Raw genomic sequence first — 101,047 nt, 5'->3', positions numbered from 1 at the left:
GACACAAATTGAGCCCCTTGTCATCTCTTGCTTTCTTGGCGGCCTTTCTTTTTTTTCTTGCCACTTTTCAGCAAAGAAAACAGTTCAATCCATAACACACTACTTTAATTCCGATTCAGTACGGATGACAATTCCATTTCGAACTTTTCAATTTTGCTAATGTAATCCCAAATTTTTTCACGATATTCAATTGTAATCATTTACCATTGGAATCGCTCGTGTAACAATCCACTTCTTTTTAAGTAAAGCTGTCCACGTTAGCATACCTTACAAAACATCCAACAAAGTCACGTTAGTAATTTTTCATCGGCAATTGGCCGAAAGGGTTATATTAAAATTTGTGCAATTGTTAGAATTACAATGATTAAAATGAAAAGTTCGGGATTGAATTGGCATCCTTATAATAAACTTTTCATTTAGAATTGCAATGATTAAAATGAAAAAGTTCAGGATCGAATCAGCATCCTTACAATAAAATTTTCCTTATCTAAAAGGATTGATCTTTGCATTTGTGAGATTAAAGCATATATAATTTTCTTTGGATATACCCACATTTGCGGAGTCTCTCCTCATAGGATACATAAAGGACAAAAATTCAATTTTTGCTCTGCCTCTTTGCGGGGCGCAGGAGTCGAATCCTACACCTGCCTTTAAATCTTGTGATTTTTTTTTTTGGTCTAAAAAATCTTGTGATTCACAAATATATCTTCTCATCAACCATCTGATGATTTGGGCTGACGCAACCGAGCCCAACGGGCCGGACATCTCGTGCAGGCCCGCCCAGACAAGCCCGTCGGGTACGATCGGTGATCAATCAACGTGACTCTCTCGCGCCGATCACGCGAGCGAGCAAGCGGGAGAGAGAGAGAGAGAGAGAGAGAGCGCAGCGAGCTCTCAGCTATGGCGGAAACAGAAGCCCCCTCGCCGGCCATATTCATACACGACGAGTGGTCCGAAGCCGCTGACACCATCGCCTACTGCTCGGTCGCTTCGTCTCCTCCGGTCGCTCTAATTTGTGGCGCCAAAAACTGCGGCAAGACCACCTTGTCTCGCCACCTCCTCAACGTCCTCCTTCAGAGGTCCATCAACATCTTCTCCCTGTCCTTTTCGTTCTTCCCGATACACGCGCTGCCAGTGTTCGTTGCATTGTCGGCTCGGTTTTTCCGAGTGCTTCTTCTCGCTTTTTAGAGTAGAATGGTTATGGAGACGTGGCCACTTGATGAATGCGTTTCGCCTCCTGTCCTGCTAGGCTGATTGTAGGTTCTTTGATACGTTAATTAGTGCTAGTGGATTGCAGTTTGACGATTTTGTTGGCGAATGTTTGATTTAGCTCAGCAGTTTTAGCTGCTGCAGTTTGATGAGATGGTCGCACTGTTCGGTTTCGGCTTTTGATATATACAGTCCTCTGTACATCTAGGGGAACCAAGATCTTCGTGCCGCTTTCCTTTCTGGATTTCCATGAGGACATACTCACGTTTGATCACCAAGGCATTAAGCTGAACACGTATGAGCTGATGGTTCATAAGCTAGAAAAGGAGCTGAAAAGATCTTGATTGATTTGACAATCTAATCTCTGTAGATTACGAGTTTCGTGCTTAAGTCTGACTTGTAATTATGATGTGCCCGTTTTCAGTTAAGTAGCTCGGCTGTGTATTGCGTTGGTTAGTATATTTGACAAGTTGAACTCAATGTGTTTGTTGTCTTCCACTGTGTTGTGCTGGGAGCATTCTGGAGATTTGGATGCTTGACGTATGGAAGCAACATGTTTATCTGTTCATTCTTCTCGTTCTTCTGAGCTGCTCTTCCCCTTTGCAGATATAAAAGAGTAGCTTATTTGGATACAGACGTTGGGCAGCCAGAATTCACTCCCCCTGGTTTTCTCTCTCTCACCATAGTTGACAAATTGACACCGGGTATTGTTCTTCTAATTACCACTTCCTTTTGTTTCCAATCAATGAATTTTATCTCCGTTTTCAAGGTGTTCTTTTAATCCTTGTCTTCTCCTTGCCTAATTTTTTCCCCCTTAATCATCAATTCTTTTGCAAAATAGATCTGACGATTCCCTGCTTGAAGACACCTGAGAGGTACTCATTATATATTCCCAATTGTATAAGTTCATTCTGCTACTAACTAGTTGGCTGGATGTTCTCCACCCTAAAGGGAAAAGGCTCTATAGCATGGCTTACCAGTTTCCCTGTATCAGATGCTTTTTCTTTGGAGATATTTCTGCCAAAAGGGATCCTGCAGCATACTTGAAGTGTATATTTGCTCTATCTGATTACTTACGGGAGGAGCACCAGGGTTTGAACCGCGGAGAAGACCCTGCCGTAGTTGGATTGCCTCTAGTTATCAATACACCTGGCTGGGTCAAAGGCATAGTATTTACCATATCTTAATAGCTATCATCATTTTTGCTCTTCCCTGAAGGCCCTTTAGGGTTCTCCTTTTTTTTTTATACTATGCAGCTGTTTATGTCCTTTCCGATTGTGTCTCCAGGTGTTGGTTATGATGTATTGGTCAAGACATTGAAATATATTGCCCCTACACATGTAGTTAAAATAAACATCTCGGTGGAGAGCAAGAATCTACCACCTGGGTATTTCTGGTTAGATGAGGATTGTGACGAAACTGTTCATTTAATAGAGATCAAGTCGGCTCGACAGGATTCTTTCAATAGATCGTAAGCATCTAACTCTTTCAATGGTTACTGATGAACTAAAAATTTCCAAAATTTTCAATGTCAGATGTGATTTTGTATGGCTAAAACTTGCTGTCTCTATTCTTAACATTATGCCAAATTTTCCGATATATTAATGAGATGTGACAGATGGGTCTTGAGCCCCAAGAAAGCGTAATAACAAATCTTCTTTCCTAATGGAGGATTTGTGTTATTATGTCATTTAGGAGCTCTTTTCATCTATTTGAGTATGGGTGGTCTAAATGTTTTTTATAGTGCTTTCCTTGTCTAGGATTTCAGAATACCTCTCATTGCACATCTCTTTGCATTGCCCTTTTAGGAAATTTTGTAACTCCTATGGCACAATGTGTTCCCAGGGTTCTCACACAAAAAGATGCCCGACTTCTGCGAGATATGAGGATAACGGCTTATTTCAGGCAGTGCTTCCCCAGTAGCTCAAATATTACCAAAATAAAGGAACTCGCACATGCATTGGCCTCTCATCCCCCTTATGAAGTTCCAGTGTCCGCTATCAAGATAAAGCATCTACACTGCCAGGTTAGTTCCTAGTCATGAATAAATGTCGAAATAGAAAGTTTCTTGCTGGAGATTCTCAATGCTGATTACTTTCTTAAATTCTCGTTTGAAGTAAAGGAAATAAATGAACAAGGAACGACAGGAACTTATCTAGAAGATGGTTCGACTACTATATTATGGCTTTCTGTGTTACCTAAAGGAAATAATGCCTTTGATTTTTCTTCTCCTTGTGGTCTGTGGTAGGTCCCAAGTACTGAAGTATTTTATAGCTTGAACGCATCCATCATCGGCTTGGCAATTAGCTCTAACAAACCTGATGATGTGCCTTCTTGTGTAGGTCTTGGTAGGTTACTTTCTTCCGCATCTGTTTACAATTAGTTGCTGATGAGCTTATGGTTCGCGTGTGCTTTCAATAACGTCTCTGCATAAGACAGTATACTTATCTCGCGCATTTTTTTTTATACTAATGGACCAGGGATTGTAAGAGGCATTGACTTATTGAAAGGATCTATTTATGTGATCACCCCTGTTCCTTTGAAGATGCTGGTGAAGGTTGATCTATTTTTGCAGGGCTTCATTCAAATCCCAACGAGTCTATTACAGGTCTTGGATCTTGATTTCATCCTGCATCAGATCTTTGTCATCTAGATTTGCATCTTCGTGGATATCCATGTCTTTTCGTTTTACAGTTCTTTTATGGGCAGGACACAAAAAGACCTTTTTGTTTTTTATTTGTGCTGTTTTTACACATTGTGCATTAACTGCGCTGGCGATGGATTTCTGGTCTGCCTTTGTTTTTACTGTCACTATGTTGACTAACTTCTTCATGACATTTTCAGCGGGCATTGTTAAGTTCTCCACCAGTAGTTCCATTCTCGGGCAAATCTGAACATTTCAGTTTTACTTTGCAGGCGCAAGGATGCGTGTCCCCATACATGTCTACAGATGTTCTGACCACAAGTTAGCCGATGTTGATCATCATATGCGATATGGCTTCTTCTGCAGTTATTTAGATTGGTCATTGTACATGCAAGACAAAGTACGATATAGTAATTACAGGACAGCAATTTGCAAGCAGGGTGACATCGTTCATAGGAGTAAATTTCTTAGTCTGAGTATATGTACTGTGGAGCAAAGCGAACAGGTGGTCTGCATCACAGAGAACTATGTATTTTCCTATGCAGGCAAGCGATATTGTCGCATAATTTGACTCTAATTTGATTCAGGCACTTGTTCAGGGAATGATTTACTCGTCTGGATTGGTACATTGCATGAGAAAGAAGTATGGCAGCTTGAGCAGTTATTATACCATGTCCGGTGCTGAAAGATTGATATAATTTGTACATCATAAAGTACAAAAAAAGTGTTAATCAAACAAGCGCATCCGCCAATAGACATGCGGCTTGCTGGTAAAAGGGTTGGGGGTGGGGACGTTAGTACCAGAGGTGTGGGATTCGACTTTTGTGCTTTGCAAATAGAGCAAAAGTCAAAGGTGAAAGTTAGAGATAGGACAGGAAAAAAAAAAAAAGTGGCATTCAAATTCTTTTGAAAACTGGATGCTATTTGGAGTTGAAAACTGGTTAGCTAGTTGAATTTGTCAACATGTTGACCAACCAAAGGTGGTTGCGTAAATAAAATACACACTCTCATGAGCGTCATTTGACTTTTGAGGGAACTAATGTTTGTTATATAAATTACCAAAAAAAATCCTAAAATCTATTGTATCTCTATTCAGTTCTAAATTTTGTAACTGCTAATTTAGTCCCACAACTTTTGACGATATGCCAACTTAGTCCTTCCGATCAATTTTGACTAGAAATTACTTATGCGATGATGGAGGCTCAATTGGACAATTTTTACAGCCTTTAAAATTTTTATGAATCTTCTCTATCATTATTTTGTTTAATTTTTCTTTTCTACTTTTTCCCAACCATGAACGAGGGCCGGCGACCATCACCGACCACGGGCGAGGGCTTCCGCACCCTCGCCTAGATTCAAGCGAGGGTCGCGGGCTCTCGCTTGTGGCTAGCGAGGATTGGCCGACGACCTCAGCGACCAAGAGTTAAAAAAAAAATTATTAAAAGATTTAGGACTAAATTGACCGCCATACAATAAGTTTATGACATTTTTCATAATTTTTCCCATGTTTGTTATCTTAACTTTCTAAAAGGAGTTGGAAAATAGAGTGGATAGCATGTCAATATTAATATTATTGGAAATCCAATTCATTCTAATAATTCAAAAACTTTTTAAACCATATTTATTTTTTAAATCGATGAGTATGGATATTCCACGCATTTGGTTGAGGATTGATTTAAATGCAAGGGTAAAAAAAAAAGTAAAAACGAACTGGTTTAAGACAAAGATGGCGTCTTTGGTTTGCATGTTTAGTGGAGAACCGTTATTTCAGGTAAGTTCTTGACCGTTTCTATTTATAGCTGAAGCAAAGCTCACCACCAATACTTTTAGAGAATCCTGAGTTCGAAACAAAAACTCTTATCAACCCAAAGCTGTCTCTGTCGGTCTGTCCTTCCCCTGAGGAAAACGAAAGAGACGAGAAGAAGAGGTCATGATCTCGGTCTGCTCTGACTCACCAAGGTCATGATCTTCTGCCTCTCCATTGATCAATCACTCCATCCTCCCTTAAAATTCTTAATCTGGATAAGCTACTTCACTTTCCTAGTTGATTTCGTCACCGAGAAAGGCTCATGGCAGGGCGATCGTTCAAGTGTTTTGTGGAGCAGGAGCTGGGAAAGTTCCCGCTCTTGGCGATCTATGCCGTGCTCGAGTGGCTGCTCATCGTCATTCTGTTCGTAGATGGGCTTCTGGCGTTCGTGGCCAACGACTTCGCCAAGTTCTTCGAGATGAGGATCCCCTGCCTCCTCTGCACGAGGATCGACCACGTGCTGGTCCGAAGGAGTCCCGATTTCTACTACAACGATTCTGTGTGCGAAGCGCACAAGAAGGAAGTGTCGTCCCTCGCTTACTGCCACGTCCACAAGAAATTGTCCGACATTAGGAAGATGTGCGAGGGGTGTCTTCTTTCTTTCGCAACTGAGAAGGAATCCGATTGTGATACCTACAAGTCCCTCGTGGGGATATTGCATAAGGATCTCGAATGCTTCGTTCAGGACGATTCCGGGGTTCATTTGGCGTTGCCTGCAGGAAAGAAGGATGAGAGGGTTGAGGCCAAGATGACCGGCGATCAACGGTGCACATGTTGCGGAGAGCCATGTAAAATGAAGCCCTCTTTGCATTCGAAGAACAGCCAGAAATCTGGAAAGAGCACTAGCCCGATTTCGCAAGCTCCTGCTCCGTCTCCTAGAGGACCCTTCGTGACATTGAGGAACGAGGAGGCGCCTGATTTGACATTGCCTCATATCCGTTACACAGAACTAAAATTCAACCCCGACACCGGATCTGACATTCTTGGCCACGAGGCGAGCTCGAATGCGCTACTTCCTGACAACCATGGTAATTTCTGTGCCAGTGAAACTCATCCCTCGTCCTTCAATGATCTCATCGAGGGATTTCAGAATTGTTGTCTTTAGGTAATAGCTAGGGCAGTCGTATTCATTTCCTAGTTTGAGTTCTTTTCCTGCTTATCCGTGACAGGTACATATGAGATGAAAATCGCTTCGGTGCCATTGCTCACTGAGAGCGATGACATTGGCGAAGCAATCAGAACCCCTCCCTTTGCGAGGGGAAACAAGTTCTTTGGCATCCCACTTACCGATTCAGCTAACTCGAGCCCGAGGTGGGGTTCGAGGCTTTTGAGGAAATCGATCCTTGACAAGGGGGATTTTGCTTCTGAGCCCATTGATAGCGGCACAGTAAGTGAAGACTCTATCTTGACCCATTTGAAGAGGCAGGTTCGCTTGGATCGCAAGTCGCTGATGGCCATGTACATGGAGCTAGACGAGGAAAGAAGCGCCTCGGCTGTGGCGGCCAACAATGCGATGGCCATGATCACGCGGTTACAAGCGGAGAAGGCGGCCGTCCAAATGGAGGCCTTGCAGTACCAGAGAATGATGGAGGAGCAGGCAGAATACGACCAAGAAGCCCTTCAAGAAATCAGTAACTTGCTTGCCAAGAGAGAGGAAGACATCAAATTGTTGGAGGCCGAACTCGAAGCCTACAGAGAGAAGCATGGATACTTGGAGGGTTTCGAAGTTCGTAAGGACAAAACGGTAGACAAGGATTGCCAGGAGTTGAAGCCTCACACATATTCGTTCTCCGATGGGGGTTCCGAATGTGGAAGCCACTCTCCTAGCGTCACCGAAGGAGAAACCGTTAGGCACATTGCACAGGATCAGAGCATCCTTGATTCGTTGCAGGATGAAATAGGTACCAGTGAATCTCCAGAAGAAAAGATTTGATCCCGGTAGGAGTACTACACTTAAGATCGCGGCACATTTCTTTGTTGGTCGTTATCAGAGGAGGCAGGAGCCGGAGATGGGAATGTTACGACGACAGAAGCATCTCATCACACGGAGTGGAAGGACAATCTTAAGGATGTGAAGGGACAGCACTTCCGGAAGAAGACATCTCGGCTTTTAATAAATTCATTCTTGATGGTAAATTGTTTCCCATACTTGGGTCCTTTGAAGTCTGGAGAACTGACAAGACACAGAAAGTTTTGCCTGTATATAGGAGCCATTTTAAACATTTGGACAGTTGCAGGTTGCTTATCCTAAATTCAACTTTTTTCCACGAGCGTTTGCGCCAGAAGTTTCTCGCTACATCTCGATGCGCTAGAGTGTCCTTCATACATTTGGCATGATCATTCAGATGCCAAAAGCATCTTGCACACTGATATGTGATGCACCATCTGAGCAACATCGAATCATGTCCTGTCCTGTCCTACGTTTCAAACAATTTCCAGTCGACGGAAACTCAAATCCGAGTCAGGTCAAAAGGACCAACGGAACGAGTAGGAAAAAGTAAATGTGTTATCTAGCATGCCATTTATCGCGCGAACGATCGCTAAACACACGATGTCGTGCATGGTTCTTTCCTTACAAGATCAATTGTACTGTTCCGTTTATGGCCAATTTCATCATGATTTTCCATGTCTTCAATGGAAAGACTCCCATGTCCCGTTTCCGCTCTTTCTTTTCACCTTCATCTTGCATAGGATGTAGACATTATCTTTCTCATCCTGGGAAGATTCCTGGAGTTCAGGAGTTCGAGGCCTAATGGAGTCGAATACCTCTCTCGACCCTTTCCAGTGCTTCGAAAGTCGCCGTTGATGATTTGCAGCATCGGAAGTGATCAAAAGAAATGTTATTTGACGAGAGATTCCATGTAACACGAACCGGGAATTTGAATGATCTCAACATTTTTCCTGTGTACTTATTTGCAGAAACAGATATGGAGTAGCAATACTTTCTACTTTCGTAGCTTGAGCATGCACTGAAGGGGAAAAAGTGAAGTTGCAGGAAAACTGATCTTGCAATTGAAAACTGGATGTCAAACTTTGATCACATCCTTCCTTTGTTGTCTCTTGTCTACTGAAGATTGAGAAACTCCGAGTACCCTTTGAATGCAGAACTGCATGTATTCCCTTCCTTTTCAGAACAAGGAAGATGTAGAAAAGGAGCAAAGTTCAAGGAGGGTTTGTTTCATTGCTGTTTCTTCAAACTTACATTTGTTACAATCGAATCCCTAAAATTGTATTATTTTGCTCAATCCAGTCCATCCATATTCAATTTCGACAATTTGAAGCTCACCCGTGATCGGAGTCCGCCAATATGTTGGAAAAAACTAGCCACCATGGACAATTAGCTTGTGTCGGCCAAGCTGTAAGAATAGAAGTTCAAAATGCAATTGTACAATTACGTAAATTTTGCAATCAAATCCATGTAATTGCGTTATTTTGTTCAATCAAGTCCTATTCATATTAAATTTCGACAATTTGAAGTTCACCTGGGGTCGGAGTCTACCAATATCGTGGGAAAAAACTGGCCACCCCGGACAATTAGTGTAAATTTGGTTAATTTTTTTAATCGAGGCACTCAATATCTCAACATCAAACTTACGAATCGGCAGTATCGATGCGGCCTCAGCTTCGATTTGCCGGAATTGGCGACGGAGTGACTTGATCGGGAAATTTCTATATTACAAATTCGAGGACCATATTGAAAAAACTAACTCCAGTTCACGGACTAAATGCGTAAACATTCCCGTCTTCTCTTCGTTTTATAGTCAGGTGACCCCACCCAACGCGAACAAATAATATGCTCGCTTGTGATAAACTGACCACTAGGAGTCGGTTGGCGCCGATGACACATCCGCGCACATTAGCATCGTCCGTCGCTTCAAGATCACTCTCCTCCTTGGCTCGCTTCCTCATCCTGCGCCCACCCACCGGCGCTCTGCTCGCCACCGCACGGACCAAGATGAGCGACCCCAGCAGCGAAAACCAAGAAAGGGACCAGCTTGAGTCCATATTCAAGCAAAAAAAGATCCTCCGAACCAAAGTCCGCAGGGCCCTCAAATCCATGGACCCGCTTCAGAGATCTCAAGAGGGTACTCGATTTCGCTCGTTTTTGCAAATTTTTCTCTGTTATTAGTCGGAATATCTTGTTCTTGTTGATGGGTTTTGCATATATGAACTGGTATCTGTGCATTGATCCTTTTTTTGTTGTCTCTTTTGGTTTTGGACCATTTTCGTTTGATCAAGTAATGGGGAAAGTTTTTGTGGGATATGAAGTTTTTTCATAAAGGTAACTAAAATGGAAAAAGGGGGGAAAAGCAGTGACACAGATTTCTTTGATTGGGGGTTGTAAATTGTCATCTGGCGACTAAAGTTCTCTGATTTGTTCCACATTGAGATTTCCATCCTTTGTTTCAGCATTTTCAAAGGAAGGCGCACCAAGAATACAGGACAAAATGTTTGTGTCTGTGTGTGTTTTCTCTGGCCGATATGTGCAGACAGCAGAAGTGGCGTTATTACTTATGTAAAATTGATGGACTGGATTGAGCCTATGATTGATTGTATGCCGCAACTTAAAGCTAAAAAAAGGCGCTGCAAAAGAAATAGGTCTTAAAATATTCGAGCTTTGATTTGTATGTCTTGGTGTGGCTTTGTAGTTAAAACCATGGAGAGGTTTGCTTGAAAATATGGATGACTTACTACTGCTTATACCAGTTTCCATGGACAAGAGTTACTAATCACAGAAAAGCAAACCATGGCATTGACTTATTGGGAGTGACACGTCATTTTCTTCATCGAAAGAAATTTCCTGCTCTATACAATGTGATTGACATAGCTTTATCAGACGAGACAATTCAGAGTCTTGTACTAGATGCTCCATGGTTCAAATCTAGTCAGAGACTATGCGCATATATCAGCTGCAGTGCCTTACGGGAAGTAGATACCTCGAAAATTATCTCACGAATTTTGCAAAATTCATCCAAAGGTGTGCTCCTCTGCTTTCCACCTTTACAGTCACATTTAGCTCAATACACCAAATTTCCTATCTCTGCTACGGGCATACTGATCGTTAAGGTTGTTCCTCATGTACCTGAAAACTGATATATTTCCTGATCTATCACTAGATGGCCACATACAGATGAAGAAGAAGCTTTATGTTCCACGTGTGGAAGACAAAAACAGCCACATGAGAATGCTCAACATCTCAAGTGTCAATGATATGATTGCAAACTCAATGGACATATTAGAACCTGCTGCGCTAGATGCTGATGGAAATGAACGTGAAGATGGTAAGTGTCTTCTTATCAAAACCATGTCTCTTCTTACTGCCATTCTTCCTCCTTGCTTTCTTCTTTTCATCATGTAATAAATAACATTTGAAATTCCTGGGCTGATTTTTTCATGTGGAATATGTTTTGACTTTATGCATCATTCCTTATGGTTTATAAAATGGTGGTCTCTTAGAGTCCGGGATTTAAACTTGCAAAAGCTTTTGCCAGTTAAGTCCACTTTTAGAAAAGCTGATCAGATAGAATAATTACTTACTCAATGAAATTGTTTCTCCTTGTTTGACTAATTCCTTACTGTTGTAGTAGAATTTGGCAGACCCTTCATACTTTGTAGGGTGTTGGTTTATGGTTTTTTATTAAACGTCCCACTATTGTTAAACTACTATCTATTGCTTTGATTGAGGTGGATCAATAGCATTTTTGGATTTGATGTCTGGTTTCTGCTTCTTTTCCATGAAAAGGTGTTAGAACCTTCTGAGCACATTACACTGTAAGTCGAATGGACCGTAAGGGTATATGAGGATTATATGATTTCGTGTAAAGTGGCTGGAGAGGCATACTATTCTATGTATAATTGCTTTTGGCAGTTGGATTATCACTTTTCCATTCTACTGATTGTGAGATACAATTTGATAAAGGATGAGATACTACATTTTTGGCTTCCAATTTAGTGCGAGAGACATGGTTGTTAATCATTTTGTAATGGGAGGTTGTAACGTGACCAATGAGGAGAGCTGCAGTTGCTTCTTCATCTGTTAATAAATCTTTATGTATGTTAGTCTTTGTGATCCTTGAGGTCATGTTAACACGTTAGATCTCAAATATCGAGTTCCTTGATATGCGTACAAACATGTACACCACATATTGTCCCATTTGGTTGCATATTTATGCTGCATTTTTTTAACCTATGGTTACATGAGGCCTGAAGGAACTTCTCTTATCTCAGTCATGCAGGCAGATGATCCTGTTGACTTGTTCCTTTTACCTGGTAAGTGTTGTCGTTCTGTTATATGGCATGCTTCAGGGTTGGAGAAACTAGAACATCAGTTGCCTTGCTTGTCCTTGTTGCTAGGACTTGCATTTGACGAATCTGGAAGACGCTTGGGCCGAGGTGGAGGGTAGGTTTGTAATCACTAGCTTTTGTTTTATGTTCGAGATCTAAGCTCTGTCAGATATATACACTTTCTATGATAGTGGATCCTGACCCGTTAATTTTTCTCCATTATGGTGACAATTAGTGTTTTCTGTCTAGGTAATGTACTTTTAATTTAGAAAACTTTTGCTCCACATCCTCCAGAGAGCAGAATCAAAATATTTCGTATTAGGATTTTTGCTTGCTTTTGCCTTTTTGTACTAACTGTATTGTATTTGCAAAAGGTATTATGACACTTTCCTGAGAAACTACCAAGAGCTTGCACATGCTCGGAGCTGGAAGCAACCCCTCCTTGGTACGTTGGTGAATAGTTTCTTTTCCTTTCTCAAATTTATAGGATGGTATAGCTTAAGAGTTTCGGCCTGTTCATTTTCGATGCTGGCAGTTGCCTTGTCATACTGTCCACAGATTGTGGATGAAGGAGTCATACCAGTCACTCCAGATGACATTCCGGTAGATGCTCTCGTCTCCCCCTCTGGTGTAATTCCCATAAGCCCTGCAGCTTTGGACAGGTTGGCCTTAGATTCTGTGGTCTTACTTTCCCAATATTAATTTATTTCTCAATAATGGTCCAATTGGTTGCAGAATGAAGATTTGACATGGGCTTTGATACCCCATCTGGGTTGTTCTCTGCCAATCTGGTGTGGGACCTGGAAAGGGTGATGGCCATTGCTTGAAGTAGGTGGCTGGCTTTATCAAAGTCGTGATGGCGAGTCTTAATGCCAATTATGATTTTGTATTGATCTCTAATACCTTTGATACATAGAAAAGCCAGTAGGTGAGAAGATCCTCCTAATTTATCTTCTGTTTGATGGATCAAACATTAGAACTCTTAGGGTGCGCATGAAAACACTTCTTCAACTGAGAATGGCTTCTAGCAAGAAGTTGGTTTTTCTACTTTTACTTTTGAGCAGAAGTTGATTTTTCAATTTCTACTTCAGAAGTTGATTTCCGGTTGAGAAATGCGTTTGATAATCGACATAAATTTCAGCTTCTGAAATAGAAATTCGTTTGATAATGACTCGAAATTTCAGCTTCTGAAATAGAAATTTGTTTGATAATGACTCGAAATTTTAGCTTTTGAAATAAAAATTCGTTTGATAATGGATGGAAATTTTTACTTCAAAGATGTTATTAGAACAATTTTTTTTTCTCATCTTTCATTTTTGGGCAAAATGAAAAACATGATGCCCCTGCTCCTCCCAAAAACAGACATTAGAGTCCCATATTCTGAGGAGCTTACTACAGAAACGAACTAGAGACCTGAAACAAAAAATGTCTAAAAATAAAATGGCCTTAAGGTTTTTTTTTTTTTTTTTTTGCCTTTTGCTCTAACATTTCTTCATCCAGCGATTTGTCGATCCTCAAGTTTTTGGTAGATGAACGGCTCATCGTAATTCTAGCAGGAGCAAAATTTTAAGAAGAATCATTTCGACTACTTCATTTGAAAATTTTGAATAAGTAAAATGGGGCGACAGAAATTTTAAATAACTACTGGACTTCATGGAAAGAGAAACGCCTAAACATAAATTCAACAAGAACCAATCACATTTTTTTTTTTTTTTGTAAGGTAAGTATGTATTGATCTTTCAAAAGTGCTAGGTACAAAAGATGCCGGACACAAAAATCATGAACTCGATATGGCACCAAGTGTGACATAGGGAGTTCAACGGTGAACCGACCGCAAAATATAACTAAGCTAAGGGGGTAGTACAAACAAGCGCCAACGAGGCAAGTAGATATAAAACAAGAGCCAAATAACGGCTAAACCAAAATGAGGACCAGCAAAACCCAAAAAAAAACCAAAGTTGGACATAATGAGGAGAACACAAAGTACAAAGGTGAAAGGCAACTTCTGGAGGAGTCAGCAGCAGCAGTTCAGTAGCAGTAGACAAGGACTCCATGGGTCTTCGGAAGAGCACCGCAGCAGCAAAAAGTCAACGAAGCAACAAAGGTGGTGATCAAAGTTGACATCCAAGCAGGTAGGGGAACCCTAGCACCTCCTGAGTGACTTCAGCGGAGAGCAGCATCAGAATCCAGCAGAACGAGCAAGCATCTTGAAGAAGGTAGTAGCAGAAGCAAGAAGGGTGATGAAGTAGTAGTAGTGCAGAGGCAGGTGCGCGTACAAGCAGAGTTTCCAGCAGCACCAACCGAAGAGAGCATCCGTCGAAGAATAGCTCCCGTTGTGCAGCACCAGTAGATGAGCCAGGAGCAGCAGCAGACGAGGTTAGTAAACGCATCAGCAATAAAAAGCAGCAGCAAATCAGTTCCAAAGGTGCAGCAGCAAACCAAAAAGCGGATACAACAAGGGACCATCGGGAAAAACAAAGGAGAACAGGGCCCAGCAGAAAGCCAAACCAAAAACTAAACCAAACTAGAACCACTAGTAGATACAACTGGGGAGAATAAAAAGGAACAAAAGAAACAAGAGGAAAAAAACAAACAGACACCAGCAGGAGCAAGAAGGCAGGAGTTGCAGCAAAAGGCCAAAACCAAGCCACGGAGGAAACCCCAACATCTAAGAAACCAGCGAAGCATCAGTACCAAGGAGTCAAAAAAAAAAAAAAAACAGGTAGCAGACAGTATAGCAGCAGCAAAGGCGGTCCCGTTGAGATAGGAATCCAGCATCCACAGTAAAAACATCGAAAGGGCAATAACAGTAAACGGTAGCAGTAGCAGAGATCGAAGAACACCAAATAGAGAATTCATTGTTTCATCTTTTAACAGTAACAGTTTACAACATTTTTTTGTTGCAAACTGGAACAGAAAATGAAGCATATTCTGAAACATACTCAGTTGAATATGAATTCCTAGAGGTTTTGTTAAAAGATGATGGAGCGAACAGAAGAAAAAGGCCATTTTAATAGGATGATTACCACAAATAGATATTAACTACAATGGAAAAAGATTTTTCTGGTCAAACTCAGATGAAAAAGATTTAAGCGGTCCATATTGTGAATTACCACTTTGTGGATAGAATCGGAGACCTGAAACGAAAAACGTCCGAAGCACAAAACATACACATACACCAGATTATAGAGTCCCATATTTTGAGGATATATATTCACAAATTGCAAATGCAAGATCAACACAAAATCACGAATTCATTGTTTGCAATGAGGAACGAAATGTCGATCCTACAAGTGTCCTTCGATATCCCAATAGGCGCAATTGCAATGTCTTTTGACTAAATAGAAGATCACATTACTTTAACTCACTGCAGAAATATGAACAAGCGATGCTTGCACTTCTTCCAGGGCTTCCCTTTGGTCTTGGGCACTAACTTTGCAGTAAACAGGATTGCTAAACCACAAATGCCCGCGAATTTGAAAAATGTTCCTGGAAAAAGCAAAGTACAAATGCAAAACAACTCTCAGATAATGCATCTAATTTGCCCATGCGGCGTCACATGTGCTTTCACTCCAAACTCTGAGATCACACTACTAAACCAAGTCGACAGAGATAGAGAGCATACCGGGCGCGCTCCATTCGAACATGAAGTTGAAAGTGTAGGTCATGATCCAGGAGCAGGACCAGTGGGTAAACGTCACAATGCTTCCTGCTCTCCCTTTTACATTTACTGGGAATATCTACGTAATGGGCAATGAAAAGCAGTCAATGGTCTGTTGCATTTAGTATCAGTCATCATGAAATTCACTAAAAAAATTGACAATTCGCAACTCGAACATTAGAATCCATGGCAGTCCCGCCATGCCGAATGAGAGAGATATAGAATATGCCTGATTGCATTCAGCAACTTCAGCAAAACTCACCACATGGTTATACACTAGGATTCACTAAGCTCTGGAGCAATTATTATCAATACAGCTAGGTAAACCTAAGTTGGAGTGACATCCTTGCCATGGTGCAGATCCTGTAGACAAGGGGTAACAAAATGACAGAACAAAAAGCGAGTTGTAGTCATCAAGAACCTGAAATAGAGGAGACCTGCAACAAGAAGAAATAACAGTGTCAAAAGAAATCACCAAGAGACTTTCACGAGGCGGAGAGTAAGGCATCAAATTGACATAACTGCAATGATGAGGAACTCAAAGGCAAAATGTTCACGCATATCGGAGATATATCACCATCCAAGCTCATCCATAGTTCCCCTACAAAGGGAAGTTAGAGAAGCTATTATGTGCAACTATCTTGTCTCGAACACATTGACAAATTTCTGTTGTAGAGCAAAATTCCCAAAATGCAGACTTTATTCACCTTCTAATCCGCAATAGGAATCATTAAGAGGCAACCTCCCATCTTCAATATCCAAAAGATATATAGATTCTAATTCTCCAGCATTTTTACCAATCCTACAACAAGAACGGGTAGGTAATGCCCCCAATGTATTTTTTTAGCCAAAATTAACATCTAAATTAACTCAGAACACAATTTCACCATTCCATTATTGCTGGGGTGCAGATTTCTTTGATTCGACAAGGCATTCATTTCATCATAAAAGAGGGTCAGTGGCAAGGCCAATTGTTTGCAGGACTTTAAACATGTTTCCAAGAGCTCCAAGGCCTCCTCAACATTGGACTTCTGCAAAAATATCTCATAAAAAGTCACGTCATAGAATTAAGGAGTTAAAGCATGGATCGCTCCAAGTTACACGGCAAGAACATGGTAACATATACTTGCTAGTGTTTACCCTATGCTTGTATGTGCAAGTTTCACATATGCAGCTTTGTTTCACTTCTTCGTTTTCTTTTTCGGGGTAGGTTACTCCCTATTCTGAAGAGGGTATAATCAAGCTATTCTGGACCGGGAGAAGTAAAAATTTTTTACTTCTCAGATTAGACTCAAAAACTAATCAGGCAAGATTTTTCACTTCAGAATTGAAAAATACAACTAGAAGTCAAATTTTTTATCAAACGGCTTTCTACTTCGATCAGATTTTTATCAAACGCATTTCTCTGCCGGATGGGTCTCCGACAGAGAAATGAAAAATGAGAAGTGTTTTCATGCGGGCCCTTAGTAGCCCAGGTGAATTTGTGCTCTCTGGGGGAGCTTAGCTAGGTTATGTCATTCAAGGTCTTCTCTCTGATCACTGATGTGTCGGAACCACATTGTAATTGCTCCTTAAGTAGCAATTCATCGGTGAAAAATGAATTGGTTTGATCCAACAACCAGAAGACGAAGAAAAAGAAAAAGAATGCTAGTTATTTTTCTTTGGGTCAGAAAATGCTAGTCATTTGGGCCGACACAATTTGGAACCTTTACCAGGTGAATTCGGTGTATTACCAGGCCAATTTTGTGTAAGTTGATCCCTCCACTCCGGTTTCTCCTTCCTGGTAGGAGGCAGGAAAAGCTGTTACCATCTTCTCGTTCTTGTCACATGTTATTTTTATCTGCTCGATTATGTGTGGATAAAACACAGGCATGATGAGAATGTTTGAGGAACAGCTTTATGAGAGCTAATTGTAGGACTCATTTCCTCATGTTGAAGACAACTCGTTGCCTTCCCTGTCTCACTGTCCTGAAAAAAAAAAAAAGTGATATTTTTTATGCAGGGTCTGTTTTGTTGCAATTTTCAGTCACTTTCTTCAGCAAACCTGCTAGAAGCTGTCAAGGATCACTGTGACGGCTCCAAGACATTGTCCTAGGAATGAATCCAGCAAATTACTTTGCTTTTCAGTGGCTGACCAATTGCTTGATTTTCTCTTTTGTTCTCCTCATGCCAAGTTTAATTTTGCAGGCCATTTGGAAGTAGTAGATCGTCAAAACTTTGGAAGGACTAGAGATTCTTACCGCTGTTTTAAAAAAATCATGTCCCAACTCTCTTCATGAGAGGAGATTCCATTGAAGTAACATGGTCTATTCACAACAATCTGCTCAGCTAGGTATTTATTTGTCACACACTCCTTTCTTTCCTCATAAAATAGTAAAGGGTTAATAGCATGAAAAATCTCAAATTGGTATATTTGTGATAAATTTACTCCAAATTGATGCATTTGTGACAAATTTATTTAAAGCTAATTTTTTACCATAAAAAATTTCAAACCGATATATGTGTGATAAATTTACCTTCCATTAGTTTCCGTTAATTTGGATTATTACCGTGGAAAACTCTAAATTGGTGCACCTATGACAATCCTAAATTGGCAACTCGTCAATTATGACATGTCATCTAACTCAGTAATTTAACGGTAAAATTTAATGTAAATTAACAGAGAGTAAATTTGTCACATGTGTACTAGTTTTGAGTTATTTGGGGTAAATTTATCATAGATATATCAGTGTAGGGTTTTTCGTGGTATTAACCCAATGGTAAAATCACATCTAAGACCTGCTTATTTCTGGAATTCTTTTTTCACTCGGATTAGGTGGAGACTTGCTAGACAAGTTATTCAAAGTGTTACTTGTCTCCATCGCTGATGCTGCTAACAACGACCTTGCAATTTTTTTCTGCTGATTTCTCCGCTCATTGACCTTAGTGCGTGGACTTTTATTTCAAGCCTCATTCACACGCCACTGCAGTTCAACTTGATCTGAAGAGACAATTAGTCTTCTCCAATTTGCATCCAACTAATACCGGTGAACAAACTTGTATATAACAGCAGAGAGATGCTTTGAACCCACTGAAGCCTCATACTTTCTTCTACTACCAAGTAGATTCCCCAGCTCTTCCATGGAGATCTCCCCGTTCTTTTGCCTAACAATAGGACTCGTCCTAGTTTTTCCTGCTCCTTCCTCCTTGGCCGACCCGGATTTGTTGCAGGACTTCTGCGTCGGAGACGTGAACGCCTCCATAACTATTAATGGCTTCCCCTGCAAACCTGCCTCAGAAGTAACCCCAGATGACTTCTTCTTTGATGGCCTGAGCAGAGAAGGCAATACGAGCAATCAATTCGGTACAGGCGTGACCCTTGGAAACGTCCTTAGCTTTCCCGGGTTGAACACGCTGGGGATTTCGATGAACCGCGTCGATTTCGCTCCCGGCGGGCTTAATCCGCCCCACTCGCACCCTCGCGCAACCGAGTCTGGGATCATCATCGAGGGGAGGCTTCTCGTTGGATTCGTGACTACCGGTAACGTGTTCTACTCCAAGGTCCTCACTGCAGGTCAGATGTTTGTGGTTCCAAAAGGGTTAGTGCACTTCCAGAAAAATGTTGGGGAAGGGAAGGCCCTTATCTTCACAGCCTTCAACAGTCAGTTGCCCGGGGCGGTGATTCTTTCTACGACACTATTTGGCGCGACCCCCGCGATTCCAAATGATGTCTTGACAAAGGCTTTTCAAGTTGAAGAAGATGTGATCAACGAGATGAAAGCCAAGTTCGGCCCTTGAAAGCAAACTCAATACCAGGAGAGAAGCAGGCCACTTGATCTCAAAATTGCAGATTGTGCAGATGAATAGGAGCTCCGGCAAACACCCACAGATCAATCCGTCCGTCTCACTTGGCCATTTATATCGTCATTTTGTTTATCAATAGCATGTGGAAGCTGTATAGATTTGGATGAAAGAAAGCAATTCTGGTGAAATGTTAAGACAAATAAGTCGTAGAATTTTGCTTCCTCGTATTATGTTTGAGAAGCCGCAAATAAATAGTGTACAGGTATCTGATCTGGTTACATAGTACAGATGGAAATCAGATGCATTTCCTGCTAACATTAGGTATTACATAATTGAGAATGGACAGACAATTCTTCGCTTTGTGGATTCAGCACTAACAATAAGATAATCAGTACCAAAGTCCATGTCACGTATCGACGCGGACCTGAATAGTTAATCTGGCTCCTCGATCCTAAGCTAAGCCGAGCAAGTCCGTTGTCATCAAGTTTCTCTCTTGAAACCGCCACCGGTCTGCATATGAAGCCAATCCGGTTGTGCTTGTGATCCTTGCATGTAATCCCTCGCTGCTTGTGAGGCAAACATCATCCCAGTACCGTCAAAAGGCTGTGACATGAGCGAAAAACCCAGATTGGATTAGTCAATAGTTGCAGCTGCCAATTGCTACAGTTCACAAGCTAAAGTCAATATTGCCAGTGGAAGTTAATTCAAATTAAATAGGACATAAGTAAGCAAGCCAGCAATAAAAGTGACGTCCATCAGAACTAGCATTCTCACGTAGTTGCGGTTGCATGGTCTTGTGGAGAGCAAAAACTTGCTCTTCTACTAAGTCACCGCACAAGGGGACCGGTGCCGATGAGGAATGCATTTACTAGAAGCTCAAAGAGGAGAACATCACTATCCTAATAGAAAAATGGAAAGGGGGGTTGTAATTGGGCCTGATACCGTGCCGCAAACCCGCTATGGCCGTGGACTAAATTAACAGAGCTATCTTCTGTACATAAAACATCTTGTTCTTACATCTTTGGCGACGAAGCCGTCCAATGCCGGGCTCATGTCCATCCTTGAATTAACCGCTTCGAGCTTCATCGACAAGAACTAGAACATCCATCGTATGGATTTAGAACGCTAAGACATGCATAACAAGTCATCCAGCATTAACTGGAATAGTGACCGAAAAGCCATACCTCAACCTGGTGCTGCAATGACTGGATATAATTGATAATCTCATCAAGAACCAGCGCCTTTCCAATGATCTGATCACGAGGACAACATCAGGAATTTAACCATGTAACCAAGTAACTTGTGTTTTCTGTAGATGATATATGTTAGCTTTGGAATGGTTTTAAAAGGTTAAAACCGTTCACCAGGAAGGTGAGCAGCGACATGGGACAATGAAAATGTTTGATGGCCTACATATGGTTAACAATGGCCCTCATTCAGCCAAGACAAATAGCATACCTTATTGCAACCGGGGACCAAATCTTGAAGAGTTTTCATCCTCTCACTAATCTTCTCTCTCCTAGCCTGCCAAAGAGATGCGAAACATGGGAATAGATTTAACAGCAATTGATTCCATCCGTACATATTTTCCAGCCATGTATGTTGCCAAACACAATTTGAAAAGTCAAAGCTTTATTTACTCTTTCAGCTAAGCTGTGATTGTCTGTCGCTTGGCCCCTCCTCGCCCTCACATGAATGTAGTCTTGCTTTGGTGGCTCGGATGGTTTAGCACTTTGCTCCGCAGACAATTTATTACAAGCAACAGAATTTGCCTCTACTTCAACTTTGGAACCACCATTTTCATCGCGGGATCCGGCTATTTTCGTGCGCTTGGCACCATTTGAATTGTTCTGTTCCACGAAAGGAAGATAATCAACACAGCAATCCCATAGAGGAGCATAGATCTTTGCATAACAAGATTACCAACGTAATTTGGTACTCCTATCTCTTGCTTCTAAAGATTATCAACATGATTCGCATCAGATTCGAATTTAATGCATTGCGGACTCCTACACCATTAATTTGTTCCTTCACATCTAGCAAAACTAAAGAAAACTCAAACCCATAAACTGTCTACCAGTCCGGATCAAATTGCTAGAAACAATACCAAATCAAGCCAAGATTCATAAAAGTCAATGCTTGAGTGATTACAGCAAATCTACTCAAATCCAATGACCTAAAATCATAGGCCAAGAGCAGAACATTAAAAATTGAAACTTCAAACATATTAAGACAAGCCCAATCCAGAACGGAGCAAGAAGAGAAAATTGCACTGGACTGACCAAATCACTGCCCAGGACACAACTTGAAGACACCCTCTTCGACGATTCGTCCTCGGAGTTCGCATCCTTCCTCTTCCTCCCACTACCGCTCTGCTCCGTCACCGTCGATTCCTCCGCCGACCCGTCCAGGTTCCCAGCTCGGGGCCCCCCCGACCCGACAATGCCGGGGTCTCCGCTCGGGGGCCAAATCTCGGCTAGGCTGTAGGCGGATGGGTTGGCAGCAGAGAAGGAGGACTCGTTGACTATCGGCGCGTCCATCGAAATGGGGGGTCCGTGTTCATGCGAGTGGGGCAGGACCCGAACAGGGGGTGGATCCGGGTCAGCAAAGGCGGTGATAAAGTTGGGTTCTTGGGATTGGAGAGCAATGACAGTGGCAGTAAGTGAATCCCAGTAGTATGGGGAAGATCAGTGAGCACTGAGCTGACGATTTGTTTAAGTAGAGAGAGAGAGAGAGACAGAGACAGAGATGAGCGGTCTCCTTGCCTGGAGGTGGGAGGAAGAAGCTGAAGTCAGAGCTTGGTACACTGCTCGTGAGCTGTTTTTTTCCTATTCTCTTCCCGGAAGAACCTTTGTGGCTTTCTTTTTATCAGTAGATTTAAGATTGTCTTTTTTTTTTTTAAGAAAAATGATTATGGTGATTGTTCTTGATTCATCACTTGATCTTACATATAAGTCAATGTGAAAATATCAGAAAAATAAATAAGAAATAATAAGGACATCAGAGATTTGTGATTCGGCCGAACATGGGTATTTCCGTTCACGGGAAGAGCCAATAATAAACAGTTTATTATAATCGGAGAATTAGAGTTACAATCGCTCACGCGCTCGAGTGTTTTCACTCAATTCCAAAGCATTTCCAAATAAAACAACTCAACTGGATATAAAACTCGCACAAATGACCGGATGTGTTCAAGACAAAAGAAAGCTCTTCTCACGTCAGAAGCGGGAATGTCTTGTACAATACCTTTTTTTTCTTCTTCTTCTTCGTGCGACGCTTCGCGCTTCACAGTGCGGATTCTATTCAACGAAACCTACTTACAACTTCCCATTAGGAAGTCGTTGTTGAGGTTAATAGTCTATTCCGCTACGTAATTTTAAGCGGTTAATATATTCATGTTGGCACATAACTTTAGGGTTAAGCTTTTGAGCGAAGTGAGTTCAATTAGATATGTTGACGGGCTCGGATTTAGACTCTCTCTTGGCGATCTCTCCGATAAAGGTGTTGAAGTTCCGCCAGAATAAATTTGGAGCATAAATACACTTATTTTCCCTTTATTTTCTTCATTATGACTAAGCATATTCATAGTCAAGGGAACTTTGATGAATTCATACGGTCACCTCTTATTTTTTATTTTTCATACTGAAATTTATCGCCATTCTCCCGGATTCCATCACTTATCTATTCCAAGCAAATTAAAGGCAAAAGAAGAGGAGGCCTTCACGGATTTAATTGATATTCCAAAAGAAACCACGCATTCTTGATTTCAAGTCATTTAATGATCACCAATTTTATAAAAATCGCTTCGTCACGAGATAACCATAGAAAATGTAAATACCCTTAATGACGTATGTAGGATGATGGCTTGATTTTCATTAGCGAGACATATCTTGACTCGAATAGTTTAAACCTGAATAAAGTATGCTCGAGACTATAAATTAGTATTTGCCATCATCTCAATCTTACACAAACTCGATCCAATCTAAGAGATTGATCTTGATGTTTGTTACATGTACATTATATTTTATTTATATAATATATATTTATATGTAGAGAGAGAAGAGAGAGAGAGAGAAAGCGCATTACAAAATCGTTTCTTTATTTTTTTAAGGTTCGAATCCTAATCTTGTAGTCAAGAGAAGATTTCATGTATCATATGGACCTAACTTTGCACTTCAGTCCTTTGCTTTTTCTTATTTACAAAAAAAGCATGAACAAAACTGAGCCCAAACAATGTTCCGTGCCACGCGGTGCGCCTAACTTGTCTATAAAAAATAATAAGCAATGCAGCTGAAGCAACCATAGTTAATTTTCTTTAAAGCCCTGCTTGCATTTTCCTTAATTTAGCTCCCAGTCCTTTTCATGTGCCACTTATGTTTGTCAAATTGCCATCCCATTTTCAACTGCACCGAAAGCGACTTGCTTAGCAATCGCTCGTCTCGATTGCCATATCAATCGTCAATGTTCTCAAAATGACTTCTTTTATACCGATAAGCATTCACCTCGTTTTCCTATCAGTTTCATCGTAATCCATCATAACTTGATCTCGGATCTTGAGACAAGATGACTTCGATGGGATAATTCGTAAGAAAGAGCCATTTGTTGGATAAGTTTAAATGAATTTTTTTGAAAAATCTCTACGAGCGAAATATAGCTGATTTCGAAAGAACTTATTCCAACCTGTAAAACATATGAACCTACTGTTTTAGAGGCTTTTCACTGGACTTTGAAATTTAAGCCAAGATGTTAAGTGGAAGGCAGTGCTTTAATAATGACAAAATTTATTTTATTGAGTCGTCTAAGAAGTATCTCGGAAAGTACTTAGTGGCAAAACTCTGTCCTTTCCTCAGCAGACACGTGTCCAAGAAATATGATTTTGATTTTGGCGAGCCAAGCAGCTGAGTTTGGAAGGGTTTTTTTACATATGGAAAGACACAGCTAAGGTTGCTGTAGATAAGGTTGCCATATACAGAAACAGTATTGTTCCAAGTAAGGTTCCCTTTATAGTTCATACAAGTCAAATCACTACCTGCGCGTTTTCTTTCCTCCGCAGTAGTTTCCAATGTGGTCACCAAGAGAGTTAAAGACAAGTTGACAAAAAGCAAAAGATTGGTCAAGAAATTCTAGTTTCAAACAATTTGGCTCACAAAATTCAAAATTAATGTAGATTCATCTGCTAAAAATGTTGGAAAATTTTCCCTTTGAGAGCCCCCTCAAAGTTGAGGCCCATGGTCAATCCAGCGTGGAAAAGAAAAGCAAAAAGAGAGCAAATAACCAGAGCCCACATGAGGGAAGCTAGGCCCATTCTTGCTGCTTGAGACAAGACCATTGGTTTTGTCTGGAAGTGAATACGTACAGAGCTGGCCTTTGTTTGATCATTGGTGAGGGAGACTAAAATCCTGGAAGAACAGTGACTTCTTGGCCCCAGGCCCTGGAGCACCCTAACCCACATCTTGATGAACTGAAGCACCAGGACCCATCTTTCCCCTAGGAAAATCAATAATCTTGAGGGGCCCCTGGATCTGCAAAAAGGGTCATAAAACATTTTCAGAGTACCTTTGACCAAACCCCCAATTATGTTGATGGGATGTGCAAAATTACACTCCATCATCCATTCCAGCTTCATTAAATTTGAATTCTAGAGGCAGCCTAGTGTACGTTCGAGCTTGCCAGCTAGTGATTGTTATGTAGCCGTTGGACGGAATTTTGGTGCAATTAAAGGTGAGTCACACATTATGGACCAGCTGACTCCATGTATGTTGAGACCTTGGTTTTGAAATTTGAATTTGCTCATAAAGATTAAAGGGTGTTTAACCGCGAAGTTAGATTATACAATTCATCGCTGTTAGCACAGAGCATGGAGTTAATGGAAAGTCGAATCGATATCCCTTTTGTGGCTTACCTCGACCCGATGACGCGCTTCAGATTTGCGGCTGACACCTCTCGACACAAAGGGCCGAGGTCGAGTGCACTGCCGCTAGGCCGCTTGGTCTTGGACCATTGAAATACCATGTCTAGAAGTACTGAGCTATGAACCAAAGCTATATGAGCTAACTCAGTGCTGATGTGCATAACCAATTTCAGCTTCATGAATCAGAATGAGGAGCCCAACTGAACGACTAAAGAACAGGGAGTGGGCAAGAAGCTATAATGCCAAGCAAGAATTCCAAATGAAAATTGGAGACTTAAGAGCTTCCAATTCCATCTGGCTTGTCCCTCAGTAAATCCCAAGACAAACTAGCAAAAGCAACGTCTTCAAGATTCAGCTTCAGCCTTCCATCACGTGAGCCCACTCTAGAAAAAGCTACTTCTAACATAAGGAAAGTGACGAAAGCAAAAGGGCAATGCAATTTCCCCAACTCTTGTAAATCAGAACCAATGTACAATTTACAAAGAGGATACAACATTGCGGTGTAGCTTTTATAGCCTTACAGAGGACTTTCCCTACCTAAAAAAAGGCTCTCCAATCTTTCTCCTTTTCCTCCCTAGTCAAGCGACCTCAATCTGCTCTTTGTACTGTAGTTTTAAACAAGAGGACATACGTCTTTTGATCCATTGAGAAGTACATGAACCCCCCAACCGAGTGTGTCACAAAAGACCCAAAGCTTGTCCCTACAATGCAGTGCCAAGCAGGTCCGTAAACCCCATCAAACTCCTGCAACACCCACACATGTTCATCAATCAAAAAACCGCAAGCAGAGACCCAGTAAACTTACTAGAATCCTATGCAGAAATCTGGTTACCTTCTTGAGTGTGAAAGCAAGCGCCTTGCAGCTGAACTTCTCAAGGCTATCAGAGGCCTTCCTCGCACAGTCCACAGCATGAATCTGCATAAAGGGTGGCATGTCCACTGCAACAACTCTCACTCCGCTGCTCGCGAAAACATCACCCAGCTCAACCTGTGCGCCCCCGAAGGACCTCCTCCTCCTACCACTCGCCACCATTGAAGACGTCGAATTCCTCCTCGCACCATCAACAGCCTCTTCGTGGCACTTCCTCAACTCCTCCTCCTCCTCCACCGACAGAGACGAGAACTTGACCATGTCAATCCCATCTCGAGACACCTTAATCTTACTCCTCTCCTTCTCAACCGCCCTAGCTCCCCCGTCCCCATCCTCCCATTCCCTGGCCACCAATTTCTTCGCCTTCACCGCACAGTCGCCCTTCGTCTTCTTGCCCCGCTTCCCCACTTCTTGATTTCCCTTGCCTTGCTTGGCCGTGGCCGAGCAAGAAGAGAACTTGGAAGACTCAAAGTCTGCAGATTTATTCAAGGCCTTGGCTTGCAAGAGGGTGTCTACTTTAGTAGGCGTAGAGCTGAAATTGGTGGGCTTCTGGGAAATTGCAATCCTGGGCATGTCGAAGGGCTTAGAGGGAATGGCGGGATCTGGGTCTTCGACTATGGCTATGGCGGTGGTGATAAGGGCTTGCTTTGGGTGCTTCTTGAGGGTGGGTTGAGTCCGGGTTTGGAGCTCTGCAGCTGCCATATCGCGCCTGTGCTTGGTGCGGTGTGCCATGGAGGTGTTGGTGGTTAGAGAGAGAGAGAGAGATGTGTTGTGATGTTGGTGCTGGTGTTGGAAGGAAAATGTGTGGGCAGTGACGGGGGAGAGAGAGGGTGGGGTTCACTGGATTGGGACATGTCTGGTCTGGCTTGGATCTGTCGCTGCCTTGTTCTAACATGCGCCGGAGGAGGGGGAGGGGGAGGAGGATGAGGTTGAGGGCCGGTGATTTGTTTGACCGTTGACTTGATCTGTTCCGAGGGCAGGCATCGGATGCGCCCGGACGCACGATAAGCTCGATGAGCCTGTCTTCCTTAGCTCGTGGGGAACCTGCGGTTGCTGCTGGTCAAAATCAATTCAATGAGCTCTGAACGCAGAAGTTATGGAAACAAATATGACTCGACTCTGACCATATTATGGCATTAGGTACGTTGAGGCCGATAGGAACACTACAACATGACATGAATACTTAGTTATATGAATAATCCAAAATTCTATTTCCAACGCGTAAGCGCGTTATTTTGTTACCGGAAATTTCATTCCTCAGTGAGTGGGCGAGAGCGCTGATATTTCCTAATCCATCAGAACTATCGAGTCGATTTTGCTTATAATCCACGGTTCCTGTGGATGACGATGGCGATCCGATTTGATCAAATAGGAAAGGAGAGACCCTCGCGCAACTGTGATGGACAAAAATAATACCTTCCAAGATCATCGAATCCATACAGCAAAATCTGTCGTCCTCTTTTTGTTCAGATTCTATCAATCCCACGAATCTGTCATTTCACGTGAAAGAGATTTAATGAAGTTGGTGGAAGATGACCCCATTGCAAAGTTTCCGAAAGCAATGTCATCTTATCTTACGCGAGAATTACCAAAAAAAAATCATACTCCTGTTATAATTGTGTCAATTGACTTAATGACGAGCAGGAAGAAGAATAAAAATGAAAGAGGAAAAAAAAATTAAAAAATTAAAAAAATATTAACCGTCAGTAATTTCCGATTAAAATTGACTAGGTAGACTGAATTGACAAAAATATAAAATATTTATAACTCAATTGGCAAAAAAAAATTAATACTGAATTAACACAATTATAATAGATTTAAGACTTTTTTGGTATTTTTTCCTAGACCTTCCAAACCTTTCCAATAACCGGATTTTATAAGAAAGAGACTGAAACTAAATGCATGTTCACGGCATCAGATAAGTAAATGAGGATGGCTTACGTGACTAATGAGGTGAGAGTGAGAAAGACATCAATATCAGAGAGCAAAGAACCATTTGGGTGGTTAAGTATGTATACTTATAACTCAATCATACCCCCTGCGCTAATTTAGAAAAAAAATATCAAAGTTTTGCCACAATCGAAAAACAATACCCGCCGTCCAAAATCAATGCGGTGTTAGGATATCCAATCGAATTTATCCGGCCTTGTGCTTATAGAACTAATAAACAACAGAATGCTGGCAAGCCAAGGGAAAGCCAAGCAGTCTCATTTGCAGAGAAAATGCAGTTCAGTAGAGAGGGAGAGAACAAATCCGACTTAACTCACCACATCTCAATAAGCAGTTGCGCCGCAGCCAGTGATCGAGTCACTCGAGCTGCTCGGAAAATTATCAGTCCATGCAGAAGGGCACAGGTTTTTAACTCTCTGACCTCATCTGCAAGCACAATCACGAGCATATAATCTGGAAGCATGGACCTAAAAAGCTTCATCCAGAAGGCTTTCTCGAATTCCCGACCGAAATTTTTTACAAAGGAACGTGGTTCAATACTCATGATAAACAAGAAATCTATGAATCTTCAGCTATCCTGATAAGTAAGAAATGTTTCCCTACCCAAGGCTGAAGAAATATACAGATTTGACAAACTGGAAGCCCTTGGGAACAACCAAACACCACAGCAGTCACCTCTCGACGCGCCAAAGCGAGTTACCTGACAACCAAGCAACTAGCGTCAGTTGACAAATACAATCATAAACACGGGTTCCACGCCGCCAATATAGATATTAAAGCTCTTTAACATTTCACCAGATCTGATCATCTTTCAACACTTGCTCAATCAGGTCAGCAACAAGTCAATAAAGGTCCAATCGAGTAAGCAAATCAAGAAGACTACAGACTATCATTCCCCCACTAATTTGGAGGAATCCCCTAAACTACACTACGAAATCGGCTCCAGGTCCTTGGTGGATATAGCCAATTACCAATATACACAATGAATGGAAAGAACAATAAATAGAGCCCAATGCATCTAGCAAAGCTCGTAATTTCTAATTCCATGGACTAGGTAGTCGAGCATCCTTGAAAACCGAAGTGCCGCCAGATGCTGCTGGCGATGGAGAGGAGGCGACGTAATTTGTTCCCGAGACAGAAACTGCAGGATGATTTGCTAGGTGAGCTTGGAGAGCTGGAGGAGCAAAGCGGGATGGACTACCACCGACGGCTAAGCTTGATCGTGAGGGATGTGGAACCTGCAAACAAAAGTAAGCACCAGATATTAGGGTTCTCTCAGGAATAATATGTACTTCGAATTCTAACGTCTGGATTTGTGCTTGAGACAACTTTAAATTCACTCGATACGGGAACTCCCTGTAAAGTTACAGAATTGTAGTTATCAAGAAGATATAAGTCCATCATCATGTCTTTCTCTTATAAGAGCAAATACCACAACACAAGGAAAGCAACTAAATTTCTCCCTCTTGCTAAGGAGGATAATATGTGCTCCAACCTGTTTCCTTTTTTTTTTGGGGGTGGGGGGAGGGGGGGTGTTTGTTGGTTTGGGAAGGGGGAGAAGCTTAGAGGCTGAGAATTGAGAATTTAAAATGTCATCAAGTCATCGAGTGCCATTGCCTTTCAAAACTTCCAGAGGCTTATCATAATAATTCACCATATAAGTTTACTTCTCACATCTTCAATATCTCCTCATTATGAGCACTCATCATTAATTAGTACATGGTTTTGACCACATCGAGTACTATTTAGCATAGAATCACCACCAGGCACTAATGTGCTTCTGTGTTTACCTACACATTCAATAGCTGCTATACAAGGGACCAAAACTCTCAAAGAGAAACCCAACTTTTTCTTCCATAACAAAACTGAAATAAAAAGGCGAATGTTGTAATTTCTACACACAGATCGGTGAAGAAAGTCCATTAGCATTGGAATCACCAAGTAAAGCTAATGCAGAAAGAGTCATACTTCTGATTCTTCTTTTCTGATCATTCAAAATTTTCGTTTTCCATTTTCTGTAATGTAATTGTAGAGACACATCCAATAAGGAAAGCTGCCATAAGACAATCAAAAGAAAGTGGTGAACAGAGAAAACTATTCTGGAAATATAGAGTTACTAACGGCTTTTCCTCACTCAGTTACTTTTGGTCTTCCGATACCACGTCAAAGTTCAATCTTAAAATGTTTAGTGAGCATCGAGGATGCTATTAACGGATCTGTACCAAGCCATCCTGTTGCACAACTTGTTTCTCATCTGTAGGGATACCAACCTTAGCTATTAGACACGTGCTAGCAACTGCCTACCCTAATACAAATTACAACTCCCCTGGGAGACCATTTGAAGTATTTGGTCGATCAAAATTTAACATAATGCGATTAAGAATAGATGTATTTAACTAAAGGTATATTCAGTCAGTACATTTTCAGAACTGCCTAGGTCTTAAATTTGCAGTCGGAATATTCAGCTTTCCCTTCGTAAAAAAACCCAATCAGACATACAGTCTTGTAGGTGAAGCTCTAATTAAAGAGATAACTTTGTCATTCCCTGGTCTCAAGCAAACTGGTATAATGCAAAAGACTAGTAATTCAGAGAAACATGGCTGTTCATACCGTATTGTGCTGCGACAAGGCAGGCCTTCTAAGAGGGGACTCCGAAGATGGCGACACACTGCTCATGCGATGCATAGGCCGAGAAGGCATTATATGGTTTGAGGCATCGTCTGCTTCTCCCCCTTCTGGATCACCGACAAGATGGGCCTCGTAGCCCATTCTAGGAGTATTAAGTCTGGTCATTGAACCAGAGTCATTCATAACATCCACATGAAGTGGAACTGATGGCCGAACAGCCATTCCTTGCATGCTGCTCCTCCTCTTCAATTCCTCTTCTGCATTCAAGATCTACCGGCAACATATATTAGTTCTCTATTGGCAAATCATGCATTTGTCTAGTTTCGCTTTGAGAAGAAGAAGTCCACTTACATGCTTCAGAACTTGCACTAAACTATGTTTCTTGGCATTCAAAAGTTGCAACTTATCCTCAACATCCTTCTTCCTTTTCTCTCTGTCGGTTGACGCATCGACTTTATCCGCAGCCTAGCAAGTAAGAGTACATCAAATTCTATCCGTCACTTTGAATAGGTGGATAGAAAGTACGCAGCCCATCAATTGGTGCTTCTCCCAAGGTTCCGATGGATAAGAATTTGCATATTGCAACTAATCAACGCCAAAATTCACCGAAAGCAACATCCTTTTCAGTTCCAGCGTACATTCTTTCAGACAACAATCGATTGACCTATGCCTCTCTCTTCGAATAATGCGAGAAGGATGAAAATTTAATAGCCAAATTTAAACTCCGTACCTGCATCGCATTCTTAACCGGCTCCTCCTCCTTCTCGGCAGGCGAGACTTGAACACCTCCACCTCCACCGCCATCGACGGACTTGCCCACCCAATCAGGTTTCGCTTCCGTCGAAAGATTCGTACCGTCGATGGCTTCTCTATGATCAATAACCTCTTCCTTCACCTCCAAGGCGACAACACCCTTCGAAGTCCCTTCGCCGCAAACCTCGACCCTTCCTTTCTCTACTTCAGGCTCGGGCGGAGGCAGACCGCCGTTGAGGATGTCGGGACCGGAACCAACGTCAGGAGCCGGAGGGATTGACGCGGAGGGGACGCGAGAGAGGGCTCGAGAGCGGCGGTGGAGGAGGGCCTTGAAGTCCCTGGGGGAGAGGTTGCGATTCGGCATGAGCCATCGGCGAGGGAGGTCGGGCACCCGGTGGAGGTTCCCTCTGTACAGAGAAATCGCCACCATTTTCGCTAGGGTTCTCCAAGCTGGTCGAATCCGCTCTCTTCTCCTCCGATGAGGTCGTCGCGGCCGCGGGCGCGAATTGAGAATCTGTAACCGGTTACGGGTTCGCCTGCGAGTTCTTGGATCTCGAAATCCATGGCGTTAATGGTTTGTCCCGGGCCATCTTGGCGACTCGACCGCGCACCCAGAACTGGACCGGTCCAGACCGACCCGGCCCAATTACATATGCTTCTAGAGGGTGGTAAAGCCCGGAAAGATCCCGGATGAAGCTCCAATGGAATATCTAACTCCCACTAAAGCCGACTTTCGTTCCTACTCAATAAATGAATCTTATAAGCTCCCTTCTGCCTTTACGCTCGACGGCCAGTCTTAATCTTGAGTGAGTGGAAGGGCCGCTGCCTAAGTTGTTAGCATCGGCTAATTGATTATTGTGAATCTCATGTGACCACTTTTGTGATGGCCATCGAAATCAGATCTCACCGTCACGGCACGGTGTTGGGTGATTGGAGCAACAAAGGTGACCAGTTCAGAGGTGGTTGTCGGGAAATTAGTATTGAGGTGGTCATCTGATCAATACCCTAGAATTTCCATGTCTCGTTCTAAGCTATTTGTTTAATTTTATCGCCTTATCCTATAATAAGCAACAACACATAGCCCGTCACATTCGATGGTTTCATAACAAACGGCGAGTTGCACTACAAATCATAAATCTTGCATACAAAAATCGATCACCTTCTAAACCATTAGTTGGTTTAATCAAGTCTTATCACTTTACCAAAACATGTAATCGAGTCATGAATTTTCGATTGTTCATTTCACATACCTTTCAATGACGCAAACAATTATTGGTATTGTTCATCGAAAGGACACGATTACATCATTTAGTAAATGTTTATAACTTAATTGAATCAATTGAAAGATTTAGCTATTGATTACATTTCATACAAAAGGTTTAGGATTTTTAATAACACTTATTTTCGAAATAAATGATAGGCTATAGAGATTCAGTATAATCCAATCTTACATTATTTACTGACAACCAAACATGTATTTTGTATTCGAAAATAAAAGGCTTGCTATGACAATATAACTTGGGGTATTCTATGAAGCCATAAGCCCTTCAGTATACTCCTATTCATATTGATCGGATAATTGTGGATTGTAGAACTATTAGTGACCAATGGTCGACGGGCGGCCTAGCCCGTCGCCTAATCTTGGGAATGAGTGATCTTGGGTAACATTTGGGTAACATTTTACGTGAGAAAAGCTTGGCCCACCAATTCGGGCCTAGCTTTGGCCTGTCCAGCCAGAAAATTCCTTTGTTGATCTTAGGGAAAATTTCAAATAAGGGTCCAAAATGTCTTTATTTTCTCAAATAAGGACATGTAGTGGACATTATTTCAAATAAGGGCATCAAATACCTTCATTGTCTTAAAAAAGTGCCTAAAATGAATATTATTTCAAACAATTACATAAAGTGGTCATATTAGTCTCAAAGAAAAGCCTGGACTAAGGGCAATTTAGTCTTTTAGTTTTGATTTATTTTTTTCCTATTCTTTTTCTTTCTTTTTACCGGTGGTTAGCCACCAGCGTTGCCCAAATAGGGCTGGGCACGGGCCACCCTTGCCTCGCCTAGTGAGGGCAGGCTTAGGCGAGGCCACCCTCACCCGCAGCAGGCCCTCACTAGGCAAGAAGACCTTTGCTTGCGTCGACCCTCGCCGAGCAAGGTGAGGCGAGGCAATTTCTGGCAAGGGCCTATTGGCCCTTGCTGAGGCTCCAATGGTAGGGTTGCGACCAGCCTCCAACCTATATTTTTTTTTACTTTTAGTTTTTGAAATTATTAATTTAATTAAATTAAAAATCGGGTTGAAAGAGTATTTTGACAAAGATGCTCCTAATCGGCCGGCAAGGTCAAGTCCTTATTTGAAACAATCATGGCTACTTCAGGCTGTTATTTGAAGTCGTTACGCCACTTCAGGCCCTTTTTTGAAACGCGGTCCACTTTGGGTAATTATTTGGAATTTCCATTCGATCTTATGTAATGAGCGAATTACACAATAATTTGTGCTTGACATTAAGGGTATATTTGTTTCTTGAAAAATGAGTAATTCATAAAATATTTTTCTAAAAATGATCGATTGTATCACTTAAAATAATTAGTCGATAAAAAAAATACTTTTATCATAGACAACCAGCCGTGTCTAGACATTTTTCGTGGATGATGGAATTCTTTTTCTTTCATTCGCTATTATGAGCGATTAAAGCGAGCATTTTTAGAAAAAATATTTTTGATATCACTGATCTTCGAGAAACAAACGGAGACCATACTTGATGAAGGCCTCCCAATACTCACTAAATGCTATGTAATATTCTCTTGTGCCGTGAGAAAAATCAAAATTGTGGAGGGTTTAATTATCGCGACCGCGTTTTGGCAACTCCTCCATCCTCGATTGGGATTTCTTCCAATAAAATCTCGTTGCCCTCTGTATTTTTGTTTAGGTTGATTTATCTGCACATCCCTTTAGAAAACTATCGACCTGATGTTCGTGTTTAACATATCGAATTATTAACTAAGCGGGCAGTTGGCTGTTTTACAGAAAATGAATGTAATCGATGTCTTCTTTCATTGCTGCCCGTAACCTATTTGAATGAGGGCGGGAAATGATCGCCAGGACGGACGGACCCGAATGACGAGTGGCTCCTAACAAGCATTCAAATGGCAAATGAGGCAGAAGTAGCTAGATTGCACACCGAACAGAAGTGAAACTAAAATTAACTCACAAAAAATGGTCTTTTAAGGCAAGGACATCATTCAGCATTGCAATTCGAGTATTAAGCGTGAGAGAGCACCACCGGGATGAGTGACTGTCTAAGAAGATGCTTAGTATTTGTATGCCAAATAACAAACTCATGAAACTTGGTATGAGAAAGGTCGAAGCGGATAATTCTTCAGGTGAGTTAATCCAAGAGTATTCAAATATAGTATCAGAGCAAAACCCCCTCATGTAAGTGTGTCATTCGAGAACGAACACAGAGAAGTCGGGGGTGTACAAGGACACCATTCAACAAGAATTGGGAGTAGTCGCCATAGGAGAGGGCTATCTTAAAAAGCGATCCCCGGCAGGCTTCTAAGTTGGCGAATTGTGCAAAAATGAACTAAACTGCAAACCGAATAGACGTAGAGCATTTTTTAATTACAAGCATGAAATCGAAATTACTCACAAAATACGCCTTTTGATGTCCAACTTCGTTTAGCATTCAAATTCCAATGCCAAATATACTTAGACGAGGACACTGTCAAGTCCACTTAAAAAATGCTTACATGTACACTAAAGAATAAAATCACAAGTCTCGTTATAGAAGAGTTAATACCATCAAAAATCTCAAACTGCTACACCCGTATCAAATTTATCCCAAACTATTTTTTTGAACATAAAAAACCCCACACTCGTATACATGTGGCAAATATACTCCAAACTAATATCTTGACTACCAAAAATCCTAAATTCGTATACACAAATTTATCCTCCCTTAAATCGGTTAATATTACGAAAAATCTCAAATTGATATACCCGTGACAAACAAATAATAAAAATCACAAACCGGTATACTTGTCAATTGCCGCGTGTCATCGAACTTAGCAATTTGATAATAAGATTTCATAGAAAACTAATAGGAGGTACGTTTGCCACATGTGTACCGGTTTGAGATTTTTTACGGTTAAAAAATTAGCTTTGAGTAAATTTGTCACAAGTGTAATAGTTTGAAATTTTTTATAATCCAAAATATATTATAGGGTAAATTTGTCACAGGTGTACCATTTTAGAATTTTTTATGATAAAAAAAAACAGTTTGTGATAAATTTGCCATTTATTCTAGTTTGGAATTTTTCATGGTGTTAACCCGATATAGAATGGGCCAAAGTGAATAATATTTTGAGTGATTTTATATATATTACATTGCATACATCTCGAACCAAAACTTTTTGTAATAAAATTGTTTATGAAGTTTATTACCATAATTCATCTTTTAAATGCACTTGTCCAATACTAACCACTTCTCGCATTTAAAAATTTGAAAGTAATCTCCAGCTCAAAACAATCATCATCTTCAGAAATTTGAAAATACCTTCCTATAATATGTACAAGTGTTTGGGCACGTGTTAGCCCGTGCTCGATTGGATTATTGTGTAAGGAGAGAGGCAAATATATGCGCGCAAGACAATAGTTTTATTTTCCTATTTTTCTGTTATGGAAGAGGAGCAGAAATTCGTTTCACAATGTAATTTTATTTTTTTCTTTTCGGGATAAATTTTTGGTCCAGAAATAAGTATGTAATAGAAATGAGAAGTATAATTCTTCTACTTTTCTATTTTTGCAGCAAAGACAAAAATACGAATTCTTTTTATTGCTCACTTTCTCTCTTTTACTTGCAGTCTCCCTCTCTCTCGAGTCCCTTCCGCTGGTCCCCATTCGCCCGTCACACTCCATTGGCCGTCGGTCCATGGCCATCGTTCGTCATCCACCGATCGCCTTTCATCGGCCACCTCTCTCGTATCCTTGCCTTTGTTCACCATTTGCCCCTCTCTTGTCCCTGCCACCGTTCGCTAGCCGCCAATCGCCATTCGTTGGTGGCCGAGCTCCGGTCCTTAACAGCCATTTACCAATCGCCAATCACCATGTTTTTGGTTTCACGGTTGGGCTTGGGTTGCTACGCCGTCTGCCGGTCACCGTTCGCCGGCCCTTGGTCTCCATTCGCGGATCGCCGGTCTCCATCTTCCCGTCGCTAGCCCCCGATCTCCGTTTCGCCTTCTGTTAGTAATCCAATTATAGGATTTTTTATGTTGTTATCAAATGAATTTCTATTTCGGAAATATAAATTTTGTGACGTTATCAAACGTATGTATACTCAGAAATTCGTGCACGGAATATAAATAGAAAAATCTATTTTTAATTAATATAGCCCGAAAAGAGAATAGGTGTCACTGTCACCCTCAATAAACATATAAAAGAGATGTCCCTTTTAGTCTTTTCATTATTTATTGCGTGCGTAATCGTAGAAACTTAAAAGAAAAAACGTGATAAATGACACTTTCAACTTAAATAAATACTTCGACCAAAAAAAAAAACTTAAATACAAATTGCCATTTGTCACTCTTCCAAACATGCTTAGTCGGTGCCACTTCAGCTCAAAAAAAAAAAAAAATTGCTCTTTGTCCGTCGCGGAAGGAGTAATATTCCTTGGAACGGCCCCGTTTCATTGGAGCCCTTTTTTTTTTTTTTTCTTTGCGAGGTTTAAAAAAAAAGGGGGGAAAAACCCAAGTTGACGTCATTATTTTCAAAACGTTAGGAGAAACGACGCCGTTCATTGACTGTCTGATCGTTTCGCCTCTCTCTTCCTTTATGTCTCAACAATAATGTCTTCTTCTACGCTCACCTTTTTACTTACTCGTCTTTTATTGGAAGAGGCAAAACGCCGTCCCGTTTTTAAGCCATCTGCCTTCATGAAAACGCTCTTTAAAATCCCGTCCTTCAATCAAATCGCACCACCCTCACCAAAGTAACCGGCGGGCTCGGCGTCGGACACGCATGTCCGACGGTGAGCGCACCCCCGTGTTTGTCCCCGACGGCGGACGCTAACAGTAGCCTCGTGATTCGCCGGAGCTTTACGGTACGCGATTCTCAACGCTTTTCCTTTTTTGGGAAAGTTGGGAAACTATTGTAGGTCAATCTTTCGGGGAAGTACCTTTTTAATTTGTGAACGACGCTTGTGTCATCCCGACGGTGAATGTAACAAGAGTCTCGTATTTACGAAAAGCCCACGGTACAATTCTCCACGTTTTTACTTCATGGGAAATCAGGAAAAATCCACATCTCAATTAAAATTCTCTTTTTCACCGTCTCTCCTACTAATTTGTGAACGATGATTATTATCCCCGGCGATGGATGTAACAACAGTCTCGTAATTTACTGGGGATTCTCGATATTTTTCCTTTTTGGGAAATTGGGAAAAATCCGTATCCAATTTAATTATTTTTTTTCGGTCGCTTTTTCCGGAAAGACCTTTTTAATTTGTCAAGGATATTTCCTTTTTCCAAAGAGAAGAAGGAAAAAAAAAATTCCAGAAAAAGGAAAAAAAATGTAGAATTTATCTTTTTTTTTTTTGGGTTGGGAAAAGAATTTATCCAAAATTCAGAATTTTGCCAAATTTTCTTCAACCTCTGGGGCGACGGTCTATATAAACCCCAAAAACCCAAACGAGAAAGCAACAATAATAGTCAGCGACGTTTGAGGGAGAGAGAGAGAGAGAGATAGTTTCTCTCTCTAGTTTTCTCTCTCTAAAAGCGATTGAAGCAGGGTGGGGGAATCTCGGGAGGGAATCCGTCCATGGCGGACACGTTCTGCAGGGACTGCAACAAGCAGACGGAGGTGGTGTTCGACCACGCGGCGGGGGACACCATCTGCTCCGAGTGCGGGCTCGTCCTCGAGGCCCACTCCATCGACGAGACATCCGAGTGGCGGACCTTCGCCAACGAGTCGAACGACAACGACCCCGTCCGCGTCGGCGGCCCCTACAACCCCTCCCTCACCGACGGCGGCCTCTCCACCGTCATCTCCAAGCCCAACGGGTCCTCCGGCGAGTTCCTTAACTCCTCGCTCGGCAAGTGGCAGGGCCGCGGCGCCAACCCCGACCGCAACCTGATACAGGCGTTCAAGTCCATCGCGATCATGTCCGACAGGTGAGTGCCTCGCTTCGATCCTCGCGTTGCATTGGTGGTTTCGTCGTGGGTACGGGCGACTGGCTCCTATGGCAGTTAGTTGTTGGGGTATCTTCCAATTCATCGTGTGAATTGTGAGAAATTTTGGAATAGTAATGGCTCTGGGTAACAAGGATGCTAATTGTTTGAGCTCGTATAAGCTGCAGCTTCTGTTACTAAGGGCAGATGAGGTACATTGCACGCCTGTCATGTTAGGGCATGAATCTATAGATCTGCTTGGTATGGTCAGTGTCAATTTAATCTCCCGGACTTGGGCTTAGCGTGTGTTTGAATTGATTTGTGCAAGCTATGGGACATTTTCCCTCCTCTTCCCTGTATAATTACGGTCTTTATCTCAAGGTAACCGATGTAATTTGTTGTTTCAGGTTGGGACTCGTTACGACAATAAAGGTATGCCGGTTCTATTTTCTTGCTTCCCCAAGGTTATATTTTGTAAATCGCTGAGAATGCTAGTAACTTTACTAAGCAATGTCGGGTTTGGTATTCTTTGTCCTTCTGTTTTAGCCCATTTCCTTGGGGTTCTTTTTTCTGTTAACAGGCTTGTGAATTTGGTTGACAGGACCGAGCGAATGAGATATACAAGAAGGTAGAAGATCAGAAACCTTTGAAAGGACGAAATCTAGATGCGATATTGGCTGCTTGCCTCTATATTGCTTGTAGGCAAGAGAACAAAGCTCGTACGGTGAAAGGTAATTTTCGTGTTGCATTTGCTTCGAAGTAGACTCCTTATCCGTGACCTATCTGAACGTGTCAATCATGTCTAGAAATATGCTCTGTTGCCAATGGAGCTACGAAAAAGGAAATTGGCCGAGCAAAAGAGTTCATAGTAAAGCTGTTGGAGGGCGAGATGGGTCAATCTGTAGAAATGGGAGCCATACATGCTGCAGATTACATGGTATGCTTCTTGGTGGAAAATTTGGGTCTTTTTGCTGCTCCCACTCACCTCTACTCTTTTCTTTCAATTTCTTGAGTGAGAGAGTCAAGCCATTCACTTTATCTGTGAACCATTAGAGACGTTTTTGCTCTAATCTTGGAATGACGAATCAAGAAGTTAAGGCTGCCCAGGAAGTTGTCCTGAAGTCTGAAGAGCTTGACATAAGGTCAGATTTTCTTGTATTCATGTGTATACCACGTGTTTGGCAATTGGCAAGTTTTTGCTCTCTATCCAGAAAAAGGGAAACTTGAAAGAAAGTTCTGGGTTGCTAAATTGAAGAAAATTTAGGAGGCCCAAATTCATTTGTTTTTCAATGATTTCTCTACGCATCTAGCTAATGCCTGATTAATTAAGGTTGCTTTTTCTCTGGTAGTGTCATGCATAAACTAGACAAACAGCTGTTTGTTACGAGATTTAGGTGCGAGGTATCTTTGGGCACTGTAGTTGGTCTTGCGCCTAGTGACCTTATGGTGCATTTTTATGAAATTTTGAGCCACAATTTTGTCAGAGGAAATGCATGCTCCATAGTTTGTGCTATGGCTTGCTAGAATATTCTAGGCACAAGTATGCATTAACTTTTTTGCAAAAGAGTTGGGACTATCTTACTAGAGTTCTCACATGATTGTTCTCATCCGTATTTGTACTTCGCCTCAATCTATGCAGAAGGAGCCCTATATCCATTGCAGCAGCCGTTATCTACATCATAACTCAGCTGTCTAGTGACAAGAAGCCTCTTAAAGGTTGGAAAGCCCAGACTTCTGGGATATGATTTATGCACTTGCTAACGCTGCCTCAATGACTGAACATAAGATAATTGCTAATATTTGCAGATATATCAGTGGCTACTAGAGTAGCGGAAGGGACTATTAAGAATTCCTACAAGGATCTTTATCCTCATCTGTCGAAGATAATTCCCAGCTGGTTTGCCAAGGAGGAGGATCTTAAAAACCTTTGCAATCCTTGAAATGTGTCAAAGGTGATGATTATGCTGAACTGCAGAAATTTGATGCTGCGTTACTTATTGGGGCATTGGAATTCGATTTCTTAGTGAATGCAGGCTGTATTGCAATAGGTGTCCTCAGCAGATGCCGTAACAATGTTCCAGAAGAAGGTGAAATGAGAGCTGAAGTGCAGAAATTCGTTTCGAGTTACCGACATGGGGAATGGCTAGACGTAGAAGGGGCTTCAAGTAGCCGAATTTTGTACATGACTAGGATTTTCTGTATGTACCGGGAGCTCCTGGGTTCTTGGTTTACCGCAGATCTCGTAAATCACTAGGGAAGATATCTCAAATGCTGTCAGTGTTAGGTCCTCTAGGCAAATAATTTTTCAACAATAGTCTCGATTGTACTGCTCTCTCTATTGAAGCAATTCAATGTCAGTGCCTTGTCACCTCTTATCTATGGACTGAAATATCTAAACCTGTGCACACGCGGCGCAAGTTTGCGGTCCCAACTGTCTCCCTCTCTGAAATGAGTAATCAGTAACCAAGTTTGACGGCAGCTTCAAAGATCCACTCACCCCAAACAGCACGATAAAGGGGACAATCAATTGGATGGGCACAGTGAATTCCATGATGCATGATTTTGTTGAAAATCTATGTTCTCCAAACTTCAGACGTCGCTACCATGTCAATTAGTATTTTGTCACTCCATCCCGTCTATTCATGTGGGAATTTGTGCCTCTGAATTCATTATTGGGTCGCTCGACTTCTGGAGATGGGAGATAGAGCGCTGGCTTGTACTGGCTGTAGACTCCAAATTTAATGCCGGGCTGAAAAGAGAATTAAGACCAAAGTCCACGGGACTTCATTTTTTGTCTTGTCTACTTAATCCACTCGTGAAGATGGATCAAAATGAGGCCTATGCATGGGGCGTGAATGGACGTCGAATGATCAAACAAGAGTCGGAGATGGAAAAGAGAAGCACGTCCTAGTCAAACAGCAAGCGTTTTCAAGTCTTCCGAATAAGAAAGACCGTGTCAAAAGGGAAACTTCTTTCATTTTATCATAACAACGTTTTCAACAGATACTGCTGCTTCTGCTGGATACCATCGAAACCCCATTCGCAATTGCAGCACATCCTCCTGTTTCGTTTGTAAAGAAGGAACAGGTCGAGCAGTTTTGGGAAGCATTTTGAGCTGGAGTCTCGAACATCAAGCACATATCTATCAGCTTCAAAGTGTGAGAATCAAAATGCTAAAAGGATACACAGAGAAATGATGCCTTCAAAGAATAGTTAGTTGCTTAATCAGGGATGTTGGTGCTATTACACTGACGAAAACTTCCTGAGCTCGTAATATGATTTTATGGATCCGAACAACCCTAATGCTAACACGCAGATCATTGTAATGATCACCAAAAATTAAAGAACTACAAGGGCATTAAGCCTTAACATCAAAGCGACACCTTTCACATATAAGTTAGATGTTATTGTACATCGATTGGGCCGAGTCAACGTCTCCCAACAAATCCCAATCCATCCTATGGATTTTTCAGAGTGGCCATACTAAAAAATGACTATCTAATCTACATAGCTCCCTACAGTGCGATCCCACTGGCTGGCAAAGCAAGTGCTCACTGTGGCAGCTGCTTCGGCTACGCCATAAGAGAAAATCCGATCATAACTTCCTCTGCAGGCTCGTTACAAAATTTATAGCACCTCAGATGGTACAATGAGCTTCCATCAGAAAGTATTACTAACCTTGTGGGAGCTTTACATATCATCTTCATCATCATCCTTCGTTTCAGGGTTAGGACCATCATCAAAGCCTGAACCAGGAGCAAGCTCATTGAGGTCAAGAAAACGTCTTTTTGGTTGATCAGCAACTTCCTCTTGGCTTGGGCTCTCAATTCTCTCAGCAGGCTGAATATCTTCTTTTTCTGCTGTATCGGGGTGATTTGCAACAGGACGATTGACTTTGAGTTCCTGCTCATTGCCATTCATTTCTGAATCTTGACTTTCCATTGAATACCCCTCACTCTCAGTTGCTTCTGATTGCTCATTGGATGCAAGCCACTTGTCAGGTTTTGCAGTCTCCGTTTCAGATTCTGAGAGCTCATACTGTCGATAGTTTATACGATTCCTCGTCGCCCTTTTACTACGTCTCAGACCTGACTGGAGTTCAACCACCGATCTTAATTTGGTTTCCCTTCGCGTACGCCCAGGCAATTTCTTAGTCATTCGAGGCTCATCGCTTTCCTCATCACTCATACCCAAGGAATGTTCCTCTTCCTCTTCCTCCTCTTCTTCTTCTGGATTTTCTTCATCCCAACGATACTCCTCATCTCCCTCGGAGCTACTGGACACCCTTCTCTGTTTGCGTTTCCTGAGATACTCCTCGTCATAAACAGCTTCTCCAACAATATCATCATCACTGTCAAAGTCAGCCTCATTATCTGATATTGCTTCAACAAAGTCTTTCTCCGAATATCTCTCAGGCCTCCGTCTTTGTCTGTAGCGTAAAGTTTTAGTGATGAATAATTTGATCAGTCAAAAGATATGCTGTAAAACCAGATTTTGACCTACCTTCGGTCCAAGTTTTCGGGTTTTTGATCGTCATCAATGTCATCAAAATCAGGTGACCCAGGAGATACGGCGCTAAAACCAGTGTACGGAGAGGCATGCAAGAGTTCGCTCCATTTGCCATTTGTAGAAGCTTCAGGTTTGATGAAAGCACCTTCTCTTCTGTTAATAGGTTCCGGTGAAGGCTGCTTACGCCTGAAAAGTACATGAGAATTGCCATTCATAGTCAGGTTATGTATGAAGGTGATATCATAACTAAGGACTATAGCGAAGCATAAAATTCAAATTCCATACTTGGTTATCTTGATAGCCTCGTTGATCGATCGGTCATAATCATCTGCAAAATAAATTTACATGCCCATCAATATGCATGATGGCTTTATCATCATTATATTAGAAAATTGCATGTCAAATCCATAGTGGAAAAAGAAGAAGAAAAAGAGAAAACACAGCAATTTGCAATTGCAGATAAACCAAATCAATCAGCTTAAATAGATGAAAATTCATCTTATGAAATACAAGAGGATTTCAACCATTCAACTAAAATGTTTTAAGTTGAAGTTGACAGTGTGACCAAACATCAGAAAGAAAACACGAGAAACACAGCTCAAAGAAAATATTCCACACACTCAGACAGCAAACGATCTGCTACTAATGAGGCAATACAAGTACATTTGAGTAACGAGATAAACAGCTTTGGAATACGAAAAAGGCATGCTTGCCCATTGTGTGGAAGAGTGAAGAGGGTTTGGAAAGTTGAGGACAATAAACCCTTGAATTGCTAGAGAATGATCCCAACATATTTCAGCAATCAGAGTAACGTTCAGTCAGCCGCTTATAGAAGAATCATATCAGTAGAGAGCATTTTCATGATGGAACTTTGATGAAAATATGCAAGAATTGCTGGAATGAGACATTGACTCCTTTCAAAAGGAAATATAGCGCACAGACAGGGAGGAGTGCATTGCATCCTACATTCAACTTTGATTTCCAAAAGTTGACAATGCTGTAGAAACAGGACACAGAGAAAGAGTGATTTTTATGTTCTTTACCGAAAGTATAGGTGACAGGTTTCCTATCACGAAGGGAGCGTCCAGGAGCAAGCCCATCCATGTTCAAGAAATTATCAAGCAGAAGAGCTTCTCTGTGTTGCTTTTTAAGCAGTCTCTCTTTCCTCTGTAAATCAAGCAGTTACATTCAAAAAATTACCAACAGATAAGGGGATGACACAGTAACATCCTGGGATGAACAAGTACTGGAAAGCACAGGTAATTTGGAACTGTCCAGACATTGAAGAGGCAATATTGCCTTGACCAGGAAAAGAGTTGCGGTACCTTGTGAACTCTTTCAATCTCGGGAAGCATGTCTATCTTCAACTTTTTCCCCAACGACACCTCTGTCCTGTTTTTACTGGAGAAAAGCTTCTCCTGGAACATATTACTTGTGATAAGACAGAGCAGCAGAAACTGATGAAGGTGGGAAAACATAAATTTCACATGCATAGCATTTGCAACAGATGAAGCAAATCTAACTTTTGACTTAAAAGAACATAGGAGTTCCCATTTCTTTTCCACCATCATTGCTCCGCCTTATTGGCTGGGGGTCCACTACATAGTCAGATAAAAGAACCATCTACAATTGGTTAACTATTCTAACCCAGGAATATAACCATAGATGCTTTTTGTAACTCACGGATACATCTTGAAATTCATCCAAATTGGTTGCAACTGTTTCCCACTGGTATGATGCAATGGGGATGACCTGGGAACCCCTAGCCTTTGCTCGTTTAACCTCAACTTTCCTTATCTCCCTGTAAAGTCGATGACCAATTATTGGATCATCTTCATACCTACACCAATGTCAAATAATTCTTACAAAATTTGAAGTATAGAAATTAAAATATAACACTTCACTATTTATGAATGAGAACAAACTATGACGGACCTCTGCGGTGTAAGCATGTATTGAGAAAATTTCCCGCACAGCACAGAAAATAAACCAGGCGTAAAAAATAAACCACGTGCAAAGACAAATCAGTAACATGGGGAACTGGATGGTTGATAAGTTCAACCACTCACCAATAATGGATTCCATTTGAATCTCCTCCAATTCGCTCCTTACGGAAAGCTGAAAGGTGAATGCCATGCTTCATTGAATTTTCAATGAAGCTCCGGATATCTTCTTGCTACAAATAACATAAGAACTTTACTTCACTAGTCCTGTCAAAACTGAAAAGACAATGACCAAAAAAAAAACTACAGAAGAACATATCAACTAGATGAATGAAAAATACAGGGTCCAAAACGTACTCAGGTTTGATCCATCATTACCCTAGGGCCTATCTCTGGAAAGGATGGAGACACTCAAGTAACATCTGAACATTCAACTGCCAGACCAATATCGCATACATTACCTTGCTTCCCCCCCCCCACCCCCCAAACCCAAACCAAAAAAAAAAAAACACAAGAAAAAACCTTTTAAACAGAACAACTATTTACAGAACAGGGAAAAAAAAAAGAAGCTAGATGAAGGGTTCCTTTATACAAACATCATAAGTGCCAAAATTAAATATACGTAAATTCACTATGGAGTTATGACATATCTAGGCATTTCACAATGTAATCTGACAATATCCTTATTCTATTTGAATGAACTGCATCGGACATAAATGAAAGACCCGGCGACTTTCGGCCAGTCCTCAACCATACCGACTAGCATTAGTTTCATCGAATCGAATTCAGAAATTCTGCATGGTGAACTCAATGAATTCAAGGTAAAATCTTGAAAGTAATAAGAAGAGAGAACAACTAAGTGATGATACAACTTTTTCTCAGTGCAACACATAGAAAAGTCAATTAGCTGCGCAAGTCTCACTTAACAACTTTCTAGATCTTTTGGTGAGAATAAAAGTGGCAGTAAAAGAAGCTGTATCCCATCTTATCAATGGGATCAAAGGATTGTGTGTAGTACATCCAGGAGGGAAACCAACTTCATATTTGATATGGCAAGCTACTTGTAACAAGAAACATCAGCAGCAAGAGAGTAATCATAACCAACAACAAACCTGAATAAGAAAAACTGCGCCTTTCTTAGGTATATCCCAGATATTCCAAGACGGAAGCGACTCGATAATGATCATATATAATGATTAAAAGGAATAAAACAAATAATATATGTGATATTCTGGCTTCAAAAAAACAGAACTCACAGATCACAACCAAAGAGACGACTACAAAGTACTGAGCGGGTATGGTCTCCTATGCTAAAAGTAAGGTAATTCACCGCCCACAATACTTTCACACCCAACAGTAACATTATCTTCTAAAGCCCATTTACCAATGAGATGCCGTTGGCCATGCATGTATTTGATATATTATTTCTCTAGAAGTACTTCAGAGAGATGAATAGATATTAGCAAGCAGAAGAGTATGTAGCAGGATGACATTATTCATTATCATGACTAAATGGATACCTCTACACGAATGTCACATAATGCTTTCAGGATCACCACACGGACCCCGGGGTCAAGAGATTTATAAAGTTCAACCTCAGTCCTGAAAAATCAACTCAACGTAATAAGATAGAATCAGAATATGCTCCCTAAGTGCAGAAAAATTTAACGCATAAACACTCACCCATGTGCCGCAACAATGGGTAACTCCCCTTCTGCAACCTGTAAAAGCTCAAATTAACCTCAGAGGCTAAAAGATAATACTACATGTGAACTGTTGGTTAAAAGTAATAGTAGGTTCGAATTACCCAATGCCACCAGTCTCTCAACTTTCTGCACAAGACGGTAACCCAGGTATCACGTGTAAGTGCCATCCTTGTAATAGGAGGGATTGCCTACAAACGAGTTAAGATTTAAGCACAACTAGACACAGTTCAGTACCAAGAAAAAGTTACCGAAAGTAGCAGAAGGCACAAAAGGAAAAAACAGCCTCCAAAATGTAACTGCGGATTAATTTCTATCAAGCAAAACTTCTAGCAATTAACTAAAGTCACTTGCACTCAGCTTCACCCTCAGTGCCGCCGCTCCTTAATCGTAATGTTTCATCCATCGCCCTGCTCACTCCACAAAAAAAACTTAATCCCCGGACAAGAAATCTTGCCTACTTTTCTCAACCCTCACAATGAAAATGATATTAGACTTAAAATTGTATAAGGCTGATAAAACCAGAGTTCCTACATTCCCAAATTATGGCAGATTTTTAAGGAACAAACAACACACTTGATGGATTTCTGGCTAACAATACATTTCTGGGCAATTGCACCAAGAAGATAGTGTACTACTTCAATGGCCGGTCAGATTCCATGTGACTAACCAACTAAGATTCAGGCAACTTGACTTGGAAAGCGCATTACAAGTTTGAGCACATCAATGATCTCCCCTAATGTAAAAAACTGCGACCTTGACAAGAAAGCACCAACCTTCAAGAGAGGCATGTGTATATCCCCCAATGTGTCATTGGGTGTGAGCAAAGCCGTTTCAAACTCTTCCGCAGAAAACTCCACCGAGATATTCAACAAAGGTCTAAAAACCTGCGCAAATCAAAGCCAGAATAATCAAAACCTCCCCACAAGAAGAACAGCAAAAACAAAAACTTTGTGAATGAGCTCACACACATGCAAAAAATTAAGTATCGAAGCCAATTCCCACATGGACCGGAGGCTCCACCGAGGCAGCTGGGCCGCCTCCGGAGCAGCCACAAGCGGTGTGACAATTCTGCTGCTGGCACATTGCGTTGGCGACTCATCCTCGCACCGCTCGCGCTCCTCCTTCTTCGCAGCCTTAGGCCTCCTCTCCGCCGGGCCCTGCTGCTGCAGCTGCTGCGCAGCCTGGAGCCTGGAGGCAGCCCTAATTGCGCACGCCCGCGCCGGCCTCCCGCTCCTGGTGGGGACCACGACCGTGCCGTTCTTCGCCTCGTCTCCCTGCCCCTTGCTCCCGCCGTCGCCCCTGGCGTTCGGGGCCGCGTCCGCGCCGGAGGCCAGGTTCTCGGCCCGCGGAGGAGGGTGGTCGGGGGAGGATCGGTCGGAGGGGATCGGAGGGGGCGGTTCCGAGGACATGGTTGGGGGAGATCGGGGGAGGGTTTAGGGAAGTTAGGGCCGGGATTAGGCGGCGAAGATCATGGCGGGGTCGAGCTCGGTCGAGGGGTTAGGGAGGGAGGGATTGAGGAGAGAAGGTGAAGACCATCACGCGCGCGGGACAGGAGAGTGGGGAACGAGAAGCGACTTTTTGCTGCTTCTGTAAGTGAAATTTGAAGAGAGAGAAAGAAGAGAGAGGGACGGAGGGTTGAGCCGAAAGAGACGAAGGGTAGAGAGAGAAACAGAGAGGGCGAAGAGGAGGAGGACGAGGACACCTGAAATTCGTATTTGCTTTTTCTTTTTTCCTTTTTTTTTTCGTTCTTGGTGATATATCGATTTTAAAGAAAAATTTCAAATAAAGATCTGGAGTAAATCTTGTTTTAAAAAATGCCTGAAGTGACCTAATTATCTTTAAAAATAGTTTGACCAATGATATTTTTGCCATTTTGTATTTTCTAATTTTTTTCTTTTTTTTAATCTTTTTTCTTTTCCTTATTTATCATCGGTAGCCGATATCGGGCAATGGCCGTTTATATGCGAGGGCTCGACGTGGCCACCCTTAATTGTCAAGGGGTGGTGTCGCTACTCTTGCCCAGGCGAGCCATTGCAAGCCTTGCCCAAGTGACGGCCAACCACACTTGGGCAAGGCGACCAATGAGGATTGACGGGCTATTATCGGTCGTAACAAAGAGACAAAAAAGGAAAATGAAATGCTATTTTAGACCCTTATTTGAAATAAAAAAGCTATTTCAAACCCTCATTTGAAATAAAATCCACTTCAGGCTTTTGTTTGAGAAAATGAGGACACTTCAAGCTCTTAGTTGGAAATTCTCCCCGATTTTTTAGATATGATGTCCCGAATTTTGTTGCTCACCTATTTAATATAGAGTTCTATTAATGAGTATCTTGATATACTGATTAAATTAACTAAATATAAAAAATATATAATTCTGAAAACATTGATTATTCGTATCTCGAAGGCAATTAGTGCATTAAATAGTTATGTTTTGTTTTTGTTTATTCAGTATTGAACACTTCTAACAAAAATTCAAAATTAGATATGCATTTTCTTTTCTAAACTTCCTCCAAAAAGAAGTAATTTCCTTTTGTGAGGGCAATTAGGTAAGACTATTTGAAAAAAGGCAATAATTTATTTTGCATATTTAATTCAAAAAAATTGATAAAAAATAATTTTTTATTTATCATATTTCTAACTATTGTCTCTAACATTGCTTTGCCATTTTGTAGAGCGCATGTCGAACTCATTACCTTTGTGCATTTTTCTCTGGGTTGATGAAGTATCAGGGGGAGGCGGGCAGATCAGGTCATGACATGGAGATGCACGTGACGGAGAAAAGAGAGACAAAAATTTCATGACATTTTTGAATGCATGATCGGGAGACAAACCCATCGACGGCTTGATTCATCTCTTGGAGTGTGATTTACACAATTCACATCGTGTCCTTCTTGATGTACGAAGTTTATGTTTTTGTCCCTTTTATTTCGAAATCCCTTCATCTGTAATTGAATTTCTTGCATCATTAGTGATCGATCTTCTTCGACTCGAGGTCTAATTAGTTGGAACATTACCCGAAAAATCATAAACTTTTTCATGTTTTTCCATTTAAGTTCATTCAGTCAATTTTAGTTAGAAAATCACTAATGTGGGCAATTTTAATATTTTTAAATTTGTTTGGCCATAAAATTGCCCGAGACCTAGCGATGGTCCGTAGAGAGAAAAAGAAAAAAAAAGTAAAAAGAAAAATAGAAAAAAGAAAAAAGGGAAAAGTATAAACAAAAATTTAAAAAATATTAACAATCGTCCACGTCAAGATCGATCGTGCCATTTAGGACGACCAACATTCATGTCGGTGATTTCCTATCAAAATTTTTCGAATGGACTCAATTGACGGGATGTGAAAAGGCCTATAGCTAAATTGACAAAATTAAAAGTTTAGAACTAAATTTGCTAAAATAAGTTTAGGATTTTTTAGACAATTTTTTCATAATTATTCCTCTTGGTTAGGTGGACAATGTGACCTGGCTTAAGTATGTTCTGCAATCCATCCTCTCTCTTTGGCCTTGTCGGTAAATATGTTTCTTGAGGCGCAATCTTCTTAGGTAATAATAAACATTTTCCTTTTCCTTCTGGCCGGATCTCTTCCGACCCGGCCCGGTCCCTTTGTTCGGGCCAACATGTCAATGTTTGGATGCAAGAGGCCCAGTTAACCCCACTGCCCAACTGACTTTAGCAGTTCATATTCTTCTGTGAAAACATGTCATGTGCATTTTTTTAACATAGTTCAAAGAAATTTTCATGATCTTGAAGCAATTCCCGGCAACATCGCCTCGAAGAACACTGATATGCAAGCAAAATTGGAACTCACACTCGGTCGGAATCGCCGGAGAGCGTGCATTTGCGTGAAATTACAACGTTATTTGTGCCATGGGAAAAGGCTATATGTTACCCCAGAGGAATAAACACAGAGAGGCAACTAGGCACACCAAACTGCTGTATCTGTGGACCAACAGGTTTGCACCTGAAGGCTGTGTGCTCGGACCTGGGGTCAAAATGTCGGTAACATTTTCTTTCGGGCAAGTGTAGCTGCAGCGACTCGGGCGGACGACCCTATATACGCCATTGTAAGCCAAAACGTAAATGTCCTTGCGATTGTCTTCCCTGAAAGAGTAGATGTAGTCCAGAGACGGAAGAGAGCTTCCTTGCACGGAGTCGCACTTTATAGGCGAGTCTTTCGCACAGCTGAAAGGTATCTGACTCGAAGTAAAGTTGCCGCTATTCTCCGGAGTCTCCACACCCGCCCAGAGCCCTCCAGCGTATAAGTCCGCGTACAAGTACCTAAAGAACGCGCGACGTTATAGTTAAGTGGTCCTTTCTGCAGTAACTTAGAGACCAAGACATGCTATACAGAACATCCACAATGAGTACCAAATAAAGACATCCACAATGAGAACCAGATACAGAACATCAAATGCAATTCGACGGGCATCTCTACTAACCTTCCATACATGCACGGATCGGTGGTTGATCGATAAAAGTAGCCGCCGGTAATGGCCGCGGACCCTAGCTTGTTATTAACCTGAGAATGATTATACCCCAGCACAGGAAATATAGTGTTTATCGCCTTTACCGAAGTATTTCCTTCAGAGGCGTAATGATAGAGACCCTCGTAAACATGCCAGCCATAGTTTCCGCCCTTGGTGATTAGATCGACCTCTTCGTATGTATCCTGTAGATTATGATGATCGATTTCAAGATTGGTTCCAGAGACAGTCTTGAAGTGCCTATCAGTCAATTAGCACTCTAACCAAATACCAGACAGTTTCTGAAAGAACCCCAGCAAAGAAAAACTTAGTTCAGTTAAGAGGAAGTGTTTAGCCCGAAGCCAGTGGCAGAGACATGTTACATTGGTTTTGCAAGTGGTCTTTAGCAAGTAACTATGGCATACACCCAGAAGCAACACTTTCCCATCGAGACGGTTCTTTTTGGACAAAACTATGAGTGCTAGTTAAAGATGATGAACGTGAAAATATTTCTAACCTGCCCAACATCTCCACACATAAAATAGGAAGGCCTCGCCGTGTCAAAGCTGCAACGCCATGGATTTCTCATCCCCAGAGCCCAGATCTCAGGCTGCAACTCGTTATCTTCGGTGAAGGGATTGTCACGGGGTATAGAGTAGTTTCCCCACAGACCAAGTTTGCTTATTTCATCAACACCTAAAGCACATTACAAGTAGCAACTCAGACAATAAACCTGAAACTAACAATCCACAGCTTGGCACGGTGAAATGATGATGGCATCAAGGTGGGTTTGGAAAACAGCTAGGTTGATTTAGCAACGTATTCAAAAGAAGGCGATACTGCAGATGTTGTTACTCACTCGGGATGTTATCAACATCAAGCCTCATGATCTTCCCGAGCAACGACTTTTTGTTCTGGGAAAAGTTGTAGGGGTCGCCCGAGTTATTAGGCGAGCCACCATCTCCCATCATGAAGTATAAGTACCCATCGGCGGGTCCAAAGAGGATCTGTCCTCCGTGATGAGCGGTGAATGGAAGGCCCATAGTAAAGATCCTTCTCACTTCGATCGGTTTGGCACTCTTTGCCTGGAAAAAACGATGGGAGCTTGATCATGTAACTGTCCCTCAAAGAGCAACAACGTAAAAGAAGTCAAGGTTGATGTATGTACCATAGAAGGCTGAGATGCAGAACCATTAGCAGAATATTCTGCAATGACAGTTTGGTATTGGCACGGTTGAGCGCCGCTATCGGACGGTAGCTTTGAAGGGTCACAATTCACATCCGAATTACATGAACATCTTCCTGTACAACCGGCCCACTTTGACTTATCGCAATTGAACGAAGCAAACAGCCGGCCATTCGCTGCAAAGTGTGGATGGAATGCAATACCCATCATCCCAAATTGTGTGTCGAAATGAACTTCATCAGTCAGGTCTAAAAAGGGGCTTGACTCATCGATCTCCAAAGATCCTCCTGATCCCTGCTCGGGAATTGTAGCAAGCCAAATATATCCCTTCTGGTCAGAGAAGAAAGCGCGGTTCGACCCATCAGGATGGGCGACCATGTCAAGATATGACCCATTCCCTATCTTCTCGAGGCACAACCCCTTCGGAGGGCTAGGTGCTTCTGTGCTATTCAGCTTAACAGCCTCACCATCGAAACATACGGATTCATCAAGTGATGCTCCACCAAACGCCTTGCAGAAATCTCCTTTGGACTGCCAAAGTGAAGTCAGTTTAGTGAAGTTGGCATTGACTGGTAGTCCGGCTTGTCCTTGTAAGGAAGGCGCAAAGGGTGAGTTGAATATCGATATGTCTCGACATGTATCCCATACTCTGGAGCAGAAGTCAGTCGCTGCTTGGTCGGACTGTGATGAATTAGCTGAAACAGTCGAATTGCACAGGATTGGAACTGGCCTAGGCATGATATCTACTGTAAATAACTCGGCTGAGAAAGGGTCACATTTCTGTGAGCCGCAATAGAGGGTAAACAAATGAGTCCAAAATTTTATGGAAGATTCACAGACAGCAATAAAAAGCACATCAAGTAAATTTCAGAGTGTCGTTAGATGAAATTTTCTCATCATGGGCTAAGTGAGTATCACGATACGTGAGAGGAAATCACGCGTACTTTCTATATGCGAAACTTCGACTGGGTCATGATCAATGGCTAAGTGAGCATCATGAGAGCTACTGCATTTTCAATCCACTATTCGACCACGAAAACAATCATGTTGCCCGAAAGTCACTATCCAAAATGCCTCATTAGAACTTCTCTTGGAAATCAACGTCCTTATAGAGATGTGCAAAATTTTCAAATCGAAGTATGTGTGCAAAATCTCAGCTTCCATTCAACAGCCAACAGGCAATTTTAACATGGCAGGGGGAGCATAGGGCGTACCGCGCAGAGGATCGATTTCAAAATCGATGCACAGGCAGAGCCGGACACATTCATAGCTTGAAACTGCTTCTGCAGTTGCGTATCTTCAGTGGAGTTGCAGCATGTGCTTCCATTGTAAGGGCAGAATGTCAACGGGGTAGTCGGGGTACTTGGCGATCCTATTAGCATCGCAGGAAGATATCAACAGGATTCAGACAACTAAGCATCTCTTGCACAAAAGTTCATGGCAAAAGCAAATCACGAACTTTGAAAATGCAAAGGGTAAAAGAAAGCAAGGAGAGAGAATCTGAACTCACTTGAATCAGTGCACAGAGGAAGAGAAGCTGTGGGACTCGGAAACATCAGCAGGGAGCTAGAAACCAGAATGACAAGAGCAAGAAGACCACCCATCATATACCAGAATCTCCAGAAACCAAAACAAAGTAGGTTTTTTTTCACATCACCCTCTGCACTTTATAGACACCCAGTGGAAGATATGGAAGGAACACAGCTCCGAATTGACAATTGGAAACATTTATCTGCAGAAAAACCAAAACTTTGGGAGGTTTGAACATTCTGAGCACTGCCCAACTACTCTTATCTTCCTTTATTTCACTCCATTATTGGCCCAATCTCTCTCTCTCTCTCTCTCTCTCTCTCTACATACTCTCTTGAGAACGGCATCCAGAAGGGGCAGATATAAACTATTCTTCCTGTCTCTTTAGCCTGAGCTTCTCCTCTCTCTCTCTCTCTCTCTCTCTGACTCACGACTCACAAGCCTTCTAAGACTTTTTCTTCTGTTCAAACCACTGGGCGAAAACAGGTCACCATAAAGACTTTAAAATTAGAGACAGAGCTGGTGCCGGGGTGCCTCCACAGTTGACTTTTTACATGAATAAATCTCCTTTTTTCTCTTTTCAATCCAAGAATTCAATTGGGGTTGGTTGAGAAGGAACCCTACCCCGCCGGATTCTCAGCGCCAAGTGGGCATGATAAATCTTCGTTGGCTTCTTGTGTCCTGTGTTGTGACCACAATTCATCGCCTCTGTTCTGTGAGCTCAAACGGTAATATCACTTTCACACGCCCAAAAAGACATAAACGCACTTCAAGAAAATTTCCAACTGTGTACAGAAACACAATACACAAACCCCACTCGCACTTTGCGTCAAACAGTGGGCAAAAACCAAGACTTTCGCGTGTCATGATGATGACATGATCTCCTTTTCTTGCTAAATATGCATAAATACAAAAAGAAGAAGAAGAGGAGACATGCCTGTGCGTGGAAACAAAAGATGGTTCTTGCATATGATTTGATTCTGTTCACAGCGACAGATACGATTGTAAAAAAGACCTCTCCTTTTGTTTATGTTTTTGCCTGTTTTTCACAGGGCCAAATGGGAGGAGACAGAGACAGGGCAAACAACGCGAAAACAGGAGCCGTGCCTGGCCGGGAAGCTCTTCTAAGAACTTAAAAAAGGTCGTCACATGCACATCATCACTGCCAGACAACACGCCTGCACGTCTGCAATAAATGGTTAATTAACCTAAGAGTCAAGGTTTGATGTCTCCTATTAACTTAAGCGAGGAAGCACAGAACAGAAGAGAAGGTGGCGTTTGATAATGGACCCAGATGACCATTTCTTCCATTTTCGCCCTTGGGTTCACAGGAGAACGAAGAAGAGAAAGAGCTGTTCTTCTTGGCCTGTCCTCAGGCGAGGATTAGTCAAAGGAAGGATTTTGTTCATATTGGCAAAGTACGAAAGAAAATGATGGAAAAAAGGGGTTTTTGAAGCTTTGACTTTCGAGACGGAGTCGCTTTCTTCTTTATTGCGCTCTTCACATTGACTTGAGAAGGTCGAAAGTCACCATTTGTCGTTGTTCTGTTGATGTCGTGTTTGGTAACGTTTTCAGGACCGGGATTAAATTGGAGCAGCATTCTTTCTTCCGATTCTATTCACATAACTAGTGATTTGCAAATTACAAGGTAGGGTCGAGGAGGGCCGAGGGTAGAATCTTGAATCGGACCGAGCCGGCCATAAGAATCGGTTCGGTTCCAAGTTCCCGCAGTTATCGATCCAGTTCCCAATTCCAAGAAAAGTGGAACTGGTATTGTGAGGTTCGGTTCCCAATTCTTGGGTAAGAATTGATCGGGAACTGAACTACTAGTACCGGAATCCGCGAACTTTTTTTATGTTAAGTGCTTTAAACATTTTATTGTTTATTATATTTTATGTGTTCCTCTTTTATGGATTATTGCTCCTGATATATGGTGATTTTTGTTGTTGCATTTACTTTGATTTTGTTCAACTGAAAATGAAACAAAAAAAGAAGAAGAAAAATGGCTTGGTTTTCGGGAAAACCCTAGAACCGACCATGGAGCCTATTGACATGGTAGGTTTCGGAATCCAAAAATTGAGGAACCAGTTGCGACAAGATAAGCTTCAAATTTAAGGTGAAACCTGGACCGACCTTGAAACCACTCACTTCATTTACAAGGCAATGAGAGGCTGCTTTTCCAGCTTACAAAAAAAGTCATTTTTCTCGGGCAAACAAACCGAAACTCTCTATCTTTCCCCTCCGTTCGACTTTCCGGTAGTTCTTTATACTCAAGTTGCAGTCACCCAGCATGTTTATCTCGCAAAATACTGAGAAAGTAAGAAAGATCATGTGAGAATATAGCTTATGTAGGCCAATATGCCTATGTTGAAGAACAACAAAGGCCACATCAACCCAACCAATGGACAAGATAGGCTTCAAATTTAAGGTGAAACCTGGACCGACCTTGAAACCACTCACCTCTGTTACAAGGCAATGAGAGGCTGCTTTTCCAACTTTACAAAAAAAGTCATTTTTCTAGGGCAAACAAACCAAACTCTCTATCTTTCCCCTCCGTTCGACTTTCCAGTAGTTCTTTATACTCAAGTTGCAGTCACCCAACATGTTTATCTCGCAAAATACTGAGAAAGTAAGAAAGATCATGTGAGAATATAGCTTATGTAGGCCAATATGCCTATGTTGAAGAACAACAAAGGCCACATCAACCCAACCAATGGAAAGATGACCATGTTGTTTTTCACAAGAAGGTTCTAAATTTCTGACGCTTTTGTCTCTATCAGAGTCAACCGAACAGATGGGGCCATTTGGAAAAACACGAATCCAATGTAATTGGTTTGCAACTTGCATTGCATTGAATTGACTTGAGCTCCCCTCTTGGTCAGCCCTTTTTCGTTGTTAATGCGACACCGACGCCCTCTTTGGACTATTCGTTCGCCCCGGCTTAATCGCAAAGCGTCGTCCATCGCAAACCACCTCTCCTTTTTTTTTTTTTTTTTTCACTTTAATCAATGATGTTTGGATTTTGAGTTTGACCTATCAAGTTGTGTGCTTCTTCTCGTTTCGGGCATGCCAAATTCATTGAAAACTTCATGATAAAGAAAAATATTTTTCATAAATATCATTGATGATATTCATTTCACATCGAGAACGCATCAAAACCTTGTAACATGCCAATATATAGGCTTGTGTATAAGTCTTTATGGCGAATTCCAAATGAAACAAATGAACTACTTCATCTTTTTCCTGTTTCTTTTTTGCTAGAAAATAGAAAAATGAGAATGGAAACCATAAAACTTTACACTCTCTCAAATTACCACAGCAATTTAATTAGTAGCTGATCAATACTGAACAGACAATGGAAAGACCAGTTGCCTTCAGTTCGAATGAACAAAATGAGTAGATAATTCTAATGGGAACAGAATCTGAACTGCATGTCTCCACTTCTCCCTACGACAAAGCAAGAGCGATCATCTGGCGACCCAAAATAAGTTTGGCAGTAAAGAAGGACCCACCGATGCAAGTAGCGCTACTTCGATAGCATTCAAGACTGCTGTACAGAAGTTAACAAGTACTTGCGCGAAGCCACATACCCCATAAATTGCCAGTTTTAAAAGTTCTCCCCGTGCCTTGGATCTTGGAAAACAAAAGCTGCTATCGCATTTTTCAACTGTCTAGCGCACCAAGTGCTTTCATGTCCTCCAAGAAAGCCGTGTACGAGTCATCGATGCCCTTTGGAGCAGAAGAAGATGAACTAACAACCTCTGGCTTCACAACTGTAGGAGTCATGGGTCGCGGGGCCACTACTGTCGTTGGGACTGCTGGCTTTGGTTTTGACTTTGGAACCACAGACTCTCGCCTCACCCGAACAGATGCAGGAACCTGTTGCCACATGAATATGCTCAGCTAAACTACCAAGTAATGAATATGACACAGAAGGCCAGAAAAGGAAGATGCAACGATAGCAGTGAGCAGAGGAGAATGGACTAACCATGGCCGTAAGTTCCGGCGTGTGCTGAGCAAGTGGCCTTTTAACAACAGTTGGGGCTGCTGACTTCACATATGATGGCTTCGGGGGTACAGGTGGCCTAACAGCAGAGAGATCATCTTCTAGCAGAGTGGGTGGTGGACCGGGCGGAAGCGGGGGCCTCATCATCAGAGGGGCTCCAGGTGGAGGGCCATATGGTGGCCTTGGAAGCAAGGGAACCATCATTCCTGGTGGGACTCCCTGGTTGGGAAGCCCGGCAGCAGATAATGGTGGCCGCATATCTGGTGGAGGTGGCGGCGGCCGGAAACGTGACATGCCAGGTGGTAACACATCAGGCTGCATGGTTGGCATCATACCAGGTCTAGGCACTGGCTGTTGTTGCCTTGGAGGAGGTGGTGGTGGTGGGACCAAGTTAGTGACATCCTTGTTGTCGGAAGTATTACTGACTTCATTTTCAGTTGAGCCCTCAGATGGATTACCTGCAGACTTCGGTGGCAATCCTGGAGGAGGTGGTGGTAATGGAAGCATGGCAGATACCTTCACAGTTGAAAGAAAGGAGGACAGGTAAACATTAAATTCCATTCATGTCTATCACTAAAGCATGAGAAATAGCAAGAATATCCAAGTTAGAGTAAAGACTTGTGCATGCTAGTATCCACATATTACTTCTAAGCTTTAGATTTCGATCTCCATCAATTTCAGATTAATGGCTTAAGCATACTAGTCAATCTTACTCCTACACATGTATAGGAAGAGATTACCTGAGTATCCTCAGGTCCCTGGTGATCTGCTGACAATGTAGATAAGATTCTATCATTTACCCCAGGAGGAGGTGGCTGAGCAGATTGTTGCAGAGGTGGAGGCGGTGGAGGTAAAGGGCCAGGTGCAACTGGTTCTTTAGGTGGTGCACCAGGAGGAGGAGGGGGACCTGGAGGTGGTGGAGGCAAAGGAGCACTGCCATTGGTGGCAGCAGGCCTTGGTGGCAGTGGAGGCGGAGGAGGTAGAGGCAGAGATGCGTCTAAGGCAGGGGCATCACCAGAGGCCAATGGCAGAGGAGGGGGAGGTGGAGGAGGAGGAGGAGGAACTGCAGAAGGATCATCCTCTGCGCCTGAATTAGATGACGATGCACCCGCAGAAGTGCTTGCAGAAGCCGTAGATAATGGAATTCTCGGTCCTACAGCACAAAGTTGCTAACTCAGACAAATGACGAGGGAGCATGTAAAAGCAAGGAGTGAGAACAAAACCAATACCTATTGATGATTTAAACATTGGGGGCTTCCCAGGTGGCGGGGCTCCTGTAGGATTGAGAGTAGGATGATAGTATACAGAATCCTGTACCAAAAATGGAGATCATGTCAGGGGTGTAAATAGAAAAGGGTCTAAAGTTTCAAATTACTTATAAATTACCTCAGGCTTGGGGTGCTTGACTCTCTCTTCATCTGCACTTGCCCTTCTTCGGGGGGGTCCCAGATGGCTGCAAAGCCAAAAAACTCACTATTTCTAGAGAAGGCATTTCTCAATACACAAAAATAAAGACACAATACATATGAATGTGCAAATTAAACAAAGAAGCACAGCCTACCTAAACATGACAGGGGTTTCACCCTTTTCACGCATCTTCTCTTCATATTCCTGCACAATAACACAAAAGAGCCCACTCATTACTGGTGGCCAGATTTTTAGGTTATTTGACACTCTACATTCCATTTTAAAGATGGCACAGTAAAAGAATATTGTGAAAAAAGAAGATAATCTGATGGAGAGAACATCTGAAAAGAAAAGAAATGCTCAACCATCTGATTACATTTCAAAGAACTTCCACGCATCAATAATGAAAAGGGTGAAGAATGCTCCAATTACATTGTCCCATTTCTCCATCAACTTTAAAATTCAGCCAATCTGGAAAGGGGGGGAATAGTCCGTGAACGATTCTTAAGCAGCATCACCCAAACATCAACATCGTCAAATTAGTGTCTTCATCCTCTCTCATGTATTCGACAGCAAAAAGGTACTGCCAAGTACTAATTTAATTGAAAAGTAAAGAATTATTCAAAATACCACCCATTAAAGGCATCGTCATCTTTTCAAATAGGTATTAATAGCGAGATTTTCATGTTACCGCTTGTGACAGCTAAATCACCTCTCCGAACAACAATCGTCTGGCCAATCATCCAATTAGCTTGGAGATATGTAAAAAATAGGAATCCCTTCCTCAGAGCTGATTAAATTAATAATTAAAAAGGGATTACCCAGAGACTCAGTAGCCAGATTCATACCAAGGACCACAAGAACTATATCACAAGCTGTCCATCAGTCTTGTCTATCATCCTGTAAATAACACGACGCTCTCAAGTTCTAATGTTTACAAAGCTGAATGTAACAAAACTGAAATATAAAATTGACTTTTATAGAATTGACTTTTATAGAAAAAGGCCACACCTGCTTTTCCTTCTGCCAGAATGTCTCAATTATATCATATTTTATCAAGCATTTGCTGTTTTAGTTGGAGATTTATACAGTTATAATTTGCATCAAAACTTAGTCTACCAAATCGTGATGTTAACTAAGAACATGAGCAAAAAAATTTAGCATTTGCCAATGGACATAAAGGAAAGTAAAAACAAACAAAAAGGGAGGTGAGGGAAGCATAACATCATCAGCAACACCTGTCCTGAGAAACTTTCCTCTATCTCATTTCTCTGCTATCCTCTACCAAAACAAACCAATTGTCAATTCATCCAGCAGAGATACAAAGGGCATGAAGAAAACAATAGGTTCATCCCTACAGATCATGTCCTAGGATTTTGTATCATAGACGGAAGTAGGAAGCTACATACAGGTGACAGCAACCACCCCTCATTATATGCAATGCAAGAAAGCTTAGCACAAACTTTAGTAAAAAAAAAAACCATCGTTTGGAGGAAAGAAAATCATTCCACATTCTTGAGCATAAATTTTAAAATAAATTATCTAATTATTAAAAAAGCGACTGACTACCAAGACGTCCCTTCAATCACAAGGCAAAGCATCTATATGTCCATCAACGCACAAGCTTCGCTTGCCGATTTTTTTGATGAGATAAAATTGCATTGATAAGGAAACTGTTCAAGTATATCACTTACAATACAACAACAGGAAATAGAGATTGGAAAGATAAACCTTCTTAACAAAAATAACAATTGCAGGAGGAATCTCGAGTTATTTCTTTGCCACGATGAAAGATATAACTACAGAAGCATGACATCATCCAGAAGAATATCTAATCAAGTCCTGAAATTCCCTGCAATTCCTATGGACTTGATTGTTTACTTGAAAACACTAGACTTCACAATTTTAAAGAAACATGAAAGAACATGAATAAACATACCTTTCTCTTCTTTAGAACAAGATTAAGTGTGTCTTCCAGTTGTCTCTTCCTGTGCTTTCTAGCTTTATCCAAAGCACCATCAGCTTCTGCAACAATAACAAAAAATGTGAACTTGACCTATCAGAAGAGGCTATGAAAACAAGGTGCAGCCACAAATCAGAAAGAAAAAAGAATTTACATTGAGATACAAGACAAGCACAAGGATGAAAGTCTACAAAGACTAACAGAAATCTGCCAAATGCGAAACTCTCTTCCCTCGTCAATAAGATGTACAAAACCCAAGCAAAGATTTAAGACAGGCAAAAAAAAACACAAGTCGAAACAGAAAGAGAGGGCAATAGAATATTTTTTGGGACACCAAGCCTATCTAGTAGGGGTGATCGGCTCATGGGCAGTCCAATGGAACCGGTAAACTATTCAATGTCTCATGATATCCCAAAACAACACAACAAAGAATCCAAGTGCCCACTGTCCAAGCTCTAAAGTACAACAACCGAGAAGCAAAACGACGAGGCATAAAAAATTTATGAGCAGGGGAAGAAGAGGGCAGGGAAAGAAAGAATACATTTTGGTTACATTTAAGAAATTAAAAAAAAAAATTTAAAATCTTTCGGTTTGGTCCAATCTTGTACCCCTAGAACCGGAAGCGGATTGCCTGGACACCGGTTACAATTTTAAGGACTGAAGAACCAAACCGCCGTCCTCCAGAACCAGGAACCGGACCTCCAGTCTGATCCGGGCGGTTCCCGGTTCGGTCGGTCCGACTTACTCACCTTGCTATCTTTGCTCGAAAGAGTAGTAGTTTATCACAATAGTAATCACATCACACTTAATGGGCCAGCCCATCAACCCGATTTAGGATTGGGTGATCAGGCACAGCAAATACATACAATTGAAGGTCCTTGAAAAGCAAAGGAATGTAATATTGTATCGAAATTCCCCAATTTTAAGCAAGTTGAAAGATGCGATGGTTTTCGAAATCCAAAAGAAAAAAAGGGAACAAGATACAAGCAATTTGCTAAACATGCATGAAATTCTTGCTATTTCTACACGCCGATAACCCACATTCAAGATACCCCTCAACCAATCAAAGCGCAATCAACATATAAAAAACACATTATCTATGTTCAATACATAATCACAAACTTTTCCTTAAGGATTGCTCTTTAAGAGTGACAAATAAAAGTCCAAATTGCATGTGATTGATCATCTCCCTGCAAGGAGTACTTTTCTTGCACTCTCCTCATTTTGCTTCCAACAAGAATTTGTGCTTGCCTCATTCAATACCACGTGTTTTGTTGAACAAAAGAGAACATTCAGTCTAATGAGCTTTGACGTTATAAATTAGTAAACAACGAATCTTCCACCATTTTTTTTGTGACTCGTTCTAATGAGTATTTCCTTGGAAGTTTTCTATTATTAACCAGAATGTAGTTGATAACATCGAAAAGATCCCTATGCAATATAAAAACGAAAATTGGGAATTTTCGAAGTGTCGTCCAGTCCCTAATTCCACACTTATTTTGTTCAGAAGAGGAAGTTTCAAATTAAATAGGATATAATTTTAATAATATCCAAAATACATATTTCAATTTTACACAGATGAAAAAAGTTTACATCCATGCAACACATGGAATGCTACTAGTATTGCCTATTACAATGCATATCTTGGTCATTAAAACTGCACAAAAAAAAAAAGTTGGAGCACGCTCAGCTGATGACATGGTATCTTTCGCAAAGTCACCACTGTATTAATTGTTTCTTATACGAAGAAGACTTCTCCACTGAAATCCCATCAGGCCATCACTATACAAAGCTCACTATCCGTATCTTTACACCATCGATATCACTACGTTCCATTTGTGATAATGTCCTTCTCTAACAGATAGGATAAGCACTTTTCTCCTTGTGGAAATTGTCCTTCTCTAGTAGTGTAATCAGTCCTTATAGAACGAAAAGAATAATTACTTTTGAAGTGCTTATGTTGCAAACTCCCAAGTGTGATAGGTCCTCTCGACTTACAAACTTCATCCAACACAATGTGTCATTTGACAAGCACACTTAGATGCCACTGGACACACACTCATATATACTTAAACATAATGTAGGATTACATTATTCAGAATGGTCTTGTGCCCTATAGAGCCGATGCTGAACTAAGTTAGGACTAAATCTATGCCCAACCACTCCGACAAGAACAGGAAGTCTCTGTGAGCGCGCGCGCGCTCGAGAGAGAGAGAGAGAGAGGATCTCTTCGAGAAAAATAAGTAAGAGAACGGTAAAGCAAGCCAGTCAAGCAAACTTGAAAGTTCTGATTACCATCTACATTATTAAGGGAGAAGTCGCACAATTCTAATGCATGATATTTCTTTCAACAAGTAATGAGAAAGAACATAACGACAATCTTGATAAACCATCACATCTCTGCATCTCTAAAAGTTCAATCCACCTTAACGGAAGGAAAATAACAAGCGGCGATGGAATGGGGGGAATCAAGAATTTCAACACTTACTCATCATCTCCAGCTTCTCAATCTGCTCCTTCAAGGTATCAGGGTCCTTCTTCAGAATCCCCACCTCCCTCACCTTCTTCCTCTCCTTCTTGTTCTGGAACAAAAATTACGGACAGGGACAAGCTAAGAAATCAGACAGAGCAATCACCAATTGCTGATTCAACGCCGAGAATGTCCAATGATGAGAAGAAAAATTTACGTGACGGGGGGGAAAAGCAGCTAAACCTAACAACATGCCATGTCGATCACTCCAAGGCAGTGAGGAATCGAGTCCAAAAGCTAGGGCAAGCAAAAACTCGACGGACCCCGTAACCAAATAAACGATTCAAGAAAAAAGAAAACACAGAAGGTCGCCGGCGAACAGAAATCGCTCACCCGTTTCAATTCCTTCTTGCGAAGCTCCTTCCGGTACGCGTCCGTAGGGTTCATCACCTTCCCTCCCTTCGTCGTCTTCATCTCTCTCTCTCTTACTGTGCGGCTTGTGAGGACGACGATTGAGCGTTCGAGATCAAATCGATGAGGGGTTTGGCTATCGGAAGAACGAACGATCCCCTGGCGCTGCCAAAAACCAGACCAGAATGTGCAGAGCCAGAGCTCACCGGCGGAGGAGCACAAAAACACGAAAACACGCTCTCTAAACCGCGAATCACCGCATTCCACGTGTCCGAAATGGCGAAATTGCCCCTGGTGTTCGGCCCTCGTGCTTATGAAGATGGGGGCCGTATTAAAATTGAGGCCCGTTTTGGCGATACGGGTCGGGCCCATGTCTGTGGAATCTGACTCATCGCGAGACGAGCCCAGCAAGCGCACCCGACCCTCTTTTGTGGCCCGAACGTAGAACTTTTGGATAATAATCCGAACCGTATCGATTTTAAGGGTGATCGCCTGATCGGTTTTAAGGTGGGTAGATTCTAAACCTAGAAGCCATGGAACCGAACTCCTAACCTGTCCTGTTTGTCCGGTCTGATTCCACGGTCGACTAGGGAACCTTTTTTTATTTAAATCAAGACAATAGCAGATACGGCAAAATAGTATGAGCAGCAAACCGACTCAAAGCAAAATATCGCTATAAAACATAGATAAATATAAAAGCAATAGGAAAGTTAAGATCATGTAAGAAAGTCAATTCCTCTTCCTCCAATTTCATAAAAAAAAAATATGTTCTAATCGGTTTTTGAGTGTGAAGGGATTTATCGGAACCGAATCAGATGATCACATAGAGAATCGAGAAAAATTGAAAGACGCACGAGATTACCCGGGTTCACCCCAAGATTAGGGCTACGTCCCGCAAAGAGATTTTCATTATATTTTTCGGTTTACAGCCAATTCGCATATTACAATGATAAAACCAGGCAAAATATATATGTCCAAAAACGGGCTAAAAAACCTAAATCTCTTAATCCCAACCATACGGGCCAGCTTAAATAAAAGCCCAAATTCGTAGAGGTTTCGGGGGCGCTACCCCCGAACCCCGCTCTCACTCACCGTGCGGGCGGCCGTCCGTCCGCCGACCGGGCAATGGAACTCCCGTCGGGAGGCGCCGCCCCCGAACCCCCGCTCGCAGACCGGCAAGCGGGACACCCGTGTCGGGCGCGCTGCCCTCGAACCCCCGCATCCCGCGCGCAGGGGTCACATGTCGTTGGGTAACACTTCGGTTTCCCTAAGCTCACGTGGGCGTACCCGGTGTGAGAAACAAGGGTCTCCGAAGGATTCGTCAACTCCAACGGGTAGGTGGGTTCAACACCCACATGTTGGAACTTATCGGCGTAGCACCAAAACTAGGAACCGAGAACCGAACCGAGGAATTGAACTTGTTTCCATGACCGGTTCAATCTGATTCACGGGTAGAGCCGAACCAGTTGCACATTCCTAATTGATTTAACTGTATTCGAAATCAGTCATCTTTGTTCCTCCATTGCCCCCAAATTAGCATTGCTGATTCATGCATTTTCCAGCACAATCCAAAGAAATCTTCAAGCTAGATCGAGTAAGATTTTTAAGCAAACATAGTCAGCTGCCATCCTCGAACAAGAGCTTGCAAAGAACTCGACATTAGTAGTTGGGGACGTATTAATTAGTTGTGACCTAGTCTCAAGAATTCTTTGGGATTCAAGAGAACTTGGACCAGATGTTTTAAGGGTTTAATTCATTTGATTGTCCCCTCATGTTTTGCCAAAAACGAGTCTTTGATTAGTTGAACGGTGTGATGTGAGGGTATAATATTGTATTTTCGTTGCATTGAGACATGATATATGAAGTCCGAGGTTCACTTCAAAATTCGATCCTTGCAAATCGCCCCGACAATCGGGTCGGTATAAGATTTTGAGCTGAAATTTCTAAATCGAAAGGGATCGATCTTTTTTCTATCGGCAACACAAACGGGGTATGATCTGATCGCGATTCTTCATGTTACAAATTGAATTAGTCTCCATCCTACGTATTGCCATCCAATTTTGTGCAAGAGAGGCGGGTTAGATCTAATGCAATTCGTTGACCGATGCTCTCGTTGGTTCATTGTTCGTTTGTTTATCGACTAGGAAGGTGGCCCAATTGCCACGTCTACAAGTGCCACGTCACCAGCTCCACGGGGTCCGGGGAGGGGGCGTGGACGGCACGTGGATGGACCAAGGCGGCACGTGCCTTCACCAAGCTGCACTTGCGCGCGTAGCACGGACGCAACCGGACGAAATCAAATGCAAAATATAACATAAGAAAAACAAATCACTACCTACTGATGACGTCATAAATTGACCGGGACACATCGAATGCAAATATAGTACGTGCATGAATATTTGTATATCCAAAGGCAATGGCATGGACCGTTCCGTGACGACGACCTATTGCTTCGGCATGGTTCGCCCCGGATTGAATATATTAATCCAATTATTAAGTCCAAAATTCTTTTTTTTTTATCTCATAAAAAAGTGTCAGTTTTGTGTCCGGTCCCACTTCTGATTGGACATTTTCTCGTCTTATAAAAAGACTTCAACTTTTAACCAGTATCCGAATCTGGTCCCCGTCTAGTTTTTATTGAATTACAATGTTGTCCTTACAGATTCAACGAGTTATTCCACACGTGCTCGGCGTAGGCTTATTGAAGGCCAAATACTGATATTCGCCGAAAATGTGTGTGTGTGTGTGTTTTTTTTTTGTGAAACAAACAAATTCGGGGTACAACTAGGACACAAGCGAAAGTTGGCCTTTTAAAAAAAAAAAAAGTTACTCAACTAAAAGTTGGTGCTCTTTCATGAGAAAAAAATAAACATTCAGTTAGAATCTCCATTATGGTTCAAATTTTTTTTTTATGAAACTTTAGTTTGTGTTCCAATTCTGATTCAAACTTGTTCCTCTCGAAAAATGAGAAGAATTACGACCCTATTTCCTTAAAAATCAGAAATTTGAGTCTCAATTCTGACCAGAACCTTACGCTTCCTTAAAAATCAGAATTTTTTTTTTGTCTCATTAAAAAGTATCGGTTTTGTGTCGGGTCCCAGTTCTAGCAGGACATTTTCTTGTCGTAGTTCTTCTCATTTTTTGAGAGGAACAAATTTGGATTAGAATTGAGACACAAACTAAAGTTTCATAAAAAAAATTTGCACCGTAATTGAGATTCAACTCAAAAGTTTTTTTTTTTTTTTTTTGTGAGGCAAGAAAAGGTTCGGGCTATAATAGGAACTCGACCTAAAGGTACTATTTCAAAAGACAAACAAATAACGGTTCAAGCCGGAATTGAAGCTCGAGCTGTCCGTCGCTCGTGTTTGATTTGATCGTTTCGTTTCGATTCGGATTTTTAATGGGTCGATCGAATGGCACAATGCATGCGGTCACGTGAATAAAGTGTACAAAATTCGTTTGATGGCGATCGTTTCCCCTAAAGAGCAAACTAACGATGCGATTAATGTCGGAAAGAGAAAAAGGACAGCATAGAAAGAAACAAGAGAATACGTTGATCCTAAGGCCGTTGGGTACGACGTTGCTGTCGCGCCTCCGTGTCAACCGATTTTTAAAAACGTAACCGAAATTTAAAAATACTCCCCCACAACCTTTCAGGAACGACTAGGAGCTACGGAACAGAGAACTCTTCGAAACCCCGTCGATAAATTCCACGCCATATCTTCTTGTTCTTCCTCTTCCGCTTCTACTCTCTCTCTCTCTCTCAATCTCTTCGAACCCCACATGTTTGTTCTCACGGCACATGGGGGGCAGCGAATCACCCGAATGCCAGCCCAGCACCGAGGAGGAGGAGGAAGAGGAGGAGGTGGCGCCACGGCTCCTGTGGGCGGCCGAGGAATCTCTCTCTGGGATCCGGCTCACGGAGGCCCCGATCCTCCTGCTGGTCTACTTCCACAAGGCGTTCCGCGCTGAGCTTGCCGAGCTTTGCCGCGGTGCGGCTGCCCTCGCCGAGATGGGGCCCCACGGTCGCCGGGAACGCCTGCGGGGGCTCCGCGGGAGGTTTGAGTTCTTGATGCTGGCACATGAGTACCCCAGCGCTGCGGAAGATGAGGTTAGGATCAGAATCAGGCACTGTGTTACCTGGGTGTGGATTGCTGTCATACAAAAAGTTTGCTTCCTGTTCTTTTTAGCTTGGATGCTGAGAGAGGGAGAAGACAACAGAGCCTTTTTCAATCCTCTCCTTTTGGGCAATCTTTAGTTAATTTAGCGTTTGAGAGAAATCACCACCCGACTCATTTTGCTATTGGGTTAAAGAAATCGAAACTGGTACCAAAAGCGATCTCGGCAATTAGCTTAAACTCGGTTTTTTAGTAGAAGATCGAGGAGAATAAGATGAGAATCTTTGTAAGGTCAAAAGGTTGTGCCTTCCTGAGGCTCCATAGTTGGATCTCTATGCAACTTTAGCAAGGCATGATTGACTTTCCAAGAGCAATGGGCTTTATCAGCTAATACTTGTTCACAAGGAATATACAGCTTTATCCATGGTGGGGTCTGGAAGATAGTGGGAAGTGATTCAGAACATTAGCTCAGACAAAAGAGCATCATGTCTTGAGAATACATAGCTCTGGAAAGGAGGAACAAATTGATTGCTCTTATGCAGAGTGCTTTATGCTTTTCTTCTCTCCTTTCAATCACAGTTCAGGATCATAATCTGTAGTTGCTTTTCTAATTCACTCCGAAGGGGGAATCGACATTATCGTTTTGCTGTCCACTGCTAACATGCACATCAACACAGCCTTTAACGAAGTTCTTGCAGAAACTTCTGAGTTCTTGGACCATTCAAGATAAGAAAGCCAATTGACTGCCGGACCACCGAAAACGGTGCAAATTGACAGGTCACTTTGAAAAGGCTGAAAAGGAAAAAATTCAAATGCCTCGGTTCCATGTTAATCGACGCTTAAGTTAAACTTTTATCTGAAGTCATAATTGGCATACTCACCAACCTTTAGAGATGAAACTCCTGAAAACTGGGCCGGGCATTATCATAATCTTTGCAACATGTCTAGCATAGGTATCTTTAGGTAATATATTAGGTGATATATCGCAATGATTCTATTAAATAAAGTTGGTTCTTTGCTTTTTCCCCGGCAGGTTATATTTCCGGCATTAGATTCACATGTAAAAAATGTAGTGTGTACATATTCACTCGAACATAGGAGCATAGGCGAGCTATTCAACTCGACCATTCGTTTCTTTGATTTATTGATGGAGGATGACGACAATGAGCCCGAGCCATATCAAGAGCTCGTGTTTTCCCTCAGCACCGTCCAGTCATCCGTTTGCAAGCATATGCGTAAGGAAGAAAAGCAGGTAGCGCTTACAATCCATCCATTTCTATATTTTGAGCAGTTTAAGAGTATGGTGATGGCATGTGACTTCCAGATGAGTAGATACACAGCTCGTTCGTACTGTTTAGCACGTATAAGGATCAGATGATCTTAAAGCTGTTTCATTTGCGCATTTTATGTGCAAGGAAGCTCGCTTGTTAGTTGCTAGATAGTCTCACTATTTCTCTGAAGTAATTACTCATTGATTAACTTTGCTCAGTTGTGTTTCTTCTGACTTCAGTTTACATGACTTTAGGTGTTTTGGCTGCTGATGCAACGGTTTTCCCGGAAAGAACAGGCTTCACTTGTTTGGCAATTCCTATGTGGTGTCCCGGTCATGCTTTTAGAGAATTTACTTCCATGGATGATCTCCTTCGTTTCCCCTGACGAACAGGACCAAATCAACGATTTTGTTAAGGAAACGGTCCCTGAAGAAACCCTGCTGCAGGAGGTAGGCCAATGCCGAATCTTTTTTAAGGCACCGCATTCTACTTCCCGCGTTTAATAAGTTCAAACGTCTTGTGCAAAAGGTAATGATAGGCTGGCTTAGGAAGAAAGATTGGTCATACTTGACGGGAAATGTCGAGATTAGATCGATGTGTGAATTATACGGCAGATCTGCAAGTGGGGAAAGCACTCTCGAGCAGCAGCAGCCGCGAGCTAAAAGTGTTGGAAAAATTCCAAAATTCTCTCTGACCAATGGTTTCAAAATTTGGCACGGCGCCATTAGGAGAGATTTCGAAACAGCACTAGAGGCGCTCCATCTACTCAAAAGCTCAGGGACGTTTTCCAATTTGCCGGCAGTGCTTTTGCAGCTGAAATTCCTTTTAGATGTGCTAGTCTTGTATAGGTACTCAATAGTTTTCGTTATTACTTCACATGTTCCCTTATCGAGGGCTACCTCGTTTCTCCTGATGATTTATGTTCTTGATGCTTCTTTCCAACTTGCAGCAATGCATTGTGTCAAATTTACTATCCTGAACTAAATGAACTAGCTGATGGCCGTGAATTTTCCTCATTTGATTGGTTTGCGTACGAGAGCCAAATTGGACGTCTTCAACAGTTACTTCGCATTGATGCGCAAGATGAGATGTTCCGATGCGATCTTATAGAGCAGCTTTCCCGCGAACTGAAGTCGTTTCAAATGGAAATCAACAGATTCTTTTCTTACCAAGAGATAGAGGTACACTTTTTCCAGTACACAATGGCCCTTACAGAGTTAAGTTAGGCCAACATTTTAATGCCGAATTCTGTTGGATTAGGACATTTGAGGGTTGATAATATCTTTCTAGATTAGCACATTCAAATATTTCTTTGTTAAACCAGGAAGTTATTTACATTTCCGAACCATTTTCGACTATGATACAGTCATGCACATTATTTCAGCTTTTGTCAGGTACTTAACGTGATTAGCATGAACTGCAGTCATGAAATGCAAATGCAGCTTCTGTACACGAGCATATGCACGTTGCCTCTCGGATGGATCGAATGCGTGATCACTTGGTTTTCGGCTCGTTTATCAGCGGAGGAATCGAGGTCCATTCTTGTTAACATAAACCGAGGAGACAACAAGGTTGGCAGTTCTTTTACCTTGCTACTGCATGAGTGGTTCCGCATCACTTGTTCAGGCAAGAAATCCATCGGGGAATCCAGGACGGACGCACGATATTTGTTCAAGACGACATTGTTTACACTGCCTGAACATTTCAAGGGAGAAGCCGAGTTTTCTGCTTCAACCTCACAAGCGGATAATAAATCTTGCAGAGGATCTTATCCCAGGTTATTGGGAACTGATTCGGCCGCTGTTATTAAGTTGAATACATCTCACTCTGGTAGAATTGCTTTGAGCTCGTTCTTTTCTTTGAGGCCGAAGGCATCGAATAACTCAAAGTTTTCCGCAGTGAACAATGATGTTATTTCAAATATGGATCGGTGGGAGCCAGTCGATATTATCTTATTCTTCCATAAGGTTATGGAGAAAGATCTTACAAATCTTGTCCAAAAATCACTTAAACTAATGGAAGATGCCGGTTTCCTCGAAGATTTCCAGAAACGATTTGTTCTAATATGTAGTTTGTATCAAATCCACAGTGATACAGAGGATGAGGTAGCTTTTCCAGCTTTCGAAGAAAAGGGCAAAGTTCAGAACATGAGCTTCTCCTACACCATTGACCACAGACTCGAAGCTCAACACATTAGCGATATATCGTCCGTTCTGGATAAGATCTCTAAATTGCACATCTCTTCAAATGATTCTGATTTAAGTGCGAGGCAAAGGCATCATCATCTATGTTTAAAGCTTCAGGATATGTGCAGGTCCATGCATAGGATAGTCTCTGATCACATCCGAAATGAGGAAATTGAAATTTGGGCTTCAGTTAGAGCATCCTTTTCTGTTGCAGAACAGGAAAAGATCATAGGCTGCATGCTTGGTAGAATAAGAGCTGAGGTACTACAAGACATGATACCGTGGCTTATGGAGTCTTTGACACCCGAAGAACGGCAGACGTTGATGTCCACATGGAGACATGTGACAAGAAACACAATGTTCGACGAGTGGATGCGCGAATGGTGGGAGGGGGATAGTGTGAAGAAGGAGGTGGAGTTGAATGTCTCGTCCAAAGACATCCTCGAGGAACGCGGGGAAAAAATTCGGAACCAAGTAGTCAACTTACCGCAAGGGCGTGCTACCATTTCCAAATCCAAGCAACTGAAAATGAGCTCAGCTGATAAAGGAAAATTGTACAGGCATAAGTCTGATGTGGAGTATTCCAAGTGCACAGAACTTTCTAATGGTGCTGCAGAACATCTGCAAGTTAGCCATAAGTCCGAGGACCAAGAGAATGTTTCTGCGATGAGTCAAGAAGAACTGGAAGCTGCAATTAGGAGAGTGTCCCGTGATTCTTCCTTGGATCTGCATAAGAAATCATCCATCATACAGAGTCTGTTAATGAGGTTGCACTTCTGAATCATCATTTAGTTTTTTACTCCCACTTTTAAGCAATGACTAGACTACCCGATTCACAGTGTTCTCTATCTTGCATGAATATCCAGTCGTTGGATTACTGCCCACCAGAAATCTAACTTGGCTCTCAGTGTCTCGAGCGATGGAGAAGACATACCTGGTCGTTCTCCATCTTATCGTGATCAGCTCAAGATGACTTACGGATGCAAGCACTACAAGAGGAACTGCAAGCTTCTCGCCCCATGTTGCGACCAGCTCTACTCGTGCAGGCGTTGCCACGATGAGGAAAACTATCATTCAGTTGACAGGTGCGTGCAGTATGACACGACTCTTGAGCATCTTCTTCTTCTCTCATAGTTTTAGGTTCTGACTTTAGTCCTCAGCACTTTCGCTGATCTTTCGATGTGATGCAGGAAATCTATTACCAAAATGATGTGCATGAAATGTTTGACGATTCAGCCAATTGGAACCACGTGCTCAACAGCTTCGTGCGACAATTTGTTGATGGCCAAATACTATTGCAGAATCTGTAACATATACGACGATGAAAGGTGAGAGAACATCTTTTAGCAACCATAGTTGTGGGAGCTAACGGTCTTCAATGCCAAAACATGCTGTATGTCCTGCTCTTTCCTTTAACGGCAAAACAAGTCACGTTAATTATTTCACAGGCAAATCTATCACTGCCCTTACTGTAACTTGTGTCGCGTGGGAAAGGGATTGGGCATCGAGTACTTCCATTGCATGAACTGCAATGCCTGCATGTCGCGCTCCCTTGCAGTTCACAAATGCAGACAGAAATGCTTAGAAGAAAACTGCCCAATTTGCCATGAGTACATTTTCACATCGAACTCTCCGGTAAAGGCCCTCCCCTGTGGCCACTTGATGCATTCAGCATGTTTCCGGGTATGCATTTCTTCATCGTGATTAGTCTTCATGCCTCTCCGTACAAATATTGGACTTTTAGATTGACGATCCTCATTCTGTTTCCAGGAGTATACCTGTACTCACTACACATGTCCGATTTGTAGCAAGTCTCTAGGAAACATGCAGGTTAGTCTCCCATTAGCAGGAATGAGCCTTATATTGTCCTCTAAGATCCTTTGACATCTTGATTATACTTCCTTTCTTAGTGTACAAGGTGGTTGTTATTCTTGATTGGCATGACGCCAACATTGTTGGTCGACAGAACGAAATGCGAAAAGGAGTTTACAAGAACCTAGCATACAAAAGGATTTATTTGACAGATACTAGATTTCAACATTGTGCAGGGTTATTTTCAAATGCTGGATACACTTTTGGCTGAAGAGCAAATGCCAGACGAATATTCTGGCAAGACCCAGGTTGATGTAGCTTAATGCTTTAGTTCGCTTTTAATCAGCGCATATTCTTCTCTCACAAGTCCTTACTTACATCGAAAAATGACGGACAGAACATATTAACAGGTTATTCTCTGCAACGACTGCGAGAAGAGAGGAAGCGCATCTTTTCATTGGTTGTATCACAAGTGCGCACATTGCGGTTCATATAACACAAGGCTGCTTTGACTCCAACCTAAGACGTCCATCAGACAACTCTCCTCGGCATTCGCATAGCGCAAAGAACGATGTTGATTGTTTTTCTTCTTCAAGCGGGTTCAGGCTCGCATGAGTTGCTCTATGTATCTGCTTCACATGATGCAAATTCCAGTGATCGAGGAAATATAAAGCTTACCTTTTCATAGTGGGAGAATATGAAGTGAGTAGGAAGAGCTTCTGGTGTGCCAAAACTGCAAAAATTTCAGTCACAAATGTCTGCCAATTACTGTAATGTTATACAGTACAACGGCAGCACCGTAGAAGCTCCTGGCCTCATATATCTCTGAAACGATTGCTAGGATTTTCATCTGATAACTGATCCTGCTTGAGTTTTTGCAAAAGTAGTTAAAGGGACTCGATGGAACAACAACAATGAATGAGCTCAACGACTCGATTTGTGCTGTACGAGTTACATAGATGCTTCTGCAGTTGTTTGTCGACGAATAGTTGTATGTATGGTTTATTGTTTCTTGATATATACTGATCTAGAGTCAGGACAAATGAAACTTCAGTCGCAGAGATTATCCGATCTCGTCACGTGTAAAACATTGTTCATAACAATTGACCATGGTACGATGATCGAGGGACCAAGTAGCAAAGTATGTTTTGTCGTGTCATATGCATACGGGGCAACTATCCGATGTTCGGAATTTCTTGATAGGAAAAAGGAGAGAAGTCAGAAAAGTCGGAAACTGCGGTAACAAAACTAATGATCCGAAAAAGAAAAGGGTAGACCCTTCGAGTGTTGTCTGATCAGTTGACACTAGTGAGGCTGAAGCACGCGGCGGCGCTCTTCAATTCGTTCTTGCCAGCATGCTCGATGGATTGCCTTGTGTCCTTCAATGATGATTCCGAGCTGCACAGGCAGTTAAACTCTTTACTTCTTCAATGAAGAGAAACAAGGAAAGGTAAATAGCATTGAAAGCAAGATGTAGGCGTCCTAGAATTTTGCTGTTACTGTATTAGATTAAAACTCCTAGCTGTTATGCGAAAGAATTGTACCTCGAGTCGCATGCCTCTTTCGAATCCATGTAAGACTGTGCATCGTCGATGGTGTCGAAGAAAGGTTGGAGTTCATCGTAGTCTTGGACTATTTCTTGCTGCACGTCCAACGGCTGTGGTGCTGCGATCTGAATTGTACTGCCGCTGCTGTAATTCGCATACTGGTTTTGCATCCACAAGGCATTCTCGACATTATCCTTCGGAACCACATCGCCGGAGTTGTCGTAACCGGCAACGCCTCCGTTATTGCTGCAGTGATTCGGCGGGATGGGCAAGGCGGCCACGGCACTGTACTGCTGTTGCGTGTGGTGGAACAAGGGAAGGGAGCCATTCGGCGGGGCCATGCCTAGTTCCAACTGAGAAGGCACATCTTCCGGGACGGGAGAGATCTGGTTCTGCTGCCTGTACATCTCCAGCTGCCCGTAGATGGCGTGGAGCTCTTCCTTGGCCTGCTGTATTTGGTACTGCAGGTTCTGGATGAGGCCGTAGCAACCATGCACGGGGTACCAGTCACGCATGTTCGCTTGGTCAATGATGGATCTCATGGCGATAGGCTTCTGGTTAGGATGCAGCCCTTTCAGTATCTTCAGGATGTTGCTGACGCCGAACAACTTGTGCACGTTCCGGAAGATCTCCGGTTGGTCGGCCGGGAAGAAAGGAGCTAGAGGGCAGTCCGGTTTGCACTTCCTCCTCTGGTACTTGCACGCCGCACATGCCTGGCTCGCACCACCCTTCAGGGTCATTTCCTTTCTTTTTAACCTCTTCGGCAGCACCGAAGGGAACTCTCCGGGCGAACTTTTTGGGAAGCAATGTGGCGGAGCGGGGGATTGACGGGAGATGCTAGGATTATCGGTAGGGGACTAGGAGAGAAGAAGGGAAGGCGTGGGAGGAAGTTGAAAACTGATATAGCAAAAGAAGCACGGGGTGAAAGAGTCTGAAGAGAGACTGAGTAAAAAGACGAGGCCGATTTCGATGGACGTGTTTCTCTGAAAGCTTTTTAGTCGGTTTTCTTGTTGGGGAGTTTCAGAAGAGTCCTATTCTCTAGGGAAGACTACTACACATGTCAGCCCAAGTTCACACGAACGCATGGCGTTGTATGTGGCCGACAATGACTTGCCCTAGGATTGCACAAAACACATTCGTTACATCGATTCACAACACATATGAAGAAAAGTCGACGGCTGCCAATCAAGCGAAAGAACAATCTCGAATCTTAAACCTGGCTCAGGCGACAAATGAAACCCAACATCTGGTTCAATTCATGGATGGCGATCGGACGGCATCCCTCTGAGATTGCCATTCATGTAACTGAACCGAGTATACATTAATCCGTAGGAATCATGAGGACACCGTGTATGGAATTCCGACGAAACAGAAAAAGCTACTTTTATTTTCCCCGTCAAAAAATTTCATCGACATACAAGAATTACCTTTTTCGCAATCATCAACGTCGAAGGACACGGGCCATGCCATGCCTTATACACTATTTTAACTTGGGGAAAATACTCATATAAGCATTATATAGAGCGCTTTTGCACCTAGAATAATTTATCGCCCATTACAACTGGTGTATTCGCCTGCCAACGCCTGGATGTACCACTTCCCGAGATGTCGTCATGATAGGCTCCCAAATTTACATGGGCAGACGAACTTGCACCTACCGTCTTTATCCTCGGCAAACCCACCTTATTGGATCGTCAGGAGGCACGCCTTAGAATCAGACCCTACCTCTCAATAAATCTTGTGGAAGAACACAGCTTCCTCCAACCTCTAATGTCCTTGAAGACCAAAATTTCAACACACTGTTCCCCCTCTAGGGAGTACCCACTGCTCCAAAGCAAAATCCGATGTTATCGCCAAAAGTTCTCATTTTACACCAAACTTCACTTCGTCTGGAATCTTCTCTCAACTTCTTTCTAAAATGCTGGCGATACGCATCGTTATCTGAACAGCAAGAGCTTCAATATACCCCGGTATGAATAGTTTCTCACAATTCGAAACCAGCAAAGGTCACGTAATCTAGATTTTGAGATGTCCAGCGGCCGCAAAAGTATGGAGAGGAAAAATAATCTGTCTATTTCTCAGCTTCAAAAAACAAAACCTGAGGTTGCAAATGCCCTCTCTCACACATTGTGAGAACATCTGCCCAGCTACCAATTACCTATGCAATCAAATGTAGATATCAACATCTTTCTTCGAAAAGAAAAGAAAAACGCCCAAGCTGTAAATTTAAAAGGCATAATAGTTTGCCAATTGTGCAAAAAGAATCTCATAATTGAGATGAAATGTTAAACTTACTTTGACGGTTTTATCATCATACATGATCCACTTTTCATGTTCATAACTATAGGCAAAGCAATGGTAATGCTGCCCGTAGTAGCAAACCTACGTACAAAATGAGAAGAAAAAATCACCAGTTACAAAGAGAAAGAAAATGCTTAAATCTGTGTAAATTAACATAACACCAGAAAATATACAAGGAAAAATTAATGCTCCCATTAAGCAGCGACGATACAACAAAAACTGCTACAAAGTCATGGAGATTGTCCAAGCACGCGAGACTGTGTCATCAGACCTCAATCTTCTCCGCCAATAACTACTAATTAACAAGTCGCCTGCCAGTATTGGCCTCAAAGTTTCAAGCATGTAGATTCGGACACTCTTATCACATAAAGTGATTAGTGTGTGGGAAGGAGAAAGTGTGATGCAAAAGTATTTCCATAGGTAAAGGCATTTTCCACTCTACAAAACCTCACTCGCTTTACATTCACAGCGTTTTCTATTTACAAGGAAAGGAAAACATCATCAGTGGGCAGCCCATACTAAGAAGAGGATTACTACTATGTTATTTTTTCATTTTATTTTTTTATTGTTGGATTACTCTAAGCTTATGTGTAGGGTCTCGAGGCAAAAAACCTTACTGCATACCAATGGAACCAAGTTACGCAATTGCACAAGCAAGGTCTTTAGGGGAAAAACATATTGAGGATAACAAATATACGTACCACTGAAACCAAGTTATGCATATGCTTAGGATCAAGACCACGATAGAGGACGCTGATATCTATCTCAGTACTGAGGGCTGACAATGTTGCTGCTATGTCATCAGCACTCTCGCTAGTGTTCTGCCAACCTACAACTGCAATACAAAATCAAATACATATATATATGTAAGTGTAATCAATTCTGATGAGAAAGGATGCTTCGACCTCAGCTGCCAAAAATCACCTGTAGTGAAAACATGGGGAGCAGTGGAGAGGAAATGATGTATGTGATTGAGCTTCCCACACCCGCCAGACTCAGGATCACAAGCTAACTGATGGTTCATCTCCACAAGATTTAAAAGCTCATCGAATGAGCTCTCTGCACACATGACCTGATAGATATGGGGAATGATTAACAAAGAAAATATTATTTTACAAAAATGATCAAATCTTATCATTAACCTTAGAAAGTGACCAGTGAAGAAAATCACTAATTCCAACAAGACATACCTTCATTGTTCTGAGGGCATTGGCATTAATATTGTGAAAGAACGAAGTATATTTCAGATGTCTGGATTCCAACCCGCAATTGTAGCAATTCATTCGCTCAAAGATATCCATTCCAAAGAGAGTGTGTACAAGACAAGATTTACAATCCCAGGATCCTCTAGAATTACTCTCATCTGATTCATCATCAGAAACACTTGAACAATATGTAAATGACCGGTGAAGGCAGTCAAAAATTACTGCCAAGACTTCAGAAGCATCATTCATCTGAGCCTGTTCATTGCTTTAATATGTCAGAGTTCCTCCAATCTCCCAGTTAAAACAACCATAAAGAGAAGGAAAGAATAAGTCTACCTCCTGGAAGAAATTACTATCTGGGTACAGGTTACTTAAAGCTATTCTCAGAGGAGTAGGAGCAATGGCTTCTTTCCGCGTATCTGCAGTCGCTGTGCTCAGAGCAGTGAAGATATCATGAAGGGCACATACAACACAAGGATCTCCCACATGTGCATGTTCTAGCAGAGGTCTTTTCAAGAACTCATTGCGGAACTGCCTTAAATGCCACAGTGACTGAATAAATGCACAAAATAGAAAATAAAAGTAAAAAAAGAGTCAGGTAAGTGTAACCTTTGCAATCATGCGAAAACAGAAGCATTCCATAGAAGGAAATGACAAGGGTAATAAATTGCTTGCATAAAACCTACCTGTATGATTACATTCAGAAAGCAATTATATTCACCAATTTCGTTCTGCAATCCTGTACCAAAAACATCTGCTCCGTGTTTGGTGTCCATTATTGCCTCACCACATGTTACACTGATATCATCTGCAGTTCTGGATGGCTCGTGCGACCTCAGTAAAGAAGAAGTTAAAGGGGACTTCTGACGTGCTTGAAATGTGTCTGAAACAGAAAGCAAAGTTAGTATTTTGCTTATTCAAATGCAGAAGTGTGCCTTCGTGCCCATGCGCTCATGAGAGGGAGAGAGAGAGAGAGAGAGAGATGACGCTAATCAACAGCGACTGCCAAAGTGTAATGTTCTGAGAGTGATAACCATTACACACACCTAAGAAGAAATTCTATTGCCAAAAGGAATTTGCATTGACGGTTGCAGTGCTGATCTATCTAGCATTTCACCTATAAGACATCAAACCCCTGTCTGCACTGTCTACACAGAATAATGAGTGACATCTTCCATGCACTCTCTGTCTCGTGAAGTTGGTATTTTTTGGGTTATTCCATCTCATCGAACTTGCTTCACTTTTCTCCCAATCAGGGCCAATTTATCATGCAAAAATGCAAGAATTTATACAAAGTCATGATTGGGTACTAGTCATCCTTTTTATTGTTAGTCATGAAAATACAGGTCATATATATCTAGTCTTGTGTTTTAAGTTTAGGGGTTCAGGAGAAAATTGTACTATAACTCCTTGCTCGTACTGTTTACATTATAAATAGCCACAAAAATTGCCATCTATCATAATCAGATTATCAGTAAATCAGATGGTAGCAATGCAACCGAGGAAAGCATGAGACATAATTTTCAAAGCTAAAACCAATCACCGAATGACCAATAGCACAGAATCTGAGCACCCTTAAGAATAGTCGCACTTGCAAGCTTTAAAAATTGCCTATGTTCTGTACAATTTTTGGTGATAATGTAATCACCATAAAGAAAATGTCAATGCAATAGCAGCTGATAGGAAACATGCAATGTTATCGTAGTCAATCAGATTCATTGATCTCCTTACATTCAAGAAAATCTGCTAACAAGCATAGTCATCGACAGACACAGACAAAAAAAGAGAGGTCTTACAAATAAAGTTTGAAGAAATTTACCAAGACTCTGGCTGACAGCTTTTTTAAGGTCAGCCTGAAATCTTTCTTCATCATCCTCCTCTGCTTGTAATTGTCTCAATGTCTTTGTCTGATGTCCTCCTAAAGTTGATTTTCACCACAACAATCAGATTTAAAATCCAAAATATGAAAGAGATGCACTTTTCCTAAAATCTCTAACAAGAAATTTAAAAAAGCTACTAAAATGGCTCTAAAGAGCTAAGTTTTTACCTAAACTTCAACAATCATATGTTCTTCCTCTCTCGTGCATTTGTGATGTGCCAATATTCAATTGGAGAATACTTATAGGCTATTAAGCTTTGGTGAAACATGAACTTAATGCGAACAACAAACAGGTGATTAAAAGAGTATTCGGAAGAAGGTAACTACAAAGAGTTCTAGAATACTCAATCCCCACTTCTGCAGACGTTAAACTTTTTTTAGGCCAAACATTAAAAGCTAAACTTAAGTACTTGCTCTTGATCGATATTAGTAATGAAAGAAATTCAACCAATTGATGAGTTGCCTCTTGTTTCCCCTCCTATTCTCTTCGTTTTGAATAAGCAGGGTGGTTGTTGAAGGAAGAGATGGAAAGGACTCTTAGTTCTCAAGAACCATGCCTGATGTTAAACAAGCTCTCTTAATCTTTTTGCAATTTTTAAGATTTGGATCATTTTCTTAAAACATCGTTGCCAATGATTTGGACATCAACCCATTCCTTCAAAAAGGATTTTTTTAAGGAGCACTTCCTTGAGTTATGACTTATGTCCTCTCAAAATATAAAATGATAACAAAAGCTATCATTTCCTTATGATATGGTAGCTTACTGCAATCACTCATTTTCATGTCTTCAATGAAAATTTAAACTTACTATATCGCTTGCCCAACAAGTGCTCTTAGAAATCTCTTTAACAAGACCCAAGTAAAAAATCAATAACAAAACTAGCCCATGACGTAGAAGAAAAAGGTAACTCTTGATCGGACATTCACTGACAAAGAAATATACCGCCATCTGTATCTCGGTCATTTAGGAATGGGCCCTCAACATGTGCAGTCCCAGCTTCAACATTTTCTTTTCTGGAAGGAAAACTTCCATAGCTTCCCTCCAATGGTTTGGTGGAACTCTTATGGCGCCTGCCTCTCCTTCCTGTTCGTCTATCAGAGACCAAAACACCATCCTCAGAAAGTCTTCCATTGGGGAGGCCTGCAAAATGGAGAAAAGAATTGATTGATCTGCATCAAAACGCAAGCCTCAACCTGCATAATTCTTGTTAAATTGCAACCTCCTTGAACTCTCGTCTCATCTGTACTTCTGTCCATCAAATTATCAAGATACCCTGAAGTGGTCTCATGATTATTTGGCAGGTCATTCTTCAGTCCCAACTGTCATGAAAATAGCAAACTCGTAAAGATCCCGCTGGAAATTCTAGGTCAAACTAACCATTAAAGAAAGCATGTGATTCCACTGTGAATAAGCAGAAAGCGTTCAAGTAAACAGTCCAACATCCATATTGAAAATTATCTCCAAAATGACAAGCAACAAAGAGCAGATGTCCTATTTACCAGAAAAGGAGATTTGAACTGTTCGTGTCCATTTTGATCGTCAGCTTGACTCTCCAAAGTAACATCAGGATATCCTTGACCCAGCTTCAAAGTTGTGCTGGTGAATTTTTTTTGTTGCTCAGCAAGCTGCCTCCGTTTGGCTTCATTCTCAATTTGTCTCTGGTACTCCAAAGTTTCTTCAAGCTTTCTTTCCTCAGCTTCAAGCTCAATTTTCCTTCTCATTTCCTCTTCCAGTTCTTTCAAGTCATCATCCTTCATATAAGCTACGATATCAGAATCCGGCTGGTCGCCATCAGATGCCACCGATGGAGAACTGCATCAAGTGGAGTTCAAGAGCAGTTACAGTCATATTGCATTTTGTTTTCCTTACAAAGTGTGCGTCAGGAAGCGCGTGTAGTGACATCAAATCAGCAAACTTACTCTGGTTCATCGATCTCTAGGTAAAAGATTTGTTGCTCGTCAATTCCACTAGCCTATAAGAAACAAAAGATCAGAGAGAGACTAAATTTGCATTAACTACCCTCAAAGAAGAAAATGCTATGGTGCTGAAACCTTGGTGGCCTTGGTTTTTCTATACTCTTTGTGCCTTTTCCTATCCTTTGTCCTCTCTTGTGCATGCCTCGAAGTGTCACTTCCTCCTTTAGAGACTTTTTTTGAATCAAGGGCAAGTTCTGCCAAAAATGCCTCCCTCGCAGCATCAGACTTCTTGGTCGCATCTTTCTCTGCTAGATCCTCCAAGTGTGTCTAGCAAAGAGCACGAGAGGAGAAACAGTAAGCCCCGACAAATGAAACACCTAAGCAGATCAATAGGCTAGAAACCAACCTTCATGTACAACTTGACTAAAGGCAGCACTATCCACCGATAATCGTATACAGAAAGAGCCTCCAGATTAAGTTCCAATTGCTGCATCCCAGCGACATTTCGCATTATTCGAGTATCGATTTTGCTAATCTGCATCACCAAACAACTGAAAGCTCAATACAAGGGTAAAAGGTTCTAACATACACTTATCCAATTAATCTAACCTCAGTAGAAAATTCTTCTTTCTGTTTCTGAATTGTAACTTCTATGCAAGTATCGACTTGATGCAGATAGTCTTTAGTTCTCCAATCCTCATCTTCCCCAGATTCCAGGTCACAAAAATGAGAAGCTGCTCCACTAAACGCATCATCATAACCAAATTGATTAGCATTCAAAGCTTCTGCTTCTCTTAGGACACTTCCTATCACCTCTGACTCAATTCTATTGCCAACAAAAGTAAGTTCATTTTCATCGCCCTTAAGTTCCTCTCTCCTTTTCCTCAGAACAGACTCAAAGCTTCGGTGTGCAAACTCATCAGCGTTCTCCCTTTTCTTGGCCTCCTCAATACAAAGGTCCTCCAGTGCTTGCAGAGCTTCTTCAAAGCCAATAAGCTCACATTTTCTCTCACAGAGGTTCTGAAGTAAATAAAATTCCTTCTCAAGCATTTGGAGGATTTCCATTCCTTGATGCGTTTTCTCTTCTTTTCTGCGGACCCAAGATGCCGATGGCTCCCCACTCGAGGGACCTGCATACATCCAGGACAACAGAGTATCAGCATAGGCGCCTACTTGACAAGAAGTCAGCCCAGCAGCATCATATCCACCAGAGTCATGACTACTACCCGTTGTGCACTCTGTAGGAAGTAAACTTTCATCTAGGATTAAGCACGACGCATCCCCACTAAGGACGATTTTCTCCTTAATCTCCACTTCTTGTGATACAAAAGTAGCATCATCTATGGGGCCAGTAGTCTTCTCAGAGTATCTGCTCAAACCAGCAGAATGACAAAGCTCCTGCAAGAATTTAACGATCTTCTTCAGTTGAGCTGCTCCTAAGAAGCACATGCGAGTCGGCCCATGATCCACCCCCTGGTGCAGGAGCTGAGAACCTGAAGTGACACCCTGAAGTTCATCCGCTGTAAACTGGAGGATCTTACTGAGATGGCTAGCGGCAAGGCATTTGTTTCTGATGAGAACCTCAAACAGAGAACGGATTCTTTCCAAGAGCTTCGCACACTCGGGATCATCCGACATTGGCCAGCTATCAATGAAAACCTTATTCGAATCTGACCCGGCATGATCAATGTCTTTATCAATGTTATTACTGTCTTTATCAGTAGAACCATTGCAATTATAACCAAAATCAATTTTAGCAGGGGAGGAATCCCAAGCATCTTTAAAGCAGTCATCACAATCATCTGCATTGTTCTCTGAGCAAAATTCCTCATTGGGATCCATGCCCTGACATTTCTGCCGATCTCCTAGCATCTTCAGTGCAGCAGAAAGATCAAGTGGTTTCCAAGAGCAATTAAGGATCATGTCAGCCCACTCACTGTCAACATTTTGTGGCAAAACTGACTGCATTTTCGGTAGAAGGTTACCCATGTGCTCCTGAACGACGTGCTGCATATGGGATTCCGAGTCAGGAAACTTTTCACTGCATCTACAACAGACCCAAAGCTTCCATATCTTATTAGTCTCAGCATACTCCAAAGCCTCTTCCAAAACCTCATTAGATCCAAAATATGCCTTGATGTCACAAATCCTAATCCTAAGCATCTCTTTCTTCATGGGAACACTCAGCGTATTCCAATAAGATCGAACCCAATCTTTCCTCTCCGCAGTAGACCCACTTTTCTTCCCATGCTTTCGTTTCTCAAGCCCTCTCTGGCCACTCCCACCAGAAGAATCCAATCCTCTTTCACCCTCATTTTGCACAGTGGGAGTCTCAGATTTCTGCTGCAAAAGCCTTGCAGCAGCAACTCTAACTTCAATCTCCTTCCTCCGCTCCTCTGGCGTCTTAGTCGCCTTCTTTATCTCATTGGGCCTCCTGGGTTGAACTAACCGGACCTCCATCGGGTCCTCGGCAACCCTCCTAATGGGAATCAACCTAAACTTCTCTTCACCGCCGATATTCTTCATCCAAGTTGAGAGAGAGCCAATGTTTGACTTCTGAATCAGGCTCCTTAGCTCACCTTGCACATGCTCTATCCGCGCCTTGGCACTCGTAATCTTCTGCTGGCTCTCCTCCTGTAAACTCTCTTTAGCAGGATCAACGGGATTCTCAATAGCCAATGCTCTAGTACACTCCGCGACCACTTCGTCATAGTCCTTCCCATCGTTTGCCGCATCAAAAAGCAAATTCGCATAAAAATGCGCAAACTCAACGGAACTCGGGGACAACTCGACAGCTCTACGGGCAGATTCAATGGCATTCCTCATGTGACGCTGCTTCGCGTTAGGATCATCGATAATAGCCGCCACTTTGACACACACGGTGCCCTGGAATCTATGAATAAAAGCCGAGTGCGGGGAGCTCTCGTGTTGAGCACACGACTCCTTCATCAGCCTTAGGGCTTTGGTGTGGTTCCCGCGCCGAAGCGCGTTTAGGGCTCGCTCACACTCGAGCTTGATTGCGGAGTAATCCGAACCCTCCGATTCATTCGCCACCCCGGCTTTCGTCTTATCTAAGATAGGGCCCGACTCACCTTCGCCCTGGCCGCGACCATCGGCGGCCGCGGCGGGAGACGCCGAAGACTGCTTGGACCTCGGAGCAGAGTTTCGCTTCTTAGGCCTCATTGGTTGACTCTTCCGCGTCCGGATTCATGTACTCAGTGTGCTACCATCGATGCACGCGCATCAGTAACCCCCGGGAACGTGCTTGGGCGGCGAGACTGCGAGGCAATGCGATTCGAGCGAACAGTTCAGGCGATTGAGCGAGAGGGAGGCGGCGATTCGATCGGCGATGCAATCGAAGTTCGAACGCGTCGGAGTCAGTGAAGAAGAAGAAGAAGAGCGAGAGAGTATCGTCAGAGTCTGTGCGAGAGAAGACGAAGAAGCTCGCTCGACACCTACTCACGCCATGGAAGAGAGGGTCAGGTTGGGCGACACAGAACTGTAGGAATTAAGGAAGAGAGTGTTGCGTTTGTGTTGGCGTTGGTGTTGGTGTATCATTGTCTAGCAATTTAATATCAATAATAATAAAAATTATTATTATTATTATTATTATTAGATTCAGATTTATAGACGTAGATCTTAACCTTAATTTATGATTTGTAGTTTATATAATAAAGTAATAATAGATTTGGACGAGTAGGATTCCTTATTATTCTTTGAAGACACGTACGAGCGAACGGGAAGTTTGGAAGATGATATCCGATATGTGATTTGAAAATCATTTCGATTTTAGTTTACGTCGGTAGAATTGCTACTGCACTTAATTAACGACAAATGTGTGGGACTGAAAATTCTACCTTATCTCTTGTTTACTTCAAATTTTAGAATTTGAATCTTATGAAAAAGAAATGTTGATCTTTTTCAATATATCTGCACAAGTCTTCCATATGCCGTGTCAATAATTCTTCTTAATTACTAATCATTAACTCAAATGTTTCACAATAAATTTGTCTACGAGATTTAACGTTTATTTTTAAAATAAACACGCAACGCGGTACTTTTTTTTTTTCTAGAATAATAAAAGGGATCCAAAATGTGCATTTAGCCGTGGACTTTTTCCGAACGCCTTAACTTAAGTTTAAATAATTCTATCTTTGGTAAGTCAAATCAATTTTATCAAGTCACATAACACATCTATCTATCTAAAAAGACTAGATCTTATATTGTCTTAATATTCTTGTCTTTTTTTTTTGTTTTCGCATGTACTAGCAAATGAGCATGCAGATAATTATCTTGGGTAAGTAAAACATTTATGATTTGCCGGTAATTATCTTTTATTATCTTCATTTGCCAATTGTGATATATCCTACCACTACAATACATCTTATAAAAGGACATGGACATTATTGTGACCTTCTTCAAGAAGGTTATCGAAAATCAGAAGAATTAAAATTTTCAAAATTGAACTCCGCAAGAAATTATAATTATATATAATTCATATAATAATCAGTCGTCATATTTAGAAAATTAAAATTATTCAAAAATAAATTATATTGTTTAAAATGAAAAAGGTGCTAAATTGTTTCCAATATTTGTCTCGGCTAATCTCTCTATCTTGGCCTTATAATCACTCAAATGGAGGCCTTTTGATTTTCTAGAAGCGGCAAATTCGTAATTACGTGTAAAAGTAAGTAGCACGTCATAAAAGGACATGGGCATTATTGTAACCTTCTTCAAGAAGGTTACCGAAAATCAGAAGAATTAAAATTTCAAAATTGAATTTCGCAAGAAATTATAATTATATATAATTCATATAATAATTAGTCAGTCATATTTAGAAAGGTAAATTTATTAAAAAATAAATTATATTGATTAAAATGAAAATGGAGCTAAATTATATCCAATCTTTATCTCGGCTAATCTCTATCTTGGCCTTATAATCACTCAAATGGAGGCCTTTTGATTTTCTAGAAGTGGCAAATTCGTAATTACGTGTAAAAGTAAGTAGCACGTCATAAAAGGACATGGGCATTATTGTAACCTTCTTCAAGAAGGTTACCGAAAATCAGAATAATTAAAATTTCAAAATTGAATTCCGCAAGAAAGTATAATTTATATAATTCGTATAATAATCAGTCGGTCATATTTAGAAAAGTAAAATTGTTAAAAAATAAATTATATTGATTAAAATGAGAATGGAGCTAAATTATTTTCAATCTTTGTCTCGGCTAATCTCTCTATCTTGGCCTTGTAATCACTCAAATGGAGGCCTTTTGATTTTCTAGAAGTGGCAAATTCGTAATTACGTGTAAAAGTAAGTAGCACGTCATAAAAGGACATGGGCATTATTGTGACCATCTTCAACAAGGTTATCGAAAATAAGAAGAATTAAAATTTCAAAAAATTATAATTATATATAATTCGTATAATAATCAGTCGGTCATATTTAGAAAATTAAAATTATTAAAAAATAAATTATATTGATTAAATGAAAAAGGAGCTAATTATTTCCGATCTTTGTCTCGGCTAATGTCTCTATCTTGGCCTTATAATCACTCAAATGGAGGCCTTTTGATTTTCTAGAAGTGGCAAATTCGCAATTACGTGTAAAAGTAAGTAGCACGTGATGAGCGCGTGCGTACCCGAATCTAAGTTCGCATTGGCTTTTGGGTCCGACCGAACGCAACCTTACGATTTTATGGCAAAAGGCACTTTAGCATGGCCGACCAAAAATTGATAAGGATTCATGCTAAATTTAGAGAGACAAAAGTTAGAGAGACAAAAGCAAACTTAATTAGTTATTTATTTTAAGATTAACTTTTTACCCTTGAATTTCTCGAAAATCAATGCTCGCATTAAAATTTACAGCAATATAATTTTTTTTATTGGACGCCGTATTATTTATGCACAATGATATTTCGATGGCGGCATAAATGTCTCGCGTTCCAAATTCATATTCCAATCATTCTCATATTATAAAGTTTGAACCGCTTTCTTAAAATGTTTTGAACTCGTATATAATAAATAAAGCCTCTTTTATCTAGGAAGCATGGATATTTTCCGAGGGCCTCCATGTCGTGTTGAACGCCGACACATGTCCGACACTCTCTAACAACACTCTTCGACACGCGACCAACGAGTGATCAACAGGTGTCGGGCATCCGACACGTGGTCGGTCTTTCGAAGACGCCAGCTGATGAATATGTCTCGCCAACGTGTTGAAATTATTTATTTTTTTTAGAAATGATGTGTCGACGTGCCGCGTCACGTGTCGGTGTTACCTAGCCTTTCATCATACATTTATTTTATTTTATTTTTATTTTTTTCTTCGATGTTCTCTTTCTTTCTCTTTCATCTTATGACATGTTTTTTTTTCTTTGATGTGTGCTCATAAAAAATAAACCAGTATGCGATACATAACGAAGTCGGTCTATTGACAAGTGTCTGCAAATTAAAATATGATTAGCGTATAATAGCATCATCAATTATCGACCAATTAAATGTTAAAAATCAGGAAAACTCATTGCCTAATGAGTTTTCATTCTTACTTTTTCGCAAAATGTACCATTTGAAGCCCTTGGATTATTAATTTATCTAGGAAAAAAGCCACCAAAAAATCCTAAACTATGTCCATTATTACACATTTACTTTAAATTTTTTTATGACATCAAAAACCCTAAATTTGTACCCATGTGACACATTTACCCCGAACTTTTTTTTTGTGACACCAAAAAATTCAAACTTATACTTCTGCGACAAATTTACCTCAAATTATTATTTTGTGACAACAAAAAACCACATGTGACACGTTTATCCCACTTTTTAAGGTAAATATGTCACGTATTTATAAATATGAGATTTTTAGTGTTACAAGAAAAAAATTTGGGTAAATATGTCACAATAGTACAAGTTTGATATAAATGAGTCATATCGGTACAAGTTTTGGATTTTTTGTGTCGCAAAAAGAGTTTGGAGTAAATGTGTCACAAAGAGCATAGTTTAGGATTTTTTGTGATATTTTTTCAATCTATCTAATCAAATCGTTCTACTCTCTCAAACTTATCGACGAAACCTCTCGACTCCAAACCTGGACCAAACTCGGTGACATGACCAATCGACAAGGATATCGCAGGGACGAAACATGCGAATGCTCCCGTTGAAAAGTGTTTATAAAAATTCAGCCAATATAAACAATGCCTGAAAATGATATGTGACGCCCCCAGAACGTCACGCAACACGTGTCTTTTAGTTTTTTTGTTTATTTATTATTAGTAGCATGCGGAAGCATAAACAAATATATAGAACGTCTCATACCAGAAAATCACACAAGTTAATTAACATACATATGCATCTTGATTATATTGATGTTCCGTTTTACAACCATACAACCCAAAATACAAGACATCAAAGTATTGGGAAGATCACGGTCAGCCATTCATGAGAACATAATGAGCAGCATATCCAGTGCATGAGTAAATACTTTACCTTTCCTTCATATTATGCCGAAATCACCTAGCGACACTATAACACCACATTGGTCACTCACATATATGTATTCGATTCATTGCTTTCTTCCCCGAAACTCTCTTCGGGGTATCCCAACATTTCGAGGCATTCTCGATCACACAACAAGGGCATTTCGACTCCCGAGGCATCCCGAATCTCTCCCTAGAGCATCTCCGTTTCGTGGGGCGACCCGACTCGCAAGAAATCATCACTTTTAACAGTTATGAATAGCGTAATCATCTTAACCTTATGCAACAATGATAGACAATTATTCATATGCATTTCAATGCATACATGCACTTCGTTATCTCTTCACACATTTCGTGATACATTAAAAACGTAGCAGTACAATAGTCAACATATCGGACTCATAAATAACCCGGACCTTGCAAACAATTCGATTCAGGCTCGAACGATACCTCGGACTTAGCGGACATCCGGCTCAGGAGCTGAGAACACCTCAGAAGTTGAAAACGGTATAGCTCGGAAGCTGAAAATATCTCGGACTTTGAAAACAGATTAGCTTAAAAGCTGAAAAGGCCTCGGACTTTGAAAATAGTTTAGCTCGGAAGCTGGAAAATAACTCGGATGTTGAAAATAGTTTAGATCAGAAGTTGAAAATGCCTCGGACGTTGAAAACAATTTAGCTCGGAAAACTGAAAACACCTCGGCAGAAACATATCAAACTTTGGTGAAACGCTTGTCAAACGTGCGGACACCCATCATGGCCAGATATCAACATACCCCAAGAGAATAGTCATATTTGTCATCAGATTACTACAATTATGGTCGAGAAATTCGGCTAACTTAACGCCTAGAAATTTCACTTACCTCGAGCGTAAGTTGAGCGACCAAAACTCTAATCACCCTCGATTTCCCCTTGACAGATGTAGCCCTTTACTCTCGAGAATCGAAGTTGAAAATAATTGCCCTTTGAAGTTATGTGGTAGGAAGATTACGGCTACGGTAAAATTCTGTTTTCGAGGTTACCGGTCTTGCTATGTTGATTATTATTAGATTAAATATTAAAGTGGGATCCACAGGAGATACGGTATGCGCCCATGCGGGCAACCACACTCCTTGAGCAATTATTTGCTTCAAACGTGAAAAGTCACGTTGGTTGAAATAACGTCAAATAACCGACGCGCTCTCCATCGTTCCTCCCGTTGCTTCATTCTATCACTTCCAAAGAGAACGGAGAACAAAAGAACGCTCCTCACCAAATTGTCGATTATCGTTTGACAGAGAAAAACTCCGAAATTGCAAAGGGCATTTAACCGGTGATCAATAAGGTACGTCCTCGTGATGTATCTTCGTCGATCGCTGAATCCGGTGATCTATTGGGCATGTTTCCGTTGTTTTGAGTATGTATTAGATCATATTAAGTATCCTACATTGGTATCGGAGCGATGATTTACTAGTTTCCCGATCGTTTTTGGTGTTGATATGCTGTATTTTAAGGTTTATAACCCTAATCGCGAAGTTACTGTTCATAGCCTTTTGATTATGATTTGTTCGTCAAAATAGTAAATTGAACATACCATTAGAACGGGCTTGTCGAGACGATCGTTTTGAGTGGTCGCCGGCCCCGAGGGTCCGCCGGACGCCGCCGCACGCGCGCCACAAGCCGCAACGGGCGGGGCCGTGGCGTTTCGTCCCTTTTTATGCCATTTTGTTCTCTATTTTTTAGTTATAAATATACCATCGTGTTCATCTTGAAAAGACGAAAATTTTGGCAAAAATTTGGTCGTCGGAGGAGGCCGGACGACCAGCCACGAGCCGGCGGAGCCGGTGCGCGTGGCGAGCCACGCACCGCACGTGCGGCGCACGTGGGGGGGCCGGGCCGCGTGCATGGATGCGGCCTGCGGCGTATTGGGCCAGGTCCGGCCCAATACAAAAGCTTAAAAAAATCTTGGCCCAATCCGCGACAAAGCCCACCCTGTTTTGTTTATAAAAAAAAAAGGGCCAGCCCATTTTCGTTTTTACTGGATCCGGCCCGCGACCTGTCCCGGTCTGACCTTTGACCAGGGCGACCGTTGACCGCGACCGTTGACTTTGACTGTTGACCCGAAAAAAAAAAAAAAAAGGGTCTTGTTGGTCAATACCAAGGGGACTTGTTTTACCTATTATTTTATTTGTTATGATATGTTCATAATAGTTACAAAATCATTGGATTTTCGTAATCCACTTGTGTTACGCATTCGTTGCGGGAACAATGCCATGGTAAAGACGAAATGCGAGAACACCCCAAAGGCTAAGGAGAGCTGAAACTCAGCAAGCTCTAAAGGAAAAGATTACAAAATTGGGTCTTTATAAATGGGATAATGCTTCTGACCTTATAACCCATGTTATTAAGGTCAATGAAATGATCTAAAAAATTTTATGCACCCATGTAGAATGGCATGGTTTGATGAATAGCGCGTGGTGGAATGATGCTGCTACATATAAGAAATCCATGCTACATTTCTTACGTGATTTTATAAGGATCGGAGCGATGAAGATGTCATCGCTTGCAATGAATATGCCTTGGCGCAGACAGAATGCGCCCTAGCGTAAAGGCAAGGGTCCTCAAAGGTTTTGTCCAAAGGAGCTGATTTTGGCCCCCGATTGGATTCATAATCCTCATCGAGATCTTAATTATTCTTTTCCTTGTACCAAGGAAATTACATATGCTCATGTTATAACTGGAGTTAGGAGGATCACACGTTATTATATTTAGACTTTTATTTTTAGCTAGTTCCTTTCCTGTATATCTTAGGAGACTTTTAGGGACTTGTGATTGTTGTATTGATGATTTCTGTATATGCATTATGTTATGTGTATATATTTCGAGTGGGAGTGTTCACAATTTTTAGTAACTGTATGATGAACACAAAGTGATGATTGTATTGGTATTAGTTTTAGATAAGAAAATCTGGATGATGATGGGGAACTTAGTGAATTGTTGATTTTAGAATTCTTTTTTTTTAAACTATTTACCAGTATAAGCATGAATATGATTGCATTTGTTGCATACAAATAGACTTTAAATACGTGCTAAATGTTATACTCAGATACTATGGCAACGGCATCTAAGAATATTGTTGTTGAGCTCAACAAGGGTGAGAAATTGAATGGAGAAAATTATGAAATCTGGAGTATGAAAATCCAGTATGTGCTTGAAGAACTAGAGGCACCGGAAGCTCTTAACCTGACCATGACTGAGCTAGAGGATGGTAATATTGCACAACACGGAAGAGACAAAGAAGCCTTCGCTGCTCGGAAGAAAAAGAACTAAACTGCTCGCATTACGTGGTTGAGTAGTATGGATAATGACATCATGTGGGAGTTCGGGCAGCATGAAAATGCTAAAGATATGTGGGATGCATTGAAAGCTAGATTTGGTCAAATTTACATTACTAAGTCGAGACAGCTTACAATCGGGTTCGACACTTATAAGATGCCACATGTGCAGAATATAAAACAATATTTGAGGAAGATGTCGAACATGATTAGTGAGCTAAAGGATGCTGGACATGTATTGTCTAATGAACAACAAGTGCAGCTGTAATTCGCTCTTTGCCTCACAATTAGGAACACATGAAGGTGAACTCGACCCACAATGTGAACGTCACAACATTTGAGGATGTTGTGCGCCATTTGGAGCTAGAGGAGGACCGCCTTCCGGCGGCTAAGATACAATTTGATGTATATGTTATTGAATCTAGCTCACATGGAGCTTCGGACTTCAAGCGCAAGCATCCTGGAAAGTTTAAGAAGTGGACAAGCAAAAGAGTTGAACCATCCGGCAAAAATCAAAGTTTGAGAAGCATGGAAAAGGGAAACGTCCCATGAAGAAGAACATTTCGAGGATGAAATGTTACAACCGTGGCAAGAAGGGTTACTTCGCTCGCGATCGTGGCGAGCCGAAAAAGGTAGAAACCCTTAACACACTTAAAAGTGTTTGTTATGTATCAAGTTCTGTATTTTTAACTGAATCTCATCCTTTGTGGACTGTAGACTCGGGAGCCACAGACCATGTAGCCAGAGATTGAAATACGTTCGTGGAATTTCAACGAATTCCAAGTGGAGCGAGATGGATTTATGTAGGAAACAATTCCGGAGTAGAAGTGAAAGGAATTGGCACTTGCCAACTTATCATGCGTAGTGGACGCACTTTATTTCTACATGATGTTCTGTACGCCCTGGAGATTCGTCGAAATCTTGTCTCTGTGTTAGTATTAGTCAAACTTGGTTTTAGTATGAATTTTCACAATAATAATGTGGATTTGTTATTAGGAACAACTTTTTATGGTTCCGGTTATTTCACGGATGGCTTTATTGTATTGGATATTGAACATACTAGTGTGAATGTATGTTATTCCTTGTTTGCATCTTCTAGTTCTAATAAGAATGATGTGAATACATGGCATGCTAGACTTGGTCATATTGGCCAACAAATAATGAATAGATTAGCCAAAGATGGCTTATTAGGCAATATTGAGAAAGTTGAATTGCCAACCTATGAGCATTGCCTAATGGGAAAAACAACTCGAAAGCCATTTGGAAAAGGGACAAGAGCTGAATTCCCATTGCAATTAATTCATACTAACATCCGTGGCCCGATGAATGTTAGGGCAAGGCATGGTGCTGTTTACTTCATTACATTTATTGATGATTATACTCAATATGGATATGTCTATCCGATATCTCATAAATCAGAAGCATTTAGTTGCTTCAAGAAAGTTATGACCTTAGTGGAAAATCAGTTAGATAAGAAAATAAAAGCTTTGAGATTCGATCGAGGTCGAGAATATTTATCCGATGAGTTCAGAAATCTATGTGATGAAAAGGGAATAGATAGACAGTTATCTATTCCATACACTCCGCAACAAAATGGTGTTGCTGAAAGACAAAACAGAACCCTACTTGAAATGGTTAGGTCCATGATGGCATAAGCTAATTTACCGATTACCTTTTGGGGCGATGCTTTATTAACTGCTGCCTATGTACTTAACCGAGTGCCTTCCAAATCAGTCACTTCTACCCCATATGAATTGTGGACAAGTCGAAAACATGATTTAAGCTTTCTCAAATCTTGGGGTTGTGCTGCCTATACTCAGAGTCCTCACATAAATATGGAAAATTAGGACCAAGAGGCAAAAAGAGTATCTTCATAAGATACTCAGAACATTCAAAAGGATATGTGTTCATAGGTGAGCAAGAAAGTGGAAATATGACTGAATTTGAATCACGAGATGTCACATTCTTAGAGAATGAATTTCCAAGAAAGGGCGAAATATGTGAAGATTGTTCCCTATTTGAGATATTGGATCAAGATAATGAGGTTATTAGACATAATGATCCAAGTGGAAGCAATGTGAGAGGTGGGGAGTTGAATACAAACCAATCTCCATTGCAACCACTTGATGAATCAATGCCATTATTTGGTCCGAGTGGGAGCGTATTGGAGGAAGAAGTACCCTTTGTACAATCTTCTCCACGACGAACCGGTCGCAAAAGCATTCCTTGACGACGTTTTGAAATTGAAGGGGAAGCTTTCATGATCGCTCCATTGGATGAAGATGAGCCAAGAAATGTGAATGATGCTCTATTTTGCCCCGATAAGGAAAAATGGATGAAAGTAATGAAAGAAGAGATGGAGTCAATGAAATCAAACCAAGTTTGGGAACTGGTTGATCTTCCGAAAGGACGCAAAGCCATTGGGAACAAATGGGTTCTCAAAATAAAGCGCAAGGCTGATGGCTCGGTTGAGAAATATAAGGCACGCCTTGTGGCGAAAGGATATAACCAACAGGAAGGAATTGACTATGAAGATACTTTTTCTCCCGTGGTAAGATTTACCTCGATTCGCCTCATTCTAGCAATAGTGACTAGTTTGGATCTTGAATTACATCAGATGGATATAAAGACTGCTTTTCTCAATGGAGAATTAGATGAAGAGATTTACATGGGACAACCCGTTGGGTTTGTTAAAAAGGGCCAAGAACAAAAGGTATGTCGACTTTTGAGATCGATATATGGCCTTAAGCAGTCTTCAAGACAATGGTATATACGCTTCAATAATGCCATAGTGGCATATGATTTTGAAATAATTAATGAAAATAATTGCGTCTATATCAAAAGGTCAAAAGGTCACTTTGTAATTTTATCATTATATATTGATGATATATTGATTGATGGAAATAATATGAAGTTTGTGAAGACAGTCAAAAGTTGGCTATATTCTAATTTTAAAATGAAAGATATGGGTGAAGCTACATACATTCTCGGAGTTAAGATTTCGAGAGATCGTTCGAAAAGGTCATTATTTCTTTCGCAAGAGACGTACGTCAATAAAATTCTCGAACGATTTTGTATGTAAGATTGCAAACCCATTGATACTCCTATTGCAAAAGGTAATGGGTTGAGCCGAAGAATGTGTCCTAAGACTCCACAAGAGCAAGAACGTATGAAAAACGTTTCATATGCCGGTGCTATCGGAAGTCTTATGTACGCTATGATGTGTACAAGACCCGATATTTGTTATGCAGTTGGATTGGTCGGTAGATACCAATCCAATCCAGGTCAAGCACATTGGATTGCCGTTAAGAGAATTTTGAGGTATCTGCAAGGAACTATCGATTACTCGCTAACTTATCAAGGAAGTAATCTGCACCTAGAATGCTACACTGATGCTGATCGGGGAGGAGATTTGGATGAGAGAAAATCCACTTCTGAAAATGTATTCTTACTGAATAATGGCGCCATATTGTGGAGCAAGAAGAAACAACAATGTATAGCCTTATCCACCATGGAAGCCGAGTTCGTGGCATTGTCAGGGGCAGCACAAGAAGGTGTTTGGCTTAGAAGATTTATGGATCATTTGGGTGTTACAGGAGATACCGCAAAACCCGTGAAGGTTTATTGTGATAGTCAAGCAGCAATGGCTTATACTAAGGATCTTAAGTTTCATAGTAAGACCAAACACATAGACATTAAGTATAACTATGTCAAGGACATGGAAGCACGAAAGGAAGTGAACCTACAGTATATATCTACACATAGAATGTTAGCAGATCCCCTGACAAAGCCAATTCCTAGAGATGCTTTCTTTGGTCATATAAAGACTCTAGGACTGCGTAGAGGTTAATGTATTGAATATTTGTAATTTTTCCCCGAACGTCAATAATTGATGATGTTGTTTATCAATATTAAAGTCTATAAGTTTATTTGATATTCATGCATATTAATGTTTGGTGCACTATATGTTAAAAAGGTATGTCGGACGGATGAGAGGTTAGCCCACTCACACGGGTAACCGCCTCTATTTATTATGTAGTGAATAGAGATGAGGCAATTTTAAGCTTATTATCTAGGTGATAATTGAGAGCTCAAGCTTAAAATACTAATACCGCCTTAACATGATGTTAAGATGAAGACTTATTACTTACAATGTCCGGAAGCGAAATAACCCATATATTTCGCTTTATCCGTCTTAAATGCCGGATGAGAATTCTGATGAAAAACTCGTGGATGGAGTTGTTACGTGAACTCAAGTTAGACACTGAGTGTGTCAAGATGAGCATCTGTACGGTATTAAAATAGAAAGACATACGCTCCATAGGGAAGGAGAACATACCGTAATACGTATTTCATATTACGCATGCACTATCGACCAATGAGAGTAGGCAAGAGTTTTAATCTCAACTTTTCTGTGCCGTGTGAGACTCTCGAGGATAAAATTCCTCATTTTGTGTACCCTCATGACTCTTCATTATTCTCAAGGTCTCTATTTAGTGTTTGCTATCTTAGGGTGTTGCCTATGGTCATGAAATTGATTCGATCTAAAGGGACATTTCTAGAAAAATGAGCTGAACTGAGATTGAGAGATCTAATGAATGAGGAAGATTGATTTGGAGTTTTAAGTCACATTATGAATTATATTCACAGACCGGTCAATTATGATTATTTGGTGTGATCATAATTGTGAATATAATATGTCAATTTTAAAATGAGATCTAGTGAGAAATTTATATGTGATTAATCGATCTAGGGTACAACATACAATTCATTTCTTGTTTTGTCCAATTTTAGAGCTATCATAGACTCCCAACGGATATATGACAATGAGCTCTCGATGTATGCTGATCGCACGGGTTATTTGCCAATATGAACTTTACGAAAATAAAAAGTTTAGTTGTTAGTCCTCCGTGGACAAATAGGAGTTGTTTGCCCTACATGGGCGAGTGTGAGATATTAGATTAAATATTAAAGTGGGGTCCACAGGAGATACGGTGTGCGTCCATGCGGGCAACCACACCCCTTGAGCAGTTATACGCTTCAAACGTGAAAAATCACGTTGGTTGAAATAACGTCAAATAACCGACGTGCTCTCCATCGTTCCCCCGTTGCTTCATTCTCATCACTTCCAAAGAGAACAGAGAACAAAAGAACGCCCGTCACCAAATTGTCGATTATCGTTTGACAGAGAAAAACTCCGAGATCGCAAAGGGCATTTAACCGGTAATCAATAAGGTACGTCCTCGTGATGTATCTTCGTTGATCGATGAATCCGGTGATCTATTGGGCATGTTTTCGCTGTTTTGAGTATGTATTAGATCGGATTAAGTATCCTACAATTATAATGCGTAAGCCGGTATCTAGAGAGTTGATACGTGTGATGGGTTCATCCCATTTTTTCAATTACCTTGCCGAGTGTTACGGTAATAACAAGCAAAAGAGGATTACCTAAGCTCATAGTAATCATGCCTAACCTACGAGTTATAATAAAATTAGTCTATAGTAATCAAATTTCGTATTCTAGTAGGGCATATTAACATGCCTAGTAGGAAAATATAGAGGGAATCGCAACACGTGCGCAAGAAATGTAGTGTCTATTCCGGGTTAGTTCGAAAATATTTGAAATCCCTCAGGATTATTTGCAATTAATTCGAATGTTAAGAAAAATCTCAATTCGGTAACTTGAAATTTGAAAATTATTAAACGAAAAAATTCAGAGAATATCCGCCACCATCAATTGTTCGAATGAATGACGGTAGTTAATTATCAGCACGCTAACTATAGATGTATAGTTAATGTCCGTCCATATCACTATAACACATTGGGCTTAGAATAATTACGATCGCGAAAAAATCATCATCCGCGCTTTTTGTACTTCACAAGATTTACGGCTCACTCAGATTTCTATGTATCAACATAGATATGAACTAAATAATATTCAGTTTTATAATCTAAAAATTATCATCGAACATAGAAATTTGCGGATGTCACATGATATTCGCATTGGAAAAGTTTTTTTCACGTCTCTATATGATGTAGCCCAAAGGCCACATTGGTATGATTTCGACTGAGACTTTAGTGGCACGGGGACCTATTTGGACAAATTAGTAGCACGGAAACTTGATCAGAAAAGGCGTGAAAATATAGGGACCAATAGATTTTTCACTAAATAAAATCGGGACTATCCTGATTTTCCATTTTAGCATGCTCTTGCTTGATAGGGAGTATGATCCGCTTGTTTAAAAGCTCATTTGCTTTCTATCGTATAACTCTACACATATATTGAACAGTGTCACGCCACAAAAATAATTGAATTGGGCCTATTACGGGGGCTAATTCAATAGGGGTGATCGATTTCAAGGTGAGAAATTTCAAAGTGGGATGATTCCCAAATTGAAATCAAGAACCGAACCAGAAGGGTTGATTCCCAGTTTGTGAAACAAGAAACCGCCGTGATAACACGTTCTCCAAGCCCCCACCTAAATGCTGGATTTGAAGTCGAGGCCATGGATCCTACGCCCATCTCTGGCTATCTTACCCTTCTCAATTAGTTCTATATCGCATGCTAAAGATGGAGACAAATTCACCATATGAAAGTGAGAATTTTCAAAAGAAATTATTGGACAATGAGCGTTATGAATATTTTTGTGCATAAGCCACCTTTATAGATGATCCCCAATTTTCGTTAAATATGTAATATCATTCTTGAACTTTTAATTTTATGCAATGTGGTTCATGAATTTTGACCGAATGTGCAATATCATCCGTGGACTTGTAAGTTATTTAATGCGGTCCCTGAACTATTGATGAATCAATACAATCCCTGAATTATTGATAAATGTTAAACTAGTCCTTTCATTTGCGTCATTTTCACATAGTCTAAGGACTAAGTTATCACTTACTAATAATTTAGGGACCGTATTGAATAAATTAAAATTTAGAGATGACATTGCACATTATACTCAATGATCATTTTCCTTAGGTCACTTCATCATCAGGTGACCTAAAAAGGGTGCGGATTGTATGCTTATAAAAGGGCAAAAGGGCACGTGCTGTGTCAATATTTGTATACGATACTCATTTTAGTGTCAATATTTTTTTTGGACCACTTAAGTACCAAATTGGAGAAAAAACGATCACTTAAGTGCCGATTTCGATAAAAAAAAAATGATCATTTAAATGCCAATTCCAGTCAAACGGTACACGTGATTTTTTTTATTAATTTCTTAATATTTTGTGGAATTTTTTTAAAAAAAGTTAGTCCACATGGCATCCACGTGGCAATTTAAAAAAAAAATCAGTCCACGTGGACACCACACAAATTTTTAAACTAGAAATTAAGTTAAATTTTTTTAAAAAATTAAAATTAAACAAAAAAATAAAAAAAATTTGCATCCGCAATTGCGGCGGCCATGGCTATGAGCCCTCGCTATTGCCGCCCACCATCGTTGGCAATGGTCGGCGATGGGTGGGGGAGTGCCTAAGTGGGTCGCCGAGCCCCGGTAACCCCCGCCGATGCCTCGCTAGGGGCCCGCAAGGCCCGGGTAGAGCGAACCGAGGCCTCACTGACCCATGGCGAGGCCGGAATCACCCAACCACAATTCGATGTGGTCGTCGTTAGGTGATTTCGGCCTTGCCCAAATTTGGGTGAGGTCAACCTCACCTTGGGTCTGCGAGGCCTCCGCCGCCCATGGCCAAGCCTCGCCGACCCCCTTGGAAACTACCCCACCCATTGCTTGCTAGCAATGGTGGGTCATA

General features: G+C 41.3%; 15 protein-coding genes across 28 annotated transcripts; 6 read left to right on the top strand and 9 right to left on the bottom strand.

The window, feature by feature from the left end:
• The first annotated feature begins 858 nt into the window (after positions 1 to 858).
• LOC115741441 (polynucleotide 5'-hydroxyl-kinase NOL9) lies at positions 859 to 4,456 on the top strand. Its single transcript, XM_030675337.2, has 9 exons — positions 859 to 1,079; positions 1,816 to 1,913; positions 2,051 to 2,084; positions 2,204 to 2,373; positions 2,497 to 2,680; positions 3,055 to 3,235; positions 3,458 to 3,557; positions 3,690 to 3,817; positions 4,126 to 4,456. The coding sequence occupies exons 1-9, from the start codon at positions 901 to 903 to the stop codon at positions 4,177 to 4,179; spliced, it is 1,128 nt and encodes a 375-aa protein (XP_030531197.2). The 5' UTR covers positions 859 to 900; the 3' UTR covers positions 4,180 to 4,456.
• Positions 4,457 to 5,542: 1,086 nt separating this feature from the next.
• Positions 5,543 to 7,613, top strand: LOC115741440 (probable myosin-binding protein 5). The gene is made up of 2 exons (XM_030675336.2): positions 5,543 to 6,688; positions 6,830 to 7,613. Exons 1-2 carry the CDS (start codon positions 5,923 to 5,925, stop codon positions 7,591 to 7,593), a joined length of 1,530 nt encoding a protein of 509 aa, XP_030531196.2. The 5' UTR covers positions 5,543 to 5,922; the 3' UTR covers positions 7,594 to 7,613.
• Positions 7,614 to 9,404: 1,791 nt separating this feature from the next.
• Positions 9,405 to 18,669, top strand: LOC115741444 (5-formyltetrahydrofolate cyclo-ligase, mitochondrial). 4 transcript variants are annotated; one of them, XR_007198748.1, is made up of 9 exons: positions 9,405 to 9,745; positions 10,498 to 10,638; positions 10,778 to 10,942; positions 11,889 to 11,930; positions 12,015 to 12,060; positions 12,320 to 12,390; positions 12,481 to 12,607; positions 12,681 to 12,754; positions 18,554 to 18,669. XR_007198748.1 is itself a non-coding variant. In XM_030675341.2 (8 exons), exons 1-8 carry the CDS (start codon positions 9,454 to 9,456, stop codon positions 12,691 to 12,693), a joined length of 897 nt encoding a protein of 298 aa, XP_030531201.1. In that variant the 5' UTR covers positions 9,407 to 9,453; the 3' UTR covers positions 12,694 to 12,928. The 4 variants fall into 4 exon arrangements, 2 of the variants coding, with proteins under 2 accessions (XP_030531201.1, XP_048136814.1); XR_007198749.1 differs by lacking the exon at positions 18,554 to 18,669 and adding an exon at positions 17,795 to 18,025; XM_030675341.2 differs by lacking the exon at positions 18,554 to 18,669 and having other exon boundaries at positions 9,407 to 9,745; positions 12,681 to 12,928.
• LOC115741448 (sugar transporter ERD6-like 5) lies at positions 15,207 to 16,030 on the bottom strand. Its single transcript, XM_030675348.2, has 4 exons — positions 15,916 to 16,030; positions 15,776 to 15,835; positions 15,571 to 15,685; positions 15,207 to 15,434 (listed from the first exon to the last, which is right to left on the bottom strand). Exons 2-4 carry the CDS (start codon positions 15,806 to 15,808, stop codon positions 15,310 to 15,312), a joined length of 273 nt encoding a protein of 90 aa, XP_030531208.1. The 5' UTR covers positions 15,809 to 15,835; positions 15,916 to 16,030; the 3' UTR covers positions 15,207 to 15,309.
• Positions 18,670 to 18,726: 57 nt separating the features above from the next.
• On the top strand, positions 18,727 to 19,755 carry LOC115741446 (germin-like protein subfamily T member 2). Its single transcript, XM_048280858.1, has 2 exons — positions 18,727 to 19,390; positions 19,423 to 19,755. Exon 1 carries the CDS (start codon positions 18,727 to 18,729, stop codon positions 19,381 to 19,383), a length of 657 nt encoding a protein of 218 aa, XP_048136815.1. The 3' UTR covers positions 19,384 to 19,390; positions 19,423 to 19,755.
• LOC115741445 (transcription factor bHLH79-like) lies at positions 19,594 to 22,224 on the bottom strand. 2 transcript variants are annotated; one of them, XM_030675345.2, is made up of 7 exons: positions 21,826 to 22,224; positions 21,672 to 21,792; positions 21,030 to 21,239; positions 20,848 to 20,913; positions 20,574 to 20,642; positions 20,407 to 20,484; positions 19,594 to 20,004 (listed from the first exon to the last, which is right to left on the bottom strand). In XM_030675345.2, exons 1-7 carry the CDS (start codon positions 21,927 to 21,929, stop codon positions 19,870 to 19,872), a joined length of 783 nt encoding a protein of 260 aa, XP_030531205.1. In that variant the 5' UTR covers positions 21,930 to 22,224; the 3' UTR covers positions 19,594 to 19,869. The 2 variants fall into 2 exon arrangements, with proteins under 2 accessions (XP_030531205.1, XP_030531202.1); XM_030675342.2 differs by having other exon boundaries at positions 21,672 to 22,224.
• A 3,494-nt stretch (positions 22,225 to 25,718) lies between these two features.
• LOC115741447 lies at positions 25,719 to 27,210 on the bottom strand. Its single transcript, XM_030675347.2, has 2 exons — positions 26,133 to 27,210; positions 25,719 to 26,044 (listed from the first exon to the last, which is right to left on the bottom strand). The coding sequence occupies exons 1-2, from the start codon at positions 26,901 to 26,903 to the stop codon at positions 25,889 to 25,891; spliced, it is 927 nt and encodes a 308-aa protein (XP_030531207.2). The 5' UTR covers positions 26,904 to 27,210; the 3' UTR covers positions 25,719 to 25,888.
• Positions 26,794 to 41,082, top strand: LOC115741443 (transcription initiation factor IIB-2-like). 2 transcript variants are annotated; one of them, XM_048281365.1, is made up of 9 exons: positions 26,794 to 26,937; positions 38,226 to 38,668; positions 39,073 to 39,097; positions 39,267 to 39,396; positions 39,472 to 39,602; positions 39,719 to 39,807; positions 40,305 to 40,381; positions 40,472 to 40,617; positions 40,699 to 41,082. In XM_048281365.1, exons 2-8 carry the CDS (start codon positions 38,316 to 38,318, stop codon positions 40,603 to 40,605), a joined length of 939 nt encoding a protein of 312 aa, XP_048137322.1. In that variant the 5' UTR covers positions 26,794 to 26,937; positions 38,226 to 38,315; the 3' UTR covers positions 40,606 to 40,617; positions 40,699 to 41,082. The 2 variants fall into 2 exon arrangements, with proteins under 2 accessions (XP_048137322.1, XP_048137321.1); XM_048281364.1 differs by having other exon boundaries at positions 40,690 to 41,082.
• On the bottom strand, positions 28,360 to 32,184 carry LOC115741442. Its single transcript, XM_030675339.2, has 4 exons — positions 31,480 to 32,184; positions 31,101 to 31,214; positions 30,732 to 31,019; positions 28,360 to 29,359 (listed from the first exon to the last, which is right to left on the bottom strand). The coding sequence occupies exons 1-4, from the start codon at positions 31,930 to 31,932 to the stop codon at positions 29,159 to 29,161; spliced, it is 1,056 nt and encodes a 351-aa protein (XP_030531199.1). The 5' UTR covers positions 31,933 to 32,184; the 3' UTR covers positions 28,360 to 29,158.
• Positions 41,083 to 42,032: 950 nt separating the features above from the next.
• Positions 42,033 to 48,480, bottom strand: LOC115741438 (DDT domain-containing protein DDR4). The gene is made up of 12 exons (XM_030675332.2): positions 47,792 to 48,480; positions 47,597 to 47,707; positions 46,925 to 47,011; positions 46,801 to 46,838; positions 46,638 to 46,719; positions 45,244 to 45,350; positions 44,858 to 45,014; positions 44,500 to 44,592; positions 44,218 to 44,341; positions 43,460 to 43,502; positions 43,169 to 43,360; positions 42,033 to 43,094 (listed from the first exon to the last, which is right to left on the bottom strand). The coding sequence occupies exons 1-12, from the start codon at positions 48,230 to 48,232 to the stop codon at positions 42,356 to 42,358; spliced, it is 2,214 nt and encodes a 737-aa protein (XP_030531192.1). The 5' UTR covers positions 48,233 to 48,480; the 3' UTR covers positions 42,033 to 42,355.
• A 2,073-nt stretch (positions 48,481 to 50,553) lies between these two features.
• Positions 50,554 to 55,039, bottom strand: LOC115741439 (HIPL1 protein). Of its 2 annotated transcripts, XM_030675333.2 has the most exons (7): positions 53,989 to 55,039; positions 53,693 to 53,850; positions 52,461 to 53,258; positions 52,152 to 52,377; positions 51,810 to 51,988; positions 51,269 to 51,498; positions 50,554 to 51,107 (listed from the first exon to the last, which is right to left on the bottom strand). In XM_030675333.2, exons 1-7 carry the CDS (start codon positions 54,083 to 54,085, stop codon positions 50,708 to 50,710), a joined length of 2,088 nt encoding a protein of 695 aa, XP_030531193.1. In that variant the 5' UTR covers positions 54,086 to 55,039; the 3' UTR covers positions 50,554 to 50,707. The 2 variants fall into 2 exon arrangements, with proteins under 2 accessions (XP_030531193.1, XP_030531194.1); XM_030675334.1 differs by lacking the exon at positions 53,989 to 55,039 and having other exon boundaries at positions 52,461 to 53,239; positions 53,693 to 53,826.
• A 2,175-nt stretch (positions 55,040 to 57,214) lies between these two features.
• Positions 57,215 to 68,038, bottom strand: LOC115741458 (protein EARLY FLOWERING 5). Of its 3 annotated transcripts, XM_048281314.1 has the most exons (10): positions 68,014 to 68,038; positions 64,248 to 64,340; positions 63,873 to 63,966; positions 61,361 to 61,446; positions 59,576 to 59,625; positions 59,401 to 59,467; positions 59,244 to 59,325; positions 58,755 to 59,167; positions 57,997 to 58,530; positions 57,215 to 57,887 (listed from the first exon to the last, which is right to left on the bottom strand). In XM_048281314.1, the coding sequence occupies exons 2-10, from the start codon at positions 64,326 to 64,328 to the stop codon at positions 57,672 to 57,674; spliced, it is 1,623 nt and encodes a 540-aa protein (XP_048137271.1). In that variant the 5' UTR covers positions 64,329 to 64,340; positions 68,014 to 68,038; the 3' UTR covers positions 57,215 to 57,671. The 3 variants fall into 3 exon arrangements, with proteins under 3 accessions (XP_048137271.1, XP_030531221.1, XP_030531222.1); XM_030675361.2 differs by lacking the exon at positions 68,014 to 68,038 and having other exon boundaries at positions 64,248 to 64,497; XM_030675362.2 differs by lacking the exons at positions 63,873 to 63,966; positions 64,248 to 64,340; positions 68,014 to 68,038 and adding an exon at positions 60,243 to 60,321.
• On the top strand, positions 68,022 to 74,723 carry LOC115741456 (zinc finger protein BRUTUS-like At1g74770). Of its 4 annotated transcripts, none has more exons than XM_048281311.1 (12): positions 68,022 to 68,376; positions 69,417 to 69,635; positions 69,909 to 70,103; positions 70,183 to 70,502; positions 70,604 to 70,835; positions 71,049 to 72,607; positions 72,707 to 72,925; positions 73,031 to 73,168; positions 73,289 to 73,523; positions 73,611 to 73,670; positions 73,889 to 73,960; positions 74,050 to 74,285. In XM_048281311.1, the coding sequence occupies exons 1-12, from the start codon at positions 68,068 to 68,070 to the stop codon at positions 74,146 to 74,148; spliced, it is 3,657 nt and encodes a 1,218-aa protein (XP_048137268.1). In that variant the 5' UTR covers positions 68,022 to 68,067; the 3' UTR covers positions 74,149 to 74,285. The 4 variants fall into 4 exon arrangements, with proteins under 4 accessions (XP_048137268.1, XP_030531220.1, XP_048137269.1 ...); XM_030675359.2 differs by having other exon boundaries at positions 68,023 to 68,376; positions 74,063 to 74,284; XM_030675360.2 differs by lacking the exons at positions 73,289 to 73,523; positions 73,611 to 73,670 and having other exon boundaries at positions 74,063 to 74,723.
• A 63-nt stretch (positions 74,724 to 74,786) lies between these two features.
• LOC115741565 (LOB domain-containing protein 27) lies at positions 74,787 to 76,375 on the bottom strand. The gene is made up of 2 exons (XM_030675537.2): positions 75,197 to 76,375; positions 74,787 to 75,050 (listed from the first exon to the last, which is right to left on the bottom strand). Exons 1-2 carry the CDS (start codon positions 75,937 to 75,939, stop codon positions 74,948 to 74,950), a joined length of 846 nt encoding a protein of 281 aa, XP_030531397.1. The 5' UTR covers positions 75,940 to 76,375; the 3' UTR covers positions 74,787 to 74,947.
• Positions 76,376 to 76,565: 190 nt separating this feature from the next.
• Positions 76,566 to 86,016, bottom strand: LOC115741459. Of its 3 annotated transcripts, XM_030675369.2 has the most exons (16): positions 84,147 to 86,016; positions 83,111 to 84,110; positions 82,908 to 83,036; positions 82,637 to 82,828; positions 82,505 to 82,557; positions 82,085 to 82,397; positions 81,805 to 81,904; positions 81,528 to 81,725; positions 80,525 to 80,623; positions 79,392 to 79,588; positions 79,042 to 79,257; positions 78,691 to 78,960; positions 78,425 to 78,572; positions 78,202 to 78,335; positions 77,495 to 77,581; positions 76,566 to 77,357 (listed from the first exon to the last, which is right to left on the bottom strand). In XM_030675369.2, exons 1-16 carry the CDS (start codon positions 85,682 to 85,684, stop codon positions 77,271 to 77,273), a joined length of 4,761 nt encoding a protein of 1,586 aa, XP_030531229.1. In that variant the 5' UTR covers positions 85,685 to 86,016; the 3' UTR covers positions 76,566 to 77,270. The 3 variants fall into 3 exon arrangements, with proteins under 3 accessions (XP_030531229.1, XP_030531226.1, XP_030531227.1); XM_030675366.2 differs by having other exon boundaries at positions 83,111 to 86,016; XM_030675367.2 differs by having other exon boundaries at positions 81,826 to 81,904; positions 83,111 to 86,016.
• Between the last annotated feature and the right edge of the window lie 15,031 nt (positions 86,017 to 101,047).

This window comes from Rhodamnia argentea, chromosome 6, assembly GCF_020921035.1.
Source record: "Rhodamnia argentea isolate NSW1041297 chromosome 6, ASM2092103v1, whole genome shotgun sequence".
Classification (NCBI taxonomy): domain Eukaryota; kingdom Viridiplantae; phylum Streptophyta; class Magnoliopsida; order Myrtales; family Myrtaceae; genus Rhodamnia; species Rhodamnia argentea.
Note: the sequence above shows the minus strand (reverse complement) of the source record. Positions and strands in the feature narration are given on the sequence as shown.

What these genes read in the sequence shown, in the direction of transcription:
- LOC115741441 (XM_030675337.2), top strand. Translation starts at nt 901, where the DNA reads ATGGCGGAAACAGAAGCCCCCTCGCCGGCCATATTCATACACGACGAG. An exon ending in AGTTGACAAATTGACACCGG is followed by an intron (nt 1,914 to 2,050) that starts GTATTGTTCTTC and finishes TTTGCAAAATAG; the next exon opens with ATCTGACGATTCCCTGCTTG. An exon ending in TAAAGCATCTACACTGCCAG is followed by an intron (nt 3,236 to 3,457) that starts GTTAGTTCCTAG and finishes GGTCTGTGGTAG; the next exon opens with GTCCCAAGTACTGAAGTATT.
- LOC115741440 (XM_030675336.2), top strand. Translation starts at nt 5,923, where the DNA reads ATGGCAGGGCGATCGTTCAAGTGTTTTGTGGAGCAGGAGCTGGGAAAG. An exon ending in GCTACTTCCTGACAACCATG is followed by an intron (nt 6,689 to 6,829) that starts GTAATTTCTGTG and finishes TATCCGTGACAG; the next exon opens with GTACATATGAGATGAAAATC.
- LOC115741444 (XM_030675341.2), top strand. Translation starts at nt 9,454, where the DNA reads ATGCTCGCTTGTGATAAACTGACCACTAGGAGTCGGTTGGCGCCGATG. An exon ending in TGGAAATGAACGTGAAGATG is followed by an intron (nt 10,943 to 11,888) that starts GTAAGTGTCTTC and finishes CTCTTATCTCAG; the next exon opens with TCATGCAGGCAGATGATCCT. An exon ending in CTGGAAGCAACCCCTCCTTG is followed by an intron (nt 12,391 to 12,480) that starts GTACGTTGGTGA and finishes CGATGCTGGCAG; the next exon opens with TTGCCTTGTCATACTGTCCA.
- LOC115741448 (XM_030675348.2), bottom strand. Translation starts at nt 15,808, where the DNA reads ATGGCGGGACTGCCATGGATTCTAATGTTCGAG. An exon ending in CATGGATTCTAATGTTCGAG is followed by an intron (nt 15,686 to 15,775) that starts TTGCGAATTGTC and finishes CCCATTACGTAG; the next exon opens with ATATTCCCAGTAAATGTAAA. An exon ending in GTTCGAATGGAGCGCGCCCG is followed by an intron (nt 15,435 to 15,570) that starts GTATGCTCTCTA and finishes TGCTTTTTCCAG; the next exon opens with GAACATTTTTCAAATTCGCG.
- LOC115741446 (XM_048280858.1), top strand. Translation starts at nt 18,727, where the DNA reads ATGGAGATCTCCCCGTTCTTTTGCCTAACAATAGGACTCGTCCTAGTT.
- LOC115741445 (XM_030675342.2), bottom strand. Translation starts at nt 21,929, where the DNA reads ATGGACGCGCCGATAGTCAACGAGTCCTCCTTCTCTGCTGCCAACCCA. An exon ending in ATCACAGCTTAGCTGAAAGA is followed by an intron (nt 20,914 to 21,029) that starts GTAAATAAAGCT and finishes TCTCTTTGGCAG; the next exon opens with GCTAGGAGAGAGAAGATTAG. An exon ending in ACGGCTTCGTCGCCAAAGAT is followed by an intron (nt 20,005 to 20,406) that starts GTAAGAACAAGA and finishes CTGGGTTTTTCG; the next exon opens with CTCATGTCACAGCCTTTTGA.
- LOC115741447 (XM_030675347.2), bottom strand. Translation starts at nt 26,903, where the DNA reads ATGGCACACCGCACCAAGCACAGGCGCGATATGGCAGCTGCAGAGCTC. An exon ending in TTGCTTTCACACTCAAGAAG is followed by an intron (nt 26,045 to 26,132) that starts GTAACCAGATTT and finishes TGGGTGTTGCAG; the next exon opens with GAGTTTGATGGGGTTTACGG.
- LOC115741442 (XM_030675339.2), bottom strand. Translation starts at nt 31,932, where the DNA reads ATGGTGGCGATTTCTCTGTACAGAGGGAACCTCCACCGGGTGCCCGAC. An exon ending in TAGTGCAAGTTCTGAAGCAT is followed by an intron (nt 31,020 to 31,100) that starts GTAAGTGGACTT and finishes TGTTGCCGGTAG; the next exon opens with ATCTTGAATGCAGAAGAGGA. An exon ending in CCTTGTCGCAGCACAATACG is followed by an intron (nt 29,360 to 30,731) that starts GTATGAACAGCC and finishes TTTTGTTTGCAG; the next exon opens with GTTCCACATCCCTCACGATC.
- LOC115741443 (XM_048281365.1), top strand. Translation starts at nt 38,316, where the DNA reads ATGGCGGACACGTTCTGCAGGGACTGCAACAAGCAGACGGAGGTGGTG. An exon ending in TCTGAAGAGCTTGACATAAG is followed by an intron (nt 39,808 to 40,304) that starts GTCAGATTTTCT and finishes CAATCTATGCAG; the next exon opens with AAGGAGCCCTATATCCATTG. An exon ending in TGACAAGAAGCCTCTTAAAG is followed by an intron (nt 40,382 to 40,471) that starts GTTGGAAAGCCC and finishes TAATATTTGCAG; the next exon opens with ATATATCAGTGGCTACTAGA.
- LOC115741438 (XM_030675332.2), bottom strand. Translation starts at nt 48,232, where the DNA reads ATGTCCTCGGAACCGCCCCCTCCGATCCCCTCCGACCGATCCTCCCCC. An exon ending in CCCATTGTTGCGGCACATGG is followed by an intron (nt 46,720 to 46,800) that starts GTGAGTGTTTAT and finishes TTGATTTTTCAG; the next exon opens with GACTGAGGTTGAACTTTATA. An exon ending in GAGGCTATCAAGATAACCAA is followed by an intron (nt 43,361 to 43,459) that starts GTATGGAATTTG and finishes TGTACTTTTCAG; the next exon opens with GCGTAAGCAGCCTTCACCGG.
- LOC115741439 (XM_030675333.2), bottom strand. Translation starts at nt 54,085, where the DNA reads ATGATGGGTGGTCTTCTTGCTCTTGTCATTCTGGTTTCTAGCTCCCTG. An exon ending in TGAAATCGATCCTCTGCGCG is followed by an intron (nt 53,259 to 53,692) that starts GTACGCCCTATG and finishes TGCGGCTCACAG; the next exon opens with AAATGTGACCCTTTCTCAGC. An exon ending in GATCCGTGCATGTATGGAAG is followed by an intron (nt 51,108 to 51,268) that starts GTTAGTAGAGAT and finishes CGCGTTCTTTAG; the next exon opens with GTACTTGTACGCGGACTTAT.
- LOC115741458 (XM_048281314.1), bottom strand. Translation starts at nt 64,328, where the DNA reads ATGAAGACGACGAAGGGAGGGAAGGTGATGAACCCTACGGACGCGTAC. An exon ending in TGAGAAGCTGGAGATGATGA is followed by an intron (nt 61,447 to 63,872) that starts GTAAGTGTTGAA and finishes TTATTGTTGCAG; the next exon opens with AAGCTGATGGTGCTTTGGAT. An exon ending in AGGGACCTGAGGATACTCAG is followed by an intron (nt 58,531 to 58,754) that starts GTAATCTCTTCC and finishes TCAACTGTGAAG; the next exon opens with GTATCTGCCATGCTTCCATT.
- LOC115741456 (XM_030675359.2), top strand. Translation starts at nt 68,068, where the DNA reads ATGGGGGGCAGCGAATCACCCGAATGCCAGCCCAGCACCGAGGAGGAG. An exon ending in AAGAAACCCTGCTGCAGGAG is followed by an intron (nt 70,104 to 70,182) that starts GTAGGCCAATGC and finishes CTTGTGCAAAAG; the next exon opens with GTAATGATAGGCTGGCTTAG. An exon ending in AATATTCTGGCAAGACCCAG is followed by an intron (nt 73,961 to 74,062) that starts GTTGATGTAGCT and finishes ACATATTAACAG; the next exon opens with GTTATTCTCTGCAACGACTG.
- LOC115741565 (XM_030675537.2), bottom strand. Translation starts at nt 75,939, where the DNA reads ATGACCCTGAAGGGTGGTGCGAGCCAGGCATGTGCGGCGTGCAAGTAC. An exon ending in AAAGAGGCATGCGACTCGAG is followed by an intron (nt 75,051 to 75,196) that starts GTACAATTCTTT and finishes CTGCCTGTGCAG; the next exon opens with CTCGGAATCATCATTGAAGG.
- LOC115741459 (XM_030675366.2), bottom strand. Translation starts at nt 85,684, where the DNA reads ATGAGGCCTAAGAAGCGAAACTCTGCTCCGAGGTCCAAGCAGTCTTCG. An exon ending in AGCTGTCAGCCAGAGTCTTG is followed by an intron (nt 79,589 to 80,524) that starts GTAAATTTCTTC and finishes TTTCTGTTTCAG; the next exon opens with ACACATTTCAAGCACGTCAG. An exon ending in TCCCCATGTTTTCACTACAG is followed by an intron (nt 78,336 to 78,424) that starts GTGATTTTTGGC and finishes TTTGTATTGCAG; the next exon opens with TTGTAGGTTGGCAGAACACT.